Here is a 119,167-nt window from a genome sequence, read left to right as displayed (position 1 = left end):
GCCCATATAAGGGAGCGGCGGCCATGTCTTCGCTCTCTTGTTCCTGGGCTGTCAACTGAGCAAGACCTGCGCAGCCATTCTCGCAGTGAGTTAGGCCTGAGCCTTGCGGCGACGGCTGATTAATACTGAAACTAGAGTGTATCAATCCCCAGACACTCTGCAGCATCACCGGACCTAATATAACCCCTAAATCCGGACGGATCTGCAGCACTTACCCTAAATTAAGAGACTTTAATTTACCTCAAGGTCCGCAACAACTGCCAGTCACTACGCAGTACAAGGACTGTATATTAGACTGTTACTGTGTCTTGGATGTATCGCAAGCACTTAAGTAAAATCTGTTCAAGTTCAAGTTTAATCTCCTTGTGGACCTTCCTTCATTTTATGCACCTATCATTCCTCGGTAGGGCTGCGATAGGCCGGAGCATCACCTCAGCATACCAGCCCTCAGCCTGACGTCATGAACTCTAGGGTTGACATTAACCCCTTATATACCTATACCATACCACCACTACCATACACCCCCCAAGGGCTACCACACTTTGTTTAAAAAAAATGAAGTTTTCTATGTTTTCTTTGTGCTTAAAAAAGCTCAAGAGCACATTTTCCCCCATCTCATACACAGACTTTGGACCAAGTCCAAACACAGAAAGTGCAGCCTGGAGTGATAAGGGGGGTGTGTCCAACCAACAGCATATGGCAGTTAAGTGTGTGAGGAGCTATGATTGGATGAGGCTGGACACCCCCCCCCCCCCCTCAGCACTCCAGGCTGCACTTCCTGTGTTTGGACTTTGGTCCTAAGTCTGTGTATAAGATGGGGAAAAATGTGCTCTTGAGCTTTTTTCAGCACAAATAAACCATAGAAAACTTCATTTTTTTTAAACAAAGTATATCAGAAACATTTTTTTATTTACCATAAGGAGTGCAATAGCAAAAATGTTTTTTCTTAATGAGAGTGACCATTTAAGTCTTGATAACATCGTACAGGTGACAGTAAAGAGAAAACAAAGACGCTGAGCTCGCGTCTTTGTTTTCTCTTCACTGTCACCTATACGATGTTTTATAGAATTAAAGAATAAAGATTCTTCAAACGGCGACAAAAAGGGTGAGTGCTGCACTACCAAATCTTTCTATATGCACCAAATGGAACCTGTATGCCTCTATGCCCAACCAAATCTCATATCACAAAATTTTTTTTCTAAATCACAGATACCAATTTGGCACTGGGAAGGGTTAATATATAAGGACTAGAGGAACATAATACAAGCGTGTCAAAGTTCTTTAGTCTATTATAACCGGGACCTGATGCATCCTAGATAATCAATATTAGTCGATGGATTTGTGTCTGTCTATAATACATGACTCCAGCAGCCTGTAATAATATACCTAATGACATTAGGGCTGCTCATGTCCATTATAAAGTGTCATTTGTTTTGGCTTCTACAATTTACAATTCTCTCCAAAAAGTGGCCTCCTGCCAAGGGATCATGGCTGTGCCACCAAACCTGCAGCTTCCATCGCCCCTCCCTGCCCGCAGGCACTGTCCCAATTTTTTAATACACTGAACAATATGTTAGCTCAGCATCTGACAACACATTACCACTTACAAGCCTCGGATCTGCCCAATAAACATAATATAAATATCCCAAAAAAATGCTAAAAAATATATTTATTGAATACCAAAATTACAAAAAGTCCAAAAGATTTAAAAACAGCAATCCATTCAAGTTGAGGGGTCTCCAATATTGGAGTACTCGAATGGGTCAATCCCCAAAATTTAATTATCCCAATAATTAATTACATTTTAGGGATAATTATATTTTGGGGATTGACCCATTGGAGTACTCAAATATTGGACACCCCTTAACCTGAATGGATTGCTGTTTAAAAATGTTTTGGACTTTTTGTAATTTTGGTATTTACCGTATTTTTCGTTGTATAAGACGCACTTTTTCTTCCCCAAAACTGGGGGGGAAAAGTCGGTGCGTCTTATACAGCGAATACACCCCTATCGCGGCGGTCCCTGCGGCCATCAACGGCCGGGACCCGCGGCTAATACAGGACATCACCGATCGCGGCGATGCCCTGTATTAACCCTTCAGATGCTGCGATCAAAGCTGACCCCCGTGTCTGAAGGGAAAGTGACACTAACCCGGCTGTTCAGTCGGGCTGTTCGGGTCCCGAACAGCCCTACTGAATAGCCGGGTTAGTGCTTACAGGACACCGGGAGGGACCTTACCTGCCTACTCGGTGTCTTCTCCGTTCAGGGATCCCCTGTATTGCCGGCGCTCTCCTTCCTCGTCATCACGTCGTGGCGTACGTGCGTCGGCGTGCGTAACGACGTGATGGCGGCGACGGAGAGCAAGGATACCCGGCCGGCAGCAGAGACGTTCCGGAGCGACGGGGACACGGCGACAGCGATGGAGCGACATCCAGGGCAGCGGAGACGGGTCTGGAGCGGCGGGGACATGTGAGTATTACCTCCTATGCAGTAGTCTTCAATCTGCGGACCTCCAGATGTTGCAAAACTACAACTCCCAGCATGCCCGGACAGCCAACGGCATGCTGGGAGTTGTAGTTTTGCAACATCTGGAGGTCCGCAGGTTGAAGACCACTATTGGGTTCAAAATCTTTATTTTTTTAGATTTTGCCCCTAAAAATTGGGTGCGTCTTATACGCCGGTGCGTCCTATAGGACGAAGAAAGATATTTTTTAGCTATTTTTTGTGGATATTTGTGGTAAAGCTTAGCTAAAGTGGACGTGGTAGTCCAGATTCTGTCAGGGATTGGCCAATGAACATAATATCCATGATTATTTCCTCTCTAACATATATCGATAACATGATTTCATTGTAGCAAATGACATAAGATTCAAAGCAGTGGTCAAGGAGTCATCAGGGCCAACATTACAAAATAAGGCCAATGGGCCATATTCACAAACTGCTTTATGAGCTGTAATTTTACCACAAACATTTTTTTTTTCTTAATGGGCATTCAAAAATAAAACACTTGTCGGTGTCAGGCCACAGAGACCCCAAACCACGGGGTGATCTCGAGAATTGGGCTTGGAGACTTTGTATTAAATAGACTTTGGGCCCTTGAGATCATGGGGGGTCCCAGTGGTTTAGAACAAAGAGGCAAGCAACACTCGCCGCCCGACACAAGTGGGCACTCTCTTACTGGAACTGTTTATGAGAGTACATTCTGCTTTACACTCGTTTTGGAGACAATCTCTCTTTAATGCTGGTCATGGGGGACTCTCTGCCTGACACTGTTTATGGGGTACTTTCTGCTTGATGCTGGTTATGGTGGCACTTTCTATCTGACACTGCTTGAGGGTACTTCTCGCTCTGCACTGGTTATGGTGGCATTCTCTGCTTGATGCTTGTTATGAGAGCACTGTCTGCTTGACACTGTTTAAAGTGGTACTTTCTGCTTTACAATGGCTATGGGGACATTCTCTGCTTGATGCTTGTCCTGATGACGTGAGAGCTGTGCGTCCCCGTGGAGGGCTCTGCGCAATGTAACTGCGCATGCGCCGGGCCCTCACTACAGAAGTCGGGATTAGCGAGGGCCCGGCGCATGCGCATTTACACTGCGCAAAGTGCTCTCTGGGGACGCACAGCTCTCCCGTCATCAGAACGTGACAGCTGCGCATAATCTTCAGCGCCTGCGCTTTAAATACAGAGGTCAGGGGGCGTGTGACTCCATGTCACTAGGACGTGGAGTTGAAGAAAATGCATATGCGATTAAGGGGGAGGGCTTAGGCCCCTTCCTCCGGGACCCAAAGTATGACTGCTGGCGGGGGACACGCATGCAGAGGGCATCTAAAGGGGGTGAATTACAGGACTTTTCAGGACGAAAACTCAACTGCAACCCAACAAAAAAATGTAAGTGACCCCTGTATGGACTCCTGTACTCCAACCCTAGACATCTTATCCCCTATCCAAAGGATAGGGGATAAGATGTCTGATCACGGGGGTCCCGCCGCTGGGGACCCCCGCATTATTGCATGCGGCACCCACCTGTTTTTTCACCGGAACCGCTGGAGGGTCTGAGTCGCGACTACGGGAACGGAAGTCCGTGATGTCAGGACTCCGCCCCTGTCTGACATCAGGCCCGTCCCCTCAATGCAAGTCTATGGGAGGGGGCGTGACGGCCGTCACGCCCCCTCCCATAGACTTGCATTGAGGAGTAGGGCCATCACGCCCCCTCCCATAGACTTGCATTGAGGAGTAGGGCGTGACGTCACACGGGGGCGGAGTCCTGACGTCACGGACTTCCATTCCCGTAGTCACGACTCAGACCCTCCAGCGGTTCTGGTGAAAAAACAGGTGGGTGCCGCATGCAATAATGCGGGGGTCCCCAGCGGCGGGACCCCACCGATCAGACATGTTATCCCCTATCCTTTGGATAGGGGATAAGATGTCTATGGTGGGAGTACCCCTTTAAGGGCTAAAGGAATGTCTCCATTGACATATGTCTAAATAATTTTTTTTTATCTCTCATACCATGAATCTCATAGGAAATATCTGCCTTGGCCAACAATCGCAACCAGTGGCAGATTGGGGGGGGGGGGGGGGTGTCAATGGGGCAATTGCCCTTCCCAGATTGCTGCCCTTCCCCCGTACAGTAGCATGGCGATTCCATAAGCAACACCTTATTTTCTGTCCGACAACACAAAATACTCTAATAGTGCCCCTCCCGAGACTAGACTCTGGATCCGCCCCTGCTTGCAACAATGATGACAAACCAGATTGTTTAAGAGCTGAAAGAGGAAGAGGACAAGAAGAAGCATGTAGGGACTATGGAGAACGAAGAGTAAAACATGCAAGAAGAGAAGAAAGAAAGGAAGTCTAGCCCCCTTTGTGCCATGCTCTGCCCCCTCCCTTGCCCCCTTACTTGGCAAGCATGACACAGACCAGGCAAAAAATGATGACTTTTTGCGGGGCCAGCTTCTGGCACCGCCTTAATAAATCTGGGCCTTTAATCTCGTATTAGCATGGACTCATGAGATCTGCGCTACTATCTCTACATCCTTCCTCACCTGCCTTTGTGACACACCTGAGAGCCCAGAAACTGGATTAGTTATTTGGAGGCACGCCAAGAAAAATACAGTCATTTTGCATAAATTATAAGATGAATGATTTTAAAATGTCATTATTCCCACCGTACCTTCTATTGATAGTTCTCATAGTAAATGACTATATCACAATATATTATACTCCTAACTACATCCACCCCTCCTGTAGTTGTTGTGCGGCTGTTTGTTACTATTTTGAGTTGACTTGTACCGTTTCCTGACTACACTTATTGATCGCTCCTTCCTTTGATTGTATCACGTTTTATTACTTCTATAACTTTCAAATTAAAGTAAAATGTTCAACTGTTCACCGACAGTAAACACAATACACCGGGTTATAGTGCGGGTGAACATGAGACCGATGCGGTTTCTCTGACTAATATACATACCTTCAGTCCGACACCCGGTCCCTCTGAAGATCCTCTTCTATCTTCACTGAATTGCGCGCTGGAGGCGGGCCCACTGGCTGGATTTGAACATTCATGGGCGCTGGTCATGTGAGCGCCTGTGCCTACTGAGCGCTTACGTGCACAGCGAACATGAATATTTAAATCCAGCCGGCGGGCCCGCCTCCAGAGCACAATTCAGCGCTGGAAGAAGTTAAACTTTAGAGGGACCAGGCGCTGGACTGCAGGTACGTATATGAGTCAGAGACCCCACATCGGTCTACTGTTTATCCGCTCTAGAACCCGGTGAATAGGGTGAACGGGTGTGGGTGAACGGTGACCGTTTTCCTTTAATACTGTTGGCCCATGGTTGCAATAGGGAACATTAAAAGAAGAAAAAGCGCTCTATGTGCCGTTACTCCGGATGGAAAATGTGAGGTAGTGACACATACACAATTTGTACTGCTCTCCTGACTAAGTTGTACTATGAGCACAACACCATGTAGCGCATCAACACAACTTTTCTGGTGTGTCAGCAGCTTCCCAGGGATCAGCCATAGCGTTTCACCGTTGACACTTCGAGTGAGTCGCGTCTAGCGTGCAATCATCAGAATTTCCAGGATTCCACCTTCGGTAAAACCTTCACGCGTGGAAAGGGAAGAAAAAGACGCTAAGTGCAGGTGTTCCGCAGTGAGTCCTTCTTTTCACTGCTCACTGCTCAACTTTCTCTCCAAGATGGCCGCTACAACACAGTGCATAGGCTTTTATAAGTCTATTAGACCCACTGCTGCATTGGTTTACTTGGCTAAAATGGGGTCACGTGATCTTGCTGCTAGCTGCAAAGTCTCATCCTAAGCTGACATGGTGCCAAAAAGCTGTATGTTCCTCGTGCAAAGCGAGCCTGAAAAAGTTCTATTGTTTGCCAAACCCTATTTTAGCCAAAGTTCTGAGTGAGACCGGGTTCTACATGTTCGGCTCGCTCATCTTTACTTATAAGCTCCTGGAAAAAAGGAGCAGTTACTGTATATAATTAAATCTTGTTTTGGGTGTACATCAGCTTTAATGGTCCACCTCATTGGGAGGTAGATGTAAGATGGGGATATAACCCTGCTGCTCAGGTCAGCCTGGTTGGCTTCATGTTTATTGTTAAAAAGTGTTCCGTGATACACAAGCCAGGGAGTTGTCTACAGCCGCGGTAAAAGCTTGTCATTTCTTGACAAAGCAATTGCCTATTGTTATTATGTAATTCATATAAAAGGTAGAATTTCCAGGTTAACTAGACTGGGAATAGATGCAAATTCTTCATTGAGAAACTGGTTTACTTACTTTTAGTTCCATCGAAAATATTTCTGTAGATCTAAATCTCCATCCATCATGTATCTGCATAATGCCTGTAATATTGGGCTTTGTGTGGGCATTGATGTGGGAGGGGAATTCGACCCTCACTATTTAGTTTCAGGGTAGTGTCACACATAGCACATCCACAGCGTATTTCACACTGCGGATGCGCCAGAGCCAGTCACTAGAGCGAGCTCCCTGCTGTGGCCACAGGGAAATCCGCTGCTATGAGGAGACAAACAGGGCTACATCACCGCAGCAGGGAGCTCACTCTAGTTACTGGTGTCACGTGAAATAGAGTTCGCGTGCGCTACATGTGACCCTACCCTATAGAGAACCCATCGAGTTGATAATGCTGTTCAATCTGTAGGAACCATGTTACATAGCAGTAACAGCTAAGCATATAGATACACTAAGTTGGGGAGATCTGTGTAGAGGAAGAGTGGTGCAGTTGTCCATAGCAACCAATCAGATCACTTCTTTCATTTTTCAGAGGCCTTTTTATGAATGAAATAGGCAATCTTATTGGTTGCTATGGGCAACTGGTCAACTTTTCCTCTGCACAGGTGTTGATAAATCTCCCCAACTGTGTGTACGCTTGGGGAAAAAGTTAATTTTACCTAGTAATTTATTCATCTAAATCTCTGCTCATTCTAGGCTTAGGAGTCCAGTGGGTGGTCCTATTCAGGGATTGACAGCCTTCCTGTATGATTGTGCATAGATATAACTGCCAATCACTGACTAGGACCACCCACTGGCCTTAAGATGAATAAATTATTGAAAGGGTATTCCATTGCCCCAGCTGTCGGAAAATTTTGCTGCTGGGGTCATGAGGTCACGCCACGGGCTGCGGCGTTCGTGACGTCACGGCCACGCCCCTTGTGACTTCACGCTCCCTCTATGCAAGTCTATGCATTACTTTTTGAAGACATTAAAGGGGAAGAATTTTCCAAATTTTCATGAAAAATCTAAATCAGAATTTTTCTTGGACCAGTTTAGTTTGAAGTGGATTTAAGGGGCCTTTCTGTGAGAAATCTCCTAGAAATTATAGAAACTAACCACCTCAAAGTATTTAAAATGATGTACAGAATGTTTGTTAACCCTTTAGGTGTTTCACAGAAATAGCAGCAAAGAGGAGGAGAAACATTCTTTTCATTTTTACACCTGGTAAAGGGAGAAAAATCCCCCTAAAATTTGCAACCCAATTTCTCTTGAGTATGGAAACACCTCATATGTGGAAGTAAAGTTCTCTGCAAGCGCACAACATGACTCAGGAGGGAAGGATCAACTTTAGGATTTTGGAGAGAGAATTATGCTGAAATGTTTTTTGGGGGGCATGTCACATTTAGGAAGCTCCCATGGTGCCAGAACAGCAAAAAAAATAATAAAAAATAAAAACCCCACATGGCACACTATTTGGGAAACTACACCCCTTAAGGAACTTAACAAGGGGTAAAGTGAGCCTTAACACCCCACAAGTGTTTGACGAATTTTTGTTAAAGTTGGATATGAAAATGAGAAATTTGATTTATTTCACTAAAATGCTGGTGTTACCCCAAATTTTTCATTTTCACAAGGGGTAATAGGAGAAAAAGCCCCCCAAAATTTGTAAACTCATTTCTTCTGAGTACCTCATATGTGGATGTAAAGTGCTCTGCAGGCGCACTACAGGGCTCCGAAGAGGAGGAGCTAAATTTGGCTTTTGTAGAGAGAATTTAGCTGAAATGGTTTTTGGGGGGCATGTCACATTTAGGAAACCCCAATGGTGCCAAAACAGCAAAGCATGGCATACTATTTGGGAAACTACACCCCTCAATGAACATAACAAGGTGTACAGTGAGCTTAAACACCTCACAGGTGTTTGCCAAATTTTTTGTTAAAGTTGGACGTGAAAGCATTTTTTTTTCACTAAAATGCTGGTGTTACCCCAAATGTTTTATTTTCACAAGGGGTAATAGGAGAAAATGTCCCCAAAATTTGTAACACCATTTCTTATGTATGGAGTATGGAAATATGTGGACGTAAAGTGCTCTGCGGGCACACTACAGGGCTCATAAGAGAAGGAGCAAAATTAGGGTTTGGAGAGAGAATTTGGCTGGAATTAAAGTCAGGGGCCATGTGCGCTTACAAAGCCCCCATGGTGCAAAAACAGTGGACTGCCCCCCCCCCCACATGTGACCCCATTACAGAAACTACACTCCTCAAGGAATGTAATAAGGGGTACAGTGAGCATTTAAACCCCAGTGGAGTTTGACAGATTTTTGGAACAATGGGCTGTGCAAATGACAAATAAAATGTTTCAGTTTGGTAACCCAGATGTTGCAGAGCAGGGCATGCTGGTCACTCACAGCACTGCTTGCACCTCCGCCGCCACTGCTGTTCTCGTCGCTGCTGATCTCGGGATCTTGAAATGGACTAGTAGAGCAGGGGAATGGGACTTCAAATCTTCTGCCCTCAGCTGCGATTCGTTAGTTGGTCCCAACCGACCAATCGCATCTGCCGCTGCCACCTCCCTACTAGTCTTCAAAGTGATGTGTACTGTATTGGACAGCACCGATCACTCTATTCTTCTGGACCACCGGGTCACCGGAGATCCGCTTGGATCGGAAAAGCTCTGATTCGCTGGTCAGAATTGCCCGGCGAATCTGAGCGATCGCCATAATGGAGGAAAGGGGGTGGGGGGGTGGGAGGGGTTGGGCTCAGGATCCCATTATGCATTGTCCTTGGATGCCTGCTGAACGATTTCAGCAGGCATCCCCTTCTGACCACCGCCCAGTGCGTGGCAGTGACTGGAAGACTGGAGGGTGTACAGGTACGCCCCTGGTCCTTAAGTACCTTCGTCCTGGAGGAGTTGAGCAAAGCTATACCAAAGCAGAAAAATATGTGAGAGGAATGAATTATGAACTGTGCATCAGAATGTACTAAGGGCATTTTTTTGTGGTTTTACACATGTTAAAAAGTGAGCAGGGTCTAGAGAGGTGATTGCCTAAATGCATCAAGACGATGTTATATAACATTGGTTTTGATAACCCCCCCCCCCATGTAGGTTAATAAGGAAAGTGGTTCCCAGATGTTTGTTGAGTGGTGAGGATGGAATGAAGGGATCCCAAACTACTTTGGAGGAGACTACATGAGATTACAATTACCCCTATGGCTTCTCCTTAAAGGGTTACTGTTGGCTGGCTAAGCCTTTCCCGCCATTTGTGATGTTCTTCTGGGTGACAGGTGTCATTAGGGTATTCAGCCCAATGATGGGTTCAGGATTGGAAACCAGCCAGGTCAGCTGACATGGGAGGGGGCATAAAATTTCAAGGGTACATGCCGGTCTTGGTATGACCACCAGATCAAAGGAATACCAGCTTCCCTGCCATTCGTCCCAATTCTGTTATCATTTTATTCATAATGTTCCAACTTCCTTGTTGTTAAGGGGTAATACTGCTCATTATTTGAGTGGATAGGTAATAGTCTTGTAATGCTGATTATGGTTTTATATTTGTAATTTTTAGTATGAAGGGTTAAATCTGACACATACTGTGGCATACCCCACACCGGCGGCTCTTTGAGATCTGTAGACCAAACGTAGTTCAGTAGTTACCATGTTCGGTCTATTACCTGGACCAAACATTTTCTGACAATATAACGTACAAACATGGACTAGAAACGTACCGGTCTCTTTGGGCTAGAAACGTGTTGCGCTTTGTATAATAAACAAGCCCATGTTTATACATTACATTGGACTTGCCTGCTTTCTTTGGAGAAGCGTCCACTTGAGGTTCCATTTTCACCTGCGATGAAATCACATTCCATTTAGGAATCTTAAAGGGTACTCTACCCCTAGACATCTTATCCCCCCGCGATCTCCCTACTGCACTCGGTGTTCATTTAGAGTATCAGGTGCAGCGCTGTAGGCTTGTGATGTCACGGCAATTGATAGACCTTACATACCTCCATAGTTAAAGAGGTACTCCAGTGGAAAAAAATTTTTTTTTAAAACAACTGGTTCCAGAAAGTTAAACAGATTTGTAAATTATTTATTTCAAAATCTTAATCCTTCCAGTACTTATCAGCTGCTGTATGCTCCACAGGAAGTTCTTTTATTTTTTTATTTCTCTTCTGTCTGACCACAGTGCTCTCTGCCTACACCTCTGTCCATGTCAGGAACTGATATGTTGACCGGGAAAAAACGAGTCTGGAAAAGTGCGTCTGTGAGTCACATGACCTAGACAAACTCATAATGGAAGTCTGTTGGGCTGTGCAGGCCACAGAGACACAGGTCAGGGAAAGAAGCAAAAGGCCTCATGCCTCTCTCCCTGCTTGTTCTCATCATCGATTGGGGTCTGAACTCTCAGACCCCAACAATAAAAACTTATGACAGCTGTAATACCACACACAACCTCAGGACAGGTCCGGCACTGGTTTTTGAAGAAACAGGTTTGTTTTCTTAATTTTAAATTACCCCTTTAAAGGGATACTCCGGTGGAAATATTTTTTTATTTTTATTAAATGGTGCCAGAAAGTTAAACAGATTTGTAAATTACTTCTATATAAAAATCTTAATCCTTCCAGTACTTATCCGCTGCTGTATGCTCCACAGGAAGTTCTTTTCTTTTTGTATTTCCTTTCTGTCTGACCACAGTGCTCTCTGCTGACACCTCTGTCCATGTCAGGAACTGTCCAGAGCAGGTGCAAATCCTGCTCTGGACAGTTTCTAAAATGGACAGAGGTGTCAGCAGAGAGCACTGTGGTCAGACTAATAAGAAATTCAAAAAGAAAAGAACTTCCTCTGTAGTTTTTAAATAGAAGTCGTTTAGAAATCTGTAGAACTTTCTGGCATTAGTTGATAAAAAAAAATTGTTTTCCACTGGAGGAACCCCTTTAAAGGGGTACTCCCACCCTAGACATCTTATCCCCTATCCAAAGCATAGGGGATAAGATGTCTGATCGCGGGGGTCCCGCTGCTGGGGTCCCCCGCATTGTTGCATGCGGCACCCACGTGTTTTTTCACCGGAACCGATGGAGGGTCTGAGTCACGACTACGGGTACGGAAGTCCGTGACGTCAGGACTCCGCCCGCGTGTGACGTCACGCCCGTCTCCTCAATGCAAGTCTATGGGAGGGGGCGTCACGCCCCCTCCCATAGACTTGCATTGAGGGGACGGGCGTGACGTCACATGGGTGCGGTGTTAGTGAGGACTAGGGCAGTAGTTGGTGAGCATTGTGGTAATAGGGGGAGGAAGAGAGAAACTTCCTACCAAGGGTGTACATGGTAAAATAGGGAACCCATTCCAAGTTATATTATGGCGCCCCAGGGTTACTTGTTCTCACCCACCTGCATAGAACTATTTTTTTTTTATACAGTTTCCATACTAGAGATAAGTCACATAACAATATTAGAAGCAAGGCAGGAAGAAACCCTTGAAGTCGGCTCTGCTGACTCTTATGCGAAGGATGAGGTAAAGCCAGAGGTTTTAAAGAAGTCCTCAGTAGGACATTTTATGAAAAGAAAATAAAAAAACGGACAAGATTACGCGTTTCGGGAGGATCCCTCCCTTCCTCAGCTAAGGGTCTGAGGAAGGGAGGGATCCTCCCGAAACGTGTAATCTTGTCCGTTTTTTTCTTTTCTTTTAATAAAATGTCCTACTGAGGACTTCTTTAAAACCTCTGGCTTTACCTCATCCTTCGCATAAGAGTCAGCAGAGCCGACTTCAAGGGTTTCTTCCTGCCTTGTTTCTACTACCTACTCCAGGACGACGTTGTCTCCTCCTGCAACCCTTTGGCTCAGCAGCGGCTCGCATTAACAGTACTCCAACTCGATTGTGGGTTACATGCGCATTACTACTATCACCAGGTGAACAGCCATCTATAAGCTCCGCGGGGTTGCCCCCCACTCACCACTATTTTACCCCCCGGTAATACACGAGGCGCCGTCCTTCAGTCTTGTTCCTTTTTTTCTCCACAGACATAACAATATTGACACGTATAAAATTTCTGTACGACCACAACTTTTTACAAACAGTTTTAATAATTCACACAGTAAATATGACAACATCTGTTTTGTATATTGGGAACATTTTTGGATTGACATCTTCTTGCTTGGAACTTTCCCCTTCAGCTGAATAGATAAAGTGTGAAACACCCCGATACTAGAGGGTTCCTCTTCTGATGACTCTGTAGGCGGCAAGTTTCAGTGTTTTGGCCTTCAGTGCATTACAATAAATGTGACCGCAGCTTCAACCGAACCAGAAAGAATTTCTAAATGGACCAAAAGCTGCGTAGCTAAATGGGTCATAGAATATTGAGAATACGGATGAAAGTCCTAGAGAAAGAATTAAAAGGTTTTAATAGGGTCGGTAAATGCAAAACGAAACAAAAGCTATATATATATCGAAATCACATCACAACCAAGTCTTTAGCCAGTGTGTAATGTATCATAACAGTTACTTCACCCCTTAAGGACGCAGGACGTAAATGTACGTCCTGGTGCGGTGGTACTTAACGCACCAGGACGTACATTTACGTCCTGTGCATAACCGCGGGCATCGGAGCGATGCCCGTGTCATGCGAGGCTGATCCCGGCTGCTGATCGCAGCCAGGGACCCGCCGGCAATGGCTGACGCCCGCGATCTTGTGGGCATCCGCCATTAACCCCTCAGGTGCCGGGATCTGCGGCAGTGCGCGATTTCAATGAATGATCGGATCGCCCGCAGCGCTGCTGCGGGGATCCGATCATTCAGAACGCCGCACGGAGGTCCCCTCACCTGCCTCCTTCCGGCTCCCGGCGTCTCCTGCTCTGGTCTGAGATCGAGCAGACCAGAACAGAAGATCGCCGATAACCCTGATCTGTTCTATGTCCTATACATAGAACAGATCAGTATTAGCAATCATGGTATTGCTATGAATAGTCCCCTATGGGGACTATTCAAGTGTAAAAAAAAAATGTAAAAGTAAAAGTAAAAAAAAGTGACAAATCCCCTCCCCCAATAAAAAAGTTAAACGTCCGTTTTTTCCTATTTTACCCCCAAAAAGCGTAAAAAATTAATGTAATAGACATATTTGGTATTGCCGCGTGTGTAAATGTCCGAACTATTAAAATAAAATGTTAATGATCCCGTACAGTGAACGGCGTGAACGTAAAATAAAAAAGTCCAAAATTTCTACTTTTTTAATACATTTTATTAAAAAAAATTATAAAAAATGTAGTAAAAGTTGTTTATATGCAAATGTGGTATAAAAAAAAAGTACAGATCATGGCGCAAAAAATGAGCCCCCATACCGCCGCTTATACGGAAAAATAAAAAAGTTAGAGGTCATCAAAATAAAGGGATTATAAACTTACTAATTTGGTTAAAAAGTTTGTGATTTTTTTTAAGCGCAACAATAATAGAAAAGTATGTAATAATGGGTATAATTTTAATCGTATTGACCCTCAGAATAAAGAACACACATTATTTTTACCATAAATTGTACGGCGTGAAAACAAAACCTTCGAAAATTAGCAAATTTGCGTTTTTCTTTTTAATTTCCCCACAAAAATAGTGTTTTTTGGTTGCGCCATACATTTTATGATATAATGAGTTATGTCATTACAAAGGACAACTGTTCGCGCAAAATACAAGCCCTCATACTAGTCTGTGGATGGAAATATAAAAGAGTTATGATTTTTAGAAGGCGAGGAGGAAAAAATGAAAACGCAAAAATTCAATTGTCTGAGTCCTTAAGGCCAAAATGGGCTGAGTCCTTAAGGGGTTAAAGGGAATCTGTCAGCTCTATATCATGCTTGGAGCTGCAGACATGCACAGATAGCTGATAGAGAGCTAAAACTAATGATACCTGCCTCTTAGATGATGGCTGTTTACAAATGTATAAAATCATGTTTTTCTTCTAAGCTCAAGAGTTGTAGAGGATGGACTGAGCTGCAGCATGCATCCCTCCTCCATCCGTCCCTCACTGAAGAAAAGGAAATGCCAATGCCATGTAAAGAGCAGAGGGATAAGGTAAACTCTCCATTACATGTCACCTGTCTAACCCAAGAAGAATGCATGCTGCAACTCAGTACTGGCCCCAATGACACTTGAGCTTCAAAGTAAAATTTGATTTCATAACTTTGCAAACAGCCATTGTTTTGTCTTGCTATGACCTATCTGCCCCTGTCACAGGTCTGAGCATGATATAGATCTAGATTTAATAGAGAATTCTGAGTTAAAGGGGTTCTCCGCCCCTAGACATCTTATCCCCTATCCAAAGTATAGGGGATAAGATGTCTGATCGAGGGGGTCCCGCTGCTGGGGACCCCCGCGATCTCAGCTGCGGCACCCCAGATGTCCGCTCCGTGCTAGTGATGCCGGACGGAGGCTCGTGACGTCACGGTCATGCCCCGCTCGGGATGTCACAGCCATGCCCCCTCAATGCAAGTCTATGGGAGGGGGTGTGACGTCCGTCACACCCCCTCCCATAGACTTGCATTGAGGGGGCATGGCTGTGACATCAGGAGCCTCCAGCGCTGAACCTGAAGCTCTAAACGAACGCAGCACGGAGATCGTGAGGGTCCCCAGCGGCGGAGCCATTGCTATCAGACATCTGATCCCCTATCCTTTGGATAGGGGATAAGATGTCTAGGGGCAGAGTACCCCTTTAATAAAAGGAAGTCCTCTATTTGGGTATTTTACAAACATGTTTGAACGCGGCACATTTCCAGGTTAGGTGTCTGAACTTCATTCATACCTACTAGTTTACTAGTTAATTAATGTTACATCTTACCTGCCAGATTTCTGGTGCACACATTATTGCATCCATTATTACAGCATCTGCCGCCGCCGCCACAATCTAAGTCAAAGGAACATCGGTTTCGAGAGACTGGGCACCGATTATTTGCCGGGACTGCTGGGCACCCTATAGGAAAAAAAAAAAGAAATAAAATAAACAAAAACTGAAGTGAATGTCTACTATGAGGAAAATCCTTGACCCCCTTCTCACCTTACTGACTTAAAGGGGTACTCCGGTGGAAAATATAGATTTTTTTTAAATCAACTGGTTCCAGAAAGTTAAACAGATTTGTAAATTACTTCTATTAAAAAAAAATCTTAATCCTTCCAGTACTTATTAGCAGCTGTATGCTACAGAGGAAATTCTTTTCTTTTTGAATTTCTTTTTTGTCTTGTCCACAGTGCTCTCATCATAAACTGTCCAGAGCAGGAGAAAATCCCCATAGCAAACCTATTCTGCTCTGGACAGTTCCTGACACAGACAGAGGTGTCAGCAGAGAGCACTGTGGACAAAACAAAAAAGTAATAAAAAAAAAGAATTTCCTGTGTAGCATACAGCTGCTAATAAGTACTGGAAGGATTAAGATTTTTAAATAGAAGTAATTTACAAATCTGTTTAACTTTCTGGCACCAGTTCATAAAAAAAAAAAAAAAAAAAAAATAATAATAATAATAAAGTTTTCCTTTAAGCAGATTTATAAATTACTTCTATTTAAAAATCTTAATCCTTCCAGTACTTGTCAGCTGCTGTATGCTCCATAGGAAGGTCTTTTCTTTTTTGAATTTCTTTCCAGCCCGACCACAGTGCTCTCTGCTGACACCTCTGTCCATGTCAGGAACAAATCCCCGTAGCAAACTGTGGTCAGAAAGAAAGGAAATTCCAAAATAAAAGAGCTCCCTCTGTAGAATACAGCAGCTGATAAGTACTGGAAGGATTAAGATTTTTTAAATAGAAGTAATTTACAAATCTGTTTAACTTTCTGGAGCCAGTTGAATTCTAAAAAATGTTTTCCACTGGAGTACCCCTTTAAACATTGATGGCTCCCATTGACCAGCACAATAACATTGCCATAAACTGTGAAGGTGCTGAAAATCTTCAATCGTCGTTGTTGTAAATATGTGATTGGTCGGTAGCTACTGCCAGTAAGTCACTACCAGACAGAAAGCTGTAGGGGCAGCGTATCTCCTCCAAAACAATTTCGCTTGTTCAGAAGTTGGCAGGGTCAACCAACCTATCACTAAAGTACATGAGGAACTGGAGCTCAGTCTCATTAATTTGTATTGGAATGAGCTGCGGCGGTGGCTTAGCTGTTGGTCATTATATTAGTGCCGCTCGGAGCCATAGGCCGTGATCATGACATCACGACCACACCCCCTCCATTCATGTCTATGGTAGGGGGCGTGTCGGTCGACACGCCCCCTACCATAGACATGAATGAAGGGGCGTGGAGTGATGTCACAAGGGGTCGGGGCTGTGACGTTATGGCCCCTGCCACAGGAACCCGGGTTTGTTTAGAACGCAGGGGGCTGCGGGAGATCGCGGGGGCCCAGCGGCGGGACCCCCGCGATCAGACATCTTATCCCCTATCCTTTGGATAGGGAATAAGATGTCTGGCAGTGAAGTACCCCTTTAAAGACTAAGCTTATCAGTGCTAGGGACGCTTACCATGAGCCATCAGGTAAACCACCATCAGATAATCTTAAAGGGGATGTCCAGGGAAAAAGCACAATTTATTCTCTGGTTGGGGGTTGAGTCGGAATTATTAACATGCTGTATTTATGTAATGTCCCAGTACAGGATATACTCCTATATAGTACTTAGTCCCTCATTGTCCTAGGGGCTCTCCTGCAGTGTCTCCCCCATAGTAGTAAGTCTAATGTTATGTATAGTGTTGTAAATATAGTGCATAATGTTATGTATAGGTATATAAAGTATAAAGGACCTTTAAGGACCTTTGGAGGTATCACCTGTTATGTTCACATGATGTGTTATGTTACCCAGAGAGCACCAGTTGACCACCTGACCTGCAGCTTGACCTATGGGCTTCTTGCTCAGCCTCCCTTTATAAGAGGGGCGGCCATTACAATCTTTCTCTTACACCATCACTCCTGCTGAGGAACAGCAAAGTGCAGACATCACAGATCCTGTGTCCAGTCCACCTGGAGGCCATAAAGCCTCCACACCAGCCACATTGTCAGTCAACTCCTCTACGTCTGCTGTCTCTACCAAAGTCAAGTCACTAGTCAAGTCATTTATAGTCAGAATGGCTGTATTGAAGCCTGTCCCAAAAGTACTGCAAGTCCCAGCAAGCTGCAAGGCCCTTTCCGTGTCACTGGTCGACTCTCTGGGATTCTGACCTAGCTGTAAAGACTTTAACAACTGTCTAACCTCAGTAAAGCTACCGTTAACCCTTTCCTGGACTTGGACTATTATTGCCTTGCCTAACCTTGGGATAGTGGTGCTACCGTTCGGGTGATTACCGGAAAAACCACTCTGGTGTCACGAATATTAGGGGTTAATAACACCTTGCCCCTGGGCTACATTTGCCCCATCCGCTTACACCCTTCACACCCCTTGGTCACAACACAACTTTGGCGTCACCACCTCCTCCAGGTCTCTATAGCTGCCGCACCAACACTCCTTGTCCCCTGCTGATCTCCACTTCTTCAAGGTTCTGTGCTGTCCCATCCCCAAGGGACCTGCCTGTTTAGCCAATCAGTGGCCGAAGAGGTAATCTGCCTCAATCACTGATTGGCTAAGCAGGCAGGTCCTGTGGAGACAAGGCGGCACACAACCCGATGAACAATGGACCCCAGGAACATTGGCCAGGCAGCTGTGGGGGACTGGAGAAGGTAAGTATAGCATGTTTATTACATTTATATGATCTACAGCCGCCAAGCAAAGTTTGCTTTAAACTGAAAACCCACCACAGATGATATCAGTGCAACTTACAGCATGTTCACATGGGCATTAACAGGATGTATTTTTATTCTGCAACCAAAATTCATGTAAAAAGCCTTGTGCTTTCTCTTTTAGAAGAAAATATCTTCCATCCATTATTAAAAAATGGTCCACTTTTTTTTGTCCAGGAACAGCACCACTCCTGTCCATAGGTCATGTTTGGCATTGCAGCTTATAGCACCTTTCACGTGAACGAACAGGTAACTGAGCTGCAAACCTAGACACAATCCATGGGTGGGAGAGGTGCTGGATCTAAAAAAGGATTTTTTCTAACCATGGACAATTCCCTAAAGTGTACCCATCAGATCAAACATAAAAACATTTTTTTAATATATCACTCAGTACCTAATCCTGACCATGTACATCTAATTTTTATGTGTCTAGCACCTTTATTTATTTTTTGTTACACTTTTAATTTAGCTCACTAGTCTGAATCATCTCAAAGGGAGGGGGCGTGGCCTCACTGTGCAGGTCTCCGCCCCCTACCTCAGTATCAGTCTGCTCACATCTCCCCTAGCATTAGCAAAACTACAACTCCCAGCTTGTCCTCACTGACAGTAGCGGGACACAAGATGACAGTGTTAGGATTTTTCCTCCAGATGAGCCCTGCGCTCACAGCTGTCAATCAAGGAGGTGTGTCCATGACATAGGTGATGACGCATGGACACAGCAGGACTAGTATGTGTCCAAGCAGGTGGGGGGGGCAGTTGTCTGACTGAGTTTTTCTGTGTGAAATGCTGAAAATTCTCTAATGAAAGCAATTGCAAAACCTATTGGTCATACATGCTTTACAACATATAGAAAGTTTTGGTATCTGATAGTGCCCATTTAAGTATGAATGAGAGCGTATAATGAAAAGAATGACACGCTCCACAGCACTGTCCACATACAGGCTCACATATATGAAGCATAGATTATTTTGGAATCTGGGAAAACAGTGAACTATTTTTATATTACAATGCTTTAAAAACTCTCCAAAAGCCAAAAAGGACAAAAAACTGTGGACAATTGACCAAAATAACATCTCATATCTTCCCCATATCTATCTATCTATCTATCTCATATCTAATATCTATCTATCTATCTATCTATCTATCTATCTCATATCTATCTATCTATCTATCTAATCTATCTATCTGTCTATCTGTATCATATCTATCTATCTGTCTATCTATCTCATATCTATCTATCTATCTATCTATGTATCTCATGTCTATCTATCTATCTCATATCTATCTCATATCTATCTATCTATCTATCTATCTAATATCTGTATCATATCTATCTATCTATCTATCTCATATCTATCTATCTATCTATCTATCTATCTATATATCTCATATTTATTTATCTATCTATCAAATATCTGTATCATATCTATCTATCTATCTATCTCATATCTATCTAGCTCATATCTATCTCATATCTATCTCATATCTATCTATCTAACTATCTATCTATCTCATATCTATCTATCTATCTATCTCGTATCTATCTATCTATCTCTCTATCTATCTATCTATCTATCTATCTCATATCTATCTATCTATCTATCTATCTATCTCATATCTATCTATCTATCTATCTATCTCATATCTATCTATCTATCTATCTATCTATCTGTCTATCTCATATCTATCTATCTATCTATCTATCTATCTATCTGTCTATCTCATATCTATCTATCTATCTATCTATCTATCTCATATCTATCTATCTATCTATCTATCTATCTATCTATCACATATCTATCTATCTATGTTCTTACCTGATCTTCTCAGTGCGAATCCTGATGTTACGCTTATGATAACACAGAGGAGCAGCACGTATACCACTAGAGACCTCATCTTGACAATGAGATGTGGTTTTTTCCGATCACCAGAATTTATACCCAGGTACCTATCTATAGCTAAGGAGTCGCCCGCTCATGGAGCTTATCTCTGTTCTTTTCACATAATACTCCCTCACTGTTTGAATATTGCATAATAATAATAATAATATGAAGCTCTATGACAGGTAATGAGGAGCAATAAGAAAGAGTAGATGGATCCTTAGATAGTCATCGACTATTTACACATTAACAACTTTAGAATTGCAAATGTGAAATTCATGGGAACTCCCATCGTGCTCTTCTAGAAGGATGTTAAAGTGAATGTGTTGCCTAATTTTATTTCTACTGCCTTGGACTGATATCACCTGTGGTGGGTTTTCCATTTAAAGGGGTTGTCTGTGCATAAGCAAACTTTGCTTGGCGGCTGGAGATCATATATCGTATATACTCGAGTATAAGCCGACCCGAATATAAGCCGAGACCCCAATTTTCACCCCAAAATCCCAGGAAAAGTTATTGACTCGAGTATAAGCCTAGGGTGGGAAATACATCATCCCCCCTGTCATCATCCAGACCCCCGTCATCATCCCCCCCTTCATCATCACCGCCTGTCATCATCCCCCCTTCATCATCACCGCCTGTCATCATCTCCCCTTCATCATCACCGCCTGTCATCATCCCCCCTTCATCATCCCCTTGTTATCATCCCACACCCCCCCTTCATCATCCCCTTGTTATCATCCCACACCCCCCCTTCATCATCCCCTTGTCATCATCCCACACCCCCCCTTCATCATCCCCTTGTTATCATCCCACACCCCCCCTTCATCATCCCCTTGTCATCATCCCACACCCCCCCTTTATCATCCCCTTGTCATCATCCCACACCCCCCCTTCATCATCCCCTTGTTATCATCCCACAACCCCCCTTCATCATCCCCTTGTTATCATCCCACACCCCCCCTTCATCATCCCCTTGTCATCATCCCATACCCCCCCTTCATCATCCCCTTGTCATCATCCCACACCCCCCCCTTCATCATCCCCTTGTCATCATCACCACATGTCATCAGCCCCCCCCCCCCTTCATCATCACCGCTTGTCAATGTCTGATACAGTGGTCTTTAACCTGCGGACCTCCAGATGTTTCAAAACTACAACTCCCAGCAAGCCCGGGCAGCCATCGGCTGTCCGGGCTTGCTGGGAGTTGTAGTTTTGAAACATCTGGAGGTCCGCAGGTTGAAGACCACTGCGGCCTTCGACATCATCCAGACCCCCCCACCCCCTCTCACCCCCTTTAGTTTTGTACTCACCTCCGCTCGGCGGGACATTAGGGTGCGCTGGTCCGGTGCTGCAGGACTGTCCGGTGGGGAGGTCGTCGGGTGGGATAATGGTTCCGGGCTGCCATCTTCACTGGGGGGGCCTCTTCTCCGCGCTTCAGGCCCTGAATAGAGGCGTTGCCTTGACGACGATGCAGAGGGACATTGCTAATGAAGGTCCCTGTGCGTCGTCGTCAAGCCAAAGTGACTATTCCGGGGCCGGGCCCGAAGCGCGCGCAGGGGTGAGAGGGGGGGCTGGATGATGTCGAAGGCCGCAGTGGTCTTCAACCTGCGGACCTCCAGAGGTTTCAAAACTACAGCACCCAGCAAGCCCGGACAGCTGATGGCTGCTCGGGCTTGCTGGTAGTTGTAGTTTTGAAACATCTGGAGCTCCGCAGGTTGAAGACCACTGAGGGTGGAGAGTTCACTCGAGTATAAGCCGAGGGGGGTGTTTTCAGCACGAAAAATCGTGCTGAAAAACTCGGCTTATACTCGAGTATATACGGTAAATGTAATAAACATGCTATACAGTGATCCCTCAACTTACAATGGCCTCAACATACAAAAGTTTCAACATACAATGGTCTTTCCTGGACCATCGCAACTTGAAACCAGACTCAACATACAATGCTATGAACAGTCCAGATCTGCGAAACTTGTCACAACTAGAGGAACTGACCAATCAGAATGGGCATTTACTGGTAAATCACCTGTATTACTGAGGTGCAAGCACTGACTGGCTGTCTGGTTGCGCCCCCTACAGTACAGGCAGGAACTACAAGTTCTGTACTACTCCTTACCTGTGCCAGGGTTAGCTGCTCCTTTGGAGACCAAGTAAGGGCGGCTCCATTTGGGACACTGTGTGTACTGTATAGGACCCTGAAGAAGCTCCTGTCCTCTACATAAACTATTGTTTCCAATCCAGGGTGCCTCCAGCTGTTGCAAAACTACAACTCCCAGCATGCCCGGACAGCCGTTGGCTGTCCGGGCATGCTGGGAGTTGTAGTTTTGCAACAGCTGGAGGCACCCTGGTTGGGAAACACTGACATAGACAGTGATTACAGTTCCCAGCAGTTCTTATTACTTTTATATGGAAGGATTTGCTTTATCTGTATTATTTATCTACTTATTTTTCTTTAACCCTCACTTTTTCCTATTTTTGGATGACATTTTGGGGCTTCAGAACCAATTACCAGGTTTCCATAGAGTTCTGGTCTCAACTAGAGATGAGCGAACTTACAGTAAATTCGATTCGTCACAAACTTCTCGGCTCGGCAGTTGATGACTTTTACCTGCATAAGTGAGTTCAGCTTTCCGTGCTCCGGTGGGCTGGAAAAGGTGGATACAGTCCTAGGAGACTCTTTCCTAGGAATGTATCCACCTTTTCCAGCCCACCGGAGCACAGGAAAGCTGAACTAATTCATGCAGGATAAGTCATCAACTGCCGAGCCGAGAAGTTCGTGACGAATCGAATTTACTGTAAGTTTGCTCATCTCTAGTCTCAACATACAAAGGTTTCAACATACAATGGTCGTCCAGGAACTGATTAATATTGTAACTTGAGGGACCACTGTACTTACCTTCTCCAGTCCCCCACAGCTGCCTGGCCAATGTATGGAGATGGAAATCTCGCCGTCATACTGTACAGGGTATTGATCTTTTCAAAGAATTCCTGATAAATGTGGAACTGAGAATCTGTCGCCGAAACTCTTGTTTGCATAAGGGGGTGGTCTTCTCAAACAGGTGGTCTTTCCCTGTATGTGGATCTTGGGGCAGGTATGGAACTAGTTCTGCACCTCTTATACCATTCCCACCTGTTCAAAGGTTGCGCTTGGGTGACTGAGGATGCTTTTAGGTTTTGTCCACCATCTGAAAACCTTAAAGGGGTACTCCGGCGCTAAGACATCTTATCCCCTATCCAAAGGATAGGGGATAAGATGCCTGACCACGGGGGTACCGCCGCTAGGTGATTTTCCACGCCGCACCCCGTTAGAATCAGCCCCCGGAGCGTGCTCGCTCCAGGTCTGATTACTAGCGATCACAGGGACGGATAATAGTGACATCACAGCTCCGCCACCTGTGAGATGTCACGGCTCCGCCCCCCCAATGCAAGCCTATGTAGGGGGCGTGACAGCTGCTAGACATCTTATCCCCCATCCAAAGGATGCTTAAGGAAAGGGATGAAAAACACAGGGGGCGCTCCCTGATGAGGGGTATCTGCTGGTGTGTGCCCTTCACCACACCAAAGTGTGATACTCACCTGGTAGAGAATGATAGATTTCGATTCGAGTGTCTGCTGCACGCCTACCGGTATCGGGTCCCAGTGCTGATGGCCGATATTAGTGGAAAACGGATAATAGGAAAGGAAACAACCGGTTCGCGGAGGCGCTACACAACTAGGATCATGAAGAGAGGACTCGGGCAGCACAGGACAATAAAGCTTTTATTTGTAAAATGGAGACAACGCGTTTCGGCATGCTCTCATGCCTTCCTCAGGTCCACTTACAGTGTCCAGGGTTTTCAGGGCTCCGGTTTGTAGAGCTGGCTTGTGGAGTTCCTGGTCACCTCCTTGGGCCCTGACTGAACTGTATAGACTTTGCCGACTGTCTACCGTAACTTGGCGTCAGAGTTTTTATTGCCCCCGTGCCTAGCCCAGGATCCAGCGGTATACCTTCAGGTGGTGATTGACTAAATACCACCCTGGTGTCACAAATACAAGGGGTTAATGCCATCTGCCCCTAGGGTAACAACATTTGCCCTGCACCACACACCCCGCCACCACACTAGTTACTAGAGTTGAGTCGATCTGAAGTTCTATGGGAGAGCTGTTCGGCAATCTTAGGCTCTCCCCTAGAGCTATATGGAGGGCTCGTGGTGGCCTTCGCTTTAGGCGAGGGTCGTCACTCGCTCCTGTGTTAGCGTACCTGGGCTCCAAACAGGCGATTGCGGGGGGCCCCAGCGCTCGGAACCCCTGCGATCTAAAACTTATCCCCTATCCTTCGGATAGGGAATAAGTTTTAGATCACAGGGGTTCCTTCGGATAGGGAATAAGTTTTAGATCGCAGGGGTTCCTTCGGATAGGGGATAAGTGTTATATTGCAGGGGTTCTGAGCGCCGGGGCCCCCCCCGCAATCGCCTGTTTGGAGCCCCGGTACGCTAGCACAGGAGCGCGTGACGACCCCCGCCCGAAGCGGAGGACGCCACGCCCCCTCCATATAGCTCTAGGGGAGAGCCAAAGATTGCCGAACGGCTCTCCCATAGAACTGTATGGAGGAGGTGTGGCAGCCTCCGCTTCGGGAGGGGATATGTTTTTGATCATGAGATTTGTCCTTTAAATATTTTTTTTTTAACCAATGAAATTCTGGGCTCCAGTGCAGAATTTAAAACAGTTCCTACTAAATCCTATTTACATTGTTGGCATCTTTATATGTGAAAAAACCTATAAATACGCCACTACAGCGTATAGAGTAAACCCACCAAAAATAAAAGATGTATATAATAAAATGAATAAGAAATATATTAATCTGATAAATCAATAGCCATCAAATTTAATAAATATGATTTTATTTTACAAAAAATAATACATATATCATATACAAGCAAAAAAGATTGGTAATAATATATAGCTATATAACATACATAAAAATAGTAATCATTAGCGCAATTTGATAATGTGTATAATTATTTAAAAAAATATTATATATATATATATATATATGTAAATAAATGAACTTAAAAAATGCAAAGGATAGCAGGGACGGTTTTTTTTTGTATTATTTTTTGTAAAATAAAATCATATTTATTAAATTTGATGGCTATTGATTTATCAGATTAATGTATTTCTTATTCATTTTATTATATACATCTTTTATTTTTGGTGGGTTTACCCTATACGCTGTAGTGGCGTATTTATAGGTTTTTTAGTGGTTGTTTTGGGTTTTCCCCAATTTTATTTAGACCACAGTATATAGGACTTTTTTTAGGTTGTTGTTTATCTTTATATGTGATGAAAACCTACAGGTGTGTTCAGCCCAATGGTATTACTTCACGGAGATAAGGATTTCTTCAGCACAACAGACTTACCTCGCGACATTCCTCTGGTGTCTCTCTTATTGTTTCCCTGTCCTCCGGTGCGGTCTTCTTCTTTGTAGTCTGGGCCCAATATGTCACACTGCTTCCCAGGCAATCACTTACCCAGGCGGGACCATGCTGCAGCCTGAGATTGGCCGAGCAGCAGTCTGATGCATTGACTCCCAGTAACAAGGAAGAGGACCGCACCGGAGGATGGGTCAGTGATACCGCAGGCACCAGGGGACCGGCAGGAGGTAGGTCGGTTTGTTTGTTTTCATGCTGGCAGGCTGGGCAGGATTTTTTTCAAACCCAGATTTAAAGGGGTACTCCACTATTAGACATCTATTCCCCTATCCAGAGTAGGAGCAAATCCCCATAGAAAATCTCTCCTGCTCTGGACAATTCCTGACATGGACAGAGGTGTCAGCAGAGAGCACTGTGGTCAGACTGAAAAGAACTTAAAAAAGAAAAGAACTTTCTGTGGAGCATACAGCAGCTGATAAATACTGGAAGGATTCAGATAGTTTTTCAATAGAAGTCATTTACAAATCTGTTCAACTTTCTGGCACCAGTTGATTTTAAACATAATAGTTTTCCACCGGAGTAACCCTTTAAGTTCGTTTAGTGATAAAGTTCACACGTTGTGGCAAGGGGCTGCTCAGCGTTTGGAACAAACTGTTCCGAACGCTGGAGTCAGCGCCGGGAGCTCGTGACATCATAGCCCTGCCCCCTCATGACGTCACACCTTGCCCCCTCAACGCCCCGCCCCCCCAATGGGTCATGGAAAGCAAAGGTAATATACACCAGGTTCCTAATAGGAGGCCCATTTTGATATTTGCTAGGGGGGTATCTTTTCTTCTATGTACGCCACTGCAGCTTCTAAGGCATTGATAGAATGGCTAAATGGGGTTATTTCGACAGCGACAGCGAAACAGAAAAAAAAAAATAATTGTGCGACAAAATTGAAGAAAAAACACCCTTTTGTAACTTTTGGGGGCTTCCGTTTCTATGCAGTAAATTTTTCGGTAAAAATGACACCTTATCTTTATTCTATAGGTCCATACGGTTAAAATGATCCCCTACTTATATAGGTTTAATTTTGTTGTACTTCTGAAAAAAATCATAACTACAGCCACGAAAATGTGTACGTTTAAAATTGTCATCTTTTGACCCCATACCGCGTATGGGGCGGTATGAAGGCAAATTTTTTGTCCCGTGATCTGAAGTTTTTATCAGTTTTGATTTGACTTTTTGACCACTTTTTATTCATTTTTTTATGGTATAAAAAGTGACCAAAAACACTCTATTTTGGACTTTTTAATTTTTTTTGCACGTACGCCATTGACTGTGAGGTTTAATTAACAATATATTTAATATTAGGCATGCGACGATACCACATATGTTTATTTATTTTATTTTTTTTACACCTTTTTTTTTTAAATGGGAAAAGGGGTGGAATTCTGGCTTTTATTAGGTAAGGGGTTAAATTTATTAACACATTTATTAACTTTTTTATTTTCACTTTGTTTTTTCTATGTCATAGCCCTCATAGTGGGCTATAACATGTATTACACTGATTGCAGGCACTGTTCAATGCATTGCCATAACATTGCATTGATCAGTGTTATCTGTGCTTGATTGCTCAAGCCTGGATCTCAGGCTTGGAGAAATCAAACGCTGATTAGGCAGCATGGAGCCAGGTAGGGAGCCTCCCGCTGTCCTCTCAGCTTTCACGCTCCCCCATAGACTTGCATTGAGGGGGCAGGGCGTGACGTCACACGGGGGCGGAGTCGTGACATCACGATACTCCAGCCCCCATGTTCGTCATGCTACACACTCAGAGCCTCCAGCACTGTGGAGAGCTCACAAAGGTGGGTCAGCAATGACAGATTGTGGGGGTCCCCAGCGGCAAGACCCCCGCGATCAGACATCTTATCCCCTATCCTTTGGATAGGGGATAAGATGTATTAGGGCCAGAGTACCCCGTTAATGTAGCTTTTGGCTTAGTATTACCATTTGTTTTCATTTTGCCATAGCACAGATATCAAGAAGCAGCTGCAAAAGCAACAAAGATTTTAGGGTGTAAAAAAAAAAAAAAAAAAAAAGTACTAAAAATCTCATTATAAAAAATATGGAAAAAAATAAATAAACAAAACCTGACATGTGATTTACAATATTCATTCCAAGAACTGAACAAAGGATCATAAGGCATTCCGTAGGTGTGTAGAAAAGCTGATTCCGACATTACCATGGGAAAGGGTTCTTTACAGTTGTTGCAGCAAAGCTGAGGAATGTCCTACCCCCTGAGCTGGTAATGACAGATACTATGAAAACATTCATAAATGAGCTATCTAATAAGAAACGGACAAAAAATGGAATGTGAACTGAAAGAGGACCTGCGGTCAGCCCCCAAAATGTAGGATACCCTGATCACAAATCTTTTTACAGATTCTTGATACACCCTTCCATTCCTGAGAAATGAGGGTTTATAATTTGCCTGACAATTCAGGGAATCAGTCAGATGGGCGTGAGCTCAATTTTTATAATGGGAATATCAGGTGATGGGCAGGATTATACAGTCAGGGGGTGTGAATGTTGTACACTGAGGGGCGTGCATACATAATAAACACCACCTGACTGTATAAAACCACCCATCCCCTGATGGGCACTCCTAATATTAGAATTAAGACCACACCCATCTGACTAATTCCCTGAATTGTCAAACTATAAACTCAGGAACGGAAAGGTGTATCAAAAAACTGTAAGAAGATGCGTGACCAGGACACTCTAAGCTATTTAAAGGGGTTATCCAGGAATACAAAAACTGAGCTAATTTCTCTCAAAAACTGCTTCCCATCTGTTTCCAGGTTGGGTGTGGTTTTACAACTTGGCTCCATTTACTTAAATGGAATTGAGCTGCAGAACCACACCCAACCTGGAGACACATGGGGAGCGTTTTTTTTTAAAGAAACTAGCTCTGTTTTTCTATTCCTGGATAACCCCTTTAATGATAATGCAATAAAATTTTGGGGGGTTTGGCCACAAGTCCTCTTTCTTATATACATCTTTTATATAATAGTCTTTTTTTTTTTTTTTACCTATTTACTGTAACTGGATAAAAAAAATTCTATAAAATGATCCAGCTTAAAAGGGGTTTTCCTGGATTTTTTAAAATTAGACTATGCTAAAGGAGCTGTAACGTTAGTGTAGGTCAAAATATAGTGTCTGTACCTGTGTGTGATGGTGGTCTCGCAATTCTTCTGTGATTTTTGACCCTACTTTTATTTTTGCCAGCATACAAAATGAGTGTCCTCTCAGGTTTTCCCAGTTTGCAGTGCGGCTCGAGACATTGCATCACTAGTGAGATTTTCGAAGGGAGCCTGTCTTTGCTTCAATTTGCTTTGATCATTTTGCAAGAATTAGAGGCACCCTGGTCAGAAAACACTGGTCTATTGCATTGAAGGCAGCAAAAGTGTGTTTCAGTGGGTAGGGTGGCTAATGTATGAGAGGAAGAAAAATGACCTCACACTTACAAACAAGGAACTATGGGATTTGTAGTTTGAGAGAACGAACTCCAACAGGAAATACCAGTTCACAAAAATATAGCCACAGTGTCATAGTAATTTCACAGCATAGCCATTTAGCCCCAAGGCAAGTGCAGATCCTTCCTAAGCATGTCCATTACTGTCTGCCAGGTACGTACTAAAATCACTTTATGGTGGATTACCCCTTTAAGCTTCAAAATCTGATTATTTGACAAAAATTGTATATTTTATTGTTTTTCCATAACCTACAAGTTGAAATCACAAGAGCAATTACCTAGATTTGACATCTTCTTCAGCAAAGATATGGAGTGGAATTCATCAAGCTGTTTAGATAGTTTTTTCAAAGGGGTACTCCGCTGCTCAGCGTTTAGAACAAACTGTTCCGAATGCTGAAGCCAGTGCCGGGAGCTTGGGACGTCATAGCCCCACCCCCTCATGATGTCACACTCTGCCCCCTCAATGCAAGTCTGTGGGAGGGGGCAGGACAGTCATGTCTCGCCCCCTCCTATAGACTTGCATTGAGGGGGCGGGGTGTGACGTCATGAGGGGGCGGGTCTATGACGTCACAAGCTCTAGCATTTGAAACAGTTTGTTCCAAACGCTGAGCAGTAGAGTACCCCTTTAGTCTAAAATTGTCTCAAAAAAGTCTCAGTCACTTCCTCTGCAACTTTTGTGCGACATTTGCTATCGATCATATCTGAAAGTGAACTACCTCTGCTGTCCATTTTAGGAACTGTCCGGAGCAGCATATGTTTGCTATGGGGATTTTCTCCTGCTCTGGACAGTTCCTAAAATGGACAGCAGAGGTCAGCAGAGAGCACTGTGGCCGTGACAGAAGAGAAATCCAAAAAGAAAAGCATTTCCTTTGTAGAATACAGCCCCTAAAAAGTACTGGAATTCAGATTTTTTAATAGAAGTCATTTACAAATCTGTGTAACTTTCTGGCACCAGTTGATTAAAAAAAAAAAAAGTTTTCCACGGGAGTAGCCCTTTAAGGAAAAGATGACGGTCAGGTACCGTGGTAAGTGGTAGGCGACCGCAGTCGCGAGACTGCGGTCGCCTACCACTTACCCCGGTACCTGACTGTCATCTTTTCCTTAACTCCCGGTTAATCCGCGGCAATCCGGTCTGAGGAAGGTCTTAATTGACCGACACGTGACTTTGATTATTGGATTGCTAAAATAACAACGTTTTGTTTTTTCACCGCAAGTGGTGTGTGCTACATTGTTTTTTACATTCATCAAGTGTCATGTGACCTTCGTTGAATTTGGAGCAGGAAGGTATATTCTTAGGCGACTTTTCACATCTATAATAGCACAAATACTGGTAAAATATTGATGAATGCCCCTCACGGTCCTCAAACTTTGTGCCGATATGTGAAAAAGACCAAGGCCAGTTCCTTCAATGAACTTACAAATAGCACAACTGTATTGGGAACACGTTACAATAAATGAGACATCATCATAAAACATCTTTCAGTACAGCAATACATTCCACATTACATTTTCTTCAATGGTCCTCCTGGGAAGAATTGTATTAGATAAAACACATGTCGTATGTTTTTGTAAATCTACGAAACTTACATAGATATAATGTAGAGATATAGTTGAAATATTATCTAAATATCGCCGTCCAATTACAAAAACAAATGATCTCCGTCAAAGCCGATCCTGGATTGAACATGGAGATCAGAAGATGAAAATATTTTTGATGCCAAAATGAAAAACATTTTTGAACTTGGCCCAATAAAAAATAGTTTCAATGAAAGTCATGTTTATTTTTTCCCAAACAATCCTCCTCCTAATCCTCCTAATCCTCCTCCTAATCCTCCTCCGTATCCTCCTCCGTATCCTCCTCCGTATCCACCTCCGTATCCTCCTCCATAGCCACCATTTTGTCCACATCTTGAGCACCGTCCTCCACATCCACCACCTGAACATCCACGTCCGCATCCAGCACAAAAGAAGTTTGAGAAGAAATTAGGGAGTCCATCAAGGAATCCTGGTGGTAAAAAAAAAAAAAAAATTAAGTATATTTTTTTTATGTTTTATTTCTATCTCAAAAAGACAAATACAATTCATGTTATTGTTAAAGGGGTACTCCGGTGGAAAACAATATTTTTTTTTTTAAATCAACTTGGGCCAGAAAGTTAAACAAATTTGTAAATTACTTCTATTAAATAATCTTAATCCTTCCAGTACTTATCAGCTGCGGCATGCTACAGAGCAAGTTGTGTAGTTCTTTTCTGTCTGAGCACAGTGCTCTCTGCTGACACCACTGTCGGTGTCAGGAACTGTCCGGAGCAGGAGCAAATGCCCATAGCGAACCTCTCCTGCTCTGGACAGTTCCTGACATGGACAGAGGTGTCAGCAGAGAGCATTGTGGTCAGACAGAAAAGAAATTCAAAAAGAAAAGAACTTCCTCTGTAGTATACAGCAGCTATAAGTACTGGAAGGATTAAGATTTTTTTTTAACAAATCTGATTAACTTTCTGGCACAAGTTGATTTTACATTATTTTTTTTTCCACCGGAGTACCCTTTTAGGCCCATTGTTCGAACTGGACTGTAAGCCAAATTTGTGCTCCATGGTAACCCAGTCCTAGTGACCCCCAACTCTAAAGGTTATTTTACACAGGCTGATGGGCTACCAATAATGAGTGTCATGTGAAAAGTTTTGGTCGGTGAGGGTCTGGGTGTTTAGACCCCCACCAATTGTTAGAATGAGCAGGGAGATACCGTTTCTTTGTTGCAAGGACACAGTGGGGAGGGAACGTGCCATCAGTAGGGGTCTGAACCCAACCAAAACTTTTGAAATGTCCCTTGGCTATGTCTAAAGTCTAAAGTTTTTTTCAAATGACAGAGCACTGACAGATTCAAAAACTTTTTACATGTTATACATCTTGGAAAAACATTGACCTTCCTAATATACTTGATAAAAAATCATGACTTAGAAAAATAGACCACTAGGGGTCCCCATAACATCCAGAACACAATCTTGTCCAGCTGCAGCTTCATCTTTGTCCCAGCTGAGGCACAGACTGGGACAAAATCCAGTTAGTAAGGATGGGATTAGCACTCCTCTGTGGTCACTCCTCTCCTATCAGACTACTGTCTAAACACATAGAGAAGGGGGTGACAGAGCAGCCTCCAGTGATTGGATGAAGACAATCAGCACAGCACAGCAGGCTCAGTGATGAAGTGAATGCATGGTGAGTGAGGGCGGGCTCAGTGCTTGCCTGGATACGCCCCTTCCCAAGCACTGGATGTCAGAATGAGTGAGCAGCAGAACAAAGGGATTTGTGAGCCAAATACAGAAGCTAGACACATAAAATAGGACATTTTGAGAATCTGCATAATCTATCGAGTAAACTATATAGGTATTTTTTTTTATGTTATGGATTGGGCAGCCGGAAAAGGGGCATATCCCAAGACTTCAGTTCACCTAACCCCAATATCTTTATCATATAGCAAAACCATCCAAGATATTTAAAAATAAACTTTAGGAAACTTTGAATTGCACCCCAAATAAGAACTCTCTATTTTTCAGTATTTGTCTTAGAGTAGACGGCACTTACTGTCAACGGAAAAGCAATGTAAACCGCATCCGATATCACAACAACTCTGACTGCCCAGACAGTCTGTATTCCGCATGCACGGACTCACCGGAACCGACTGACAGTTTGTACGAGAAACAGCGGCAGGACATCCTACAAAAGAAAGAAAAAAAAGGAAAATTTGTTCACAGGGTACTTTTCTTCCTTAGTTAAAGGGGTACTCCGCTGCCCCAGTGTTGGAGCGGGCAGCGGGGGTCGTGACATCCCGGACACTCCCCTCATGACATCACGTCACGCTCCCTCAATGCAAGTCTATGGGAGGGGGCGTGGCGGCCGCCACGCCCCCTCCCATAGACTTGCATTGAGGGTGCGTGTCCATGACGTCACGAACCCCGCCGCCCGCACCCAGCATTCTAAATATACATTGGTACTGCACAGAGATCACGCGGGTCCCAACGGTGGATCCCCGCGATCAGACACCTTATCCCATATCCTTTGAATAGGGGATAAGATGTCTAGGGGCGGAGTACCCCTTTAAATACCCAGCAGATATTCCGCAGCAGATGTGTATGCATTATAGTAACAGTTTTCACCCATGCACTGCTGGTAAAATACTTTTTTATTGAATTTTTGCATTGAATCGACTTGTGGTGTGGATTGCAGATCTGCAGTATGTTTATTTAAAGGGGTACTCTGCCCGGAGACATCTTATCCCCTATCCCCCATGTCAGATCGCCGCGGTCCCGATGCTGGGGACCCCAGGGATCGCTGCTGCAGCACCCCGCTATCATTACAGCACAGAGCGAGTTCGCTCTGCACGTAATGACGGGCAATACAGGGGCCGGAGCATCGTTACGTCACGGCTCCGCCCCTCGTGACGTCACGGCCCGTCCCCTTTCAATACAAGTCTATGGGAGGGGGCGCGGCGGTCGTCACGCCCCCTACCATAGACTTGCATTAAGGGTGACGGGCCGTGATGTCAGGAGGGGCGGAGCCATGACATCACGCGGCTCCGTCCCCTGTATCGCCCGTCATTACGCACAGAGCGAACTCGCTCTGCGCAGTAACGATCCCCGGGGTCCTCAGCAGCGGGACCGTGGCGATCTGACATCTTATCCCCTATCCTTTGGATAGGGGATAAGATGTCTAGGGGCAGAGTATCCCTTTAAATTGTGGATCCTTTCCCTGATTTTTTCCCAATTTTTCCATTTTTTTTCCGCAGCCAAATCTACAATTAAATACTTTCCAATACATTTCTTTTTTGGGGGTTCTTTTTAACATTCTCATTGACCTCCCAAAATCCACAGCGTGTAACCTGTGAGGAAAAGCAGTCGCCCATAGCAACCAATCAGATTGCTTTCATTTTTAAATAGGCTTCTGTAAAACGAAAGAAGCAATAGTTAACTCCTTAAGGTGTGTGTGTGTAGGGGGGAGTATACAGTATACAGCCATCTACAGTATGTAGCAGAAGTTCCATTTACCCACCATCGTTACTGATTGGGGATGATGGGGGAGATTTATCAAAACCTGTGAAGAGGAAAAGTTGCCCAGTTGCCCATAGCAACCAATCAGATCGCTTCTTTCATTTTTAACAAGGCCTCTGCAAAATGAAAGGAGCGATCTGATTGGTTGCTATGGGCAACTCAGTAACTCTTCCTCTGGACATGTTTTGATAAATCGCCCCCATTGTGCTTTTTAGAATGGCTTTTTGTTTAAAAAAAAAAAACCTGAAACACCGGTCTCTATAATTTGCTCCTATACCTTCCTCACAGTATATTAATGTAATAACCAGGGATGTTTTTACATTGATCTAAAAAAAAATTGTAAAATTTACAGCGCACTTCTAGTTTATTATGGAGATACCCCCAAAGCCTTTAGGAATGTTATCTCTTTTAGTATTAGCTGAAAATATCCTAACAAAGCAGGAAAAACTACCGAGGGTTAATGCACAAATGCTAAACTGAATAGGCAATTGATCTATTTTTATAATATTAAGATTATAGAAATGGAACTTCAAGGACTTAAGACAAAAACTGCTGAAAAAACACTGTGTGAACATAGCCTAATAATCTCTCTGTCTATCTATCTATCTCATATCTATATATCTCATATCTATCTATCTCATATCTATCTATCTATCTATCTATCTATCTCATATCTATATATCTCATATCTATCTATCTATCTATCTAACTCATGTCTATATATCTATCCCATATCTATCTCATATCTATCTACGGTATCTCATATCTATCTATTCATCTCTCTCTCATATCTATCTATCTATCTATCTCATATCTATCTATCTCATATCTATCTATTCATCTCTCTCTCATATCGATCTATGTCATATCTATCTATCTCATATCTATCTATCTCATATCTATATATCTATCTCATATCTATCTATATCATATCTATCTATCTATCTATCTATCTCATATCTATATATCTATCTCATATCTATCTATCTATCTATCTCATATCTATCTATTCATCTCTCTCTCATATCTATCTATCTATCTATCTATCTATCTCATATCTATATATCTATCTCATATCTATCTATCTATCTATCTATCTCATATCTATCTATTCATCTCTCTCTCATATCTATCTATCTATCTATCTATCTAGCAACAGGAGAATACAGCAGCACACTGCTAGCACAAAGATATAGATGAAACATGAGTATATAGATAAAACATGAGTAGATAGATAGAACATGAAAAGCTATATTTGTATATTTAGCCTAGCAGCCTGCACCTGCAAGCCAGGCTTTTACAATAGTTTGGAATTAATAGTGCTGGCCAACTTATTCTTTGGTTATCTATCTATCTAGCTATCTATCTATCATCTATTTCATATCTATCTATCTATCTATCTCATATCTATCTATCTATCTATCTATCTATCTATCTATCTATCTATCTATCTATCTATCTATCTATCTATCATACACTGTACATGGTCAGGCACTATACAGATATACAGCTATTGTAGTACTTGCTATAAGCTCTAGGTTGTAGACAGGTCTGTGAACCTTCATCCGGTCTCTTGATTCTTACTTGGTCTTCTCAGGTAATATCCTGATGCTGGGGATAGTAGTGCAAGGATCAGGGAGCACAGCAGCAGGCACCCCGGGGACGGCATCTTGTGGCTTTGCTGGATTGGCACCACCCTGCCAAATTTATAGCTTCATTAATTCAGGCAATGAGGGTGTTGTCCATTGATACAGCCTAATTCTTCTCATATAACTCCCTTCATTATTCCATGATCACATGACTCTGCAGAATACAGTGCTATAACTGAGATGGAAAGTTTTTATACCAGTGGTAGACAAGGGGTTAACAGGAGAAGCCACTGTCTAGTGTACAGCTATATGGACTCCCACTGCCTCAACTGAACCAAGTTTTGGTGAAAGTGGCCCCTGGTGGTCCATAAATACCTTCATATATGTTGGGACCATTAACAAGGTGGAAGGTAATACTGCAGCCTATACTCATGGGGGCGCTGTGGCTGGATGGAGGCCCTGTTCCTTGCCCTAGGACTGATACTCATTGAGGTCACTGAAAGCGACATTATAATGGAGGCATGACTGGCACTGACTGGGTACTGAGACAGACAATGATGGGGACAAGGTAGAATGTCACTGATAGGGGCAAACATTTAATGCGTGACACTGTTGTGAGAACACTCTGACACAAGACTGCTTTTTAATAAAGTTTTTCAGGATAAGAAGAACATAGATGATTTCCTAAAAAAAAAAAAAAGCAAAAAAACTGTAACAAAAAAAAAAAAAAAAACAGCACCGCTCTTGTCCTCAGTTTGTTTGTGGTACTTCAGGTCAGTTCCATTGAAGTGAATGTAGCTGAGTTGTAATACCACACAAAACCTTAGGACAGGTGTAGCCCTGTTTTTGCAAGAAAGTGGGGTGTCCCGGTACAGTGCAAGAAAATGTGGTGTCCCGGTACAGACATGGTCCTGTTCCTGCCTTAAGTCCCCTTAGGGAGAGTCCCTGCTCTCCTGCAGGGCTTTCCCCCTTTCTCATCAGTTACTGCACATATGGAGGCATTGTAAATGTATTGTACATATTGTCTATTCTATATAAAGTTGTACAAATGTATAGGACCTTCCTGAGTCATGTGATACTGTCATGTGATGTACCCAGAGTTCCCTGGGTACAGGACCTACAGGCCTTGCAGCCAATGGGATTTAGTCCAGCCTCCCTAGCATATAAGGGGCTGTAGTCTCTAAATTCACTCTCTTAGTCAATTCATCTCAGGTAGGCCAAAGCCTAAGGAACCTGCAGCCACTAAAAATGTGAGTTATCAAGCTCTATCTATAATTCCTAGTGACTACTACTCAACTCAAGCATCTAATTAGTAGCACAGAGGCCTGCATAAATCTCAATACTACAAGTCCCAGCAAGCCTGTGAGGTATCCTGCATCCCGGTGGCCTCTAGAGAAACTGCATAATTGTAAAGACTGTTCCATAAGAAGTTTTAGTAAAAGTTCCAGTTATTTGCACAATTCCTGCTGTGGACATTCCATTATTTTTGAGCCGGTTGTCGGCAGGGCCCTCTACAGAAAACAACCGCACCCTGGCATCATGCAACACCCCCAGACACCACATAGCCATCTATGTTTTTCTCATTTTGATTAACTACTTAAAATTCCCCTATTCTGACCCCTACTTTTTTTTTATGGCTGTATAAAGGATCATTTTTGGTGCTGTGATCTGCAGTTTCTGTTGGTATATATATATATATATATATATATATATATATATATATATATTTTTAGATGGGGTATTTTGATCACTTTTTAGCAATTTTCTTCTAATATAACCAAAAATCTAAATCAAAATTAGTTTTTGTTATTTTTCTTTTACATTTATGCTACTATTCTCTGTTTCTAATTGTGTACTGTGCTCTTCTCTAGGTTTTGACTCTCTAGCTTATCCCTGGTTTACTCTTTTGTCTGATTTTGTACCTTTCTGCCTGTGTGCTGCTGGCTTGGCCTGTCTGACCTCCCTGACAGCTCCATAGGGACCATTGCTCAGTTAGGGGCTGCTGTTTAGTTAAAGGGGTTATCCAGGATTAGAATAACAGAGTGGATTCCTTCCATAATCAGCACCACACCTGTCCTCAGGTTGTGTGTGGTATTACAGCTTATTTCCATTATGGGGGTACTCCGCTGCTCAGCGTTTGGAACAAACTGTTCCGAACGCTGGAGCCGGTGCCGGGAGCTTGTGACGTCATAGCCCTGCCCCCTCATGACATAATGCCCCGCCCCCTCAATGCAAGTCTATGGGAGGGGGCATGGCAGCCGTCACGCCCCTTCCATAGACTTGCTTTGAGGGGGCGGGACGTGACATCATAAGGGGGCAGGGCTATGACATCATAAGCTCCTAGCGCTGGCTCTAGCATTCGGAACAGTTTGTTCCAAACACTGAGCAGCGGAGTACCCCTTTAAGGTGAATGGAGCAAAGTGTTAATTCCACACACAAACTGAGGACAAGTGTTTAGCTGTTTTTGAGGAAAACAGACATGGTTTTTATATCCTTGATAACCTCTTTAAAGGGGTATTTTTTTAAATCAACGGGTGCCAGAAAGTTAAACCGATTTGTAAATTACTTCTATTTAAATGTACTTATCAGCTGCGGTATACTACAGAGGAAGTTCTTTTCTTTTTGAATTTCCTTTCTGTCTGACCGCAGTGCTCTCTGCTGACACCTCTGTATGTCTTAGGAACTGTCCAGAGTCGGAGCAAATCCCCATAACAAACCTCTCCTGCTCTGGACAGTTCCTGACATGGACAGAGGTGTCAGCAGAGAGCACTGTGATCAGATAGAAAATAAATTTAAAAAGAAAAGAACTTCCTGTGGAGCACACAGCAGCTGATAAGTACTGGAAGGATTAAAACTTTTAAATAGAAGTAATTTACAAATCTGATATTAATGGGGGAAGGCTCCACAGACTTGTCTTGTATCCAGTCATAGGGGCGGTGACACGGTCCACTGTGTCCCCTCCCTCAAGAAAAGTCATGGTACTCACCCTTCAAAGTTCTTTTTTAGCTCTATGTGGCATCACAAAGAGCTGAGGATAACGCAAATTTGCGAATTCGCAAATATTGCGAATACATTCGCTATATATTCGAAATTACGAATATTTTTTCCGCATATGCGCATATTCCTTCTTTTCACTTGTGGGCCAATTAGAATGATGCAAATACACTTGTCAGAGGTTATCAACAACATCCCTAGCAACCAATAACAGAACTTAGAACTGAACACCTAAGGCCGGCCCTGCCAGGACCCATCTCTAATGCCAGACTTAACCAATCATGGTGATGCCCGGCTTTTGATTGTAGCGTCTAAAATGCAAGTAAAATGTCCCGTCAGCTGTGTGAAAGGTCCTCGGGCGGCTCCTGGCACTTCACCCCGGAATCCGCGTGTATGCGCTTATAGATGTTGTACTCTTTGTGCAACATCTCCCGGTTAGCATAACCTTTTTATACTATTTAGCATTGCCTCCACCGGAGTAACGGCACAAGTCCGCTCTCTCTTTTGTCTCTCCCCTTCCCATTTTTTTCTTTCTCTACACATGCTGTCAGCTGTGTGAAAGTAAGTAAAAACACCTAACCTGCCAAATTCAGGACCCGGGAAAGTGTCTACTTCCCTCCCTCACAAGCGTCTAGAAGAAGTGTATGTGGTAGAGCTTTTCCCACCACAGCAGAGCTGCGCAAAATTCATCATCCTGCTGCACCTTCTTGATAAATAAGATGCACGCTAGTCAAGCCCACCCCCCAAATAAACGTGGGAAAATAGCTCTACCATAGACGTTCTCTGATAAATCTGGGCCCTAGAGTCTGAGCCTGGACAGTTCCTCTTGAGTCACTATATTGAGGAGTAAACCACTAGAAGCCCATGCCACCATTCTTTACGGAAAGATATGGCACATAGTCAAGGAGCAACAAATGCTGGGTCTTCCTGTCCCAGAATTTAGCATCAGGAGCATTTATGTAGACCATTAGTACGATCCTACAGTCATAATTAACCCCTTTCATCTGCCTCTCCTCCTATTATCTGTAAGTTAGAAAGAAAATGGTGCAAAGATAGTGGGATAACATATCAATCCTCTTTATTAGAAAAGGGAAAGATTGTCCTGCACTCGGGATGCAGTCAAAAGTAACTTTTCGTTATTAGAAATCTTCAGACAATGGTCACAACAGAGTAAAACGTCAGACATGTTTCGCACTTTCGTGCTTAATCGTAGACTTTTAACTGCATCCCGAGTGCTATACCAGTATTTGGCCGAGGGCGGGACCGGCACGTCCGTGCACAGGTGGTGCAGCCATTCCGAGAGGTGGTGAGCGGTGTACGAATCTACTCAAGCAATCCTCTTTATTGGCCTTAAATGTATAAGCATGAACTCTTGACATGTTTCGATCTATGCGGTCTTAATCATAAGCAATCATAAGCCTTATGATTCATACAGCATAGGTTGAAACGCGACAAGCGCTCTGTCTGTATGTGGCTTGCTTATACATTTACAACAGATAACGAGGATACCATTTGAAGATGAGCATGTTGGATCCTTTTCCTCAAGTTGGACTGTTCTGACAGGGCGGATCCCCTGTGTCTGTACACACATCTATATGCACACAGATGTACTGGCTCTCTGTTTCGTTAATGTATGGGGTCTGCTGCTATTTTAACTAAAGGAAACACATTTTAATCAAGTAATAAGAAACTTTCAGGTCTAGCCTACATTCCAAATAAAGGTGTATGGATGAAAAAGCTGTCTAAAGGGGTTCCCATGAAGAAGAAAAAAAAGTCTTGAAGGATTTTCCACTTGGGTGGAGGTTAAAAATGTTGGGTCAGCTGGTATAGCTGCTCCCAAAATACAACAACATGTGGTTCAGGTAAGGGGAAAACTTCCAGGCTTATTAGAAATACCTAAAACAAACATGTGTGTTTCGGGACGCATGTCCCTTTTTCAGTGTGAACAAGGCTAAGGCTGCATTCACATCTCGTTTTGTACATTCGAGCACTGGATCCGGCTGGGGGAGGGGCAAACCGGGTACTCCCGTACCCCAGCCTCGTCAGCCCATTACTCCATTTACTTTAATGAGCCGACCGGAGTCAAACGGTGACTCCGGTCAGCTCAGTTTTGACCCATATGAGGTTTCCTGACCGGACCTAAAACCATAGGGAGCTGCTGCGCTGACTGACTCGGCTTGTACACAGCACAGGCAATATAGCTGTTGTGTCTACCAGTGAGCACGTCACTTTATTTACGTGTGCTTCACGATTTCAGCATTTCAAACATACTGTCCTACGAGAAGCTCTGCTTGTTTCTTGACTTCTAGATTTTCAATTGTGAAGAAAATGTAGTGTTTACTTTGGTTTCTGGCTGGATTTAGATGTGTATAGCTATGTAAGTTAAAGCGTACCTGTCAGATCCCAGATCAAAAAAATAATACGTTACTCAGCACTTTATCCTGACCATGTACAGCTAATGTTTATGCCTCTTTCACCTATATTTTTTATACAACTCTCTCTTTTCATTAGCTCACAGTGTTAGAAATCCTCTATGGGGAAGGGGGCGTGTCCCTCCATTGTGGTGGTGGGAGGTGATTGGTGTGTGGTAGAAGGGGGTGTGTCCCTCCCTTGTGGTGGTGGGAGGTGATTGGTGTGTCTGCTCATGCAGCCTTGTCCATGAGTCCTCTCTTGTCCATGACTCATGGACAAGCTGCTGCTGCTGCTGCAGAACTGATTACCGTCCCTAGTGGTGAGATTTTCAATGTGTTTCAGTATAACTATATTCATCTAAATTCCTACTCACTCACTATGTTTTAGAGTCCAGTAGATGGTCCTATGCAGTGACTGACTGATATTTCTGTATGTGAAGTCATATACAAAGGCTGTGAATCACTGATTAGGACCGCCTACTGGATTCCTTAACCCAGAGTGAGAAGGGATGTAGATTTTTTTAGTTACTAGCTAGGCCGCGTTCCATCATGACTTGTGACTCGGAGGCATGGATACGTTGGCAAAATCTCAAAGTCGGCTATTGGTGTATCTGTGCCCCAATTAATATGGGCCCAATTTAGTTCAGCGACCCGAATATAGGCCTTTTCGGACATATACAAATTTTCACTTTTCAGTCCAAGTCAAAACTTGTATACGCTCGGAAAATAACCCAAACGTGCTCACTAGATGACTATGTTTGGGTCATTAAATTCAATCTGAGCACAGATACACTAGTGGGCGATTTTGAGATTTTGCTGGTTTCAGTGTATGATTGTCTTTGTAGTTATAGCATCCAGTTGACTTATTAAAATTTTTTTTATTAAAGAAGATAAACGTTTTTTTTTTCTGAGCATGTCAACAAGTTTATTTCTACAGATGACTACAGAAAATAACTATAGAACAGCTTTTTATTTATTTTTTTAATTAAAAAAATTCAATTTTTTATTCTCATATAATGATATTGCTTGCAAATAGTTTTTGGGAGAATTCAATTTCTTGCAATTTACAACATTCAGAGGAAATTACAATAACACAAATGATCTAGATGAGTAGATAAGTGCTGGCCCTTGGTGAAAACCGTCTTTCATGGTAGACAAAAAAAAACATATTTTGAGCAATAACATTTCAAACTCCTAGACATTGCATGTACTTTTCAAATTGTTATAAAGAAACTTCTATTTTTTCCCGAACAATCCACATCCGCCTCCTGAACATCCTCCTCCACATCCGCCTCCTCCGCATCCTCCGCCACCTCCGCCGCATCGGCCACCTCCGCATCCTCCGCCACCTCCGCCACAACTGCCTCCTCCACATCCACCTCCACCTCCACATCCGCTACCAAAACATGAAAATAGACCCGAGAAGAAATCCCCAATCCCTTGTGGAAAAAAAAGAAAAAAAAAGTTTAAACAATTTAATTTTCGTTTATGTTTCGTTAACGCTGTTAAGTCTATAAAATATAATTGTCTAACATGAATTCCTGTCTGTATTTTATACAATTATCTATAATAAATATATTATTGGGCACAAACTTAGGTAAAAACAATAAAATGTTGATAATGAAATGAATTAATGTTTTATTTGTTTTGATCAGGTTTAAATTTTTATGAAATATTATAAAATCACATTTTGTCTTCTTTTTTTTTTTAAAGAGTGGTATAGAACATTAAGAAATTGCTATTTTTACAAAATGCCTTATAAAATTAGTGCACTTTTCCAAAATGCCCGTGTCTTACGAGAATTAATTTTATCTAAACAAAATAGGGATAGGATAAAAAAATAAATAAAAAAAAAACAACTTACCTTAAATAGAATTTTTCAAAATGGCCTTAAAGTTTTAAAACTGAAAATTCCCCCAACTCTAAAACTGTGCATAGTACTGTATGGAAACCAATGCCATTATGACACAAGAATTACTGGAGGAACAGCTCAATGCTATCCATGGATTCATGTGTAATGTGAATATTTTCTAATTTTGAAATGCGTTTAGTTTTATGATTGAATGGGCACTGTCATGTACATCTAATTTTTATGCCTCTATCACCTATACTTATTATAAAAATCCCTCTTTTCATTAGCTCACAGTGTTTGAAATCCTCTTGGGGTAAGCGGGCGTGTCCCTCCTTGTGGTGGTGGGAGGTAGCATGTGATTGGTGTGTCTGCTCATGCAGCCTTGTCCATGAGTCATCTCTTGTCCATGACTCATGGACAAGCCTGATGCTACTGCAGGACTGGCTAGTGTCCCAGTAGGTTGGGGACCCCTAGTGGTGGGATTTTCAGGAGCTGTTTGCTTTAATAAATATTCTAAAATTTCTCAATTTTTTTTAGCAACCATATTACAAAAGAACTTTAATTTTCATCAGGGACAACATATAAAGCGTTTTTGGATCTGACAGTGCCCATTTAAATATATAATAGAGACAGATCTACAGATTTAATTGGCCGTAGTCTGAGTTTTGACATCTTGACCGGGAAAAAACGAGCTGGGAAAAGTGCGTCTGTGAGTCACATGACCTAGACAAACTCATAATGGAAGTCTGTTGGGCTGTGAAGGCCACAGAGACACAGGTCAGGGAAAGAAGCAAAAGGCCTCATGCCTCTCTCCCTGCTTGTTCTCATTATCGATTGGGGTCTGAACTCTCCGACCCAAACAATAAAAACTTATGACAGCTGTAATACCACACACAACCTCAGGACAGGTGTGGCACTGTTTTTTGAAGAAACAGGTTTGTTTTCTTAATTTTAAATGACCCCTCTAAAGGGGTACTCTGGTGGAATTTTTTTTTTAAATCAACTGGTGCCAGAAAGTTAAACAGATTTGTAAATTACTTCTATATAATAATCTTAACCCTTCCAGTACTTATCAGCTGCTATATACTCCACGGGAAGTTCTTTTCTTTTTAAATGTATTTTCTGTCTTACCACAGTGCTCTCTGCTGACACATCTGTCCATGTCAGAAACTGTCCAGAGCATGATAGGTTTGCTATGGGGATTTGCTCCTACTCTAGACAGTTCCTGACATGGACAGAGGTGTCAGCAGAGAGCACTGTGGTCAGACAGAAAGGAAATTTAAAAAGAAAAGAACTTCCTGTGGAGCATGCAGCAGCTCATAAGTACTGGAAGGGTTAAGATTTTTATGTTGGAGTAATTTACAAATCTGGCACCAGTTGATTAGAAAAAAATTTTTTTCCACCTCAGTACCACTTTAATATTTCTTTAATCTTTAAAAAATTTTAAAAAATTAAAAATGTTCTTACATTTTGAGGATCCATTACACATTGTTAGCAGTTTTATCGGCAGTTTTACAGAGATAGAAAACAAACCTGAAGAACTGTTTTCATAACTTATTTTCTTACCCTGATACTCTTAAACTATGAACATGATGCAACAAAAATAAGAAAATGCAAAAGATATATACAAGGGGAGTGAGCACTTACCGCTAAGGCATCGTAGACCACATCCACTACTACAACAACTCTGACCGGATGAGCAATCGGAATCTCTCTGGCATTGCTTCATCACCTGGCAACGAGCAACGGGTTGTCGCGGACATCCTGCAACAGAAAGATCCTAGTGTTATATCCCATGGATTGGTATAGTGGTATATCTTGGTGTAGTTTCCCACCAAGAACAAATTCCCGCAACGAAACATGGCCAACTTTGTAGCATATAACTTCTGAAAGATCAACTCTTTTGGCAGCAAGTGGATGGAAACGGTCAAGAGATGAGATGATGTTATTGACATGATATCATTGCTTTGGAAGCAGATCATGGGGGGCCATGGGCCCCCCATGATCTCCTCCCAAAGCAATGATATCATGTCAACATGTCAATAACATCATCTCATCTCTTGTTCGTTGCCACCAGAAAAGCTGAGCCTGACATCAACTTCGGGCGGCCAACTCTGGGGTTGAATGGATCGGAACTTCAAGTTTGATTTTCTTCAAAATGGTGGATATTTGAGGGACACTCTTTAGGTGTAACCATTCCTAAAAATATTATGGAACTATTTCCTCTAGCTCACTGATTGGCTCTATAGGGAATCATGGAAAATGGAAAGAGGCACATGATCGAAAATCTTCAAGAGATCTTCCAAGTACAGGAAATAGTTACATGGTTCACAAGGTTGAATCTATAACCCTACTGTGATCCAGAGGCAGGGCAAAATTCCTTATGAGGCAGATGCCAAGTGCCCCAGACCCTTCCCAACTCCAAATAGGGTGGGCAATCAGAATATACGGTATATATATATATATATATATATATATATATATATATATATAGTAGTAATATGCAGCACACCGAAATGTAATGCAAAGTGCTTTATTCCATGTAGTACAAAAGCAACGTTTCGCCGGCCTCACGCCAGCATTCTCAAGTGCTGGCCGGCGTGAGGCCGGCGAAACGTCGCTTTTGTACTACATGGAATAAAGCACTTTGCATTACATTTTGGTGTGCTGCATATTACTACTACTATTACTAAGGAACCAGAGGACCATGGCTCCAGCATGCTTGCACCCTGCCTACAGACCTTCATCTTTCTTGATGTGCTGCTTATTTTTGGATTTATATATATATATATATATATATATATATATATATACACACACATTTTATTATAATTTTTTATTTACCTTTCAAAAGTATATTGTGCATATATATATATATATATATATATATATACACACAGAATACAAAAAAAGTTAAAAAAATTATAGAAAATAAAATGTGTGTGTATATATATATATATATATATATATATATATATATATTTCTTTTGATTTATTCCATTTGTTCTACTTTTTTCAATAATTTTGTACATATATATATATATATATATATATATATATATATATGTATATATATTTATATTTTAGAAACTGCTTATCCATGGCCTTTGTCTAGTACTTTAGCTCAGCCTAACAATTGGTACAGCATTCTGTATGGGCAAGTCTGACACTGTTTTTGTAAAAACAAAACAAAAAAAGACAGACCCTTAAAAAAGACTATGCTGTTATCTTCCTATTTAAACTATGCAGCTTGGACGCAACCAGCTAAAAAAATTTTTGTTGCCATTTTTCTATCCAGTTCAATATACAATATGCATGATGTAGTAAACAAAGCAGTATGACATTTTAAGTTACGCAAAAGGGTTGCGTTTCTTGTTATCAGGAATGATCTGCAATGCGGAAGATTTTTCAGATATAACATATGATATTTTACAGTCCCATAAGCCTATATATATATATATATATATATATATATATATATATATATATATATATGATATACACTGCACATAGTGAGGCACATATACAGTATCAAGCTGGATCTGTTACAAATAGGCAGCTAAGTATTTGCTATGAATGATACGTTACAGACAGATGTATAAAGCTGTTTGTCTGGTCTTATTTCTTACTTGGTCTTCTGTAATATCCCGATGCCGGTGATATTAGTGCAACAACCAGGGAGAAGAGCAGCAGGTACCCCAGAGTCCTCATCTTGTGACTTGTGGCTGTCCTGGCACCACCCTGCCACTTTTATACCCTTCTTTATGCAAGAAACTAGGGTGTTGTCCATTGAATTAGATATAGCGTTATTCTTTTCTCACATAACTCCCTTGGTTATTGCATAATAATATGAATCTGTATAATAACATGGTAGAGATCTGATGGGAAGCAGCCTTTTACTATGTGAATGATGTAGTTAACATATATTATGCATCTGGTGTTTTGATAATGTGTTTTAATCGGTTGTTGGAAACCATGACAAATTAGAGTAAAGATAAACTTCCTAACGACCATGTCCTTCTTATAGGAACAGGGACGTGCACTGGCATTTTGGGGGGCAGGGGCTCAAGTGAAACAAAGAACCTCTCTCTACCCCCCCCCCCCCCATTCAGGGCCAATATAAATATAAAAACACCCTCCCCTCATGATGTGCAGGCTTGATGATGCTGTGTCTTCTGCCCTTGATCTTCACCAGCTCCTCTTCTAGCAGTGTGTTGAACGTTACCCAGGCTTTAAGCAGACGTGCCCAACGTGCCGCTCATCTGCTACAGGGACATGCACAGGGACATGCACAGACATTTGGGGGGCAGAGGCTCAGGTGAAACAAATAGCACCTCTCTATCCCCCAAGTAGGGCCAATATAAATATAAAAACACCCTCCTCTTATAATGTGCAGGCTTAATGATGCTGTGTCTTCTGCCCTCGATTTTCCACCAGCTCCTCTCCTGGGAGTGTGTAGAATGTTACCCAGGCTTTCAGCAGACGTGCCCAGTGTGCTGCTCATCTGCTACAGGGACATGTACAGACATTTTAGGGTGCACAGGCTCAAATGAAACAAAGAACATTTCCCCACATTCAGGGTCAATATACATATTTAAACTCCCTTCCCTCCATGCAGGGCCAATCTACATATGTAAACCTTGCCCCACATTCATGGCCAATATACAGATATAACCCTCCCCCCATGCAGGGGCAATATACATGTATAAATCCCCTCCTCTAACATACAGAGTGCCATCATGTGCCGGCTTGATGATGTTGTGTTCTCTTCCCCCTAGTGATCTTCTCTGTCTCCTTCTCTAGCAGGCAATGTATGTATTGTGACCAAAGCTTCGAGCAGACGTGCCCAGCATGTGGCATGTCTGCTACACGCGTTAACATTTTAGTTTTTCTTAAAGGTACTGAGTGGCATCAGAATGATCTGGATACCTGTAAGGATAAGTGAGGAACTGATGGTTCTTTGCTCCACTAGAGTTTTACCTTATCTGTGTCCTAAGGGAACCTTTATCTGTGTCCTAAGGGAACCTTTTGCATTATTGTTAAAGCATCCCTGGTGGCAGCTATGTGATGATGCCTCCTGCGCAGCGCCATGATGCCTGAAGGAGTAGGCATCAAAGGGGCAGCAAGCCCACAATGGCCCTCATTTACTATTGCAAACCTGACATGTTTTTGTTGGGTTGTGCGCCAGATTCTGGCGCATTGCACCAGAAATTCTGTCTGTGCCAAAATGTGCGCCGGAATCGAAAAAACCCGACTAACTCTCCATTTTACTAAGAAAACCTGCAAAAGGGGCGTGACCGTTGGGGAAATGAGGCGTGGTCACCAAAAAGAGGCGTGCTCCCGACATTTTCACAGAAACCCAACATATTTACTAAGGTTTCCACAGAAAATTTAGTGGATTTGAGCTGAGGAAAACCCTACAGATCGGAGCATGTGTAAAAAATGTAAAATGTAAGGAAAGTGGAAAATGTAGGGAAACCTTAGTAAATACCGTGGAAAAAAAATTGTAGGGAATTAAAACCCACAAAGAAACCTACACAACACTCTTAGTAAATCAGGGCCAATGTGTGCATATCCCTGGATAGCAATAAGCTAAAAGCCATAAGCAAATGTCCCCATACACCTAAATCAAACGTTGCCTAAAGGTGCAGATTTATAGGGACTAGACAACTGTTTAAAGTACCTGGGGACCGCCTAACTCTACCCTGATAGACGATGTTGGGGAGTGAAGGATCAGGCTGATTTAGGTAGGATCAACCAATTATCTGAATCTTTGTTTCCATGCCAGATACCATAAGCTATAGCCAGAGACGTCTTTATCTGGCTGTATACAGTGGTCCCTCAACATACGATGGTAATCCGTTCCAAATGGACCTTCGTTTGTTGAAACCATCGTATGTTGAGGAATCCGTGCAATGTAAAGTATAGGACACTGGTCTACAACCTGGGGACCTCCAGATGTTGCAAAACTACAACACCCAGCATGCCCGGACAGCCAACGGCTGTCCGGGCATGCTGGGAGTTGTAGTTTTGCAACATCTGGAGGTCCGCAGGTTGAACACCACTGGTATTAAAGGGTGTACTCACGTGTCCCCGCCGCTCCGGACCGTCACCGCTCGTCACCGCTGCCCTGGATGTCGCCTTTCATCGCTGTCGCCGCGTCCCCGGGGTGTCCCCGACGCTCCGGCAAGGCCTCTGCTTCCTCGGCATCTTCGCTCTCCGTCGCGGCCATCACGTCGCTACGCACGCCGCTCCTATTGGATGACGGGACGGCGTGCGCAGCGACGTGATGATGACGATGGAGAGCGCCGACGATGCAGGGGATCCCGAAGAAGACGCGCCGGAGCCACGAGGACAGGTAAGTGATCGTCAGCGGACCACACGGGGCACCGTAAATGGCTATCCGGTGGCCGCTGAAGCAATCTGCGCTGCCGGATAGCCTTTTATGCGATGGCCCCGACATACAAAAGCATCGTATGTTAATGCTGCCTCTGAGAGGTCATCGTATGTTGAAATGATCGTATGTGGGGGCCATCGCAGGTCAGGGGGTCACTGTACTTCAGATGCTCACTTTGCCGACAGCTATTTTTCCCAACCACCCCATATATTTGGAGGCATATTGAGTGTGGATGGAATTTGACTAGAGAGAGGGGAATAAGCTGTTGCCCGACAACTCTTATTTACCCTGTGAACAACAATATGGGATGTATTGAAACCCAACTTGCTTGATCCTCCTCTACTCCAATATCTTCTATCGAGAGAGAGAGCTGGACAGAATCCCTACGAATTAGATGGCTGGTGGGTCCTGCTACAATCTTTAGGCTTAGCCCACTGTATAAATGTATTGTTTATTAACAACTTTATTCCACTCTTTACAATGAAAGGAATATGCATGTTTGGCCTAGCCAAACATTTATGGTGGAGTCCACAAAAATTTTAGACGAGCATTGAGCATTTCGTCAACAGCTATGGTATGTTGTTGGACAATTTTTCTCTTTCACTAGAAGTCAATTAAGATCTTTTCCCTTTTATTGGTTAAATGAGTCTTCATATCATGTTTTGAAAAAGTATATCTTGACATGGTCGCATAGCATATGTAGGGCCAAAGTGAAATGAAAAAGGTACATAGCGGGGCTAGTGAATTACTGAATTAGTAAATCTAGATATTAACCAGCAAAGGGGTATTCCAGGAAAAAACTTTTTTTTATATATATATCAACTGGCTCCAGAAAGTTAAACTGATTTGTAAATTACTATTAAAAAATCTTAATCCTTTCAGTACTTATGAGCTGCTGAAGTTAAAGGAGTAGTCCAGTGGTGAAAAACTTATCCCCTATCCTAAGGATAGGGGATAAGTTTGAGATCGCTGGGGGTCCGACCGCTGGGGCCCCCTGCGATCTCTCTGTACGGGGCCTCGGCTCTCCGGCCAGATAGCGGGTGTCGACCACCGCACGAAGCGGCGTCCGACACGCCCCCTCAATACATCTCTATGGCAGAGCCGGAGACTGCCAAAGGCAGCGCTTCGGCTCTGCCATAGAGTTGTATTGAGGGGGCGTGTCGGCCGCCGCTTCGTGCGGAGGTTGACACGCCCCTTTCCCACGGGCTGTCGGGGCTCCGTACAGGAGATCGCAGGGGGCCCCAGCAGTCGGACCCCCGCGATCTCAAACTTATCCCCTATCCTTAGGATAGGGGATAAGTTGTTCACCACTGGGTCACCACTGGACTACTCCTTTAAGGTTGTTCTTTTCTGTCTAAATCCTCTCTGATGACACGTGTCTCGGGAACCGCCCAGTTTAGAATAGGTTTGCTATGGGGATTTGCTTCTAAACTGGGCATTTTCCGAGACAGGTGTCATCAGAGAGCACTTAGACAGAAAAGAACAAACTTAACTTCAGAAGCTCATAAGTACTGAAAAGATTAAGATTTTTTAATAGAAGTAATTTACAAATCTGTTTAATTTTCTGGAGCCAGTTGATATATAAAAAAAAGTTTTTTCCTGGAATACCCCTTTAAATAAATGATAAATAAAATAAATAAAAGCTAAATATTAATAATATTTTTTCTGTCTTACATGGTAGCTACCGTACTACCCAACAGAAAAACTGGGCTAAAGCATCTGGCTAAGGGTTGTAGCCCCAATCTGGTCACAGGCCAAGGTTGTGGCCCAAATAATCAACTTATCCCTGGAATGTTGTTTTTAAAAAAGCAGTACCCTTCTGTATAGACAAGAGACCTATATTCTCAAGATCACTGGAATCCCAGTAGTCAACATAAAGTATTAGATGGATTACATTTAACCTTTTTCCTCCAGAAATCCCAATTTCTAAAAAATTATCCATAAGTTGGCTTAGATGTATATTTGCAGTTAGCGCCACTGTATACAAAATCATTTTAAAGGGGTACTCCGCCCCTAAACATCTTATCCCCTATCCAAATGATAGGGGATAAGATGTCAGATCGCCGGGGTCCCGCTGCTGCAGCACCCCCCTATGATTACTGCGCAGAGCGAGATCGCTCTGCACGTAATGACGGGCAATACAGGGGCCGGAGCATCGTTACGTCACGGCTCCGCCCCTCGTGACGTCATGGCCCGCCCCCGTCAATACAAGTCTATGGGAAGGGGGCGTGGCAGTCGTCACGCCCCCTGTCATAGACTTGCATTAAGGGGACGGGCCGGGATGTCATGATGGGCGGAGCCATGACGTCACGCTGCTCCGGCCCCTGTATCGCCCGTCATTACGTGCAGAGCGAACTCGCTCTGTGCAGTAACGATGGCGGGGTGCAGCAGCAGCGATCCCCGGGGTCCCCAGCAGCGGGACCGCGGCGATCTAACATCTTATCCCCTATCCTTTGGATAGGGGATAAGATGCCAGGGGCGGAGTACCCCTTTAAGGCATCAACAATGAAAACAGGAGAAGATAGGAAATCCAAGTTTGCTGTTGATTTTAAAGTATGTTGAATAGATGTCAGATTTTGTGCCAACTATTGTACAGTAAATACTTCGGTCTCCAAATATTATAGTTAGTATTTCTTAGTATGAAGGGTTAAAGGAATTGTACACTTTTGGTACCGTATTTTTCGTCATTTAAGACGCTCCGGCATATAAGACGCATCTAATTTTATAGGATAAAAATCTAGAAAATAAAGATTCTGAACCAAATACAATGTGAAGTATAGGACAGTGATCTTCAATCTGCGGACCTTCAGATGTTGCAAAACTACAACTCCCAGCATGCCCAGACAGCCAACGGCATGCTGGGAGTTGTAGTTTTGCAACATCTGGAAGTCCGCAGGTTGAGGACCACTGGTATAGGAGGTAATACTCACGTGTCCCCGCCGCTCCGGACCATCACCGCTGCCCTGGATGTCACCCTCCATCGCTGTTGCCGCGTCCCCGTCGCTCCGGAACGTCTCTGCTGCCGGGTATTCTCGCTCTCTGTCGCCGCCATCACGTCGCTATGCACGCCGACGCACATGCGCGACGACGTGATGACGACAAAGGAGAGCGCCGGCCATGCAGGGGATCCCGGCACGGAGCAGACACCGAGGAGGCACGTAAGGTCCCTCCCGGTGTCCTGTAAGCTGTTCGGGACGCCGCGATTTCACCGCGGCGGTTCCGAACAGCCCGACTGAGCAGCCAGGTTAGTGTTATTTTCGCTTCAGATGCGGCGGTCAGCTTTGATCGCCGCGTCTGAAGGGTTAATACAGGGCATCACCGCGATCGGTGATGTCCTGTATTAGCCGCGGGTCCCGACCGTTGATGGCCGCAGGGACCGCCGCGATAGGACAGGTATTTGCCGTATAAGACTCACCGACTTCCCCCCCCCCCCCAGTTTTGAGGAAGAAAAAGTGCGTCTTATACGAGAAAAATCTTTTTTCTCAGTAAGATTCCCTACTAATAAACCTAATCCTAGAGAATCCCACTGCCGGGACCCTTAGGCTAGGTACAGACTACGGAATTTCTGCCGGAATTTTCGCTTTGAAATTTCCGGCAGAAATTCCGTTTACTATAATGCATAATGTAGTGAATGGTTTTCCGTTCACAAATTCCCACTTCGGAATTTGTGAAGCGGAAAATCGGGATGAAAAATCCGCTACAAAATTTTCGCCTGAAGAAAGGGGTTGCTCTTTCTTCAGGCGGAAATCCTATCGCAACACATAGCAGTCTATAGGAGACTGCAGTGTCCGCATGGTCCTAGCGCCGACTAATTCAGTCGGCGCAGGCGGAACTCGGAATCTCCGGGCGGAAATTTTCTTCCCGGAGATTCCGTAGTCTGAACCTAGCCTTAGTGATCTGCCATAATCTGCAGTGACTGCGCCACCAAGTGTTCATTTCCCCTGGAATGCCAACAAAGAACAATTGAAGCATGGGCATATAAGGATCATACATAAATATATTGTAGGCTTATGGTTATTAGAACAAGCGACATCTATTACATAGGTGGTGGTTGTTACCTGGGCGTCTGCTGATTATGATAAGAGGTGTGATCAGGACTGTCGGGTTGTACACCTACTTTTTTGGCACAGGAGTTAAACGTGTGTAACAAAATAAATTACAAGCGCAGTAACATAGCAATTATGTATGCACACTCTATCAAGCTGAGACAAGCCGAGGTGGAAAGACCTGTGAATCCTTTAATATGGTATAGCAGGTTCTGTGTTTTATTTTCTGTTCTTAAATCTACTGTGCCCATAATTACTTCTGTGTCATAGGCCCGAGGCTTTAAGAAAGTGATAACAAGTTTCAGAAGAAATCAACTCAATGTCTAGAGTTGTTCTGATGAAAAGACAGTTATATAACCCCTTAAGGTTACGTTCACACGAAAGCAGATTTCATGCGCAGGATTTTCTGCCGCAGATTTCAATGTAAACTAAATGACTTAGCACAGCTTCTAATCGGCAGTTACAAATCCTGCGCATCAAATCTGCGCAGGATCCTGTATGTGTGAACGTACCCTAAAGGGGTACTCTGCCCCTAGTGGCTGGACCCCCCGCCAGGTCTAGATTAAGGCTGCCTGGACGACGGAGCACTTCATTATGATGGAGCCCCCCGCCCGACAGTTCCCCCCACATTAGGTGCAGTACAGTTCCCCACATTAGGTGTGTTGTACAGTTCCCTCACATTAGGTGCAGTATAGTTCCCCCACATTAGGTGCAGTACAGTTCCCCACATTAGGTGTGTTGTACAGTTCCCTCACATTAGGTGCAGTATAGTTCCCTCACATTAGGTGCAGTATAGTTCCCCCACATTAGGTGCAGTACAGTTCCCCTACATTAGGTGCAGTACAGTTCCCCACATTAGGTGTGTTGTACAGTTCCCCCACATTAGGTGCAGTACAGTTCCCCCACATTAGGTGCAGTACAGTTCCCCACATTAGGTGTGTTGTACAGTTCCCCCACATTAGGTGCAGTATAGTTCCCCACATTAGGTGCCATATAGTTCCCCACATTAGGTGCCATATAGTTCCCCACATTAGGTGCAGTATAGTTCCCCCACATTAGGTGCAGTATAGTTCCCCACATTAGGTGCCATATAGTTCCCCACATTAGGTGCCATATAGTTCCCCACATTAGGTGCAGTATAGTTCCCCACATTAGGTGCAGTATAGTTCCCCCACATTAGGTGCAGTATAGTTCCCCACATTAGGTGCAGTATAGTTCCCCACATTAGGTGCAGTATAGTTCCCCCACATTAGGTGTGTTGTACAGTTTCCCCACATTAGGTGCAGTATAGTTCCCCCACATTAGGTGCAGTACAGTTCCCCACATTAGGTGCAGTATAGTTCCCCCACATTAGGTGCAGTACAGTTCTCCACATTAGGTGCAGTATATTTCCCCCATATTAGGTGCAGTATAGTTAACCCACATTAGGTGCAGTATAGTTCCCCCACATTAGGTTTGCAGTATAGTTCCTCACATTAGGTGCCATATAGTTCCCCACATTAGGTGCAGTATAGTTTCCCCCATTAGGTGCAGTATAGTTCCCCCACATTAGGTGCAGTACAGTCCCCCCACAGACATACAGCCTTCAGCCATATACAGTGTATGGCTGGAGGCTGTATGCCTGTTTACTGCCCCACTTCAGTGTTCCGACCACCGCTCCTACGGTCCGGGGTCACAATCTACTGCTATGGCCTATGGGCCATAGCAGTAGGTCCGGGACCGGAGAGGAGGTCGGAACACTGAAGATGACGTGCTGCTGGTGACTTACCATGTGCGCGCGTCCTATTCGCTGCTCCGCTCTGCACTTCTATGGGCGCATGCACGGGATGTCAGTGACGTCCCTGCGTACGCTACCTCCTGGCGGCCCCTACGTTTTTAAAGTTAACGCGGGGCTGCAGAGCAGTAACCGGGGCATCCTTGTGTCCTGAAATTTTTTTTCGGGACACAGGGATGTCCTGAACGCGACGGGGGCCCCCTGCAGGCACGGGGCCCGGAGCAGGCGCTCCAGGAGCGCCAATGATGATCCGGCCCTGCCCCCTGCGATTTCCAGTCTGGCACCCTGGCTTTCTGAACATTTATGTTCAGAATGCAGGTTTCGGGCAGCAGTGGTTGTGACGTCATGCCCCCTCAGTTCATGTCTATGGGAAGGGGCATGGTGACTGTGGTCCCTAGACCCTTTAAGAACAAAGCCAAAGTTGGCCTTAAAGGGGTTGTCCACAGTATAGGGAACAGGTGTATGATCTTGAGGATGGATAGTAGATTTCTGGGGACATAACCTTGATCCAGAGATTTATTCTGATGTCATATTGGAAGCAGGAGGGAATTTTATCTCTGTCATAGCGCAATTGAGATCAGACTCATAGGGTTTTTTGTTTTTGTTTTGCTTTCCTCTGGATTACCACAATAAACCTCCTGCAATCTTGAAGATGGGGTTGTAAGTCCCCTTTTGGAAGGAAGCTCTTGGCTACCTCCAACAGTTCCAATGGACAACTACTGGAGTCACACTGTACACGCAACCATCATTCCTCCGGATCACACACTTATCTCCTTCCTAAGGAAAGAGGTAATACAACTGTTTACAATACTTACCATAGGGTTATAAGAAGAATAACAATCGTACAATTATTAAAGGGGTACTCCAGTGGAAAACTATTTTTTCTAATCAACTGGTGCCAGAAAGTTAAAGGAGAACTGTAGTGCAATATAACATCCTCTATCCAAAGGATAGGGGAAAAGTTATAGATCATGGTAGTCCGCTGCCTCATGCGGGGACGGAACACCCCCTTCCAGTATACTGCCTTGGCACCGTACAGGAGATCGCAGGGGGCCCCATTGGTCGGACCACCCACAATCTATAACTTATCCCCTATCCTTCAGATAGAGGATAAGTTATATTGCACAACAGTTCTGCTTCAAACAGGTTTGTGAATTACTTCTATTTAAAAATACTTATCCTTCCAGTACTTATCAGCTGCTGTATACTACAGAGGAAGTTGTGTAGTTATTTTCTGTCTGACCACAGTGCTCTCTGCTGACACCTCTGTCCATGTCAGGAACTGTCCAGAGCAGGAGGTTTGCTATGGGGATTTGTTCCTGACATGGACAGGGTCTAGTTACGCAAATATTTGATGCGCAGGATACTGTACGAGTGAATTTGTATTTAAAACAGTAAGGATTTACATAAAACACAATTCTTAAATGCAAATAAATTTGAATGTACTCTAAAGCCAACCTGTTACACTTACTCTTGCCTCATCTTAGTGTTGGCCGCAGATAATCACCTGGACTGACATTGACTTAGACTGGACCATGGCATTGGCCATTCTACAGTTTACCACCGATGGCATCGTTTTGCTTATCTCGTTTTTCGGAAATCTGTACATCCTCATTGTCAATGGCTCGGACTGGATCAGGAACAAGACCCTTAACCTGACAGATAAGCTCATCTGTGGTGTCAGTGCATTTGAAGCATTATTCGAGCTCCTGAAGGCTTGTGGTTGGGTTTTCGATAGGATCAGGTTCCCGGTAGATTATATCATCAGTTTAGTGGTGAATCTGGCCATAATGTCTTGCAATCTTTGGTTTTCTACTTGCCTCTGTGTGAATTTTTGTCTTACCATTGTTAACTGCAAGAATCAATTCTTCACGTGTCTTCAAAGAAGATCCTCAACGAAAATAATGTTCCTTCTCATTCTCTCCATCTTGGCTTCTTTCCTACTGATCCTCCCTTTAGCATATAGTGTGTCCGAAATAGCAACATCAAATACTGGTCTTATAACCAACAACCAAACTATATCCGAGCCTTTAAAACTCAATGGAACATCCATCCGTTATATCGAAGCTTATATTTTTGTATCTTCTCTAGGATTCCTGATGTCCTCAGCGTCACTTCTGACTACTATAATGTCCCTATGGAGACATATGCGAAGGATGAAGAACAACGCTCAAAGCTTCCGAAGTCCTAAGACAGATGTTCATAGGAGAGCGGTCAGAACTTTGTTTTTCACGTTTCTTTCTCATACGATTTTTTTTACTAATATCCTCCTGACGTTGCTAAAATCAGCTGAAAGCGCTTGGGTCTCTTATATCTCCATTTTAGCATCTATTAGTAACGCTTTAAGTGCTATAAACACTATTAAAGGAAATAGCAGGCTGGTCAAACCACTGGACAAACTTTCTCAATGTCTTTCCCATAGGACCCCCAAATAAGCGCTAAAATATAAGAGAATGACATTCGTTGCGTTATATCTTAGCAATTTGTGTTCTTATATATTCAAGGAGATTTTAAGGTTTTGAATTAGGCTGGGTTCACATTGCAGAATTTCTGCCAGAGATAGAGCTGGAGGCGCTAGGACCGAGCAGACTGCATTGCTGCCCCCATAGACTGTAATGCATTTCTGGGTGGATCTTTTCGGAGATCTGCTCAGAAATGCATTGCCATCTATGGGGACGGCAATGTTGTCCGTGCGGTCCTAGTGCCGCCAGCTCGATCTCAGGCAGAAATTCTGCCCAGAAATTCCACAGCCTTAGAATGTTTTTTTTTTTTTTTTGACTAGGGGTTTCTATATATTTTGCCAAAATATATAATTTTATTATAAAAAATATTATCTTATGGTAAAAAACATTATATTATCGTATAATAAATATTTGTTGTGTAGAACAGAAGTGATTTAGTGTTTATACGGTTGTTTTAAAATCTGTTCAACTACTTGTTTTAAATGAATATAAAAAGTATAGTAATAGAAATCAAGTAATGAAGTCTGATTTATTGATCCTTAGGACCTGTGATCTTGTCTATGGGATATTGACAATGTTCATGGCTATGTTCATGTCTTCTACTTAAAGGGGTACTCCGGCGCTAAGACATCTTATCCCCTATCCAAAGGATAGGGGATAAGATGCCTGATCGCGGGACCCCCGCGATCAGGCATCTTATCCCCTATCCTTTGGATAGGGGATAAGATGTCTTAGCGCCGGAGTACCCCTTTAAAGGCCTGGTATAATATCTTCTTGGTCAGGGTAAGGAACAACCATGTCTTAGTGCATTGGTGCTTTTCTATTGACTTCTGGGCCATTATTTTCAGCTTCATGACACCACCACTAAAAGGGAACCTGTCACCACGTTGGGGGAGATTTATCAAAACCTGTCCAGAGGAACAGTTGCTGTGTTGCCCATAGCAACCAATCAGATTGTTTCTTTCACTTTGCAGAGGCCTTTTCAAAAATGAAAGAAGCGATCTGATTGGTTGCTATGGGCAACTCAGCAACTTTTCCTCTGGACAGGTTTTGATAAATCTCCCCCATTGTGTTCAAACTACAAGTCATCGGGATGGTCCCCACCTGCCTTCATCAATAAACTCTTTGGGGGAGATTTATCAAAACCTGTCCAGAGGTAAAGTTGCCCAGTTGCCCATAGCAACCAATCAGCTCACTTCTTTCATTTTTAACAAGGCCTCTAAAAAATGAAAGAAGCGATCTGATTGGTTGCTATGGGCAACTGGGCAACTTTTCCTCTTGACAGGTTTTGATAAATCTCCCCCTTTATACTTAAAGGGATAATACACTGGAAAACAAATGTTTTCAAATCAGCTGTTGCCATAAAATTATAGAAGGACATTTATCATTGTTGCTTTGGTAAGCGAGTTCTGTAGTATTTTTTTTCTTTAGTTTTGCTTATGTTTTGCTACATATTTATCATACTATCACAGGGGGGATTGATAAATTTGGCTCACATAAGCAAAAACCAGTAAATGACTTCAGAACACCACTTTGTAACCTCATGAAGCATTCGGCCAACACACAATAACACACACCAGGATGCACCCACTTGATTGTTTGTGGACCTGAGGAAGGCGCGTGCCAGCACCAAAACGCGTTGTCCCAAATCTCTTATTACAATAAAAATTGTCCTGTGCTACCGTGGCGTTTAGAGTCCCGTCCTTACTAACAGAAGCGCTCCACACATTTCCCCTTTTTTTCTTTCCGTTCACTCTGTATTACAAAGTGAATATTAAAAAACAGGACGCTGTAAATCTCCAGTCTGTTTCCCAGTCATCTAGCCTGACTAGAATATAAAAACAATTATAGGTGTGGTTTATCTTGGTGCCAAGTGTGCACGTCCTCGCATACTGTAGAAGGAGGAGGTTTCAGCTACTCTGATGGCTCCTGGACTCGGCTAATACATTAGGGCATCAGCTATGAAAATCAGTTTGTGCATTGGGCCTATAACATGTTGCGTAAAGTACCGAGGTTGTGCAATAAGGAAAAAAAAAAAGAGGAATAGCAGAGCATATGAGAGCCCACCCGAGGTATACATGGCAAGTTCTCAGTGGTGGGGGCCCCACAGCATTCACACTTTATGCCATAGAATGGGTTAAAAGGCCTGAGAGGGAATTGTCAGGAACGCCTCCTACATAGGAACATAGGGGGAGATTTATCAAAACCTGAGCAGAGGAAAAGTTGCTGAGTTGCCCATAGCAACCAATCAGATCGCTTCTTTCATTTTTGAAAAGTCCTCTGAAAAATGAAAGAAGCGATCTGATTGGTTGCTATGGGCAACTCAGTAACTTGGGGGAGATTTATCAAAACCTGTCCAGAGGAAAAGTTGCTGAGTTGCCCATAACAACCAATCAGATTGCGTCTTTCAATTTTCAGAGGACTTTTCAAAAATGAAAGAAGCGATCTGATTGGTTGCTATGGGCAACCCAGCAACTTTTCCTCTGGACAGGTTTTGATAAATCTCCCCCATAGGGGGGACTCATCAAGACCTGTGCAGAGGAAAAGTTGACCAGTTATTATATATATATTATATATTATAATAGTATAATATATATATATATATATATATATATATATATATATATATATACTATTGCTGTCATTTCCTTCTTTACTGATTTACATCAAGCTAAATTCAGTCAGACTTATATTCTTTATTTTAATTTAATTTACATATCAATAAAATTCCAAATGTATTACCCTGGGAGCAGAAATTGTGTACCATGAAATGTAATGCTGCTGCTGCTGCTGCTGCTGCTGCTGCTGCTGCTGCTGCTGCTGCTGCTGCTGCTGCTGCTGCTGCTGCTGCTGCTGCTGCTGCTGCTGCTGCTGCTACTACTAGCTTTACACTTGCTATTACCTTTACAACTGGGCAACACTGACCTCTAGTGGGCAAAAAATCACTGCAAAGGAAACCAAAGAACTAATAACCAGACAATATAAAAAATAAAGGGCAATTTATGAAGCACTTTACCCTTGTTTTCTTGGGTTTATTTGGCGCAAAAATATGGCGCAGTGCATTTTTCTGTGCCTTTTGTTGCGCCTTTTAATTTACGCACATTCCTTTCCTTGGCGGCAGTATGTGTGTTTTTTTGTTGGGTTTTGCGGTGGTCAGGAATTTATGAAAATGCGACTTTTTAAAAAGGCGCAAAATTTGGCGCAAACCCTTTAAAAAGGCGCAAACCACCTCCATAAAAAAATGGCATAGAAAACACACATTAGAAAAATTTGTTGAAATTACTCATTAATATAGGCAGACCACCTTGTTATTGAAATATACTGTATATATATATATATATATATATATATATATATATATATATATATATATATACATACAGATATATCTTATAAAAAAATATAACTAAAAAAATAACCTTTTTTTTATTTTACATTTGGAAATATTTTTCAATATGGTTAGGATGGACATGTTTTAAAAGTCTGGATATTTGGTACAATTAAGTTTAACACACAAGGAATCACCCTTTAAGGGTACGTTCAGATAAGCGGATTTACAGAGGATTTTACGCTGCAGATGCGCTGCTGAAGGACCTCTGTATGCTGCCTTTACATGTGCCTGCTCGGATCGGCAATACGCTGCTACGTGCAGACACACTGAAGCGATGCGTGAGTCGCTGCGCATGCACACGTCGCGGCCGCTCCCCCTGCTCTATGAGCTAGGCCGAGAGCTGCCGCGATGTGCGAGTATATCGTACATCGCAGTGTGTCTGCTCATAGCGGCGTATTGCCGCTCCGAGCAGGGACATGTAATGGCAGCATACAGAGGTCCTTCAGCGGCGGATCCGCAGCAAAATCCGCGCGGAAAATGAACGTACCCTAAGAGCTTCCTGTAACACTCACCTGTAAGGTGGGTAAATTCACACGTATGACAGACATTTTTGAAATTGCAACAAATTTAGCCCGACTTGTGCCGACTTTTTGTAAATTTGGTGCAGTGGGTTAAAAAGCCACCCATGAAAAAAGGAGTGAAAAAAACACATACCACAGCCATTATTCGTAATTACCCCCGAAAGATTTTTTGCAGCAGTTCTATACACAGATTTTTCTTCTACAAATGCGCCATAAACTGTGTTGAAGCTGCTGCAAAATCCTTACATTTGTCCAGTTATTTACAATTCATACTATTCCCCTGTACTGTAGCAGCCACAAGGGGCCCCTGCGGTTTACACTTTATATATTAGTAGTTGTTCATATTAGATTTGCTTGGATTCTGAGTAGAATATTTTTAATACTTTCAGTCAATATTATAAGCAGATAATTGCACCTATTTTAAGCAATACTTCATATTTCCCTTATCTTATATAATTTTTTTTTAAATTTTCATTAATTTCATATATATATATATATATATATATATATATATATATATAATTTTTTATCTATATATTCTTTGTTTTCCAGGGGAGTACTCCTTTTAAATACTCTGCACTTTGTATTATTCACTACTTGAAAATGGCTGTGTGAGCCAGCTAAAATGTCACCTGCACATTTGTGAACAAAGACCAGATTTTTTTCACTACCTGGGAGTGCTGCGGTCCTATGTATGCTGTGTGAAGTTTGGGTTTCCTTATACAGACTGCACTCCGACATCCTATAATTTGGTGTGCTGCTTTTTTTTTTTGGAGTTCTGTCTAGATCGATAGATAGAAATGAGATAGATAGAAATGAGACTTTGATTTGCAATTTAGACTTGACTGGTACTATGTGCAGGACTTGACTAACTTTAGTGACAGCAGACATAGACTTGTAGACTTACTGGAGAGTTGTAGCTTTGTGGTCTCCAGATGCTGAACACCTAGTTCAACCCATAACCCTAATGAGTACCTACCAAGTTGAGTTGATCCAGAGGAAGGCAAAAAACCTTCATACTAGAGGTAGAAATTCCTTCCCGACTCCAAATATGGCATCAGAATAAATCCCTGGATCAACCTTCTGCCCTATAAATCTAGTATACATAACCAGTGATGTTATTATTCTCCATAAATCCATCCGGACCCTTTTTGAACTCTTTTACAGAGTTTACCATGACCACCTCTTCCGGGAGAGAATTCCACAGTGTCACTGCTCTTACAGTAAAGAACCCCCGTCTGTGCTGGTGTAGAAACCTTCTTTCCTCTAGACGTAGAGGATGCCCCCTTGTTATAGATACAGTCCTGGGTATAAATAGATCATGGAGAGATCTCTGTACTGCCCCCTGATATATTTATACATAGTTATTAGGTCTCCCCTAAGCCTTCTTTTTTCTAAACTAAATAACCCCAATCCTGATAATCTTTCTGGGTACTGTAGTCCTCCCATTCCCCGTATTACTCTGGTTGCCCGTCTTTGAACCCTCTCCAGCTCCACTATATATTTCTTGTATACTGGTGCCCAGTACTGTACACAGTATTCTATGTGTGGTCTGACTAGTGATTTGTACAGTGGTAGAATTATTTCCTTGCCATGGGCATCTATGCCCCTATTGATGCACCCCATTATTTTATTTGCCTTGGCAGCAGCTGCCCACCACTGGTCACTACAGCTAAATTTACTATTAACTAAGACTCCCAAGTGCTTTTCCACGTCAGTCGTCCCAAGTGTTCTCCCATTTAACACATAATCCTAGCCCGGATTATTCTTCCCCATGTGCATTACCTTACATTTTTCGACTGTTCATTACATTTATCAGTGTTGAACCTCATCTGCCACTTCTCAGCCCAAACCTCCAACCTATCCAGATCCATTTGTAACAATGCACTGTCCTCTATAGTGTTTACCGCTTTACAGAGTTTAGTATCATCTGCAAAGATTGCTACTTTACTATTCAACCCTCTATAAGGTCATTAATGAACATATAAAATAGAACAGGACCCAAGACTGACCCCTGTGGTCCCCACTAGTAACAGTCACCCAATCAGAATAAGTACCATTAATAACCACCCTCTGTTTCCTATCACTGAGCCAGTTACTTACCCACTTACACACATTCTCCCCCAGCTCCATCCTTCTCATTTTATGCACCAGCCTTTTATGTGGCACTGTATCAAATGCTTTGGAAAAATCCAGATATACGACATCCAGCGATTGCCCCAGGTCCAGTCTGGAGCTCAACTCCTCATAAAAGCTGATCAGGTTAGTTTGACAGAACTGATCCCTCATAAAGCCATGCTGATATGGGGTCATACATTTATTTTGTATCAAGATACTCCAAAATAGCATCTCTTAGAAAACCCTCAAACAATTTACATAAAACAGAGGTTAAACTAACAGGTCTATAATTCCCGGGGTCACCTTTTGGCCCCTTTTAAAATATTGGCACCACATTTGCCATGCACCAGTCTTGGGGAACCTTCCCTGTCACTCTAGAGTCCCTGAATATTAAAAATAGGGGTCTGTCTATTACATTACTTAATTCCTTTAGAACATGGTGGTGAATGCCATCTGGACCTGGTGATTTGTCTATTTAGATTTTTTGTAGGCGGCACTGTACTTCTTCCTGGGTTAGACAGGTGACCTGTACTGGGGGGTTTACCCTATCTCGCTGTATTTCACCTGGCATTTCATTTTCCTCGGTGAATACAGTGGAGAAGAATTTGCTTTTTCCTGATCCCCGTTTATAATTTCTTCCTCATTATTTTTTTAAAGGGCCCACACTTTGATTTTTGACCTTTTTGCTATTTATATAGTTAAAGAACAATATATAGTTAAACTTGTCTCTAAGGCCTCTGGTAGCTGCTTCAGCAAAGACTTGTTCTCACCAGCAGGTGGTAAAGCTAAGAGCTAAGACAGCTGGTAGCTAAGAGAGTGAATTAAAGATGGCCACCCCCTTATATAGTGGGGGGCTGGACTATAGCCCATTGGTCAAGCTGTGGATCATAGGTTAAACCTGGTGTTCTCTGGGATTACATGTTGCAACAAATCATATAACTGCATAACATAACATGTGACCAAGCTAACTCACAGGTCCTTGAGTCCTCCAAAGGTCCTGTATACTATCTAGACATTAGAATCCTGTCTATGATCTTAAAGATACACATACCACATTTACCAAATCAACAGGAGAACAAGAGGAGTCCCTGCAGGGGAGCCCCCAGGTCACCGAGGGACTCAACCTGATAGGGCCTACAGGTAATACAGTACCATGTACCTGTAGTGGGACATCACAGAAATATAGATAGATATGAGATAGATAGATAGAAAGAAAGATAGATAGACATAAGATAGATGGATATAAGATAAATAGATAGATATGAGATAGAAAGATAGATATGAGATAGATAGATATGTGATAGATGATAGATAGATAGATAGATAGAATATGTAAAATAGATAAAAGATAAATAGATAATAGAAGGATCCATTATTTCCATTAATAATTGTGAGCACCATTAACTTGGAGCCAGAACCATTCAATTAAACCTCCTGAGTAAACATTTGTATTCTCTCTGGGCAGCGATGAGCTCGGACACACAAATCCCCATTGTTATAGTATAAAGGCAAGGTTTATTTATCAGCCCTAGACAGAATCTCATGTCCTCCACACATGGGATACAAGGTGCATTGCGAGGTCTCATCTCTGAGTATTTTGGATGTGGTGATGAGGATTCTGTAGATTTAGACTATGTCCATGACTTGTTCGGGATGTTACAGCTCCAGCATTTGGTTCTGCTTATCGTTGACTCTCTGGCTTTGGTGACTTATATCCCCGGAAACATATTTATTATTGTTAAAAACATCCAGGACATGGTGAAGAACAGAAGACAGTGTCCTCTTCTCCAGCTCGTCCTTGGTGTCAGCGGGATAAACATTCTACAAGGACTGTTAAAGATCTTATCGACCTTTGTCATGACCGATATAGAGAGAACTGTTGTCAGCAGGATCTACGTGACCCTTTGTTTGGTCCTTACGTCTTGTAATCTTTGGTTCTCTACTTGGCTTTGTATTTTCTACTGTCTACAAACTGTTCAGCTGAAGCTCAAGTTTTACATCTCCTTACAGAACAAATTTCCTAAGATGGTTCCTCGGCTCCACATCCTATCGGTCCTGGTGTCCTCAGTAACGGGCGTTCCAGTTTTGGTGAAGATCTTCGTAGACCAGTCTCTAAATACAACATTGTCTACTTTAACATCAAATTCCACTTTTAATGCTACTGTTCCTTCTAATGGATTGATGACTTCTGTAGGTTCCATCCTAGAAGTGGTTTCCTATGCGGTTTCATTATTAGGATTTCTGCTCATGTTCAGTTCCTCATTGGCCATCATCGTCTCTCTATGCGTAAACCTAAGACACATCAGACCCAAGAAAGGAAGCCCCCGAAATCACGACGCAGAAGCTTGTCTAAAGGCCCGTCTTCTCCATATGGATGCAGCCAAAGCCGTGTCTTCTATTGCCGGTGTTAATGTCGTTTTATATGCTGCTGTGACCATACTGAACTCTACAGCAGGGGGCGCTATTTGGACACTGGCATTTTCCTTTGCAATTACTATTTTCCAGATTCTAAGTTGTGTGAACTTACTAAAAGGACACCTGAATTTAAGTAAGATGTCTATTTGTTGCTTTTTTAATAAGAAATATGTAAATGAAATAACACATTGATTATTTTTTTTATTTAACCCCTTAAGGACTCAGCCAATTTTGGCCTTAAGGACTCAGACAATTTAATTTTTACGTTTTCATTTTTTCCTCCTCGCCTTCTAAAAATCATAACTCTTTTATATTTTCATCCACAGACTAGTATGAGGGCTTGTTTTTTGCGCGACCAGTTGTCCTTTGTAATGACATCACTCATTATATCATAAAATGTATGGCGCAACCAAAAAACACTATTTTTGTGGGGAAATTAAAATGAAAAACGCAATTTTGCTAATTTTGGAAGGTTTTGTTTTCACGCCATACAATTTATGGTAAAAATGACGTGTGTTCTTTATTCTGAGGGTCAATACGATTAAAATGATACCCATTATTATATACTTTTATATTATTGTTGCGCTTAAAAAAAATCACAAACTTTTTAACCAAATTAGTACGTTTATAATCCCTTTATTTTGATGACCTCTAACTTTTTTATTTTTCCGTATAAGTGGCGGTATGGGGGCTCATTTTTTGCGCCATGATCTGTACTTTTTTTTGCTACCACATTTGCATATAAAACACTTTTAATACATTTTTTATAATTTTTTTTTAAATAAAATGTATTAAAAAAGTAGGAATTTGGGACTTTTTTTAATTTTTTTTTGTTCACGCCGTTCACTGTACGGGATCATTAACATTTTATTTTAATAGTTCGGACATTTATGCATGCGGCGATACCAAATATGTCTATAAAAAATGTTTTTTACGCTTTTTGGGGGTAAAATAGGAAAAAACGGACGTTTTACTTTTTTATTGGGGGAGGGTATTTTTCCCTTTTTTTTTACTTTTACTTTTACATTTTTTTACATTTTTTTTTACACTTGAATAGTCCCCATAGGGGACTATTCATAGCAATACCATGATTGCTAATATTGATCTGTTCTATGTATAGGACATAGAACAGATCAGTGTTTTCGGTCATCTTCTGCTCTGGTCTGCTCGATCACAGACCAGAGCAGGAGACGCCGGGAGCCGCACGGAGGAAGGAGAGGGGACCTCCGTGCGGCGTTATGAATGATCGGATCCCCGCAGCAGCGCTGCGGGCGTTCCAATCGTTCATTTAAATCGCGAACTGCCGCAGATGCCGGGATCTGTATTGATCCCGGCACCTGAGGGGTTAATGGCGGACACCCGCAAGATCGCGGGCGTCGGCCATTGCCGGCGGGTCCCTGGCTGCGATCAGCAGCTAGGATCAGCCGCGCATGACACGGGCATCGCTCCGATGCCCGCGGTTATGCTTAGGACGTGAATGTACGTCCTGGTGCGTTAAGTACCACCTCACCAGGACGTACATTTACGTCCTGCGTTCTTAATGGGTTAAAATGTAGCATGCTATATAGAACATTATTATTTATCTTTTTTTATACCTTTCTCCATGCTAGATTGAATTGCCATTATGCACCCATTAGCTAGTGCATAGTTTAAAGTGATATGTGTTTACATTTTGCGCTGATGCCCAAGCTGTCTGTCCAATATTGACAATGTTGAAAATTTAGCATATCTGGCACAAGACCTATCTGGGGGAGGGGTCTCAGCACCAAAACCCCCAACCATCATAAATTTGATATGGCTCTATTTTTGCAAATCACAGTAACACTAAACATTAAAGGGGTAAGACATATTAGGAGATAAAATGCCTGATTGCAGGGGTCCCGCCACTGGGAACCCCACAATCTCCCATGCAGTGCCCCCTATCATCAGCCTCATGGAGCGAAGATCGCTGCGCGGCTGATGACTCACGATCACGGGACCGGAGTATGGTGATGTTGCGGCTCCGCCCCCTTGTGACATCACGCTCATCCCATAGGCTTGCTGACATCACAAGGTGCGTTACATCACAAGGGGGCGGAGCCGTAACATCACCACTAGCACTGTGATCGTGAGTCATCAGACACGAAGCGATCTTCGCTCTGTGAGACTGATGATAGGGGGTGCTGCATGAGAGATTGCGGGGGTCCCCAGTGGCGGAACCCCCACAATCAGACATCTTATCCCCTATCCAAAGGACAGGGGATAAGATGTCTTAGGGCCAAAGTACCCCTAAAATATTTTAGATAAATCATGGCTCATAAAAAAGACCACTATAGGTCCCCATAATATCCAGAACAAAATCCTGTCCTGCTGCAGCATCATCTTTATTCCAGCACAAGCACAGGCTGGGACAAAGTCCAGAAAGTGAGGGCATGACTAGCACTTCTCTGTGCTCACTCCTGTCCTGTCTATCAGGTTGCAGCATGAAAACAGAGAGGAGGGGGTTACAGAGTAGCCTGCAGTGATTGGATGAAGAGACCCAGCACAGCACAGCACACTCAGGGAGGAAGTGAATTCATGGTGAATGCATTGCCTCAGACACGCCCCTTCCTGAGCAGTGAATGAGTGAGCAACGAAACAGAGGGATCTGTGAGCCAAATACAGAATCTAGACACAGAAAGACATGTAAAGAATCTGCATGACCTAGTGAGTAACACATATAAGCATTATTTCTTAATATGACAGATACACTTTAAATATCTCACCAAATGATTATTTTACATGCTATCTGGGATCTGTAGAAAGAACTTGCTTGTTTATAAAGTCCTGTGATCTTAGCAGCATCGGCACAAATTAAAGAAGGGAATAAGGAATGAATTAAAGGCAATTTACCAAGACTGGTTTGGGTACTTTATGCTTCTCCACTCTTCTGTGCCTATTCATCCTTTATCTAACTTTCAATAACTGGTGGACGAACTTTCATTTGGCCGAGAGTTTTCTCTCCTGACTTTCCCATACACAACGTCCATGTGTCCTCTTAGGACAAGGGAGGGGTATGCTGCAGCCAGACAGCTCCAGCGGTGGCTTATTTCTACCTAAACAATATGGTTGGACGGCAAAAATCCAGATCGCCCAACCCTTCTCTCCACTGAGTTTAGAGGCCACGGTAAACCTTAAACCATTATTTCTCAACCAGGGTGCCTCCTGCTGATGCAAAACTACAGCACCCATGCTGGGAGTTGTAGTTTTGCCACAGCTGGAGGCACACTGTTTGGAAAACACTGCTTTAAACAGCCGGCTGAACCTGACAGTGGTGGGTTTGGCTTACTTTAGGAAAAGGCAGTGTTTCCCAACCAGGGTGCCTCCAGCTGTTGCAAAAGTACAAATTCCAGCATGCCCGGGCAGCCAAAGGCTGTCCAGGCATGCTGAGAGTTGTACTTTTGCAACAGCTGGAGGCACCCTGGTTGGGAAACACTGGTATAAGGTGTATGGATGCCTTTAAGTTATGTGCAATTAAAAGGTTGCAGCAGCCATTTAAAGGGGTACTCCGCTGCCCCAGCATTCAGAACATATTGTTCCCAACGCTTGGAGCGGGCGGTGGTGGTCGTGATTTCACGGCCACGCCCCCTCAATGCAAGTCTACGGATGGGAGCGTGGCAGCCGCCACGCCCCCTCCCATAGACTTGCATTGAGGGGGCGTGGTGTGATGTCACGACCATGACACGCCTCCTCTCATAGACATGAATGGAGGGGGCATGACCATGACGTCACGACCACTGCCGCAAGAACCCGGTGTTTGTTTAGAAGTTTGTTCACAACTTCAATCATGGCCTTCGGTTCCTAACATTCTGAACAAAATGTTCAGAATGCTGGAGCACCGGAGTACCCCTTTAAATAACCTCTGAAAATCAGCTTAGCTTTGTCCTGTGTCTACAAGCCAAGCAATACAAGTCTGTGGAAAGGGGAGGAGGGAGCCTCACCCACCAGCTCTAGGAGAACTGCAAATTAAAGCAAAACTGTCCCCATGAAAATGCTTGTGAAGCTGCATACACCGTGCACTAGGGCTTCACAAGCATATTCTAGGCATAACTTTAGTGGCACCTTTAGGCTAGTTTCTACTTACACAATCAAGCATTATAATCCCCTCGGGAGTCAGACAGACAGTCAGGGAGGTGGGGCCCAGGGTCCGCTCTGCTTCAGGTGGCACCGCCTCTTTATGCTTATGTCCTGCAGTTGATTGACAGGCAGGGCTTGCCTGCTTGCAGCGGCCCTGTCTAGCTCTGCTGCCCGCAGGCCCTACCTGTCAATCAACTGTGGGACGTAGGTAGAAGAGGCGCTGCGGCCGGGAGCCGAGCAGACCCCTGGGCTCCGCCTCCTCGACTGTCAGTCTGACTCCCTATTAGATTATAAAGGTTGATTGTATTAGTATAAACTAGGCTAAGGTGCCACTAAAGATATGCCTAGAATATGCTTGTGAAGTCCTAGTGCATGGTGTATAGTGATGAGTGGCAGGGGCCATATTCGAATTTGCGATATTTTGCGAATATATGGACGAATATTCGTCCTATGTTTGAAAAATTTGCATATTCGTTCATTTTTTTTCCATGCAAAATTCGTAATGAAATTCATATAGTGCATGTGCGCGACTATACCTTTCAACTAGCTATCTGTGGGCAACTTTCCTATTGGTTGCAAGGGATGTTGCTAACTTCTGACAACTGTATTTGCATCCTTCTCATTGGCCCACAAGCTAAAAGAAGGGAGGGGATCATTGTCCTCCGGAAGGGCCGATATTCACGATTATTCGCATATTCGCATATATGAAATATTTGCGCTCCACGCTGACTCACACAGTAAATAATATTGGAGCCTTCTTTGGACCACAAGCTGGAAGCAGGGAGGGATGATCACTTTTTTTTTTTTTACACAGTGCACAAATGTGATGTGAACTGCGAAAAATAAAAAATGAATATTCGTCATAACGAATATATAGCGTTATATTGTAAATATTCGCGAAATCCCAAAGTGCTAATATTCGCGGTAAAAATTAGCATTTCAAAAATTCGTGCTCAACACTAATGGTGTATGCAGCTTCACAAGCATATTCTCGATGACAGTTTCGCTTTAATGTTAGGTCAGCCCAAACCACCTTAGGTAGTCAAAAGACATTGGGGGTGATCCCGACTCTTTTTTGTCGGGTTTTGCGCCCAAACTGTGTCGCACGTTCCATACGACACAATTTGGGACCACAAAAAAAAAGCCTCCATTTTACAAGAAATACCCAAAAAGGGGGTGTGGCCACGTGAGAAAGTGGGCATGGTCCCGACAAAAGGAGCATGTCCCCGACAGTTTTGAAAAATATCAACATATTTACTAAGGTTTCCACAGAAAATGTGGAGGAAAATCAGACAGATCAGAGCATGTGTAAAAAAAAGACAAATTTAGGGAAAAGTGCAAAATATAGGGAAAATTTAGTAAATACCTTGGGAAAATAGATCCAACACAGAGATAACCCGGCACTGTTACTTCACATATGGGAATATTCACCTAACTCCTGCAGCTGTCAGACCATCTCGGTGCACACATACAAGGTGAAATATGGATCCAGTGCAGACGGTCCGTATCGCGCAGACAGCGCTTCGTCAGGCCCCTTAGGGTCAGGTACACTTTAATAGTGACAGGTACAATCAAAAGTTTGATGGCCCCTGACAGACCCACCCAGTCTCTGAATATAGTTTGGGGTAAAATCTCTGACCTATTCAAGGTACCCCAATGGACCCCAATCTCTGACCTGTTCAAAGTACCCCAATGGCCTTGATTGAACACCCTCTTTACATCCAGAGCGAGGAGCGGTGAAGACATTCGTTGAGAATCCAAGATGATAATCATAGAGATAGGTACCATCAAAAGTTTGACGGCCACTGACCAATCCAATCCAGTCTTTGAATATAATTTAGGGTAAAATCTCTGACAACCTACAGCCAGTACAGGCTAGCATACAACTTTAGTTCCATAGTTAAATGTGATGTGGGCCTAAATTTACCAGGCACATCTAGAGTCTTATAAAATGACCTTGTAAGGATGCCTTAGGCACACAACACCAGAGAGTTATATCCAATATTTGGTTGGTTCCTCTCCACCTGTCAATCGTGGGTATGCTTCAGAGGAGAAACGCAGGATGAAAAACAGAATTTTAGACATTTTGCCATTTTGCCCTGTGGAGTGAGCCTCTGTTGTTAGCAGTAATTAACTACAGCGAGGTACACTCCAAAATGCTGCAGGCTGTTGCTGATGCACTTTCTGGACCCATGTGTATCAGGGAAGCTGCAGGGGGCTCTCTGGAGCATGGGGGCCCTGGGCAATAGCCCTGTTTGCCCTGCCCTAATACCAGCCCTGGGCCAACCATCACTGCAGCCTCCACCAATCTGGGCTTTATGATAGAATCCTCTACTCAGTAAAATATACTATAAAAGCATCTTCGACTGTGAGAAGCAATTCGATCTTTTGTTTTAGCACAGCGCTGCAGTATAACAAAATGTGAAGAAAGTGAAAGGGTCTGAATGAATTGTAGAAAACAAAACTCAATCTCGAACCCTGCTGATGGCCTTACTGTTTTTACCTATCTATAAGTAAGGACTAAGATGTCCCTATATATCAGCTTTTGCTAGGCTGCAAATTGAATGGGAGATTCTTCTCATGAACAATTCCTCTATAAGCTATGAATGCAAGAAAAAAGAAAACAATCGAAAGAAGGGGGGTGGTGACCCCTGAAATGCATCATTATCCCTATATCGGAGCTGGAGGCTGTGATCGTGACGTCATGGCAACGCCCCTAGTGACGTCACAACCACACCCCCTCCATTCATGTCTATGGGAGGGGGCATGTCGGCCGACACGCACCCTCCCATAGACATGAATGGAAGGGCGTGGCTGTGACGTCACTCGGGGCGTGGCAGTGACATCACAATCACAGTCTCTAGCTCCGAGCTTTCTGAACAAAATGTTCAGAATGGTAGATCACCGGGGTACCCCTTTAAGGGCCTGCATTTTTGCCATGCTGTCCAGGGTGAGCTTGAGAGCATGGCCAGGCTGCAGACTCTTCAGATGGATTTTGCTTGACATTTTGCTTTTAATCTTTCATAATGTCTACCCAGTAGACTTAGCTAAGTGGCATTTCTACAGTTTCAATAAAAGTTAGTCTCGATTCCTTTTTGGTTTTGCAAATTGTTCCTCCCGTGAACTTATTTTCATTTGTTAACTGCTCGTCTGACTATGACATAAAATCACATGGAGATTGTCCATGCTTATTGGTGTAGTATCATACCGCAGCTTGGCCTCATTCATATAGACGTGAGGGACCAAAAACAACCTCAAGCCCATAGGGGGGAGATTCATCAAAACCTGTCCAGAGGAAAAGTGGCCCAGTTGCCCATAGCAACCAATCAGATCGCTTCTTTCATTTTTCAGAGGCCTTGCTAAAAAATGAAAGAAGCAATCTGATTGGTTGTATGGCCAACTGGGTAACTTTTCCTCTGGACAGGTTTTGATAAATCTCCCCATGAAGGGTGTTATGGCAGATATTGCGATGAACAGCCTTTGCCTCTTTGTTCAGTGGGGGGCTCAGTTATCAGACCCCATTAATTACAAAGTAGGGGGCCATCCCAAGAAAAAAGTAAAGGAGGGTTAAAGGATAATCTTATTTTTCCGCCTATTTACAGACATAGCTTGGCTGGTTTATGACCTAGACATTACACACTATCCAAATATTCAATCATTTTTATAAGAGTCAAATCACATTTATTAGTTTACATGGAGCAGTATATTTAGATACTTCGTTGGCGCTGTATAAATAAAATAAAAAAATCAGGTACATATGCAAACAAATCTCCAGTCTCCTTTGCAAATATGCTTGCGCTGCTTTGGGTACTCTATAAATAATAGAATACAGGTCATAACAGGCATCAACAGATTATATATTAAGAAAAAAAAAGCCTTACTTGCGTTACCACAACACTTTTTTCCAGTAAAAATCATAGACTGGTAATTTCCTTGCCCGTGGACAAAAGTTCAAAACAGACTTTTTGGATTAAATCACTTTTTCCTTCACTGTATGTAAAAAATTTTTTGTGCCAAGATTTTCCAATTGTAACCATCAAGCATCAAGTGCTATGCAAGGGCCACACTGAATTACATGCAACTTAGGGCCTTTCTGGGTTAAAGAAGTTATTTAGTTTAAAAAAAAACAAAAAAACTTACCCCCCTTTACCACATGATCCCCAGAACTGAGTCTGACTCTTCCTGCTGAGCACTCTGCCCCCCCCCACCTTACAAGATGAACTGTTCTCAGCAGTGATGGCCTGCTCAGCTAATCATTGACTCCTGTGGTGAAGCGGGACGCCATTGTTGCCGGTGATTGACTGAGAGTCTATCACTGCCTCTATCAGTCCATCTCAGGAGGTAGGGGCCGGAGCCCCAATTGGGAACAGTAAGGCCCCCTTCTGGAAAACGTGGGAAGTAGTCCAAAAAGTGGGACCTCACGTGATTAGACACTTTTCCCTTTTATTTTATATGGTTTTTTTTTTTTAAAGCTGAATAACCCCCTTTAGGACATTAACATATGTGGTATCGCTGCGTGCATAAATATTTGAACTATTAAGATATAAAGTTAATTAAACCGTGCGGTCAATGTACATGTAAAAAAATACCCAAAAAGTCCAAAATTGCATATTTTTGGTCACTTTGTATACCAGAAATTATTTTATAAAAAGCATTAAAAAAGTCCTATGAAATCAACAATGGTAATGATAAAAAAAAAAGCATGGCCCCGTATATGAAAAAATAAAATAGTTATAGGGGTCAGAAGAGAACAATTTTAAGCATACTCATTTTCATACAGAATGTTATCATTTTTTTAAAGTAGTAAAATAACACAAAACCTATGTAAATTAGGTATTATTTTAATCATATGGACCTACAGAATTTAGATAATGTGTCATTTTTACCGAAAAGAGCACTGCGTAGAAATATGAGCCCCCAGTTACAAAATGGCATTTTATTTATTTTGCCCCTCAAATAATTTTTGTTTTTGTTTTATCATATCATGGTGGTAAAATGAGTGATATCTAGAGATGAGCGAACTTACAGTAAATTCGATTCATCACGAACTTCTCGGCGCGGTAATTGATGACTTATCCTGCATAAATTAGTTGTAACGACCCGTGCCCGAAGCGTTGGGCACCACGGCCCCTGCATATATGTCTATGGGAGAGCTGTTTTGCTATCTTCAGGGTCTCCCACAGAGATATATGGAGGGGGCGTGGTGGCCCCCGCTTCGGGTAAGGGTTGTGACATGCCACTTCCGGGGAGAGCCGAGGCTCTGTACAGGAGATCTCAAGGGGCCCTAGCAGTTGGACCCCCCCCCCCCCCCCCCACAATCTAAAACTTATGCCCTAACTAGGGATGAGCTAACTGAATCTGACAAATCCGAATTTGTTATGAATTTCAGTAAAAATTTTATTTGCGATTTGAATCGCTTCTTTAAACTCCATTTAGTGTGGTCCAGGCTCCAGGACATCTAAAAGGGCAGATCCACATTTGAGCACATGGGGCAAGGAATCCTGGGAAGGTGGGAACAAGGGTAGGTGGGACGACCCTGAATCACATGCAGCATAAAGCCTATCAGCAGCCAGTGACCCCTGTGATGTCACAGCCCTATATAATTGGCAGCCATCTTGCGGCCAGTTACTTCAGCCTTTTATTGCAGAGAGAGAGAGAGGGATAGAGAGCACTGTGTGTTGCCCAGAAAAGCTTTTTTACAGCAGCGATTCACTTCCCAGTCACATCAGCGTTCTATTGCAGAGAGGGACAGAGAGTTGTGTGTGTTGCACAGAAAAGCTTTTTTACAGCAGCTTTTCACCTCAAGCCCAAATCCAGACTAGAAGCACTGATGGGGAAGGGAGAGAGATTGAGAGATAAAGTGCAATTTTGGGTGTACTACACAGCGACTGTGTACTGCAGCACTGGTATGTACAACAACTGAAAAGCTAATAGTAGCCAGCCAGTTATGGTGAGCAGAGCACTAAAATCATATTGTCCTCTATTAAGTGTAACCTGTGCGTACATCTAAGTGGTGTATCATTTTGTTCCTGTTAAAGGGGTACTCCACTTGAAAACATGTTTACTTAAATCAACTGATGACTGAAAGTTAAACAGATTTGTAAATTACTTCAATTAAAAAATCTTAATACTTCTAGCACTTAAAAGCTTCTGTATGCTCCACAGGAAGTTATTTTCTATTTTGAATTTCCTTTCTGCCTGACTCAGTGCTCTCTGCAGACACCTCTGTCCATATCAGGAACTGACCGGAGAAAGATAGGTTTGCTAAGGGGATTTGCTCTTACGATGGACAGTTCCTGACATGAACAGAGGTGTCAGCAGAGAGTACTGTTGTCAGACATGAAGGAAATTCAAAAAGAAAAGAACTTCCTATGGAGCATACATAGCCTAGAAGTACTAGAAGGATTAAGATTTTTTTTTAATAGAAGAAATTTACAAATCTGTTTAACTTTCTGTCATCAATTGATTTAAATAATGATTGATTTAAAAATGTTTTACAGTGGAGTACCCCTTTAAAGTCTTAAGGGCCTAGATACTGTGAAAGGCCAGACAAAAGTACACACCTGCTGCTGTTGTACACAAATACTATTTTAAGCGTACTGGAGTGCATTGTCCTCCCCTCATAAGTGCATACCACAGACATACATCTAAGTAGTATACTATTTTGTTCCTGTTAAAGTCTTAAGGGCCTAGATACTGTGTAAGACCAGGCAAAAGTACACACCTGCTGGTGTTGTAGACAAATACTGTTGGAGCGTATTGTACTCCTCTCATATACGCACTAAGTATGTCAGGCAGAGAAGTGCCAGGACGTACTCAGAGGAGTGGCAGAGGCCTAAATTCATCAGCCGGAGGTTGCAGCAGACTAGGGGCGAGTGGCAGCAGGAGTCGCAGCAAGAGTCCTGAGCTCCCGGTATCAGCTAGCGGTGGTGTCTTAACCAGCAACTCATATGCCATCATTGATTGGTTAACATGGTCATCCACTTCATCACAAGTGACATCTGACACCCCCAGTCAACAGTCGGTGAGTTCCTAAGACACAACCTTCAGTTGGCATGGCCCGGGAGCAGTCCCTGTCCTCGTATTGCCTCTGTCCTATTCTGTTCCCTCCCCCACAGAAGTATCGTATGCTGTGGGTTCAGCTCCACTATTTAGTGAGGAGTGAGTGATTTACTAGAGGACAGTTAGCAGCTACTGCCCAGCCAAGAAGTGGAGGAGACATCCGCCACTTCCTCCGCTAGACGGGCAAGTAGTGATGAGGAGAGTGGCGTGGAAGGTGGTGTTGTGAGCGTTCAGGCTCCTGAAGCAGACATTGTTGAGGAACCTGAGGAGGACATGAGTGATGTGCAGACACAACTCGATGATGATGAAGCCAATCACACTTGGGAGTCGGCTGCAGAAGGGGCTTCATCATCATCAGGAGAAGAGGGTTGCAGGCTGCCTGTGAGGCAACAGCTGAGCCAGCAAGGTGATAGCATGGTTGGCAGTCAGCGTGGTGTCGAAAGTGGAAATTCTGGAGCCAAACGTGCCCGGGGGAGACCACCTCCTTTGCGGCAGCCTAAATTCCTGGGAGTTAGTGGAACAGGGGTTCCTGGAGTCAGCAGCAGTAGCAGTCAATCAGGGCAGACTGTTCGTGGTAAAATCAGCTATTTGGCAGTGTGGCAGTTTTTCATCAAGCATCCGAAGGACATTAACCTGGCCACATGCAAAATGTGTCGGCAGAAGGTGAAGCGTGGCTAGGGTCCCAATGTTGGCACCATGGCCCTGCGTCAACAAATGGAGCGTCACCATAAAGCGGCCTAGGAGATCCGTGGCTCAGATGTGGTGGTCCATCCTGCACATCACCCAGTGGCACGCCGCTCCCTGTTTCAGCCAGCCAAAGCTCCACCACCTCAGCCAAAGGGAGCTGTGTTTCATACCCATCTCCTGTTGCTCCAGATGCTCCTGCTCCTCCTACTTCGAGTCAGTCATTCCGCCAGCAATCCATTGGTGAAGCCATGCCCAAGAGACAACAGTATGCACCCACTCATCCAACGGCGCAGAGGCTGAATGTGCTCCTGTGCAAGTTGCTGGTGCTGCAGTACATCCCTTTTCAAGTGGTGGACTCTGCACCTTTCAGAGAGCTGATGGCTTTTGCCGAGCTGAGGTGGAGAGTCCCAAGCCGTCATTTCTTTGCAAAGAAGGCAGTACCAGCCAATTTTGTGGAAGAGAAGGTGGGCCAGTCCTTGAGCCTGTCGGTGTGTACCAAAGTGCACGGCAGTGCCGACGTGTGGAGCTGTAACTATGGTCAGGGACAATACATGTCCTTTACGGCCCACTGGGTGAATGTGGTTCCTGCACAGCCACAACAGCATCTTGAACAGGTCACGCCGCTTCCTCCTCCACGCTCTCAGGCCATTGGTCCTGTGATAGTGTGAGACTCCGTCTCCTCATCCTCCACTGTGTCCTCAGCCTCCACTGCACGGAGAAGTCTCAGTGCCCCTCCAGCATACCATGTGTGCAGGGCACGGGGGTGTCACACTGTTCTTCACATGGTTTGCCTTGGCGAACGGAGTCACACAGGGGAGAAACTGCTAAAAGTCATTCATCAAAAAAACAAATCATGGCTTACTCCACGAAAAGTGGAAATGGGAACCATGGTGACCGATATCTTGTCGAACATCTTGTCTGCGCTGTGACAAGGAAGCCTGAGACATGCGCCCTGCACACATGTTCAATCTGGTTGTCAAGCGATTTCTTTATGATCCAAGCGGATAGGGGGACTCCTCTGTGTAACTGTAATGTCAACCAGTGGCAGCTCATACGTGACACCTGCCGTTTACTCAGGCCCTTTGAGGAAGCCCCATTATTAGTCAGTCGCCAGGATTATGGGATGAACAACGTCATTCCACTGCTTCCTCTACTACAACACGTGTTGGAAATAATGGCTGGTCAGGGCACTGGAGACGTGGCACCTACATCTCACAGCCACATGATGGGCGGTTTATCTAGTCATCTGACAGGAGAGGAGGAGCAGGAGCAGCTAGAGGAGCTAGAGGGTTATGAGAATGGCGACACAGAGGACCCAGACACACTGTGGCAGTATGCAGTGGATATGGAGGCAGGGAGTCCCTCCGAGTCACTTGCACAAATGGCACGATGTATGCTCACTTGCTTGCGTAGTGACCGCCGAATTATCACCATTCAGCAGCGGGATTACTTCAGGCTCTCCACCTTATTGGACCCTCGCTACCGGCACAAAAAAATGTGGGACTTTTTTTTACACCCACTGAGAGGGAGGACAAACTGCAATGCACCTTCCACTGCAATGGCTGCTGGGGAGGGGTGGGGTGGCAGGAGCAGTACCAGCTACATCAGCAGCAGCCTGAGTCTACAGTTGAAGATGAGAAGCTTTCTTCACCCGCATAGTGAAGCAACTCATCAGCAGCAGGTAGACCTGGAGCAGGACCTAAACCAGCAGGTGGTGGCATACCTTTACATGACCATGCCAACACAACTTGAAAATACGCTGGACTTATGGGCAGCCAAACTTGATCTGTGGCCGCAACTAGCAGAGTTTGCCCTGGAAAAGCTACAATGGACCATACATTGTTCCCTTTCACCTTTTAGAGGTCTTTGCATCACATCAGTACTTGGTGGTGTATGTGTCACATGGTGTTTTTGCACACCTTTCCTTTTGCTTGATTTAAAAAAAAAAATTTGGGGTCCATATATTTTATCCTAAGCATATTATTAAAAGTTAAATTTTACGTACAGCATATAATCAATACTTACTTGTGCACACTAACACTTTTACAAAAGATACCGCTTTCTTCTGCCTACCTGCCTCAGCTACTATTCTGATCCTGCCACCCGTCTGATGCCACACATCTGATGCCAAGTTCCGCTTTTTTACCCACCTTCGTCACCGGGTACTGGTATTGCCACCCACCGCAACACTTTGTCACTGGGTCACTTTCAGGACTCCTGATGCTGCTGCCACCTCCAGGCTGTCTCATTCTGCCACCATATGTTCTCCTCGTGCCGATGCCACCTCCAGGCTGTCTCATTCAGCCACTATATGGTCTCTTCATGCTTCCGCCACCTTCAGGCTGTGTCATTCAGCCACTATATGTTCTCCTCATGCTGCCACAAACTCCAGGCTGTGTCTTTCAGTCACTATATGCAGCCGCCAACTCCAGGCTGTTTCATTCAGCCACTATGTGGTCTCCTCATGCTGTCACAAACTCCAGGCTGGGTCATTTAGCCACTATATGTTCTCCTCATGCTGCCGCCACCTCCACGCTGGGTCATTCAGCCACTATATGGTCTCCTCATACTGATGCCACCTCCAGGCTCTGTCATTGTGCAGCTCTGCGACAGTGAAGCCTCTGATCTGCACGTCATACTGAATAACAGTATTGTTTCACTAACACAGCACACACCCTTTGCGTGTTACAGCAAGGCAAAGTGTTCTACACTCCTATTGAGGCTCTCTGTAGGCAAGAAATAGCCGTTTTTAATAGTGATTCGCCCCAAATAAATTTGGACCGAAACAAATTTCGAATCAGAATTTTTCAAAAAATTTGCTCATCTCTAGCCCTAAGCTGCGGATAGGGATATGTCATTTTAAGTATGAAACCTTTTAAGGTGTTAAAGAGAAAAATACTTGCTGCAAAAAGTAGCCCTAGCCCTTGAACTGGACAGGCATAAAATAATGTGGAAAAAATCGAGGGAGCTGTATACTTTCTGAATGCATTGTTTAAACTATATAAAAAGAACCTGTCATTTTGAGACAAAAAATTCTTTAAAGGTGTACATCCGGTGGAAAACATTTTTTTTTAAATCGACTTGTGCCAGAATGTTAAACAGATTTGTAAATGACTTCTATTTAAATATCTGAACCCTTCCAATATTTGTCAGCTGTTGTATGTTCCTGAGGAAGTTCTTTTCTTTTTTAATTTCTTTCCAGTCTGACCACAGTGCTCTCTGCGGACACCTCTGTCCATGTCAGGATCTGTCCATAGCAGGAACAAATCCCCATGGCAAACTTATCCTGCTCCTGATACGGACAGAGGTGTCAGCAGAGAGCACTGTGGTCAGACTGGAAAGAAATTCAAAAAGAAAAGAACTTCCTCAGGAACATACAACAGCTGACAAATACTGGAAGGGTTCAGATATTTAAATAGAAGTCATTTACAAATCTGTTTAGCATTCTGGCACCAGTTGATTTAAAAAAAAAATGTTTTCCACCGGATGTACACCTTTAAAGAATTATTTTGTCTCAAAATGACAGGTTCTTCCTGTGGAACATACAGCAGCTCATAAGTACTGGAAAGATTTAGATTTTTAAATAGAGGTAATTTACAAATCTGTTAAACTTTCTGGCACCAGCTGATTTAAAAAAAAAAATAAAAAATTCCCACCGGAGTACCCCTTTAATGGTCAAGTCAAATTATTCTTCAGATCCTGCTTAATACATTATTTAGGGAGGAGAATGCGGTAGAAGGTAGAAGAGCGTACTGTGCTTGCAAAACATGAAAAAGCAGGTGTTTCGTGTCACGTTCATTTGATACAGTGGGACTATTAATAGTATCATGCGTACTTATAGCCAATAGACAACATGAAAGATAAGGCACATTTCTAATCTGGCTTAGATGCTGAAGGAGAGGAATGTCTACTCTATGGAATATCATCATGTCTATCAATTTTGTGGCTTCGCTTTGTTCACTTCCCGGAAACATCTTTATCGTTGTTGTGAATCTTCTAGATTTCTGCAAGAACAGAAGACTTCCATTGAGCGATCAGCTCATATTTGGCTTTAGTGTCTTCAGTCTTCTCTATGGACTTCAGGAAGGCTCCGAACAGTGCAAAGAACTATTCCATTTGGCCAACAACGAGTATAAGAAAGGTACTCAAGCCATAAAGTACTTGAACCTGTGCACCTTATGGTGTTCTACTCTCCTCAGTATACATTTCTGTCTCAAGATCGTAACTATTCCCCACTGGTTCTACATTGGTCTTCAGAGAAATTTTCCTAAACTGTTTCCTTGGATTATCATTACTTTTCTCTTAGGAAACCTCTTCTTAAGTCTTTATTCTGCACTGGAAACAAATTGTGAGGTTTCACGTAACTCAACATCCAACGCGATAACCATGCAGAATTTGGTAAAATGCTATTGGCTGTTGATAAATTTTTTGACTGTATGTTTTTTGTGCTCTTCCCTCTGCTCGGTATCGGCATTGACCATCCTCAATTATGTGTGTAAACACATGAGAAGAATCCAAGAGAACACGGAGGGCTCCAGATCTCCACACATGGACGCTCATATTCGTACAGTCAAGACGGTCACCACTTTACTGGTTACTAATATTGTGATATTTATTTCTATGGCCATACTGGGAATTTATGACATGCCATGGGCATATTTATGTAACATTCTGATTTCGATATGCTATGTCTTTAGCTCCTACTTTTTAATTAAGGGAACCAAAAAATTATATATAGCAATGGCAAAGCTACCGAACCGGTGTTCTTGCTTTCGTGGTGAGTGACAGTGACGGTAATTCATGGCCATATTTGACATGCAAGTTGCATTCACCTGGTTTCTTTCAGAAATGGTTTATAATGCATTCCATTATAAAGATATAATACAAATTTAAAATATGGCCATGAGTTCATGATCAAAAACGCTAGGACAGTCTTCTAAGAACCAAAACATGCCCTGTCTTGTGAATATTTACATGTTTCTTTAAAGTTCTGACACCACGATGTATAAAAGAAACTGACATAAGGTTGTGTTTCTAGATGTTATCCGGTCAGTGCTGACCACAGTGCTCTCTGCTGCCACCTCTGTCCATGTCAGGAACTAGGAGCAAATCCCATAGTAAACCTATCCTGATCTGAACAGTTCCTGACACAGACAGAGGTGTCAGCAGAGAGCACTGTGGTCAGACTGGAAAGAATTACACAACTTTCTCAGAAGCATACAGGAGTCAATAAGTACTGGAAGAGTTAAGATTTTGTATATAGAAGTAATTTACTAATCTGTTTCTGGCACCAGTTGATTTGAAATTTTTTTTTTTCCTTTAGAGTACCCGCCAATTTTCGTCAGAGTCACAGACAATTTTCGTTATTTCCTCCCTGGGTTTTTAAAGTCAATGGGAGAGATTTATCAAAACCCCTGTAGGGGAAGAGTGGTGCAGTTTTCCTTATCAGAGAAATAAAGGATCCCAGCACTCTTAAAGGGGTACTCCCGTAGAAAACTTTTTTTTTTTAAATCAACTGGTGCCAGAAAGTTATTTGTAAATTACTTCTATTAAAAAATCTTAACCTTTCCAGTACTTTTTAGGGTCTGTATACTACAGAAGAAATAGTTTTCTTTTTGGAACACAGAGCTCTCTGCTGACATCATGACCACAGTTCTCTCTGCTGACATTTCTGTCCATTTTAGGAACTGCCCAGAGCAGCATATGTTTGCTATGGGGATTTTCTCCTACTCTGGACAGTTCTTAAAATGGACAGAGATGTCAGTAGAGAGCACTGCGTTCCAAAACAGAAAACCATTTCTTCTGTAGTATTCAGCAGCTAATAAGTACTGGAAGGATTAAGATTTTTTAAGCGAAGGAATTTACAAATCTGTTTAACTTCATGGCACCAGTTGATTAAAAAAAAAAAAAAAAAGTTTTCCACTTGAGTACCCCTTTGAGTATAATGCTTCTTACCTTATCTTATTTTATTTTATTTAGGCATTCAGTTTATAGCAAATAAACGCAGCACCTATTCCAGCTGAATAGTCTTTCTCAACTTCATAATTACCTACATCACATACGCATGAGATAAATCATCAGAGGCACATGATCAACATATAAACAGTATAAACAAAGAGAAGAAAATAAATTCACACACTTGATTATGCTTAAAAAAACATAGAAAATCACCGGTCATATCTATTCAGTTATGACTTTGGAAAAAAAAAAAAAAGAAAAAAAAAGGAAAATAAATCACATGAAATAAAATAAGGAAACAAATAACATACATACATCTATGAATTACACCAACTGACTCATTTCCGAAGTTTTCTAATGTTCCCACCTCCACGTGGGGGGACGACCTCCTCAATTACTTGGAATTTCATCTGCCCAACATTATGTCCCAAGGCCTTAAAATGGGCAGGTATCGGAAACATTAAAGAGGTACTCCGGTGAGAACCTTTTTTCTTTTAAATCAACTGGCGGCATAAAGTTAAACATATTTGTAAATTACTTCTATTAAAAAATCTTAATCCTTCCAGTACTTATTAGCTGCTGAATGCTACAGAGTAAATTCCTTTCTTTTTGGAACACTGATGACATCACGAACACAGTGCTCTCTGCTGACATGGTGGCTCAGTGGTTAGCACTGTTGCCTTGCAGTGCTGGGGACTTGGGTTCAAATCCCAATAAGGACAACAATAAATAAAGCGTTATTATTATTATAATAACGTCAGCAGAGAGAACTGTGGTCGTGATGTCATCAGAGAGTATTCCAAAAAGAAAAGAATTTCCTCTGTAGTATTCAGCAGCTAATAAGTACAGGAAGGATTAAAGGGGTAGTCCATTGGTGAAAAACGTATCCCCTATCCTAAGGATAGGGGATAAGTTTGAGATCGCGGGGGGTCCGACCGCTGGGGCCCCCGCGATCTCTCTGTACGGGGCCCCGGCTCTCCGCCGAGATAGCGGGTGTCGACCCCCGCACGAGGCGGCAGCCGACACGCCCCCTCAATACATCTCAATGGCAGAGCCGGAGATTGCCGAAGGCAGCGCTTCGGTTCTGCCATAGAGTTGTATTGAGGGGGCGTGTCGGCCGCAGCTTCGTGCGGAGGTCGACACGCCCCCTTCCCGCGGGCTGTTGGGGCTCCATACAGGAGAACGCGGGGGGCCCCAGGGGTCGGACCCCCCGCGATCTGCAACTTATCCCCTATCCTTAAGATAGGGGATAAGTTGTAAACCACTGAGTCACCACTGGACTACTCCTTTAAGATTTTTTAATAGAAGTAATTTACAAATATGTTTAACTTTCTGCCACCAGTTGATTTAAAAGAAAAAAGGTTTTCACCGGAGTACCCCTTTAAATCAACTAGTACCAGAAAGTTAAACAGATTTGTAAATTGCTTCTATATAAAAATATTAATCCTTCCAATACTAATCAGCTGCTGTATGCTCCAGAGGAAGTTGTGTAGTTCTTTTCAGTCTGACCACAGTGCTCTCTGCTGACACCTCTGTCCATATCAGGAACTGTCCAGAGCAGGAGAGGTTTGCTATGGGGGTTTAATTATTCCTATTGATGTGGTCTCCTATACGTTTGGATGTCTCCTCAATGTACAGGAGACCGCATGGACACTTATCCACGATCCGTTGTGATAACGCTGTAATAGCAGGTATGCATAGAGGAGAATTGACTGTTCTAAAAATTGTGATGTATAAAAAAGTTTTTTGTTTTTTTTTATAGAAAAGAAGTTTTTTTCTGTGCATCTTATCATTAGTTTACAACATGTTGTGGAATATGGGTATTTCTGTAGTATGTGTTATTTTCTTCTCAAGTTTTAATAATTTCAATGCTTTTATCCTCTATTCTGTTGTTTTTTTTGTTTTTTGTTTTATTTACTTTATTGTTGTGATATTACTTAGGCATTGCGTTTTGGTATTGTATTTAGTTAAGCCATAGTATCTTTTTATTCACAATTGTATTACATCTTGGTTATGAGTAATAATAAAGCTTGGTGTAAAGTGCACGTGTACCTGTGAGTTTATTGTAGTTATATTTAAATGACATTGTTCAGGTGACCGACTTTTCCATTAAAAAGGTTTGTCACAGATTTTGGATTTCTTCCACTTTTTATATCATGGATTTGTAACAGTCCAGATTGCTGCAGTTTCCTTGTGTCAACACATGAGTTGTTCTTTTTAGTCTGATCACAGTGCTCTCTGCTGACACCTCTGGCCATGTCAGGAACTGTCCAGAGTAGTCCAGACTGCTCCAGACAGTACCTGAGATGGACAGAGGCATCAGCAGAGAGCACTGTGGTCAGACTGAGAAGAACTAAACGACTTTCTCTGTAGTATACAGCAGCTGATAAGCCCTGGAAGGATGGCATTTTTATTTTTATAGAAGTAATTTACAAATCTGTTTAACGTTCTCTCAACAGTTGCTTTAAAAAAAATAAATAAAAAAAAGAGGTTTTACATTGGAGTACCCCTTTAACCACTTAGGGACCACAGGCGTACAGGTATGCCCTGACGCCCTAGAACTTAAGGACCAAGGGCGTACCTGTACACCCATGGGAATTTCAGTCCCCACCTTGCGCTGGGCGGGGACTGGGATGCCTGCTGAAATCATTCAGCAGGCATTCCGTGACAATGCCCAGGGGGGTCCCGAGACCCCCCCATGTCAGTAATCGCCGATTCTGGTCATACGGGTCACGTGTGACCCGATAACCCGGAGTTAGAAGCTGATCACCTCCTCTAGGGGGAGGTGGCGATCCTGTCACCCTCCCAGGAGTGCTGTTATTGGTCGGACGATCATCTGACCAATAGCATCATGCAGAGGAGGGGTTAATGTCTCCTCTCAACTCTGCTCGCCCACCCAGTTTAGTCAGAGGGCAGAGCTGAGAGAAAGAGCCAGGGACCCCACCTCTGCCGAGATCTGTGCCCCTCAGGGCTGAAGAACTGTCCTCCTGTGCCCAGTAGTTCAGGGTGAGTTTTGTCTGCAGGGATTTAAAAAAGATTTGCTGAGTTGCCCATAGCAACCAATCAGATCTCTTCTTTCATTTTGCAGAGGTCTTGTTAAAAATGAAAGAAGCGATCTGATTGGTCCACAACCTAATTTTCCCTAAAAGGGGAAAATAGTTTTTTCTTTTCTTTAGGCCACAACATGGCAGCAGCAGCTACACTAAAATCATTGTTTTTTGTTCACTAAAGTGTTGATCTTCACACTGCTGCCCTAGGCAGAGGCCATGGGTGCCTAGTGGCAAATACAGCCCTGCCTGAAGGTAGTATTCTCTTTGTAGATAGATCTAGCTGGAGGTATCCCCCACTGTAGATTGATCCCCTTATAGATACAGTATGGCATACCCCCTTTTAGAGCAAGCCCAGTAACCCAAATATACCCCCCCCCCCCCACCCCATCAGGAATAGGTCAATAAAACTCACAGAAATTGTAGTCTAGAAGAAATCTCTAATAATGGAAAAAATGACCAGCAGAAGCATAAGTAGGAGCATGATTTGTACCGTATATACTCGAGTATAAGCCGACCCGAATATAAGCCGAGGCCCCTAATTTCACCCCCAAAACCCAGGAAAAGTTATTGATGCGACTATAAGCCTAAGGTGGGAAATACATCTTCCCCCCATGTCATCATCAAGACCCCCATCATCATCCAGACCCCTATCATCCCCCCCTTCATCATCACCGCCTGTCAATCCCTTCAGCCATCGGCTGTCCGGGCATGCTGGGAGTTGTAGTTTTGAAACTTCTGGAGGTCCGCAGGTTGTAGACCGCTGCAGCCTTCGTCATCATCCAGACCCCCCCCTTTAGATTTCTACTCACCTCCCCTCGGTGGGAAGGAAGGGTGAGCTGGTCCGGGTCATCTATACTGCAGGGACCGTCTGGTGGGAAGGGTTAGTCGTTCGGGGCTGTCCATTTTCACAGAGGGGGAGGCCTTCTTCTCTGCGCTCCGGGCCTGCCCAGGACTAGTGACGTTGCCTTGATGACAACGCACAGGGACGTTCATGCGCAGCCTCCCTGCGCATGAACGTCCCTGTGTGTCGTCGTCAAGGCAACGTCACTAGTCTGGGGCCGGCCGGTAGCGGAGAAGAGGGCCTTCTGGTAAGGATGGACAAACCCTCCCCACCGGACGGTCCCTGCAGCATAGATGACCCGGACCAGCTCACCGTTCCTTCCCACCGAGGGGAGGTGAGTAGAAAACTAAAGGAGGGGTCTGGTTGATGACGAAGGCCGCAGTGCTGTACAACCTGCGGACCTCCAGAGGTTTCAAAACTACAACTCCCAGCATGCCCGGACAGCCGATGGCTGTCCGGGCATGCTGGGAGTTGTAGTTTTGCAACATCTGGAGCTCCACAAGTTGAAGTTGGATTGACAGGCGGAGAGTTCACTCGAGTATAAAACTCGGCTTATACTCGAGTATATACGGTAGGTTTAGGGACACAAAAGGGACTTTTACTTTAATGGATAATTAAAGTTTTTCTCCACCGTACAATACGTTCCCATGTACAGCCATCACTTAGGTGTAAATATTTGCAAAACATATATATATATAAAAAAAAAAAAATTAAGTATCTCATGCTTAGTTATGCCAAATTTGCATTACATAAAAAATGAGTTCAGATACCAGGTAGTCTTATAGCAGATAAACAAATAAATATATAAATACCATGAAGTACAAAGAACAAGTCTTAATCTGCTTTGGTTCAGCAGAGAAGGATGATCCCCCTCATAATTATTCATTGTGTGACATCTTTATCATTGCTGTGAATGTTCGAGATTTTTTCAAGAACAAAAAAACTAAGGCCAGGTTCACACAGTGGAATTTCTGGGCAGAATTTCTGCTGGAGATCAAGTCGGCGGCACTAGGACCGCACGGACTACATTGCCGTCCCCATAGATGGCAATGCATTTCTGAGCAGATCTTCCAGAAGATCCACCCAGAAATGCATTGCAGTCTATGGGGGCAACAATGCAGTCTGCTCGGTCCTAGCGCCGCCGGCTCAATCTCTGGCAGAAATTCCGCCCAGAAATTTTGCAGTGTGAACCTAGCCTTGGGGTCTATTCACACGGCAGAATTTCCGCTTGTGGAATTCCACCTTAAATTAAAGCCCATAGACTTCTATGGGATTCCGCACTCCCATTCACACTTCTGAATTTCCACAAGCGGAAATTCTGCCATGTGAATAGACCCTAAGGCTAGGTTAAAGGGGTACTCCAGTGAAAAACTATTTTTTTTTAAATCAACTGGTGCCAGTGGGGGGAGGAGGGGTGTTACAGCTTTATGGGTTTTAGGTAGAATATACCATCTGAGTTTGGATGGAGTTTCTGGTAAAAGTTTTTCTGCTGTCTTATCTGTTAGAACATTGAGGTTAACAAATTTGTGTAATAAGGTGCGCAGGTTATCCATGATTTTACGAGTGGGATCACTCTTTAACTTTTCGTAAACTGTTATGTTTCCAAGCTGCAACTCAGCCTCGGAATCATAATCTTTTTTAAACCAGAGGACAACGGAGCCTCCTTTGTCGGCTCGGGACAGAACTATGTCCTCTCTTTCAGCTAACATATTTAGGGCTTCTTTCTCTTTTTTGGAGATGTTATGTTTAATCGGGGGATATATCAGAGATTTGACATCTTGGCACACTGCTCTGCGAAAAAGATCCAAAGAGCTCCCTGGAAACACTGGTGGATTGAAATGGGGGGGGATTCCCCCCCGGAAGGGGTCTTCCTCTCCCATGTCAATACCACCTACCTCTTTGTTTTCCTCAGTTAGTGATAGCAAAGTATGTATAACATTATCGTCTTGTGCTGAATGTCCTGAGATAACTCTGAATCCTAATGGACCTATCGTACATTGTGCCTCCCCCTCTTTTTTCTAACGTTATCTGTTTTTTTACCACTTTTATTCTGCAATGAAAATAATTTTTTCAAAGATAATCTGTGAATGGCTTTAGCCATTTCCTCCTCAAATTCACAATATTCAAATGGTTCCTGCAACCCAATATTTAAACCTTTATTTAACACCGATATAAGATCTTCACTCAAAGTCATGTCCGTTAGGTTGACTATTATATTCTCATTTTTTATCGCCTCCAAGTCACAGTCTTTCTCTTTACTGCTTTTCCTCTTTCTTCTTCTACCTCCTCTCCTAGTACGAGATTTAAAGGGGATTTCTGCACAGTGGTGTCTTGGCCGGGGGTAGTAGCCTCATCGGACAGACTTGAATCGGACTCAGTGGTGAAGAAGAAGAAGAAAGAGGAAAAGCAGTAAAGAGAAAGACTGTGACTTGGAGGCTATAAAAAATGAAAATATAATAGTCGACCTAACGGACATGACTTTGAGTGAAGATCTTACATCGGTGTTAAATAAAGGTTTAAGAAAAAATTATTTTCATTGCAGAATAAAAGTGGTAAAAAAACAGATAACGTTAGAAAAAAAGAGTGGGAGGCACAATGTACGATAGGTCCATTAGGATTCAGAGTTATCTCAGGACATTCAGCACAAGACGATAATGTTATACATACTTTGCTATCACTAACTGAGGAAAACAAAGAGGTAGGTGGTATTGACATGGGAGAGGAAGACCCCTTCCGGGGGGGAAACCCCTCCCATTTCAATCCACCAGTGTTTCCAGGGAGCTCTGTGGATCTTTTTCACAGAGCAGTGTGCCAAGATGTCAAATCTCTGATATATCCCCCGATTAAACATAACATCTCCAAAAAAGAGAAAGAAGCCCTAAATATGTTAGCTGAAAGAGAGGACATAGTTCTGTCCCGAGCCGACAAAGGAGGCTCCGTTGTCCTCTGGTTTAAAAAAGATTATGATTCCAAGGCTGAGTTGCAGCTTGGAAACATAACAGTTTACGAAAAGTTAAAGAGTGATCCCACTCGTAAAATCATGGATAACCTGCGCACCTTATTACACAAATTTGTTAACCTCAATGTTCTAACAGATAAGACAGCAGAAAAACTTTTACCAGAAACTCCATCCAAACTCAGATGGTATATTCTACCTAAAACCCATAAAGCTGTAACCCCCCCCCCCCCCCCCGGCCGTCCGATAGTAGCCGGAATAGGATCTCCCACTTCATACTTGTCTGGTTATATAGATTGGCTCATATCTCCACTCCTTCCCCATATTCCATCATACCTAAAAGATACTGAGGAACTCATCTCAGCATTGGAGTCCTTTCATTGGCAAGAGACCTATACCTTGGCATCAACTGACGTAGAGAGCCTGCACACCCGCATTCCACAGGGTGTGGGTGTGCAGGCTCTCAGTCAGTTCCTGGCCATTTCTGATAAATCTCCAGCCCTTATAGATTTTGTTACAGAAGCTACTTTATTTATTTTAAATAATAATTGCTTCCAATATGGAGAACAGTGGTATAAACAAAGGCTCCGGACAGCCATGGGTACGCCCATCTCTTGTTCCTTTGCGAACATATACCTTGCCATTTTGGAATCAAGATATGTGCTCACAATCAATAACCCCTATGTGAAATACATTAAACTTTTTCTTCGTTTTGTTGATGATATTTTTGTGGTGTGGGATGGGACAGAGGCACAGTTTGATTTATTCGTTCATCATCTCAATCATGAAAATTATATGAACATGACATTTACATACGCTTTCGGTAATCAGTCTCTTGAGTTCCTGGACGTACAGATAGACATCATTGATAATTGTATTATTATGTCAGGAAAGGAAAGGAAAGCTACATCCAGAAACACAATACTACACTATGCCTCTTCCCATCCCATACATACAAAGAAGGCAATCCCAAAAAGCCAATTTATAAGACTTAAGAGAATTAACAATAATTCAGACAAATATAGGGAACAAGCAGATGCTCTACCGGACAGACTATTGAGAAGAGGATATCCAAAGAAAGTACTTAAAGATGCTAGACAGACTGTAGATGAAATCCCTAGACATACCCTTATTAATTCACATAAAAACAAAAATGATAATAACAGGTTCACATTTACTTTCAAGAATACTAATATGAATGAGATAATCAAGAAATCAATCCGCAAACATTGGTACATGTTACAGCAAGATGAAGACCTCCAATCTATAACAACAATAAATCCAACAGTTACACATCGTAAAAATACAACTATTCAGGATTTTTATAACAAAAAGAAAAAGAGTAAAAAAAACTATACAAATTGGCTAACAGATTCTAGACCTGTAGGTAACTTTTCTTGCGGCTCCTGCAAACAATGCAGAAATAATTTGAAGGGCAATGTACGGTAATTAAGTTGGGTGGATGTGATATCCAGTTAAAACAATTTTTTACCTGTAAGACAAGTTATGTAGTCTATTGTTTAATCTGCACATGTGGACACTTCTATGTGGGGAAGACTATTCGGCCCCTCTACCATAGAGTTAGAGAACATCTTAAGTCATTATCTACTGGAGTAGGGGCACCCCGCCTGATCGCCCACATGCGCACATATCACAATAATAATCCTGATGATATCAAATTTGCAGGGATAGAACGTGATGACAGTGCCCCTAGAGGTATGAATAGACACCAACAACTCCTGAAAAGCGAAGCCAGATGGATCATCCGGACGGATGCCAATGGCCCGCTAGGGCTCAATGAGAAACAGGAATATGGTGCGCTATTATAAGATGTTCTTATATTGTACTATTTATTCGCATGTCAGGAAGCTGCTTTTAATGTTTGTACAACTTATTTTGTAATATGTTTTTGTACCTGGGCAAGGAACCAATGACCTGCAGTTTACCTGCAGCGTCACTGGGCCCTACCTGTTTTAAAGCACTCCCCTTCCCGTGACCTCACTATCCCGGTCTGACGAAGCGCCTCGGCGCCAAACGGTCCCGTCACCGAGAGGATACCCCCGCGTCCCACGCTCACTCTCCCCTGCTTGTTTCCCATGTTTGAAGACATGGAATAAAGAAACCACTTGCAAAGAATATCTGGGCCGGTGTGGTGAGTTGCTCCGTTTTCCTATCTCTCTGCTACACACATAATTTACAAATCTGTTTAACTTTCTGGCACCAGGTGATTTAAAAAAAAAAAAAAAAGGTTTTCCCGGGAGTACCCCTTTAACACTGCAGAATCTCCGGGTGGTTCAGGTCTGCGCAGACACTGCAGTCTTCATTAGACTGCAATGTGTTCCGCGAGTGTTTCACCCTGAAGATTGAGCAATGCCATTCACAAATTCCGCTTCAAAAATTCCGAAGTGTGAATTTGTGAACGTAAACCCATTCACTACACTATACATTTTAGTAAGCGGAATTTCTGCCAGCAATTTCAAAGCGGAATTGCAGGCGGAAATTCCATAGTGTGAACCTAGCCTTATAGTAAGTGATCAGCTCATACTCAGCTTGAGTGTCTTCAGCTTTCTTCTTGAACTTCAGAAAGGAAATATACTGTGCAAAGAGCTATTTTATCTGGCCGGTAATGAGTACGATAAGAAAAGTCCACCTTTCTTTGCATGTGCGCCTTATGGTTCTCTACCCTCCTCAGCATTCATTTCTGTTCCACATTGGTCTTCCGAAAAATTTCCCTAAACGGTATCCTTGGATTATCATTACTTTTCTTCTAGGATGATTCTTCTTGAGTCTTTATTCTGCACTGGAGACAAAGCAGGAGTGTCTGGTAAACACAACATCCAAAGCCATAATAACAATACGGTCTGCAAATTTCAAACATAAATATTCTTATTATTGTAATAAGAAAGTTTATATCTGAAATCACTGCCATGGGGTGTTTTCCGATGTTTATCTTATACTAGTTGAGTATCGGGTGTTGTGCGGTCTTCCTGCCTAAACCTTGGGGGAGAGAAAAGGCAAAAATTACACTCCTGTCCTCATATCCTGATCTTACATCCCATTCTCAAATCCTGTCTTCATATCACTTCCTCATATCTCATCCTCGTATCCTGATCTTACATCCCATTCTCATATCCTGTCTTCATATCACTTCCTCATATCTCATCCTCGTATCTTATTCTTATATCCGGACCTCATTTTCCTTATATCCTGACCTCATATCCTGTCCTTATATCTCATCCTTATATTCCAATCTCATATCCCGACCTTATATTCCATCCACACATCACTTTCTAATCTCCCGATCGCATATCCTAAACTATCCTGTTCTCATATCCCGTCCTCATATCACATCCTCATTTCTTGTTCTTATATCCTGTCCTCATATCCCGTCCTCATATTCTGAGCCTATATCCGTCCTCATATCCCAACCTTATATTCCATCCTCATATCTCATATCCCCTCCCCTACACTAACTTTTCTTTGAACCTGCCTGCTAAACAGTTGGCAAGATTTTAAAAAGTCCCAGACAATCTCCACAGCCCAAGAGTAAGGCTGCATTTACATCACAATTTGTCCCCACGGCTGCTGGATCCGGCTGGGAAATTTCAGAACCTGGTGCTCCTGTATCCTAGCCGGACCAACGCCAATCTCATTCACTTAAATGAGCTGACCAGAGTCAGATAGTGACTCCGGTCGGCTCATTTTTGACCTGTATCCGGTTTTGTGACCGGGCTTAAAACCGTGGTATACTACAGTTTTAAGTCTGCTCACAAAACTGGATAGCAGCCAAAATGAGCTGACTGGAGTCCCTATCTGACTTTGGTCGGCTCATTTAAGTGAATGAGATTCCGCGCCGGTCTGGGATACGGGAGCACCCGGTTTTGAATTTTCACAGACGTATCCGGCAGCCGTGGGGACAAATCGTGATGTAAATGCAGCCTAATGCGATATCCCATTGAGTTGCATAGGACTTCAGGTAGGCAAAAAACCCACCCTTGTTTAAAGGAGTGGGTCAGGGTTGATTTAGCTATACTATTTACATACATATACATACAGTATAACGCTGACTAGTCTTCCTTTCTAAACCTTGTGAGAGAGAAAAAACAAATATTACACTCGTCCTCATATTCTGACCTCATATCCCGTTCTCATATCCTGTCCTCATATCATGAGCTCATATCCCATCCTCTTATCCCGAGCTGATATTCCAACCTCAAATCCTGTCCTTCTATCTCGTGCTCATATCTCTTCCTCATAACTTGTTATTACATCCTGGCCTCATATCACCTCCCCTGCACTAACTATTCTTTGCACCCGCCTGCATGACTTTCGGCAGAATGTTTAAAAATCCAGGGCAATCTCTGCAGCCAAAGAGAATCTCTATCAGGAGATGTACCTGGAAGTCCCATAGGCTTGCATAGGATGACGATGAAAAACCCTCCAGGAGGTTCACAAGAAGAGGCCAGTACACTGCAGGTCCTCCTCATAGTCCCTGCTCTACAGCCTCTCCCCGCTCCTCCCTCTCCTCCTCTGTTTTGACAGGAGAGGAGAGAAAGCAGGCTGAGAGGAAGGCCCTGCAGACAGTCTACATGCTTAATTTCGACAAGCAGCATTGCCCTGATCTGCAGCGGGATGTGTGTGGAGGGTCATAGAGGCAGACCATATCGGGTCCCATAGCAGTTGCGTGGTCGGCCTCTATATGCGCTGTGCAACATGCTGTCCAGAAATCTGGGCTTTATGGCAGAGTTGACTTTTCAATCTTTTTGGAATATATTCTAATTTTAAATATATGATATAGCTATTAGTCTATGAGCCCGACTAGTGTGACTGGACAGAGGTTGCATCGATCTGAGTGAAGCACACAGCTGCATAGTTTTGCCCGCTCGTTCTGATGATCGGTGGGGGTCCGGACAGACCCAGACTGATGTAAACTTTTGACATGTCTCTCTGGTCAAATGTTGCTGACTGTTTATATTTTAAATTACAAAAAAAAAAAAAACACAATTTACCTGCTGTACGCAGCCTTAGGCCTTGTTCACACAGGTATTTTGACACATTTTGGGGCTGTAAAATATCCATAAAATGCTGCTTTTACAAAACAGGCAAAAACCATGCATTTTTTTTTAGATTTTACTCTTGAATGGTCTTGAGTTAGGTCACTAATGGATGATTCCAATCTTTCTCCAACCTGTGTACTACATTTCCATTCACTCTCAACCGTAAAAATATTTGCAAACCATATGAAAAACAAACGTGCATTGTATTTGCATTTCATATAGTTTAGTTATTATTAGTATCATGTTCTCTTACAGCTAATACATATTTTAAGCTTTAAGGAACTTTTCTAAACCTGCTCAGGTACAGAAGAGCGATGACTGCCCAAGGGATTATTCATTTTGTGGCTTTGATCATCTCAGTTCCAGGAAACATCTTTATCATTGGTGTTAATATTCTAGATTTCTTCAAGACCAGAAGACTTCCATTGAGTGTTCCGCAAGGATATATACTGTGCAAAGATCTATTTAATCTGGCCGGTAATGAGTGTGATGAGAAAGTTCCACATGTCCACCTACTTGAACATGTGCACCTTATGGTCTTCCACCCTCCTCAGCATTCATTTCTGTCTAAAGATCGTCAATATTCATCACTGGTTCTACATTGGTCTTCAGAAAAGATTTCCTAAGCTATTTCCTTGGATTATCATTACTTTTCTTCTAGGATACTTCTTCTTAAGTCTTTATTCTGCTCTGGAGACAACGCAAGGATGTCTACTAAACACAACATAGTTACAAAGTTAGTACGGTCGAAAAAGACACAAAAACATCCAAAGTCAAATCCATGAAGAAGTCCGTAAGATGCTCTTGGTCACTATTGATTTTTATAGTTTGATTTTTTGCTCATTCTTCTGCTCAAAAGAATACCGAGGGCCCCAGATCTCCAAACATGGACGCTCATATTCGTGCCATTAAAGGGGTATTCCAGGATTTTAATTTATTTGACTATGCTACAGGGGCTGTAAAGGTAGTGTGGTCCATAATATAGTGTCTGTACCTGTGTGTGATGGTTTTCTTTTACTCCAATATTTATTTTTAACAGCATGCAAAATGACTGTTGTCTCAGATTTTTCCCAGGTTGCAATGCAGCCGAGACCTGACTCGCTAGTCAGCTGATGACAGGGAGCCTGTCTGCTTCAATGGGTGGAGCGATCGCTTGGTGGAAGAGAGATCAATCGGCAACTAATGCAACAACTGTAGGCACCCTGATTGAAAACCACAGGTCCTTTGAATGGATGCAGCTTGTTTATGTTCCAATGGGTGGGGTGGCTGATGTGTGGGAGGGAGGAAAATAGAATTATGGGATTGTAGTCCAAAAAGAAAACTCAAACAGGAAATACCAGTTCATAAAAAGCTAGCCACAGTGTTATGGTAATCTCACAACATAGCCATTTAGCCCCAAGACAAGCGCAGATCCTTCCTAAGCATGTCCATTACTGCCTGCCAGGTATGTACTAAAATTACCCTATGGTTGATAACCCCTTTAAGATGGCCACCACTTTACTGGCTACTAATATTGTTATATGTACTTCTATGTTTATTACAATTATAAGTGACAACAATCTGGCTATACCATTCGGCGTTGTTATATCTATTTGTCATATATTCAGTTTGTTCTTTTTAATTAAGGGAACAAAAAAAACTGGACAAGACTCTTCTAGAGATACTGAGCCGGTGTTCAGGGTTTAGCTGTAGGAACCAGTAGAAAAATATTTATCACTCGGTTGTACTTTTCAGGTTACGGTTGTGTATTATTTATTTATTTTTTTAAATACACATCCTACCAAGCAAAAATATACAGCTGTAACACGGTATGGATAGAAGTTTATAAAAAAAACTAAAAACATTTTCCTAACACTAAGGCTTTATTCTCCTCAGTACCAGTTTATATAACATAAACTTTGATGCTGTGTTAGGTCCATTTTACAGACTTAAAGTCTCCATTGCTTGTAATGAGATCTTTTGAGGCTCCATTGAGGGTTTTGTGGGTAAGAGCTCTACACTTCGTATTACTGTTGTCATCAAAAGTGAAAAGCAATGTTCTTTCTATGGACATTGTAGGACATTTCTCTGATAGAAATCCAGATGTAAGAGATTTTTATGGCAAAAAATGCATGGGAAATAATTGTCTCCCAAGTCTCTCTAGTTCTACTCAAATCTTAAGAAAACCTTGAAACGTGGCCATAGTTAAAACAGATACCGTCTGTAGTTGGTCCTTGTCAGACTTTGGTCAGTGACCATACAAAGAAACTTTGGGATGAGCCCCAACTAGACACTTGACTTAGGACTTCTATAGTGGCTTCCACTGGTGCATGTTTTTATACAAATTTTTTTTCGTAATGTGCCAGTAGCATGAGGAGACCACATGGCTACCGTGTGTCTGGGTCCTCGGTCTCATCTTCCTCATAACCCTCTAGCTCCTCTGGCTGCTCCTGCTCCTCCTCTCCTGTCAGATGACTAGAAAAAAAAACTATTTCACAAAACCTTGCCTGTGATCCACTGTCCCCCTCTCCCTCCTCCTCTTCCAGTTCAGCCCCCACAGGGCTCATGTGGCCGTGAGATGTAGGTGCCATGTCTCCAGTGCCCTGACCAGCCATAGATTCCAACACGTGTTGTAGTAGATGAAGCAGTGGAATGACGTCGTTCATCCTGTAATCCTGGCAACTGACTAACAATGTGGCTTCCTTGAAGGGCCTGAGCAAACAGCAGGTGTCACGTATGAGCTGCCACTGGTTGACATTGAAGTTACACAGAGAGTCCCCTTTTCCACTTGGATCATCAAGAAATCGGTGATGTCTTTTCTCTGTTCATATAGTCGGTCCAACATATGTAGGGTGCAATTACAACATGTGAAAACATCGCACATGGTATGCTGGAGGGCACTGAGACTTGTCAGTGCAGTGGAGGCTGAGGACACAGTGGAGGATGAGGAGAGGGAGTCGCACACTGTCGCATAAGTGCATACCACATACCTACATCTAAGTAGTGTACTATTTTGAACCGGTTAATCTGTCAAGGGCCTATATACAGTGAAAGGAAAGCCAAAAGTACACACCTGCTGCTGTTCTAGACAAATACTGTTTTAAGCGTAGTGAAGCGTATTGTACTCCCCTCATATACGCACTAAGTATGTCAGACAGATAAGTGCCAGGACGTGCACAGAGGAGTGGCAGAGGCCTAAATTCATCAGGCGCAGGCAGGTCACAGCAGACTTGTGGCGAGTGGCATTAGGAGTCGCAGCGAGAGGCCTGAGCTCCCGGTATCGGCTATCCGTCGTGTCTTGACCAGCAACCCATCTGCTGTCATTGATTGGTTAAAACAGTCATCCACCTCAAGTGACATCTGATACCTCCAGTCAACAGTCCTCAGACACAACCCTCAGTTGGCATGGCCCCAGAGCAGTTCCTGTCCTCCCATTGCCTCTGTCCTATGCTGTTCCCTCCCCTTAAGAAGTATCTTATGCTGTGGGTTCACCTCCACTATTCAGTGAGGACGATCTAATAGAGGACAGCCAACAGCTACTGCCCAGCCAAGAAGTGGAGGAAACATTTGCCGCTTCTTGGCTGGGCAGTAGCTAGGCGGGCAAGTAGTGATGAGGAGAGTGATGTGGGAGGTGTTGTTGCCAGCGTTCATGGTCCTGAAGCAGACATTGTTGAGGAACCTGAGGAGGACATCAGTGACGTGCAGACACTTGTAGATGATGATAAAGCCGATCGCAATTGGGAGCTGGGTGCAGAAAGGGCAGCAACTGAGCCAGCAAGGCAGTAGCATGGTTGGCAGTCAGCATGGTGGCAGAAGTGGGGGAGAACTGGGGGAGACCACCTGCTACGCGGCAGCCTACCATCCCGGAAGGTAGTGGAACATCAACTCCTGGAGACGGCGGAAGTAGCAGTCAATTAGTGCGGACTGTTGGTGGGAAAATCAGCTACTTGATGATTTGGCAGTTTTTCATCAAGCATCCAGAGGAGGTTAACTTGGCCACATGCAAGATGAGTCGGCAGAAGGTGAAGCGTGGCCAGGGTCCCAATGTCGGCACCACAGTACTGCATCAACATATGCTGCGCCACCATAAAGCGGCCTAGGAGAACCGTGGCTCTGATGTAGCCTGCTGCATCACCAAGTGCCACATCGCTCCATCTTTCAGCCAGCCAAGGCTTCACTACGTCAGCCGAAGGGAGCTGTGTTTCATAGCCTCCTTATGTCGCTCCGTCACTTTTAGTCAGTCAATCCGCCAGCAATTCATCGGCAAAGCCATGTTTCCAGAGACAACAGTATGCACCCTCTTATCTAATGGCGCAGAAGCTGAATGAGCTCCTGTCCAAGTTGCTGGTGCTGCAGTCCCTTCCTTTACAAGTGGTGGACTCTGCACCTTTCAGAGAACTGATGACTTGTGCCGAGCTGAGGTGGAGAGTGCCAAGCCGTCATTTCTTTGCGAAAACCAGCCCTGCACAATTTTGTGGAAGAGAAGGTGGGCCAGTCCTTGAGCCTGTCGGTGTGTACTAAAGTGCACAGCAGCACCGACATCTGGAGCTGTAACTATGGTCAGGGACAATACATGTCCTTTATGGCCCACTGGGTGAATGTGGTTCCTGCACAGCCACAACACCAACTTGGACAGGTCATGCTGCTTCCTCCTCCACACTCTCAGGCCATTGGTCCTGTGACAGTGTGTGACTCTGCCTCCTCATCTTCCACCGTGTCCTCAGCTTCCACTGCACAGACAAGTCTCAGTGCCCCTTCAGCAGACCATGTGGGCAGGGCACGGCCTTGTCACGCTGTTATTCACACGGTTTGCCTTGGCGAACGGAGTCACACAGGGGAGGAACTGCTAAAAGTCATTCGTAAAGAAATCAGAGCATGGCTTACTCCACGAAAACTGGAAATGGGAACCATGGTGACCAACAACTGGAAGAACATCTTGTCTACGCTGTGACAAGGAAGGCTGAGCCATGTGCCCTGAATGGCACATGTGTTCCATCTGGTTGTCAAGCAGTTCCTGAAGTGTTCCCCCCATTTGCAAGACATCCTAACAATGGGAAGGAAACTTTGCATGCACTTCAGCCACTCGTACACCGCAAAGCACACTCTCCTTGAGCTGCAGCATCAGAACGGTATCCCCCAACATAGTCTGATTTGCGACGTTTCCACATGTTGGAATTCCACCCTCCATATGTTGGACCAACTATATGAACAGAGAAAAGTCATCACCGATTTCTTGATGATCCAAGCGGATAAGGGTACTCCTCTGTGTAACTTAAATGTCAACCAGTGGCAGCTCATATCTGACATTTGCCGTTTGCTCAGGCTCTTTGAGGTAGCCACATTATTTGGCAGTTGCCAGGACTACGTGATGAACAACGTCATTCCACTGCTTCATTTCCTTTAACACGTGTTGGAAATGATGGCTGGTCAGGGCACTGGAGACGTGGCACCTACATCTCACGGCCACATGAGCCCTGTGGGGGCTGAACTGGAGGAGGAGGGGCACAGTGGAGCACAGTTTAGATTTCACAAAAAATGGGTGGTTTTTCTAGTCATCTGACAAGAGAGGAGCCAGAGGAGCTAGAGGGTTATGAGGAAGGTGAGACAGAGGACCCAGACACACCGTGGCAGTATGCAGTGGAGAGAGAGGCAGGGAGTCCCTCCGAGTCACTTGCACAAATGGCACGATGCATGCTCACTTGCTTACGTAGTGACCGCCGAATTGTCACCATTAAGCAGTGGGATGACTTCTGGCTCTCCACCTTATTGGGCCTTCACTACCGTCACAAAATGGGGGCCTTTTTTACACCCACTGAGAGGGAGGACAAACTGGCCTACTACAGAGACATCCACGTAGTCAGTTGAGTGATGACTATCGGCGGCATCGTACATCCTCTCGCAGGTCTGACTCGGGAGGCCCTCTGCGCTCACCTTCCACTGCCATGGCAGCTGGGGAGGGGTCGGTTGGCAGGAGCAGTACCAGCTCCATCAGCAGTAGCAGCCTGAGTCTACAGTCGCTGATGAGTACCTTTCTTCACCCGCATAGTGAAGCAACTCACCAGCAGCAGGTAGACCTGGAGCAGGACCTGAACCATCAGGTGGTGGCATACCTTGACTTGACCATGCCAATACACTTTGAAGATCCGCTGGACTTCTGGGCAGCCAATTTTGATTTGTGGCCTCAACTAGCAGAGTTTGCCATGGAAAAGCTGTCCTGCCCGGCCTTTAGTGTGCCATCAGAGCGGGTGTTTAGCTCGGCGAGGGCCATAGTCACCCCAAGGAGAACTCATCTGTCCACGAAAAATGTGGAGAAACTGACCTTGGTGAAGATGAAGCAGGCATGGATCAGCAAAACAGATTTAAGGTGCTGCTCCCCATTTATAAACATTCTTCCGCATTAGACCTTTTTTCACCCACCTTCGTCACCGGGTATTGGTATTGCCACCCCCTGCACCACTCTGTCACTGTTTCACTTTCAGGACTCCTGATGCTGCTGGCACCTCCAGGCTATCTCATTCTGCCACCATATGGTCTCCTCATGCTTCTGCCACCTCCAGGCTGTGTCATTCAGCCACTATATGTTCCACTCAAGCTGCCACTAACTCCAGGCTGTGCCATTCAGCCACTATATGTTCTCCTAATGCTGGCGCCAACTCCTGGCTGTGCCATTCAGTCACTGTATGGTCTCCTCATGCTGCCGCCACCTACACGCTGTGTCATTCGGCCACTATATGTTCTACTCATGCTGCCACCAACTACAGGTTGTGCCATTCAGCCTCTATATGGTCTTCTCATCTGCCACCAGCTCCAGGCTGTGCTATTCAGCCACTATATGGTCCGCTCATGCTGCCGCCACCTACATGCTGTGCCATTCAGCCACTATATGTTCAACTCATGCTGCCGTCAATTCCAGGCTGTGCCATTCAGCCACTATATGGTCTCCTCATCTGCCGCCACCTCCTGGCTGTCCCATTCAGCCACTATATGGTCTCCTCATCTGCCGCCAACTCCAGGCTGTGCCATTCAGCCACTATATGTTCTACTTATACTGACGCCAACTCCAGGCTGTCCGATTCAGCCACTTTATGGTTTACTGATGCTGCTGGGCCTGGGACATTGCCTAAAAATGTTTTATGGCAGCACTAGCTACCATAAATCTTCAATTAAAATTTTAAAATTCATCTTTTATGATCTATTCACACATACAGTATTCTGTGCAGATTTGATGCGCAGGGTTTTCTGCTGCAGATTTCAATGTAAATTGAATGGCTGAATACAGTTCGGAATCCTGCGCATCAAGTATGCGCATCAATTCTGCACAGAATACTGTACTTGTGAATCGACCCTTAATCTTAGGGATTGTGAAGCCCTATTGTCTCCTGATGTTGCCGCCAGCTCCAGGCTGTGTCATTCAGCCACTTTATGGTTTACTGATGCTGCTGGGCCTGGGACATTACTTAAAATTGTTTTATGGAACCACTTGCTAACATGAATCTTCAATTTAAATTTTAAAATTCAAATTCAATCTTAGAGATTGTGAAGCCCTATTGTCTCCTCATGCTGCCGCTAACTCCAGGCTGTGTCATTCAGCCACTATATGTTCTTCTCATGCTGCCGCCAACTCCAGGCTGTGTCATTCAGTCGCTATTGTCACGATGCCGGCTGGCAGGAGGTGGATCCTCTGTGCCAGAGAGGGATAGCGAGGACCGTGCTAGTGGACCGGTTCTAAGACACTACAGGTTTTCACCAGAGCCCGCCGCAAAGCGGGATGGTCTTGCTGCGGCGGTAGTGACCAGGTCGTATCCACTAGCAACGGCTCACCTCTCTGGCTGCTGAAGATAGGCGAGGTACAAGGGAGTAGGCAGAAGCAAAGTCGGACGTAGCAGAAGGTCGGGGGCAGGCGGCAAGGTTCGTAGTCAGGGGAGATAGCAAAGTTCTGGTACACAGGGTATAAACACACAAAAACGCTTTCACTAGGCTCTAGGGCAACAAGATCCGGCAAGGAAGTGCAAGGGAGGAGACTAGATATAGCCAGGAAACAGATGGGAACCAATTAAGCTAATTGGGCCAGGCACCAATCATTGGTGCACTGGCCCTTTAAGTCTCAGGGAGCTGGCGCGCGCGCGCCCTAGAGAGCGGAGCCGCGCGCGCCAGCACATGACCGCAGGAGACGGGAACGGGTAAGTGACCTGGGATGCGATTCGCGAGCGGGCGCGTCCCGCTGTGCGAATCGCATCCCCAACGGCCATGACAGGGCAGCGCTCCCGGTCAGCGCTGACCGGGGAGCTGCAGGGAGAAAGGCGCCGTGAGCGCTCCGGGGAGGAGCGGGGACCCGGAGCGCTAGGCGTAACAGTACCCCCCCCCTTAGGTCTCCCCTTCTCTTTATCGGGTAACTGCCTCCCCTGGGATGAGGACACCGGGAAAGGAAGGAGGGATTCCTCAACGGCAGGCAGAACCGCAGGAGTAGGAATGGGGAGAGAGGGCAGAGGGCGAGACCTGGCACGGGGCAGTGTGACACCAGGACGAGGGCCATGAGGGGACACAGAAGCTTGCCTGGGAGGGGGGGAGGGGCATTTCCTGTGGCAGGCAGAGTCCTTAATGACCTTAGGGGGACCGGATACAGGAGGAACCACAGAGTTACGGCAAGGGTTACTGGGAACCGGTTTTAGACAGTTCTTGGCACAAGAGGACCCCCAACTCTTGATCTCCCCAGTGGACCAATCCAGGGTTGGGGAATGAAGTTGAAGCCAGGGAAGTCCAAGGAGAATTTCCGAGGTGCAATTGGGGAGGACCAAAAGTTCAATCCTCTCGTGATGAGATCCGATGCTCATAAGAAGGGGCTCCGTGAGGAAACGTATGGTACAGTCCAACCTGGCTCCGTTGACCGCGGAGATGCGGAGTGGCTTGACAAGACGGGTCACCGGAATATGGAATTTATTCACAAAGGACTCCCGAATAAAATTCCCAGAAGCTCCAGAGTCCAGACAGGCCACGGCTGAGAGGGGAGAGCTGGCTGAAGTGGAAATCCGAACAGGTACCGTGAGACGTGGAGAAGCCGACTTGGCATCAAGAGACGCCACACCCACGAGAGCTGAGTGCGAGCGTGCGTTTCCCAGACGTGGAGGACGGATTGGGCAATCCACCAGAAAATGTTCAGTACTGGCACAGTACAAACAAAGATTCTCTTCCTTACGGCGATTCCTCTCTTCCAGGGTCAGGCGAGACCGATCCACTTGCATGGCCTCCTCGGCGGGAGGCCTAGGCGCAGATTGCAGTGGAGACTGTGGGAGAGGTGGCCAGAGATCTAAGTCTTTTTCCTGGCGGAGCTCTTGATGCCTCTCAGAAAAACGCATGTCAATGCGAGTGGCTAGATGAATGAGTTCATGCAGGCTAGCAGGAGTCTCTCGTGCGGCCAGAACATCTTTAATGTTGCTGGATAGGCCTTTTTTAAAGGTCGCGCAGAGAGCCTCATTATTCCAGGAAAGTTCAGAAGCAAGAGTACGGAATTGTATGGCGTACTCGCCAACGGAGGAATTACCCTGGACCAGGTTCAGCAGGGCAGTCTCAGCAGAAGAGGCTCGGGCAGGTTCCTCAAAGACACTTCGAATTTCCGAGAAGAAGGAGTGTACAGAGGCAGTGACGGGGTCATCACGGTCCCAGAGCGGTGTGGCCCATGACAGGGCTTTTCCAGACAGAAGGCTGACTACGAAAGCCACCTTAGACCTTTCAGTAGGAAACTGATCCGACATCATCTCCAGATGCAGGGAACATTGGGAAAGAAAGCCACGGCAAAACTTAGAGTCCCCATTAAATTTGTCCGGCAAAGACAGGCGGAGGCTAGGAGTGGCCACTCGCTGCGGAAGAGGTGCAGGAGCTGGCGGAGGAGATGGTTGCTGCTGCTGTAGCTGAGACTGAATCTGCTGTAGCTGCGACTGGAGTTGCTGAGTCATGGTGGTCAAGTACGACAGCTGGTGATCTTGTTGGGCAATCTGTCGGGCTTGCTGGGCGACCAGTGTGGGGAGGTCGGCGACAACAGGCAGAGGAACTTCAGCGGGATCCATGGCCGGATCTACTGTCACGATGCCGGCTGGCAGGAGGTGGATCCTCTGTGCCAGAGAGGGATAGCGAGGACCGTGCTAGTGGACCGGTTCTAAGACACTACAGGTTTTCACCAGAGCCCGCCGCAAAGCGGGATGGTCTTGCTGCGGCGGTAGTGACCAGGTCGTATCCACTAGCAACGGCTCACCTCTCTGGCTGCTGAAGATAGGCGAGGTACAAGGGAGTAGGCAGAAGCAAAGTCGGACGTAGCAGAAGGTCGGGGGCAGGCGGCAAGGTTCGTAGTCAGGGGAGATAGCAAAGTTCTGGTACACAGGGTATAAACACACAAAAACGCTTTCACTAGGCTCTAGGGCAACAAGATCCGGCAAGGAAGTGCAAGGGAGGAGACTAGATATAGCCAGGAAACAGATGGGAACCAATTAAGCTAATTGGGCCAGGCACCAATCATTGGTGCACTGGCCCTTTAAGTCTCAGGGAGCTGGCGCGCGCGCGCCCTAGAGAGCGGAGCCGCGCGCGCCAGCACATGACCGCAGGAGACGGGAACGGGTAAGTGACCTGGGATGCGATTCGCGAGCGGGCGCGTCCCGCTGTGCGAATCGCATCCCCAACGGCCATGACAGGGCAGCGCTCCCGGTCAGCGCTGACCGGGGAGCTGCAGGGAGAAAGGCGCCGTGAGCGCTCCGGGGAGGAGCGGGGACCCGGAGCGCTAGGCGTAACAGCTATATGGTCTTTTCATGCTGCTGCGAACTTAAGGCTGTGTCATTCAGCCACTATATGTTCTCCTCATGCTGCCGCCAACTCCAGGCTGTGTCAGTCAGCCACTATATGCTGCTGCCACCTTCACGCTGTGTCATTCAGCCACTATATGGTCTCCTCATACTGATGCCACCTCCAGGCTCTGTCATTGTGCCGCTCTGCAACAGTGATTGTAATAGCGATGCCTCTGATCTGCATGTCATACTGAATAACAGTATTATTTCACTAACCCAGCACACACCCTATGCATGTTACAGTAAGGCAAAGTGTTCTACCCCCCTATTGAGGCTCTCTGTAGGCCAGAAATAGCCATTTGTAATAGCGACTCGCCATAAATGAATTCGGACCGGAACTAATTTTTTGGGAAAATTCGGTGAATCAGCCAAATCGAAGTTTTCAAAAAATTTGCTCATCTCTAATTGTCAACATAATCCTTATTGTAGAGAAAAGAGAAACAGCAAACATATAGGGTATCGGTACATAACTAATCAGCGTAAGCCCCAATGTGAATGATGATTTAAACACTCCAACAGGGGCGATTATCCTCAAAAAGCTAGGTAAAAATTTCCATTTATAATGCAGTTAGTCCTTCAAACAACCTCTAGACCCAATGGATGACACAATTATAAAACACTAGATATTCTCAGGATTGATGTAGCGCACCGCTTCAGAGCATAGATGAGCAACAAACAGGGCTTACCGAGGAAAGCAATCTCTAAGTATTCTCCTTCAGTGGTAACTAGTCTGCCCAATGGCATAACTAAAAGATGTCATAAGACATCAGATCAGTCAAAGTGGCAAAACCTACGTCAGTCTGAAGATTCTTACCCACATGTGTTGCAGCAGAGATGACCAGAGATGACGTGGGTGAGATAGTCAGCTGGATCATAGTCAGCATCACATCTGCCCTGTGGAACGGAAACTGTGCTCCACATACTAGAAGACGGTCAAGGGCCAAGGCAATGGAGCAAAATCTGTGTGTCAGAGGCCGGAAGGGATGTCATGGCAACCAGGCAATGATCCGTGGCGTCCTGAGATCCAGAAAGCTGGGATCCCAAGGCTAATGAAACTGTGATAAATGCCGATCACAGCTCCTAAAGAATATAATTTCTTGGGGAATCCAATGAGCTAAAATGGCGGTGGAGGGTCCACTTACCTTCCTCCTGCCCACTGCTTCAGTGATGCAGCCTGGGAGAGTAAGGCTGTATCAGTGGCCCACCAATCTCATTTTTCAATGCTATGCAATAGCATAGAGTTAAAAAATTAATGCAATCTGATGAATGCATGTAAAACTCCACTATGGGGACTTAAAAAGTGTAAAATAGTAATAATAATAATAATATTATTAACCGCTTAAAGGGGTATTCCAGGATTTTTTTTTTTAAATTTGATTATGTTACAGGGGCTGTAAAGTTAGAGTAGTTCATAATAAAATGTCTGTACCTGTGTGTGACGGCTGGTCTTATATTCTTTTGTGATCTTTGCACTGGATGTTCATTTTTAACAGCATACAAAATGACTCCTGTCTCTGGTATTTCCCAGGATGAATTGCAGCTGAGACCTGACGTCACTAGTCAGGTGATAACAGGGAGCCTGTCTGCTTCAATAGGTGGAACAGCTGGAGGCACCCTGATTAGAAAGCACTGACCTTTTTCATTGAATCTAGCTTGTTTGTTGTTCAATAGGTGGGGTGGCTGATTTGTAAGAGGTAGAAAAGTGGAATTTTGGGATTTGTAGTAAAAAATGAAACTTCAACAGGAAATACTGAGGTTCACAAAAACAAAGCCTCTGGCAGGTAGCTGCTAAAATCCCCTTATGGTGGATAATCCCTTTATGGACGCAGGGGGCACTGGTACGCCCTGACATCCTGGTGCTTAAGGACTCAGGCCATACCTGCACGTCCTGAGTCCCGTTGACAGGGTTTGAACCATTTGCTACGGGCAGCCAGGACCCACGGCTAATGCTGCGAACCGCCAACCAGGCCGATGCCTGGCATTAACCCTTTAGATGCCGTGTTCAAAGTATATCACAGCATCTAAAGTTAAAGTAGAACTATCGCGATGTCCCAATCAGCTTACTGGATGACAGAAGGGTCCTCACCTGCCTCCTGGTTGTCCGATCGGTGATGTACTGCTCCATGCCTGCTCAGCAGGCTGGAGCAGCAGAGCGTCAATTACAGTGATCATTGCTATGCTATGGCATAGCAGTGGTCAGTGTATGCAATCAGACGTTTGCATCGGATAGCCCCCTGTGGCAAAAAAAAAAAGCAAAAAGTGTTAAAAAAAGAGAACACATGTGAATAAGCCCCCCTCCAATAAAAGTTTGAATCACCTCCCTTTTCCTATTTTTTAAATAAAATAATGTGATAAAAAAAAAATTGTATGTGTTACCTCAGTAAATGTCTGAACTATTAAAATAATAGGTTAGCTAAACTGCATGGTCGATGGCGTACAAAAAACAATGGTGTGAATAAAAAAAATTATGACTTTTTGGTCACTTTATACACCATAAAAATATTAATAAAAAGCGATAAAAAAGTCCTATAAAAAAATGGTAAAAACTACAGACCACAGTGCAAAAAATGAGGGTCAAAAGATGACAGTTTTAAACATACAAATTTTGGTGCATGTAGTTGTAATTTTTTAAAGTAGTAAAATAAAATAAAATCTACATAAATTGGGTTTGTTTGTAACTGTATGGACCTACAGAATAAAGATAAGGTGTCATTTTTACCAAAAAGGGCATTGCATAGAAACGGAAGCCCTAAAAAGTCGCAAAATAGTTTTTTTTTTTCATATCACCCCACAAATAATTTATTGTTGTTTCACCACAGATTATGTTATAAAATAAGTTATGTCATTACAAAGTACAATTGGTGATGCCAAGAACAAGCTCTTATATGGGTCTGTAGGTGCAAAATTTAATGCGTTATGATTTTTAGAAGGTGAGGAGGTAAGAGTCCTTAAAGGGGTACTCCATTGGAAAAACATTTTTTTTAAATCAACTGCTGCAAGAAAGTTAAACAGATTTGGGAATTACTTCTATTAAAAAATCTTAATCCTTCTAGTACTTATCAGCTGCTGTTATGATCCACAGGAAGTTCTTTTCTTTTTGAATTTTCTTTCTGTCTGACCACAGTGCTCTCTGCTGACACTTCATTTTAAGAACTGTACAGAGCAGGATAGGTTTTCTATGGGGATTTTCTTTGGGGATTTGGCTCTTAAAAGGGGAGGAGAAAAAAAAAAGAAAATGCAAAAAATAAAAATGGGCTGTGTCCTCATGGGGTTAAGTAATTAGGGCCCCTTCACTATTTAGGAATTTTATAGTAGTAGTAGTAGTTGTTACCGTATATACTCGAGTATAAGCCGACTCGAATATAAGCCGAGGCCCCTAATTTCACCCCAAAAACCCAGGAAAAGTTATTGACTCGACTATACGCCTAGGGTGGGAAATACATCATCCCCCCCATGTCATCATCCAGACCCCGTCATCATTCAGACCCCCGTCATCATCACCCCCCCTTCATCACCACCGCCTGTCAATCCCATCAGTGGTCTTCAACCTGCGGACCTCCAGATGTTGCAAAACTACAACTCCCAGCATGCCCGGACAGCCATCGGCTGTCCAGGTATGCTGGGAGTTGAAGTTTTGAAACCTCTGGAGGTGTGCAGGTTTAAGACCACTGCGGCCTTCGTCATCATCCAGACCCCCCCTTTAGTTTTCTACTCACCTCCCCTCGGCAGGAAGTTAGGGTGAGCTGGTCCGGGTCATCTATGCTGCAGGGACCGTCCGGTGGGGAGGGTTAGTCCATCTTCACCGGGAGGCCCTCTTCTCCGCGCTTCGGGCCTGCCCCGGACTAGTGACGTTGCCTTGACGATGACGCACAGGGATGTTCATGCGTAGGCTGCGAATGAATGTCCCTGTGCATCGTCGTCAAGGCAACGTCACTAGTCCGGGGCAGGCCTGGAGCGCGGAGAAGAGGCCCCCCCGGTGAAAATGGACAGCCTGGAACGACTAACCCTCCCCACCGGACGGTCCCTGCAGCATAGAGGACCCGGACCAGCTCACCCTTCCTTCCTACCGAGGGGAGGTGAGTCGAAAATTAAAGGGGGGTTTCTGGATGATGACGAAGGCCACAGTGGTCTTCAACCTGCAGACCTCCAGAGGTTTCAAAACTACAACTCCCAGCATGCCCGGACAGCCGATGGCTGTCCGGGCATGCTGGGAGTTGCAGTTTTGCAACATCTGGAGGTCCGGAGGTTGAAGACCACTGAGAAGGGATTGACAGGCAGAGAGTTCACTCGAGTATAAGCCGAAAAATTGTGCTGAAAAACTCGGCTTATACTCGAGTATATACGGTATGTAAACATTTTCAGGTATAAAACTGCATCTTTACCTCTAGTTTTCCTAATAAATAACCTTTTAGAGACATTGGTTTATAGTGGATGAGACGATCAACTTGTGATGTTATGAGGTAATTCAATTTTTTCCGAACCATGGAGGACATTTCCATTTACCATCATTGAGTAGGTAAGAATATATTTTCAAAACATAATAAAAAAAAACACATCTCATGTTGCAGCTATGTCTGATTTGTATATGAGATGGTTCATCTATTAATAGCATCCTCTCGTCCTACAGTGTATAAATACTATGAAGAATAGGGAATATTTCGAAAGCCGTCTCAGATACAGAATGGAGGCCTTCATGCTTAATAATTTTGTGGCTTTGATCATCTCATTTCCAGGAAACATCTTTATCATTGTTGTGAATCTTCTAGATTTCTGCAAGACCAGACGACTTCCATTGAGTGATCAGCTGATACTTGGCTTAAGTGCCAGCAACCTTCTACATGCACTCCAGAAAGGATACGTACTATACAAACTCCTATTTCATCTGGCCAGAAATGAATATGATGAGATCACTACACAAGTCTTCACCTATTTGAACATGTGCACCTTATGGTTCTCCACCCTCCTCAGTATACATTTCTGTCTGAAGATCGTCAATATTCATCACTGGTTCTACATTGGTCTTCAGAAAAGAATTCCTACGTTGTTTCCTTGGATTACCATTACTTTTCTTCTAGGATTCTTCTTCTTGACTCTTTATTCTGCACTGGAGATAACGCAAGACTGTCTTCTAAACACAACATCCAAAGTCAAATCCATGAAGCCCGGAAGATGCTCTTGGTTATTTTATCTTTTTATAGCATTAAGCAGCTTGTTCTCCTTTCTCTGCTCGGTATCGGCATTGACCATCATCATCTCTCTGTGTAAACACATGAAAAGAATCCAAGAGAATACTGAGGGCTCCAGATCTCCAAACATGGACGCTCATATTCGTGCCATTAAGACGGTCACCACTTTACTCGCTACTAATATTCTTATATGTACTTCTGTGTTTCTAGCAATTATAATTCAGAGCATTCTAACTATACCAATAGGCATTCTTATATCTATTTGTCATATATTCAGTTCCTATTTTTTGATTAAGGGAACAAAAAAACTGGATAAGACTTTCCTAAAGATACTGAACCGGTGTTCATTGGGTAGCTTTAGAAACCAGTAATGCAGAATTACATTTATTGATCCTATTATGTTCTTTTTTCTCACAAAACTTTACTGGTTGCTAATACAGTGGTCCCTCAACATACGATGGTAATCCGTTCCAAATGGACCATTGTTTGTGGAAACCATCGTATGTTGAGGGATCCGTGCAATGTAAAGTATAGGACAGTGGTCTACAACCTGCGGACCTCTAGATGTTGCAAAACTACAACACCCATCATGCCCGGACAGCCAACGGCTGTCCGGGCATGCTGGGAGTTGTAATTTTGCAACATCTGGAGGTCTGCAGGTTGTAGACCACTGGTAGAGGAAGTTGTATAGTACTCACCTGTCCCCGCCGCTCCGAACCGTCACCGCTCGTCACCGCTGCCCTGGATGTCGCCTTCCATCGCTGTAGCCGCGTCACCGGGGTGTCCTCGAAGCTCCGGTAAGGCCTCTGCTTCCCCGGCATCTTCTCTCTCCGTCGCCGCCATCATGTCATTACGCACGCCGCTCCTATTGGATGACGGGACAGCGTGCGCAGCGACGGGATGACGACGATGGAGAGCGCCGACGATGCAGAGGATCCAGAAGAGGACTCACCGGATCCCCGAGGACAGGTAGGAGACCATCACCGGAGCACACGGGTCACTGTAAACGGCTATCCAGTGGCAGCTGAAGCAGTCTGCGTTGCTGGATAGCCGTTTATGCGATGGCCCCGACATAGAAAAGCATCATATGTTGGTGCTGCCTTCAACATGCGATGGCCTCTGAGAGGCCATCGTATGTTGAAATGATCGTATGTCGGGGCTATCGTAGGTCGGGGGTCACTGTTTTATACTTACATCTGTGCATGTAATTGTTTAATCTATTTCTTATTATGATATCTGTCAAATATTTCTGTCAAATATTTAGTTCCTAGATGGAGACAAAAATAAAAACAAAAAGGAAAAACAACTGAATACAACACTACCAAAGATGCTGAACCAGTGTTTATGGTTAAGATATATAAAAAACAGTACTGTAGCCAAGACTGGGATAAAGAGGGTGAGGCTTCTTTCACACTACCGTTCACAGCCTGTCGGGGCTGCAGGGAAATTAGCGGGAGAAAGAATACAGCTTGCACCGTCTTTTTCTCCCGCTAGCCCAAAGGACCCCATTGACTATAATGGGGTCGTTCGGGACCCTCTGTTGCCCATTGCACCCTGTCAAAATGACAGCTGTCAAACTCAAAAAACAAAATAGAGTTTGACGGTCGTTCTTGACGGGGTGCAATTGCAGTGTGAAAGAAGGCTTAATGTGAGAGTGTAGACCGCCATGTTATTTTTCCCTAGAAGAGTAACATGGACTTTTGTTCATGTCACCTAGTGCCCCCCTACTTGCTCTTGCTCTTTGATTTTCTTTCTTCCTCCCCAGTAGAGGAGAGAGAAGAGGAGCACTTGCTCATCAAACCCCTCCTCTGTGCATAACTTACCTTTTTAGCGACTTCATGACCCAGAGGTTTACTGAACTGAATACAACACTATTAAAGATATTAGTTGATAATATGATATTTACATCTATGCTTAAATACTCAGTTACTCATTAATCCATTTTGTATTATAATTTCTATCTGTCAAATATTAAGTTCCAAGTTAGAGACAAAAATAAAAACAAAAAGGAAAATAAACTTAACACAACACTACTAAATATGCTAAACCAGTGTTTATGCTTAAGATATATAAAAAACAGTACTGTATCCAAAACTGGGATAAAGAGGGTTAATGTGAGAAAAGAATTTCGGATCCACCTAAGCCAATGCAGGAGAGGAGAAGAGAGCCTAGGTGGGGAGGCTGACAGGCTGGAAAGACAGGAGTAGCAACAGCAGGGGTGATGGCAGACTGGTGACACTTGTAGGAGCCAGCATACAGCAGGACGAAGTAGACTGGTAAGGATTGTTGTAGCCAGCAGACAGCAGAAGGATTCCAAACAAAATTCTTTACAATGTCTCAAGGTCTGGCTGGAAGTAATAGTTAGGGATGAGCGAATCAAATCCGATTGCACAAATCGCTTAATTAAACTCCATTTAGTGCGGTCCAGGCTCCAAGATGACGGCTCCACATGTCAGGTCATGGGGCAAGGAACACTGGGAAGGCAGGAACATGGGTATGCCGGATGACCCTGAATCCCAGGCAGCATGCAGCCTATCAGCAGCCAGCCACCCCTGTGATGTCACAGCCCTATATAATCAGCAGCCATCTTGCATCCAGTCACTTCAGCGTTCTATTGTAGAGAGAGAGAGGGACAGAGAGCAATGTGTGTTGCACAGAAAAGCATTTTTACAGCAGTGATTCACCACAAGCCCAAATCTAGCCTAGAAGAACTGATAGGGAAGGGAAATAGATTGAGAGGAAAAGTGCAATTTTGGGTCTATTACAGCATCGATTCACCTCAAGCCCAAATCCAGCCTAGAAGCACTGATGGGGAAGAGAGAGACATTGAGAGAGAAAGTGCAATTTTGAGTGTAGTACACAGCGACTGTGTGCTGCAGCACTGGTGTGTAAAACAACTTAAAAGCTAATAGTAGCCAGCCAGTTAGGGTGAGCAGAGCACTAAAAGCCATAATCACCTGCTATTAGTGCCTAGTACAGGTTGTGTAGCGGAGCGTATAGTCCTCTATTAAGTGTAACCTGTGTGTACTTAGGTGGTGTAACATTTTGTTCCTGTGAAAGTCTTAAGGACCTAGTTACTGTGAAAGGCCAGCCAAAAGTACACACCTGCTGGTGTTGTAGACAAATACTGTTTTAAGCTTAGTGGAGCATATTGTACTCCCCCTCATAAGTGCATACCACGTACATACATCTATGTGGTGTACCATATTGTTCCTGTTATAGTCCTAAGGGCATAGTTACTGTGAAAGGCCAGCTAAAAGTACACACCTGCTGCTGTTGTTGACAAATACTGTTTTAAGCGTAGTGGAGTGTATTGTACTCCCCTCATAAGTGCATACCACATACGTACATCTACTAGTGTATCATTTTGTTCCTGTTATAGTCCTAAGGGCTTAGTTACTGTGAAAGTTCAGCCAAAAGTATACGCCTGCTGCTGTTGTGGACAAATACTTTTTTAAGCGTAGTGGAGCATGTTGTACTCCCCTCATAAGTGCATACCACGTTCGTACATCTATGCGGTGTACCATTTTGTTCCTGTCATAGTCTTAAGGGCCTAGTTACTGTGAAATTCCAGCCAAAAGTACACACCTGCTGGTGTTGTTGACAAATACTGTTATAAGCGTAGTGGAGCGTATTGTCCCCCCCCCCCATATACGCACTAAGTATGTCAGGGAGAGAAGTGCCAGGACGTGCACAGAGGAGTGGCAGAGGCCTAAATTCATCAGGCGCAGGCAGAGTTCACAGCAGACTAGGGGCGAGTGGCATCAGGAGTCACAAACAGAAGCCTGAGATCCCCGTATAAGCTAGTGGATGTGTCTCGACCAGCTGCCCATCTGCCTTCATCAGTTGGTTAACACGGTCATCCTCTTCATCACAAGTGACATCTGACGCCCCTAGTCAACAGTCGGTGGGTTCCTTAGACTCAACCCTCAGTTGGCATGGCCCGGGAGCAGTCCCTGTCCTCCCATTTCTCTGTCCTATGCTGTTCCCTCCCCCACAGAAGTATCATAGGCTGTGGGTTCAGCGGGCAAGTATTGATGAGGAGAGTGGCGTGGGAGGTGGTGTTGCGAGCGTTCAGGCTCCTGAAGCAGACACTGTTGAGGAACCTGAGGAGGACATCACTGACGTGCAGCCACAACTCGATGATGTTGCTGGTGCTTTTCAAGTGGTGGACTCTGCACCTTTCAGAGAACTGATGGCTTGTGCCGAGCTGAAGTGGAGAGCCATCATTTCTTTGCAACGAAGTCAGTACCCGCCCTGCACAATTTTGTGGAACTGAAGAAGGGACAGTCCTTGAGCCTGTCGGTGTGTACCAAAAGTGCACGGCAGCACCGACGTGTGGAGATGTAACTACGGTCAGGGCCAATACGTGTCCTTTACGGCCCACTGGGTAAATGTGATTCCTGCACAGCCACAACAGCAACTTAGACAGGTCACACCGCTTCCTCCTCCATGATGTCTGTCACGCCTGTCATGCCATTGGTCCTGTGACAGTGTGCGACTCCACCTCCTCATCCTCCACCGTGTCCTCAGCCTCCACTGCACGGACAAGTCTCAGTGCCCCTTAAGCATACCATGTGTGCAGGGCACAGCAGTGTCATGCTGTTCTTTACATGATTTGCCTTGGCGAACAGAGACACAAGGGGAGGAACTGCTAAAAGTAATTCATCAAGAAATCGAATCATGGCTTACTCCATGATAACTGGAAGTGGGAACCATGGTGGCCGACAACGGGAAGAATATCTTGTCTGTGCTGCGACAAGGAAGCCTGAGACATGCTCCCTGCGTGGCACACGTGTTCAATCTGGCTGTCAAGTGGTTCCTGAAATGTTCCCCCCATTTGCAAGACATCCTAACAATTGGAAGGAAACTTTGCATGCACTTCAGCCACTAGTACACCGCAAAGCACAACGTCCTTGAGCTGCAGCGTCAGAACGGTATCCCCCAACATAGTCTGATTTGCGACGTTTCCACATGTTGGGATTCCACCCTCCATATGTTGGATGACTATACGAACAAAGAAAAGACATCACCGATTTCTTGATGATCCAAGTGGATATGGGGACTCCCCTGTGTAACTTCAATATCAACCAGTGGCAGCTCATACATGACACCTGCCGTTGGCTCAGGCCCTTTGAGGAAGCCACATTATTAGTCAGTTGCCAGGATTATGGGATGAACTAGCTCATTCCACTGCTTCATTTACTACAACATGTGTTGGAAACGATGGCTGATCAGGGCACTGAAGATGAGACGACCACATGAGACCTGTAGGGGCTGAACTGGAGGAGGAGGAGGAGGAATGGGAGGGGCACAGTTTAGGTTTTGCAAAATGGGCGGTTTTTCTAGTCATCTGACAGGAGAGGAGGAGCAGGAGCAGACAGAGGAGCTAGAGGATTAAGAGGAAGGTGAGACAGAGGATCCAGACACACTGTAGCAGTATGCAGTGGAGATGGAGGCAGGGAGTCACTTGCACAAATGGCATGATGCATGCTCACTTGCTTGTGTAGTGACTGGCGAATTGTCACCATTCAGCAGCGGGATGACTTCTGGCTCTCCACCTAATTGGACCCTCACTACCGCCACAAAATGGCGGCCTTTTTTACACCCACTGAGAGGGAGTAAATACTGACCTACTACAGAGACATCCTACTTAGTCAGTTGGCCGATGCCTATCGGTGCCATCGTCCATCCTCTCGCAGGTCTGTCTAGGGGGGCCCTCTTCACTCACCTTCCACTGCCAAGGCTGCTGGGGAGGGGAGGGGTGGGGTGGCAGGAGCAGTACCAGCTCCATCAGCAGCAGCCTGAGTCTACAGTCACTGATGAGTACCTTTCTTCACCCGCATAGTGAAGCAACTCATCAGCAGCAGGTAGACCTGGAGCATTACCTAAACCATCAGGTGGTGGCATACCTTGACATGCCTATGCCAACAAACCTTGATGATCCGCTAGACTTCTGGGCAGCCAAACTTGATTTGTGGCCGCAACTAGCAGAGTTTGCCCTGGAAAAGCTGTTCTGGCCGGCCAGTAGTGTGCCATCAGAGCGGGTGTTTAGTGCGGCGGGGGCCATAGTCACCCCAAGGAGAACTCGTCTGTCTATGAAAAATGTGGAGAGACTAACCTTTGTGAAGATGAATCCGGCATGGATCAGCCAGGATTTCCACCCACCAATGCCTGATGCATCAGAGTAGATTGACCATGGTGCCACACCAACTTTTCACAAACATGTATAGTCCCCAGTCACAAACATCTCCGCATCAGACCTTTTTTCACCCACCTTCGTCACCGGGTACTATTATTGCCTCCCACCGCACCACTCTGTCACTGGGTCACTTTCAGGACTCCTGATGCTGCTACTGCCAACTCCAGGCTGTCTCATTCTGCCACCATATGGTCTCCTCATGCTTCCGCCCCCTCCAGGCTGTGTCATTCAGCCCCTATATGTTCTACTCATGCTGCCGCCAACCCCAGGCTGTGACATTCAGCCACTATATGGTCTCCTCATCTGCCGCCAACTCCAGGCTGTGCCATTCGGCCACTCTATGTTCTACTCTTGCTGCCGCCAACTCCGGGCTGTGCCATTCAGCCACTATATGGTCTCCTCGTGTTTCTGCCACCTCCAGGCTGTTTGATTCAGCCAATATATGGTTTACTGATGCTGCTGGGCCTGGGACACTACCTACATTTTTTTAAGGTAGCACTAGCTACCATAAATCTTTAATTTAAATTAGAAAATTAATCTTTTAATTTTAGAGATTGTGAGGCCCTATGGTGTCCTCATGATGCCGCCAACTCCAGGCTGTGTCATTCAGCCATTATACGGTCTCCTTTTGCTGCCGCCAATTCCAGGCTGTGTCATTCTGCCAGATTATGGTCTCCTCATGCTGCTGCCACCTCCAGGCTCTGTCATTGTGCCATCATGTGACTCCTTGTTAGATTGGGCTTTGTGGTCATACAGTATTAGTTCAAAGTAAACACCGGGACAATATACTTCAGAATTGAGTATAAATCTTAAATTAAAATTTTCAAAAATCTATGTAATCTTTTCAGGACCCATGGTCGTCGACGTCATGTTACTTGTGGAATTATCACTGTTTTTAATAGCAATTCGTCGCGAATACATTTGGTCCGAACCAAATTTTTGCAGAAATTTCGTCCGAATAA

The 119,167-nt window shown here is 44.0% G+C and overlaps 3 protein-coding genes across 11 annotated transcripts; 2 read left to right on the top strand and 1 right to left on the bottom strand.

Annotated features, from left to right (window-relative positions):
- Positions 1-12,845: 12,845 nt before the first annotated feature.
- Positions 12,846-88,103, bottom strand: LOC130295589 (keratin-associated protein 5-3-like). 8 transcript variants are annotated; one of them, XM_056546440.1, is made up of 7 exons: positions 87,965-88,103; positions 44,827-44,943; positions 35,918-36,030; positions 32,871-33,002; positions 31,162-31,296; positions 15,563-15,694; positions 12,846-13,121 (listed from the first exon to the last, which is right to left on the bottom strand). In XM_056546440.1, the coding sequence occupies exons 3-7, from the start codon at positions 36,000-36,002 to the stop codon at positions 13,036-13,038; spliced, it is 570 nt and encodes a 189-aa protein (XP_056402415.1). In that variant the 5' UTR covers positions 36,003-36,030; positions 44,827-44,943; positions 87,965-88,103; the 3' UTR covers positions 12,846-13,035. The 8 variants fall into 8 exon arrangements, with proteins under 8 accessions (XP_056402415.1, XP_056402414.1, XP_056402418.1 ...); XM_056546439.1 differs by lacking the exon at positions 87,965-88,103 and adding an exon at positions 60,601-60,726; XM_056546443.1 differs by lacking the exon at positions 87,965-88,103 and adding an exon at positions 59,926-60,006.
- Positions 56,873-82,928, top strand: LOC130295588 (taste receptor type 2 member 104-like). Of its 2 annotated transcripts, XR_008848922.1 has the most exons (3): positions 56,873-57,609; positions 82,148-82,288; positions 82,659-82,928. XR_008848922.1 is itself a non-coding variant. In XM_056546436.1 (2 exons), exons 1-2 carry the CDS (start codon positions 56,932-56,934, stop codon positions 82,175-82,177), a joined length of 708 nt encoding a protein of 235 aa, XP_056402411.1. In that variant the 5' UTR covers positions 56,873-56,931; the 3' UTR covers positions 82,178-82,499. The 2 variants fall into 2 exon arrangements, 1 of the variants encoding a protein (XP_056402411.1); XM_056546436.1 differs by lacking the exon at positions 82,659-82,928 and having other exon boundaries at positions 82,148-82,499.
- Positions 88,104-88,293: 190 nt separating the features above from the next.
- Positions 88,294-112,374, top strand: LOC130294969 (taste receptor type 2 member 50-like; the record flags this gene model as incomplete). Its single annotated transcript, XM_056545126.1, has 2 exons — positions 88,294-88,330; positions 111,584-112,374. Coding segments are annotated over 2 exons (828 nt in total), but the record flags the coding sequence as incomplete, so codon positions are not given.
- Positions 112,375-119,167: the final 6,793 nt, after the last annotated feature.

This window comes from Hyla sarda, chromosome 11 (genome assembly GCF_029499605.1).
Source record: "Hyla sarda isolate aHylSar1 chromosome 11, aHylSar1.hap1, whole genome shotgun sequence".
Taxonomy (NCBI): domain Eukaryota; kingdom Metazoa; phylum Chordata; class Amphibia; order Anura; family Hylidae; genus Hyla; species Hyla sarda.
This window is presented reverse-complemented; position numbering and strand designations above follow the sequence as displayed.

What these genes read in the sequence shown, in the direction of transcription:
- LOC130295588 (XM_056546436.1), top strand. Translation starts at nt 56,932, where the DNA reads ATGGCATTGGCCATTCTACAGTTTACCACCGATGGCATCGTTTTGCTT. An exon ending in CAGATGTTCATAGGAGAGCG is followed by an intron (nt 57,610 to 82,147) that starts GTCAGAACTTTG and finishes TGAATCTTCTAG; the next exon opens with ATTTCTGCAAGAACAGAAGA.
- LOC130295589 (XM_056546437.1), bottom strand. Translation starts at nt 88,005, where the DNA reads ATGACCCGGACCAGCTCACCCTTCCTTCCCACCGAGGGGAG. An exon ending in ATATTACCTGAGAAGACCAA is followed by an intron (nt 33,003 to 35,917) that starts GTAAGAATCAAG and finishes TTTCTTTTGTAG; the next exon opens with GATGTCCTGCCGCTGTTTCT. An exon ending in GTGCACCAGAAATCTGGCAG is followed by an intron (nt 13,122 to 15,562) that starts GTAAGATGTAAC and finishes TTCTTTCTCTAG; the next exon opens with GACTTTCATCCGTATTCTCA.